The sequence below is a fragment of the Narcine bancroftii genome, chromosome 10, assembly GCF_036971445.1.
Source record: "Narcine bancroftii isolate sNarBan1 chromosome 10, sNarBan1.hap1, whole genome shotgun sequence".
NCBI classification, from domain to species: Eukaryota; Metazoa; Chordata; class Chondrichthyes; order Torpediniformes; family Narcinidae; genus Narcine; species Narcine bancroftii.
Genome location: NC_091478.1, coordinates 90,129,725 through 90,273,903, shown reverse-complemented (window position 1 = coordinate 90,273,903; position 144,179 = coordinate 90,129,725). Strand labels below are relative to the sequence as shown.

The following is a 144,179-nucleotide window of genomic DNA, read 5'->3' as shown; positions in this document are numbered from 1 at the left end:
AGGTTTTCAGCTATACTCAGTATAAGACTACCCCAAGTCTGACACTAGAGAGCTAACTGCCCCAATAGACCATTTACCAACCCTCCCATTGACCAGTGGAGCGATGCTGTAACAATATTTAAAGAGCAAGTTACCCAGTAAATGTTTAAATTTTATAAGCATATTTTAAAATAAATAATTGTCAACTCCTTTAATAGCCCATTTAAAGTCTGGACAGAGCTGATGGCAGTTTGACTGAGCAGATGGACACCACGGGAGAGCACTGAGATTTTCCCGTTCGTCCGCTGTTGCAAATGACGACTGTTAGCTTAGTTTGCTGTGTTATTTTAAGGTAAGCTAGAGAAGTTTGTAATACATTTTTATTGCTTTAATATAGCATTTCTATTAATCCATCTTCCCAAATGTGTTTCAGTAGAAAAAATATTTAGTGATATAAAAAAAAAGTACCCAGTGTCCATTGTGAAATCACAATGTAAACACCTTTCCTATCTGTAAGAACATGAACCATCATCACGTTTCTTGTCTCTTAGCCAATTGTGAATCCAACTTCCCAATTTCCCTTGGATCCACAAAGGTCCTGGCGAAACTCAGCAGGAGTTCTTCGGTGACCATTGGAGGAAAAGGTATATAAACAACGCTTTGGGCCTTAGTGGTAGCGTCGCCACAGGAGCACTCTAAACCACAGGATATTAAGGTTCAGATTTTTATACTTGGCGTATAACGACCTTTGGTTTTGGAGTGGCATTTTTAAGGTTCAAATACTGTCTCATACGTCAACATATCTGGTACTTCCTTCGATTGATGAAGTAGCAGAGAGAGAAGACTGGTGAAGCTACAGGACAGGCAAGTAAGAAAAGTTGGCACCAGAGATACTGGAATTAATGTGTTGCCAAGACTTGAAATGTTTCATTTTGAGTAAAGATTAGAGAGACTGGTGTTGTTTTCTTTGGAATCAGAGGGGAGGGGGTATTTCATTTGTTGGGGTGGTATAAAATTGAGGTCTACATAGAAAGAACATACCTATGATAATTAGGGGAAATAGATGAAGAGAAGAATTGAAATGTTTTCAACCAGAGGCTCATAGATGTCTGGAAATTATTGCCAAATAAGGTAGAAAAGGCAAAATCCTAGATTGTTGTCCTTCCAGGCTAAAGGACAAAAAAAAATGACAAAGAAGGATTGAGCTGGATAGCCCTTTTTTTAACATGGTGATTTAAGTGGCCTACTTCTGTATCATTATTATCTGTTATTCTATGAACTGCTAGCTCAGAGGTGAGAATCCTGACATTGACCCAGTATCAATGCTTGCTGAAAGGAAGCTTCTGACTACAGAAATATTCACCCTACGAATGTTGTGGGGTTTCACATTATCTCCAAGCCTTCCTTATTCATTTCACCTTTTTTATTTTGTACAGTGTGATAACTGGGAGTTTCTAATAGTGATCATGTGGAAAGTTTTGTTGATTATTTTTCTCTCTGACCCACTGCGACAGCCACTACCTAGTTAAATATCAGCAAAGATAGACGGACAAAGCTGAGATCAAAAGAGAGAATGTTGATCTAAGTTGTGTATTTGTTTTATTAGAATATTGTACATTTATATGTGTTACCCACATTTGTAATCTAATAAGGTTAGAATTGCAATGATACTACTTTGGTTTGAGAAGGAAATATAAGACTTACAAATTTAAGAACTGCAAATTCAATGCTAAAGAAAATTGTAATCTCAGCACTAGTTGTTGTCACCTTTCTACAAGAGGTCAATATTGCACTATGTGTTGGTTGAAAATTCCAATCTATATTGAACATATGATGTCAGAGTTAATTTTTATTTGAAGGTAAAGCTTCTGCCCTTTTGTTCTTATTCTCTGAATTCCTTGTTGTGTGACATTAAACCCTTGTCCTGTTGTCCACTGAGAGAAGATGGTGTCCCATCGATGTAATCTAAAGGGGTATTATCTATTACTGCACATGAGCATATCTGTTCAAATTTGTACAATAAGCATTTTACAAAGAGCAACAGTATACCCTTTATACTGTTCTATTTTTGAACTAAGAATTATGGCGTAAACATTAATATTCCATCAATTTCTGTCATGCATGTAGATATAAAATTTTAGGTTTATTTTGAAAATTAGCTTTTGGAAATGACAGAGGAGTGATGGAGGCACAGTGATGGAAAAGGCTAAGGTGCAGTTGTAGCTTGGGATGAGAGGGCAGGACAGTAGATCAAAATACGTTTTCACATTAGCAGCTCTATTTTGTAAAACTTGATAATTACATTTTACCAACCAGCTTGTGAATATCTTGCTTTAAAATAATATCCATGCAATATTTTTGTTGTCGAGTTCAAATATATGAAAACAGACATTCTGGTTTAACTTGTCCATACTGACCAAAATGTCGACCTGAGCTAATTCCACTGTCTCCATTCGATCCATATACCTCAAAACATTTCCTATCCATTGCACTTGTCTGTACATCTTTTAAATGTTTCAATTGTATTTGCTTCTACCATTTCCTCTGGCAGCTTGTTCCATATACCCATCATCATCTATGTGAAAATGGTGCTGTTATGTAGTCAGACAGAAGCCAGGACAGTGTTATATTTAAAATAAAATTTTAAATTATTAATTAATTAATTATTAATACAACTCCTTATCTAACTTATCTAAAATAATCTAAATTTAACCTGCAACTGTGCGTGCGTGTGTGGAAAATGTCCCAAACCATTACAGTTCAGGCCCAATTCTGGAACAACAGTTCAAAGTTCAGTCTCATAAACCCAGTGTTGACACGCAGACTCTTAAATTGATGCAAAGAAGTGTTTACAAATGAGGTGGGAGAGACCGGGGTTTCAGACTGTTGTAAACTCATAAAATCCTTGTGGAGTTGCTTCCCAAGAAATGTCCATTCAGATGAGTGGTAGTCAAAGCTCTTCTTTTCTAGGGGAAATGAAACAAGTGGCTTTCACAAAGCTTCCAGAACCATTTTGTAGGTGGCTGAAATAGTTACCTTCTATTTTGGTCATGGTGTGGCACACTAATCCCCCTTCAAAAGTGACCATTCCTTTGGCCACGGTGGGGTTTTTCATTCTCCTTACAGAGAGAAATCAGACAAATTGTCTATTACCACATGAGGGCACTTCACCACAGTATACCTTCAAAGAGATGCTTCTCCAAGAGCTGGTCGATGTACTATTTCTTTAACATGTTGGTCACATGGTCTCTGCACCTGTGTACCAGGGTCTTCCTCTCTCTTCAGAAGTAGCAAATTTGAGTTCATGCTGTTCCCAGCCTGTCAGCCCACGATAAATATTCAAACATTGCGGAGTTTGCAGCTTGATTTGTTTTCTTAAAGTGACAGTCCCACTCAAATTAAAATGAACTGGGAGGACACAACAGGTGCCCTTCAAGTCCCTTTTAAATCTTTCCCCCTCACTTAACTCTACTGTATTGTTTTCAATTCTGGGAAAGAGACTATAAGTATTGACTTTAGCTATGCTCCTCAAGATTTTGTATACCTCTACAAGGTCCCCCCTCAGTCTCCTCCACTCCAGGGAGAAAAGTCCAAGGCTATTCAACCTCCTCTAATTATTAAAGCTAACAGCCTTGTGGATCTTTTCTTCTTCAGCTGATATCTTTCTAGTAGCTGAGTGACCGGAAATATCACAAATATCTTCCACAGTTGTAACATGATGACTCTTTTCCTATACTCAATGTGCTGGCTGTTGAAAGCAAGCATGCCAAATACCTTCTTCATCATCCTGTCTGCTTATGTTACCATGTTCAGGGATCTGTACCTGTCCTCCTAAGGCTCTCTGTTTTATTACATTCACCAGGACCCTCCTATTCACTATACGTCTTATCCTGGTTGAAGTGAAACATCACAAAATTTTCTGATATAAATTCCATCTGCCATTCTTTCATCAATATCCAATTGTAATCTCAGATAATCACTGTACCAGCAATTTCAGTATCCACTAATTACGCTTACTTATTAATCATCTAAGTTGATACCATCACATCTGCTTCACAGCAGATCCAATATCACTGGCTCTTCATTCAACTCTGGATCACATGCATTAGGCTACTCTTCATTGACTACAGCTCAACTTTCAACACAACATCTTCAGAGCTGGTCAACAAGCTCCAAAACCTGGGCCTCTGCAATGCCTCTTCAACTGAATCCTTGACTTCTTCAACCAAAGTACAAATTGGAAACAACGTCTCCTCCTCTCTAACAATCAGCACAGGAAGCCACTCAAGGATGTGTGTTTAGCTCACTGCTTTACTCGCTCTACACCCATGACTCTGTGGCAAGCCACAATTCAAATGCCGTCTACAAATTTGTTGATGACACCACAGTCGTTAGCAGAATCACAGACGGTGATGTGGAAGTGTACAGGAAGGTCAGCTGGTTGAGTGGTGTAAAAACAACAATTTTGCAGTCAATGTTAGCAAAACCAAGGAGATGATTGTGGATTTCAGGAAACAAAAAATCAGAAGAACGTGAACCCGTCCTGATTGAGGTGTCAGAAGTGGAAAGGGTTAAGAACTTCAAGTAGCTGTGTGTTAACATCTCTGAGGATTTGTCTTGGGGCCTCCACATTAATGCCTCATGAAGAAGGCTCCCAGCAACTATACTTTCTGAGGACTTTTCAGAAGATTTGGTATGTAACCAAAGACTCTTTGCAAATTTCCACAGGAGTACTGTGGAGACCATTCTAATTGGTTGCATCACTGTTGGTATGGAAGTGCCAATGCATAGGACAAGAAAATACCACAGAGAATTCTGAACTTGGCTAGTGCCATCATGGATGTCAGTCTTCACTCCGTTGAGGACATCTACAATGGGAGCTCTCACAAGAGGCCACACCTCATCCCTCATCACCATTCTTGGCTCCAAACAGTCCTTCCAAATGAAGCAACATTTCACTTATGGATCTGCACCGGCTGCTCCCGTTGTGGGCTCCTCTACATTGGAGAGACTGGACGCAGACTGGGAGATCACTTTGTTGAGCACCTCGGCTCCGTCTGCTGCAATAGCGTGGATCTCCCAGTGGCCACCCATTTCAATTCTCCATCCCATTCCCTTGTTGTCATGTCTGCCCACGGTCTCATGCTCTGCCAGACTGAGATCACCGGTAAACTGGAGGAACAACACCTCATCTTCTGACTGGGCACCCTCCAACCAGATGGCATTAATATAATCTTCTCTGGAACCCCCACCCCTTCCCCCGTGGCCTTTCTTTGTCTCTCCATTCCATTTCCTTTTGCACAAACGTGACCAATTCTTACTCCTGTATCCAATTAATACCTTTTTGTTGGTCTGGATTCCACTCCCAGTCAGCATTATTTGAATTCTGGCAACTGTCTTTTGTGATACTTGAACAGCTGCCATCTTGCTGTCATGTTGATCCCAAATTGAGCTACAAGGCACAATGGCTGTAACCATTTTAGACTTTTCAAGGATGGTAGCTTGCTATCATATTAATGACTGTCATGTGATTAGTTATTGTAACATGTAATAGCAGGCCTTCTACTTGATTTGATGACTGACTGCTGCTCCGTGTTCCAACACATACGAGGTCCTATTCACCCACCACACCTTTGAAATGCATTGACTACTCGTCAAGCACCAATTGGATTTTAAAATGTTTGCCGTTGTTTTCAAATCTCTCCCAGGTTTTGTTCCTCGCCACCTCTGTAATCACTAACCACTGCCCCTTTTGTGAACAATTGACTAAATTGTATTCGGTTGTTGTGATATCGTGATATGTGGTTCAGAATCAAACTTTTGTTTGATAACGGTCGGTTGAAGCACATTTTCCATGTTAAAGACCTCATTTTAAATGCACACTAACATCAAGGTTCGCAAGCTATCTTTTTATTTATTTCAAATGATCCTTTCCCTTAGTAGTGGTCAGTTTCAGCCAAGAATCACTAATACTCAGTGAAACTTGGATGCTAATTGAATTGCATGTTTTTGTTCAATTCTTGTCGTAACAGCAAATATGAGAATAAATGCAGATACAATCTAGCTGAGCTTTCCCTGAAGGAGTGAGGTTGGTGTCTAACATAAGCTGTTGATACTGCTTCCCTTCGTCTCCAGGGATGTAAAATGTAACCCGGGGCCTCTCTGTGCTAATATCTTCTTTACATCTGCTATCATAATCCATCTAATGAGTCCATTAAATAGTCCCAGAGCTCTTCCATAAAGTTGAATTTTGGTGCTCTTGTGTTATCTATTTCAGCTTATAATTTACAGTACTTGGTGTGTTTTTTGGATTCAGCATCATCAAGGAGATGGAGTAATTCTAATTTTGCATCTGCTACCACACTCAAAACTGAAATCACTGCTCCTGATTTACTTGTTAGGTACTCTCTGTTGTAATCTTTTTATTAACACTCCAAAAATGTCACAATATTTCTGTTGCCTCACAGTATTTGCTGTTCTGTACATGAAAACAAAATTGACCTCATTATATAAAAATATGATTCTAGTATATGTTTTACCAAGTTTTAAAATGTATGTGTTTATACGTTTTTGCAGTGCTTTGAAGATTTGACACATATTTATCTAATATGGTAATAATATTTACCTAATCTTTTAACTGCTCCCGTCGGGAAAGGGATGTAGGAGTATGAGAGCCAGCACCACCAGGCTGAGGAACAGCTTCTACCCACAGGCAGTGAGAATGCTGAACGACCAAAGAAACTACTCTCATAAACCAACCGAGACTCTCATATTAAATTTAAACATACAGCACGGTAACAGCCCCTTCTGGCCCATGAGCCCGTGTTGCCCAATTACACCCAATTGACCTTGAACCCTTTTATGTTTTGAAAGGTGGGAAGAAATCCACACAGACACAGGGAGAACATACAAACTCTTTATAGACAGTGCCTAATTCAAATCCTGGTTGCAGGCACTGTAACAAGGTTGCATTAACTGCTATGCCAGCTGTGCCACCCTATTCATGAAGCAATATTTAATTGTATTTATGAATACTTGTCCTGCATGTGTAATATTTGTCTGTATGTGTGTTTTGTCTGGTTGTGTGTCTGCACTGAGGACTGGAGAATGCTGCTTTGTTGAGTTCTGCTTCTGCAATCAGATGACAATAAACTTGACTAATCTCAGCAGTATGCATTAGAGAGAGGGTGCACAGGATTTTGTTGTTAATGAGCTACTTTGTTCTGGGTCTGTTAGCATTTATTTGTCCTTGTTCATAAGTACTTCTGATCAAATCCATTATGTTACTGGGAATAATTTAGTGTGGGGGAAAAAAAATTGTTTTAAGGCGCCTCTTGGATTTTTTTTGCAGTTTTACAAAATGAATAATTCTAGAGTTTGTGGAAACCACAAAATTCACACAGGCTCATATTATACAAATACAATTTGAATATATTTCAATTGTTGCATTTGTAGGGCTTGAGCCTTGATTTACTGCTCAAAGGAATAAGCAATGTAAAATTAAACAACAAATTTAAATAAAAACTTTCTGACCCTTTCACAAACCTCAGCCTTTATTAGAAAATGTAACTGAAAGTGTAATTGATTCAAGAATAACAAAACTGTGTACTAATAATGTTGGGCCAAGTGTGTAACATCTGCAGTGGAACGCTAATGAAGCATAGTCATCCATAAATCCATCTGTGTCTGAGTAGCTCGGCACACCAGCTTATTTATTTCCATGTCTACAATATTTTCCAATTCAGTGAATTGAAATGGCTAGGCTCTTTTGTGGGAGGAACATGAGATAAATACAGGTTACAGTTTATAAATAGAGAGCATTCTTGAGCAGGGTTTTAAATGGACTCCCTTCTCTAACCTTAAGTGATGAACCATGAGCTGCAATCATTTAATGAATCTTAATGCTGAACTTGAAATTGATTGTTTGCTCTCTGAAGCCATAAAAATATTAGTTTCCACACTCCAGCCGACAAGTTCAGGATAATGGCTCTCACATCTTTCCGGTACCTCTGGCGACATTGTGACGTAAAACTGACCCGACAAACATTGAGGCAGAAGTGGGCCTCCTCTAGTTCAATTTTCAGGCTGATCGCTAGGTTATAGAGATCTCTGTCCACACGTTGAGTTCGCACATACATGGAACTTTCTAATTCAACAATTACATTCGTGAGTTTTCACTTTCATGTTTTGCTTCTGGCAAAAAAATCTGTCGAGACATAAAACTCAACCACCCTGGTGTTCAAAATTTCTGTAAGATTCAAGAAATCTGTACAAAAGTATAATTCTGGTTTTAATGCTATTCATTTAAAGGCAGGCTTGTTTCAGATCGCAAATTAGTAAATGATCTGAAAAATAATTTCCAAAAGATTTAATCAGATATTTTCTGACACTAGAACAAAATTGGTTGAAGCAATTACTGTATTCGTCCAGTCTTCTCAAAGAACAGAATTCTCAAATTGATGAATGTTTTTGTTTTATAGAAGATAGCTTTGATTTGATTCATTGGGAAATTAAAACTCAAAGAAATGGACAGCTAAGGACTGCAATACTACTGATAATGGATTAATTAAAATCCCTGTGCTTCACAGAGCTGAACCAATAGCCTGACTTATAAAGTGTGTTTTTATATTTCTTCTTCTTATGGCTATTCATCCTGTAGGATGATGATTGTTCCTTTCAGTCAGTTTGTGGGGTTTGATGTGTGCAACCTGGGGTGGCTGTACAGGCCATGTCCTGCTCCTCAGAAAGGAACAGCGTGTGTGAATGGATTTTGGGTGAGATGGGGTTGCACAGGTCCAGACCCACTCTCTCGACATCCCCTCCTGAATCCAGCAGCATGATGAGATCCAAGACAGCTGGGGAAAGTTCTGTTGCAGTGAATTGCCAGACCAAGCTTTGATGCAAAGGGTGCCCTTTCTATGCTTCATGCCACGTATTTGCTAGATGGCCGTTGACCCTATGAGAATGTTCATTCATCCTTTGACAGGTCTTGTTTTTCATCCTGCAGGGTGTCTAGCCATCCACCTCACCAGGCAAGCCTGGAGGGGGTGCTGGTTTAGTCGCCGACCATGTGACAGGTAGTACTGAATTACATGGTACCAGTAGCACTCAGACAAATGACCTGTTTAGAATGTACTTATCTGGACTCAAAATTGGCTGAATGGGAGAAGGCAGAGAGTGGTAGTGGATGGTTGCTTCTCAGATTGGAGGCCTGTGATTAGTGGTATGTCAATGTTGGGACCATTGTTGTTGTCTGTATCAATGATCTGGATGATAATGTGGGAAATTGGATCTGCTGATGACATTAATATTGGAGTTGTTGTGGACAGTGAGAAAGTCTTTCAAAACTTGCAGAGAGATTTGGACCAACTGGAAAAATGGCAGATGGAATTTAATGCTGATGGAATTTAATGCAGATAAGTGTGAGGTGTTGTATTTTGGAAGGACTAAGGTATGACATACATTGTAAACAGTAGGCCACTGAGAAGTGCAGAGGAACAAAGGGATCTGGGAAAATGTACATACTTCCATGAAAGTAGCATCACATATAAACAGGGTTGTAAAGAAGCTTTTGGCATCTTTGCCTTCATAAATCAAAATATTGAGTACAGGAGTTGGGATGTTATAGAAAGGTTGTTTAAGACATGGGTGAGGCCAAATTTGAAGTATTTTGTGTAGTTTTGGTTGCCAAACTATAGGAAAGATATTAGTAGGATTGAAAGACTGCAGAGAAGATTTACTAGGATGTTGCTGGTCTTCAGGTGCTGAGTTACATGGAAAGATTAAATAAGTTGGGACTTTATTCCTTGGAGCATAGTAGAATGACGGGAAATTTAATAGAGGTTTACAAAATTGAGGGGAATGCGAGTAGGCTCTTTCCACTTAGGTTAGGAGAGATAAATACGAGAGGACATGGCTTTAGAGTGAAAGTGGAAAGATTTGGGGGAAAATTAGGGGGAACATCTTCACTCAGAGATTGGTGGGAGTTTGGAATGAGCTGCCATCTGATGTGGTAAATGTAGATCACTCTTAAGTTTTAAGAATGGATGGGAGTGGTCTGGAGAGTATGGAATGGGATTAGAGGATTAATGTTTTGGCACAGAGAAGGGCTGAATGGCCTGTTTTCTGTTTTGTAGTTTTCTATGATTCATTGGAGCGACTTCACCCCTAACATCGAAGTACTCGAGATGGCAGAGGCCGACAGCATCGAATCCACGCTGCTGAAGATCCAACTGCACTGGGTAGGTCACGTCTCCAGAATGGAGGACCATTGCCTTCCCAAGATCGTGTTTTATGGCGAGCTCTCCACTGGCCACCGTGACAGAGGTGCACCAAAGAAGAGGTACAAGGACTGCCTAAAGAAATCTCTTGGTGCCTGCCACATTGACCACCGCCAGTGGGCTGATATCGCCTCAAACCGTGCATCTTGGAGCCTCACAGTTCGGCGGGCAGCAACCCCCTTTGAAGAAGACCACAGAGCCCACCTCACTGACAAAAGACAAAGGAGGAAAAACCCAACACCCAACCCCAACCAACCAATTTTCCCCTGCAACCGCTGCAACCGTGTCCCGCATCGGACTTGTCAGCCACAAACGAGCCTGCAGCTGACGTGGACATTTACCCCCCTCCATAAATCTTCGTCCGTGAAGCCAAGCCAAAGAAGAGACTTCTTATAACACCAAGATAAGTCATACATTGAACATGAGGCATAGATTGGAGCCTTACATTTGCTCAGTCAAGCCAATGAAATGTCACTTATGTCTTAGCATTTTCATAGAATTTTGATGATCAGGAATTTAGGAGACTTTTGGAAAAAAGGGTTCCAATAATCATTAAGAATGGCCAGCAGGAGTAACAATGAACAAGAGTGTTTGTTCAAATCAAATTCTCACCTGCGCTTTTCATTGGTTATATTTACTTTTGTTCTAACTACTACAACATAGTTAAAATGTAGTGTGCAATTTGAGTGTTCTATTTATTTTAAATATTGCTTATGTTGTGCAACATAATTTCACACTCGGGTTGGGCCCCAAGGGTTTCCAAGCAGATCACATTGCACTGAGAGACAAAGGATACTAATTGCAGTGGTTAAATATTTAGACTAAAACATCTTGGTTATTGTGGTGTGTGAATAATCATATCAAATATTTCTTTGAAAAGTTCACAGCAATAAAATTAATCTTTTCAATGAACAAGTTAACATATATAATGAAAATTGTTTTAATAAAATGAAGTATGATTATTGGTTACCTTCAGTAAGATCTTAGAACATACTGAAAATATCTATAGTGTTATCAATACTACTTTGGAAAGGTTATTTTCAGCCTAGATTTGTACACTCTAAACAGGTCATTTGTCTGAGTGCTACTGATGCCTGGTGTGGAGGGTGGCTAGACACTCCGCAGGATGAAAAACAAGACCTGTCAAAGGATGGATGAACCCTCTCATAGGGTCAATGGCCATCTAGTAAATATGTGCCATGAAGTGTGGAAAGGGCATCCTTTGCATTAATGCTTGGTCTGGTCATTCACTGCAACAGAACTTTCCCCAGCTGTCTTGGACCTCATCACGCTGCTGGATCTGGGAGGGGATGTCAAGAGGGTGGGACTGGACCTGTGCAACCCACTACTCACCTAAAATCCATTCACACATGCTATTCCTTTCTGAGGAGCGGGATATGGCCTGTACAGCCATTCCAGGACATGGCCTGTACAGCTACCCTCGGACACACTGTTGAGGAGAAAGAATTTCACTACTAACATCAGGGTAATGCTTCAGAAGAGTTTATTAGAGCGAGATATCTCGGAGAGCAGTCCCTGTAACAGCCAGGGCTCAGCTCTGAACTACATAGTGCCGTTACCAATGGGGCAGGGTGCTGTGTGAGCTGCTCCCCAGTGTCAAAGGGGAGAATAGAAAAAGGAATTTGTTAGGTCATCAACTCCTATGCCTGGGTTCCCTGGCTTAGCAGGCAAATGTGAGCACCCTTACCACCAACGTCTGCAAGCAGGCAGTGCAAGGTCATCCATCAGGTGCCAGAGCCTTCTCTTGGCTTGCACATCCTGTGCCTTGGCCTCGTGCTTGGGCACTCTTCAGGCACAGAGCCCAAATGCCTGTCACCGTGCTACCCCATGGTGAAGCAGGGGCAGGCCAGCAGGTATACATCCAGGGTGTACCTGGGGCGCCTGCTGTTCTGGGCTGACGTTTGACACCAGGATACCATTCCTGCTCACGTTGTCTTTCAACAGGTGCCCCAAGTGCCTATGTTGGATCCCTGTAATGATAGCCAGGAGGAGTTGGGACAGAAAGTTAGCTAATTTAATGTTTTTTTAAAAAAAGACTCCCACAGCCCCCACCCCATGAGGTGGTTTTTTTTTTGTTAATGGGAGTTTCTAGGGTGATGCCGTCATTGCAAAACAAAATATATACAACGTTTCCTACCATGGTCTGATCATTGACTGGTCAGCTCACAAACTCTAACTTCACATCCACACTGCGATTATGTATCTATAAATTTCAGTTTCTTTGAGTGTTCTTAGAGACATTATGTATTGTAAATACACAGCTAAACATGCAACTTTTAAAAAGTGAAAGGCTTGATAGATAGAATGTCCAGTGATAAGTTTCCTGAGCAACAGCTGTTCTCTTGCTGAGACTTTTTTGCATAATACATGACTAACTGTCTTGTTGGTCAATCGTCCGTTCGGTGTCACTGTACAGGTGCTCGCAAATTCATAAGTAACCCTGAGGAAAGTGTTGGCCGATGTCCCGGTGTCAAATGGATTGTGGGGAATGGCAGCACCAAGCAGATATTTTGTCCAGAAGACCAGCAGGACTCTGCACCCTTGGATCTTCTGATGGAGATTCCATTCAGCACCTGCCTTACTGGCTGAGATCTGTAATTTAAAAGGAACAGCTGCCTGGCAGGGGGCAAGGGAGCAGTGCTTGTTCATTGGTTGAATAATATTAGAGGTCACAGAATGCCTCTGGAAAATACTTTCAATGTTCATGTCTCAAGGTGATGATCTTGCAAAGGTTGCTGCAATTAGGGCAGCTATTTGCTTGAAACGTGAATTGCATCTACAAGGACACGAGTCTAAACACTACAACACATTAGGCCATGTAAAAGAGTGAATTCACGTATGAGAGATTGTCATACCAAAATATTAACTACTCCTCCACTGAGAGATTCTGTCCATCTTTCTGAATATTTCTTGCATTTTGTCTTAAAAAAAATCAGGTTTCCACTTTCTATAGTTTATTTTACCTCCAGTGAGAGGTAATAATTGTGAGTCAGTCATCAAACTCTATCATCCAACATACAGGGATTTGCACCAGTAAGAGCAGGTAATTTTCCACACAGGCCAATTTTAGCAACCAGCTAGGCTCCACTTAAAAAAAACAGGATTTTTCTCTTCCCTTTAATCTAATTACAGGCCAGCATTAGAAAAAAATATAGTAATTAAATGCAATTATCTGGTTATGAAGACATTAATAAATATTTCATTTTTAAATAGATCTTAGGAATGACTAGCCATCAATGGACTGAATGCCTGGGAAATTAGGTGCAAAAATAAAAATTAACAGAATTATTCAATTGTTAACTGTACAATAACTCAGTTGAAAAGTTGAGTGACAATGAAATTGCCATTGGAAATTACAAATAATTTTGAGAAAGTCAAAGCTGTTTATGAAATGTAAAATTACATGTACATTTCCTAGAATTTTAACAAATTATATGCCATATTCTATTAATAAGGCTTCAACATTTTCTCTTACATTTTTATACAGCAATTTTAAGTGGTAATGTCATATTTAGCAAATATAGCTATAATAATATATTCATAGTAAAAAAAAATGACCACAAATTATGAGTGTCATCTAAATTCTAGTCTTCTCTAATTTCATTGTTAACATTTAATTCTAACAACTTTTGGGTTATTAGTTTGAAGTAAATCTTAAGTTGTAGTGCCCTGCACTGGAACCAAAATAAGGAATGAAGCTTTCCAGAGGGATGGTTTCCATCAGGTTATAGAGTCTAAACTTTGTTAGAAATCTCTAATTTTTTTTAAGCCACAAATTTCTACATCAAAATTCAATAAATACTTTTTGTTAATGAAGTGTTCTGACATGAGAAAGAGGCTATATAAGTTACATTTATTTTGTACAAACTAAATTGAACATTTTACCAGGTAGTTTGATATTGTGACGGCTCTCCCATGTGGCAAGTGAACTGGCTCAAGCGGTTATGGGTGGGTCCACAGTGACTCTCAGTGAGGGGAAAAGCCTTGGCTCGGAAGTCGACGACACTTAAATCTTGCAGGGTGATAGGGTCTCTGGGAAGCGTGGGCCTCTTAATTGCGCAATTTTGAATTAGTTGAACTGAAACTATGCTCAACTCGGTGTCTTTCTTTTGCTCACAGTGGCTCATCAGCCACATTGTGCTCTCATGCTATTATTTGGATTGAACTAGTTACCAAAAAAGGCAATGCCTATAGTATTTCTATAAAGAATTAAATTTAACCAAATAAAATATGATTATATTGTAAATGAGGAAATAAAAATGGAACTCTTAATGTGATTAATCCCATTAAATGTTCTTTCTAATTACAGTACAACTCTAATTATCCGAAATCAGATTCTCTAAAATCCTCATTTATCAAATTTAAAAAAAAAAAAAAAAATTTTTTTTTGGAGCCAAACTGACCTCTCAGGTTTAAAAAAAAATCACTTTACATGAAATTAGAATGACGATTGTCCTAGTTCAGGTAACTCCCTCCCCTCTCTCTTTCCATTTCTTCTTTATTGACTTTTTGTCAATATCCCTATTGACTTTTCTCTCCAACTCTCCACCACTGTCTCCCAGCTGCAAGCGAATGGAAGAATCCCTCACCAAGTCTTCAAGGAGAGTGGCCTCCTGGGCAGTAGCAGGGACATCAGGTTCCCAGACAGGAGCATTCTCTGCTTCATCCATCAGACATTTATTAATTGCACATTAAAACTTCCTCCGTATGGCCACCCATAAGACCACCCATACAAATCACTGGAAAATGGGACAGCCCAATTCCAGGTCCCGGTCTCCTTGATCACAATATCAGTAGGCGATCCTGGCAGTACTATCGGATCACCGACCAGTCGCCGACACTTATTTACCTATTGACCTTGTCTTAGTGTCCTTTTATTCATTGGTGGTCCCTTGGGGAGTCCCTGCGGTCCTCGCTCCTTTGGTGGGTTGGGAACAGCTTTCCCTGCTCAACCGACACATACTTGATTTTCCAACTTGGCCTCCTGTTAAATCTTAACAACACTTATACAATATGTACACAATTGTCAGTTCCCTTACTTTACAGCGCATGCACCGGTGCCTCTTCTGTCCGCGTTGTCACCTTGGGTTTCACTTCTCCGTTTTCCTTCTCTTCCCCCCTCCCCCCCTCCATTTTGGATCTGGGTTCTTGGTATGCCTCACCCCTTTACATAGAGAGTCTCCCACTCTCTGTACGTCACCTCACCCTCTCAAGTGGGGATCTCGGTGTGTGAGCCTGCCTCACCCCCTTTCAGCTAGGTTCTTGGCCAAGGCTGTCGCCTGTTCAGTCCTGGGTTTGTGATCCTGTCAAATGGATCTTGCTCGCAGTGCCAGATTTGTTGAGGAGAAAGAATTTCACTACTAACACCAGGGTAAGGCTTCAGAAGAGTTTATTAGAGCGAGATATCTTGGAAAGCAGTCCCTGTAACAGCCAGGGCTCAGCTCTGAACTACACAGTGGCACAGCTTGAATTTATACAGTGAAGTAAACAACCTAGTTGTAAAGTCATCAGAATCGGTTCCAATGATAATAAGGAGTTGATCACATCCCGGGAAGTGAAGGTTGTTCAAAGAACATAGTGTGGTTAAAGTATTTATTAGAAAACAAAGAAAGTTATCTAGAGATATTCTTTAGCAGACTTAAATGTTATCTGGAGTTATTCTTTTGCAAGGACCTTGTGGTTTCCTCCTTGCTGACTCATTCCATTCTCACAAACAACTTTTATATCTTGCCACTAAACCCTTAAGAGTTACTCTGCCATCTACAGTATCCTTCCATTTTGCAAATTTCTTCCACACACACATATCAGACCCCACAAACTGACTGAAAGGAACCATTATCATCCTACGGGATCGATTGCCAGAAGAAGAAGAAATATTAAAAAAACACCTTCTGAACTAACCTCCCATGTGGGACCACGTCAAAGATCCACATATTGGAAAGGGTTGTGACTGTCATGTGACAGCTCTGTCCCCTACCTAGTCAGTGGACACACCAACTGCCAATCAAGGTTTGGTTCCACCCCACCTATTAGTGTACACCTTGCTTTTGATTCCATGTAAATTACTTGGACTGAACTCTCCAGCCTGTCTGTACTTGGCCTTGGGCAATTGGCTGTTGAAATTGGATTAACCTTTCTGGCACTGAGCCATTGTCCTGGGCTGGACCCTCCAGCATTATAAAGGTGCCATGTGTTCTCTCTTTTTGCCAGCTTGGGACCACCCTGTTTCACTCCAGTGTTAGAAATATGGAAGAGTGCTGGCAAGATGTGGACTATTAAAAGGGTTGGGAGCATTTAATTAGTGTCCCTTGTAGCATAGAGCTGGGCCAGCACTGAGTCAAGGGGTGATGAGGCATTGTAGTAATTTTTCCTTGATCATTGTATATGCCAGTTCATTGTGTGTGTGTGTTCCCACACTATTTTCCCCATGTTTCTTATTAATTCTCTGTTATTACTTTCCCTTGGCTCCTGTAAATTCTGTGTGTGTGTTTGTTGCATCTTTCACAATTTCCCATACTTGCCTTCTGTAAATAAAATCCTTCCCCATCAAAACTGTATCCAGAGTCATTGCCTTTGAGATCTACCAAACTTTTTCCCTCATTCACAACAAACATTCACAGCCTTTCCTTCTACTTTCTTGATAACCTACTCAAAAAGCTCGAAGATTCGTTAAACACAACCTACCACACACAAAACCATGCTGACTATCTTTAATCAGGCCTTGGCCGTCCAAATACTAGTATATCCTTTCTCTCAGAGCACCCGCCAATAATTTGCCCACTACTGATGTCAGGCTCACTGGCCTATAATTTCCTGCCTTACTTTTGGAGCCTTTTTTAAACAACATAACAACATGAACTAATCCTCGGGCACCCCTGGGGGATTTATCGACCTTTACTCGCTGTAAAGCAGCAAGCACCTCCTCCTCATTAATCTCTATATGTTCCATGCTACTACTGCTTATTTCCCTTCCTTCCTTACACACCATGCCAGTTTCATGAATAAATACTGATGCAAAAAAAAACTGTTTAAGATCTCTCCCATCTTGTGAGGCTCCACACATAGATGACCACTCTGATCTTCGAGGTGGGAAATTTTCCCCTTACTATCCTTACTCTTAGGACACTTGTAAAAACCCTTAGAGTTTACCCTCACATTATCTGCTAAAGCAACCTCATGTCTTTTTGCCTTCCTGATTTCTTTCTTAAGTATTATTTTACATTTTCTGTACTCTTCTAGTACCTCATTTGTTCCCTATATCTGCTGTACACCTCCTTCTTCCTCTTTACCGGATTGCTAATATTCCTTGGAAACCAAGGTTCCTTATGTCTGTTAACTTTGCCTTTAATCCTGGCAGTTTCATGAAAACTCTGCATTCTTAAAATTTTGCCTTTGCAGGCCTTCCACTTGCTGAACACATCCTTGCCAGTCAACAACTTATCCCAATGCACTCTTCCTAGATCCTTTCGCATTTCCACAAAATTGGCCTTTCTCCAATTTAGAATCTCATCTCGAGGACCATAATTAACTTGAAACTAATGACATTATGTTCATTAAAGACCCAAAACGTTAGCTTACACATACTTCTGTAACCTGACCTGTCTGGTTCCCTGATAGGAGATCAAGTATTACGTCTTCTCTTGTGATACCTCTGTATATTGAATCTGGTTCTTTCCGTCTATCAAAGAAGGCCAATCGAGTGGTTGGATAGAGATTATGCCCAGGAGATAGTGTTTGAACTAGTAATATTGGGAGTGTAAACTTGCCTGTCCCCTGGAATAAATCCAAGCATACTTAAATCTTGCAGTTTCTTGCTTGATGTAACTGATGCTGTTTTCAATTTCAATTCCAAATCTAGTATTGAAATTTTATTTACTTCATTAAATGGATCTATCAATCTTTGTCATTGCCTGCATGTTAACCATTTTCCTTCAAAGGTGAATTTAAACTTTGACACAGCGATAAATTGTGTGGTGGCAAGTTATTCACATTGTTAATGATGTCGGTAGAAAGGAAAATAAAAAGAATGTAGAACAAATGCTCAATTAGTTAATATCAATTTTGTACCCCTTTCATTCTGCTTCAATTTATAAGTTCAGTTCCATTAATCCTAAGATTGACAAGGCCACGCTCACGCATTGAAAGAGAAATAAGGTTTTTTGAATAATAGTTTACTTTCAGATTGTCCTTATTTTTAATTATCATAATACCGTATAAACACAGAAAGTTCATCATAATCGAACACTGGTATTACTGTAAGGGCCAATATGAGGCAACATTCATTTCATTAAATGTCATCTGTTATGAAGGATATAATAAATGACACCTTATTATGTCTCTTCCAAGAGATCATCCAAGATTGGCATAGACGTTTTGCAACTGTAAAATGTGGTGCTTGGGAAGACCAAGTCCATGAAAAGACATTCCAACTTGCCATGGTCCAGAAACGATCTTGTGTCTGAAAATGCAAGTTAATATATTTTGGGCCTGCACTTGTTTGAAATGGGACAGTGGAGGAGCAAAAGATGTGCAATGCAATGTGCATTGTTGAATCACAAAGTGGAGGATTTGTTTAATAGTGCATTAAACATAAGTAAATAGTAAATACTTGCATTAGCTCTGACCACAGTGCTAAAGACTTGCCTGACTTAAAATTCTTAAACCGATGTCTTGTAGGGTGCTTCAACTAGTCAATCCTTTTTGGATAAATTTCCCTCCATGCGTGGGTGTGAGGGTTTGCAGGTAATGGGCTGGCACACCATGCATTTCAAGTAATTACTGGAATATCAGGAGGTGAGCCCTGAGGCAGTCCTCCTTCCCTTAATTGAGCAAGCCATGAAGTTACCTTGATTTTTAAAAAGAGAATTCTCCATGAAGTCCTTGTCCAGAATAGGAGAATGGTGCCATTTTAAATCCGGTTTGGATAGGGATAATACTTCACTCCAATGGGCATTACTGTGCAAGTTCAACAGCCTCTGGGTGTGTTCAGAGGCTCTGCTTTACATCGTGCGCTGGGTGTCGTGAACAACTATACCTCCATTTCCTTGATAAAATTCCAAAGTCGACACGATGATATTTTGTAGAATTTCCAGGATTTTTTAAAAAACTTTTATTTCCATATGCAGTCATATCATGTGAGCACAGAAACAAAATATATAAATCATGAAACAAATGAATACATTTTATCATTCTAACTCAAGTTTGATTCATAGAAGCATCATAGATTTGGGCAACCAGTTAACCAATATGTAGTCACCTCTATACATGCTTCTCTTCATATATCCATTATGACACTTTTGAGCTTAAATAGGGGAGGGTCAGAGTAAATCTTATTGAATTTATCACTGTATAAAACCACAATCTCATCCAATTACATGTAGAATGCACCAGTCAAACTCTTCCCCACCGCTGAGATTACGGGGAGGTTATATCTTTAATAATTCTCAGTAACTGTAATATTATCGATGACCACTTGATGTTGAAATCATCTTTCCTTAGTTGGAGTTTATCTGCTAGGATTCCATCAAATATACACTTTTTAACCTTTCCCTCCATTGTTGGACAGTTGGTGGCTTTACATTTCTACATAATATTATATCATCTTCTTTGTGATCAACAACAACACCTCAAGTAACCAAGCTTGGTTTTTGGTATCTATATCTTCTAGCGTCATTCCCAATATAAAATATGCTGGCTCCAAAGATAGGTCTACCCCCTGATTTGCTTCATTTCCACCTGAAAATCTCTCCAATATTGATATAGTTTAGGACAGTCCCAAAAATATGGGTATGACCACCAATCTTCCCACATTCTCCCCAGCATAATTCTGAGATGCTGCTGTATCTTACCAATGCCCGAGGAGTCTTAAATACTCTCATTTTAATTTTCCATTCAAACTCCCTCCAAGTAAGGCTACTTGTTAACTTGTGACCATCAAGGCATGTCTTTTCCCACATTTCATCTGTAATACAAATATTCATTTCTAATCCCCATTTCTGTTTTATTTCCATAGTGTTTCCTGTTGTTATCTTGACACCATCTCAAAATGCGAGCTGTCAGGTTCTTCTTTATCACTCCCTCCATAGGGAGGGAGCATGAAAACTTTTTCTGGTGTTGATGGTTTTGTGCATATCTGCTCCCAATCTTCATGTCTGAAAGTAGATCTGCACTTGAAGAAATCTAAAAAAAAATCCATCCCTGATAAACCAAATTCTTTCTGAAGATGTTCAAATGATTTCAAGGTTTCTCCATAAAAAAGCTGATCCACAATAGTTAGCTCTTTATCCACCTATTTTCTAAAGCCGTTATCTACTTTTCTAGGTAGGAATTCTGGGATAGCTACTATTTTTAATGCTCTGGATATAGAGTTAAAATGGTTTAGTTTTCTAATAGCCAGTCAAGTTTTTTTTGTGAATTTATTCCATTCATTTTCAATTTTTAATTTCTTCCAATTTGGTCTACTTTGGAATGGCAGCCCTTCCAGAGAAGTGCTGAGGCATGAATTTGTTATATAACCCATTTCCATGTTATCAGGGTCCTCAGCTGTGCTGCCCAAGAGTAATAATTAATGTTGGGCAAATTAAGGCCCCTTTTTGTTTTTATAATAACAAAGTATTAAGTCTAACTCTTTTTTAAAATTTTGCCATACAAATCTTGATATCAATTTGTCAAGAGGTTTAAATGCTATCATAGGGAACTATTACAAGCAACAAAAAAAAGCAGTCTAGGCAAAACATTCATTTGGACAGTTTCAACCTACCAATTAATGATAAGGCGAGAATCTTCCATCTGAGCTCATTTAATTATTGTCTTTTTGCTTAATTCATTTAGGCGTTCTTCATTTTTATTGTTATTTTTATGTACTGACTCTTGTACCTTTATTCTACTTTCCAGGTCTGATTGCTTCTTCAACCTGTTCTTTCTTATTCAACTTGATATTTCAATCATTTACCCCTTATTATTGCTTTAGTGGCAGCCCCCAAGATGGATGGTGTAGCTTCACCATTATCATTGATATCAAAATACTTCTCCATACACTGTTTAATTTTGTGAATCAGTAATGGGTCAGTCAATAGAGAAATGTTTGCTCTCCAATATTTAAAGCACTTTTTTATTTCTAAATTCAGGGTGAGGATTGTAGGTGCATAGTCGCTGATTGTTATGGAGTCTATTTTACAATCTACTACTTCATCCATATATTATTTAGGAACACAAAACATATCTACACATGAATATCTCCATTGTACATTAGAGAAGAAACTAAAATCCCTCCCCTTTCAGTTTCTGTGTCTCCGTGGGTCTACTAACTCCAGCTCTCCTTACATATTATTCAATGTTTTAGATTTTTTTGATTGCTTATGTGGTATCGGTGATCTATCCAGCCTCCCTTCCATAACAGCATTAAAGTCTCCACCAACAATTATCATACCTTTAGCATTATTTGCAATTATATTCGCAATGTCACCAAAGAAGGAGGGATCATCTTCCATTGGAGCATAAATATTCAGTATCGATATATCTTTCCCACTTATTGTACCATTTCCATGACATATCTCCATAGTGTGCCTTGGATCACTTTTTCTGCAGTGAAGATAACACTCCTATTGAATAAGATGGCCACCCCTCTCCTTTTCCTGTAGGAGGAACTAAATACCTGGCCCACCCAATCTCTCTTGAGCTTTTTATGCTCAATGTCCACCAAATGGGTTTCCTATATCATTGCCACTCCATATATAAGGTTTTTAAGTTGGCTAAGATTTTTTCTCATCTTTATTGGGTGATTCAGTCCATGAACATTACAGCTTACTATCTTTAAATTAGTCATTTTCCAACATTTTGTATTCTAAAATTCACTCTGTGCCATTTGTGTTTTTTGTTTTGGTTGACCTGTATATGACTGATATCTCAGACAACATTTGTACGGGTGCAATGCTGCTCCATATATGAGAGAAAATTTTCATAACAAGCTAATGAAAGAAAAGTATTTAAAAAAGGAGAGAAAAATGTACTTCCTACCTAACCAACCCAATTGGACACCCAGAACAAATTGGTGTGCCAGCTCCTTGTGTAGAGGAGTAGAGATGTTACTGGATTTCGCCCTCTTTTTGCGTGGTTGAAACTACATTTTTTTTCCCTTGTCTGGTCAAAAAGGACGATAGCCTTTTGTTTTGTTTTTCCATTTGATCCTCATTTTTGCATTTGTTTCAAACTTGTCTTTAGTTCTTCACCTGTGGTGCCAATGAAAACACGAAGATCTTCCTCTGACAGAGTTGACGGTCCTCTCCATCTACCCCCAACCCCCCCAGTTCCTCTGCTGACAACTGACCAGTGATCCTGTAGTAGTTCTCTATTCAGCTTCTCTCTGGGATCCCTTCTGTTGAGGATCCCTATCTTCTCCAGTGTGGGAGCTGCCTTGGTCAGCGTCTTGAAAGCCTTAACTCCATATTCTAGAAAAATCCTGATCTGTGCTGAGAATAAAGACTTGGCTTTTTTGTCTTCAAGGGATGTATATGCTCTCTCTATGCAGATATTTCTCTATGCAGATATGCAGTTCTAGCATCTTTTTTTAGCCTTCTTTGAGTCACATACTGTCTCATGTCATTTTTTCTTTTCCCTCTGCAGCTCCGTAAATCTGCATGTTCCAGGTCTGAACGTTTCTCCACCGGCCTCTCTGTGTAATAGGTTCTTGATAACCCTCTCATGTCGCATTCCTCTGTATACTGTTGAAGTTACTCCATCCTCCATTTCTCTCCATTTCCCCTCCAATTTTCCAGTTTGATCACTTGAATCTTTTATTATCCTCTGCTCTCGCTGGCCACTGTTTAATATCTTCTGAGGCCACTTTGTGTTCTTTTCTCAGTTTGCGGATTTCGGAGAGAATTAATAATTCTTCTTTATCAGACTCACCGCTGTCATGTGTAGGATTGTGGGGTGCCTTCTCCATCTGTCCTCGTTCGTAACTCACTCCCTTTCCTCTGCGCTCATTAACCCTTCGTCAGCTCATCACACATTGCACTCAATTAATCATTAATACTTGAATTATAGCATATGCCTCGGTATTTATTTTATTTATGGCTGGTTTAAAGAGAGTTTCTCGATGAGCAAGTTGACTACACAACTGCTGCTTTCATGACATCACCAGAAGTCTCCAGGATTATCTTTTAAAACCGTATGTATAAGATTTCTGCAGTTGCTTATTGTTTTATTTTTTAAGAATGCAAATTTGGCCATTACCCTTCAGTCACTCCTAAACTGGTGGTACATTGTTCTCCTAAGAGAATCATTGTTCTGAGAGAACAATTAGAACCAATTAGAACCAAAATAAAAATGAATTGAGAAAATATTTATACTATACAAATCAAAACAAATGCTATTATACTTTTCCATTAGTTGAATTAATTTATTTTTGAATTAGTTAATAATATTAATGAGAAATTAATTTATTGCCACTAGTTTCCAAACAAATCAGATGAATTTCCATTTTAGATGTAATATTAGGGTATTGACCACCGCCAGTGGGCTGATCTCGCCTCCAACCGTGCATCTTGGCGCCTCACAGTTCGGCGGACTGCAACCTCCTTTGAAGAAGACCGCAGAGCCCACCTCACTTACAAAAAACAAAGGAGGAAAAACCCAACACCCAACCCCAACCCACCAATTTTCCCTTGCAACTGCTGCAACCGTGCCTGCCTGTTCCGCATCGGACTTGTCAGTCACCAACGAGCCTGCAGCAGATGTGGACTTACCCCTCCATAAATCTTCATCTGCGAAGCCAAGCCAAAGAAGAAAGAAGAAGCGTATTACAGCTTTCAACAAGAACTAAATGATTCTTTGCTTAGCTCTCTTCAAACTACATTTTTTCCCAATTCACTATTCAGCATATGGGCCTTACTGGCAAGGCCAGCATTTATTACCCACTCCAAATTGTCTTTGAGAAGGTGGAGAGATTGAAAGCATTCCCAGAGATTTTTTGAACATCCATTTCCAGCAGTGATTACTTTCAAATTGGGCTAGTGTGTAAATGGGAAGGGGCATGTGTATGATGGTGTTCCTTTATGTCTGCTGCATTCCTGGATGTCCACCTTGATTGTCAAGTTTGAATATTTGATATGCGCTGTCCAACTAACATTTGTTGATGGTGCACATGGCAGCGGTGCACATGGCAGCAGTCCATGTAGGAAAGGAAGGAATTAAAGCATAGGCCAGCAGATGGAATGCTAATCTAGTGAATTGTTTTTTCCTAGATGACACCTAGCTTCAGTGAAGCTGCATTTGTTCAGGTCAATGGAGAGGTTATACCATTGAAACCCTGACTAACTTTGTAGGTAGTAGGAAGAGTTTCGGCAAGTCACTCCCCTATTACATTATATGATGCGTTTTACAGTTCGTTGAGCTTCTGGACAATGGAGAGAGTTGGAAAATGATAAACGCTATTAAATATCAAAGTCTGTTGGTTGTCCCATTTGTGGTAAATTATTAATTGCCATTTATTAGTCCAGACTTGAATGTTGTCTCTGTCTTGCTGAATATAGGCTTGGACTATAACATTTGCTGAGTTGCAAGTAGAATTGGGCAATCATTCATAAAAATCCCCACCTTTTGACCTTGTGGTAGAAGGAAGAACTAAAGGCATCGCTGTGGGGAAATCTTGTAGCTCTATCCCATGGCTCGAGTGGGATCCAATAATTGACCATTTACTTTGGTAGAACTTACTCATAACCTTGTTTGGTGAAATGCAATTTATATATAAAAATTATTACAGAGCCATTAGAACCACTCACTCGGCTATTAGAAAGTTTCAGAATGGTTCTCTCCAGATGCATGGTACAAATGAGGTCTTAGTGTAAATTCCTGAATATGTTTATTATTCTGATTAATTATTATCAGGCTTAGTGGAAACCAGTGAAGATTTCTTTGTAAGCTCTAAATGCCAAGCAGAAATATGTTACATATTTAAAGAATTTTGCACCACAATTCTTCCACACCAGTGTTTCCTCATCAATAACACCAACACACCTTACCTTGTCCAAATGGAAGCTTTCAAATAAACACAGCTCATTTATTAAAGTAAAGCAGCAACTGCATGAATCATTGAAATTGCACATATTCATTTAGTGCAGTAATTAGATCACTGAGAAACAGACTTCTGTTCATTTTGTTGCATACTATCTCTGTCATGTCTAGTTTCTTTGAATGACCTTTTTATAAAGTGATGAATAGAATGAAGTAACTATTTCCCTTTTTAAACAGCCTCTTCAAGGCAGTAATACCACATCTTTATTGCGCCACTCCGTGCTGTGTAAAAGGTATGAACATGGAATTAGGGGTCATTGTAATGTCGCCTTTAAGCCGGCAGTAGAGGTAGTCACAGCGCCTGAATAATATTATACTGGCGTTGTTTGGTTCAGTGTAAAAAAAAAAGTAAAGCTGGCTTAAGGACAAGCCACTTTTCCAGCAGTATCGTGGGATCTCTGTGTAAAAAGGGCTAAATATTTGACATTCTTGTATAATCTGTCGAAAAATGTGGCTATGGTGTAAAGCTCAGAAGCAAAGTGAAATTATGCACCTTATCAAAAATTCTTGTCACGTTTCTGTTTTGTTTTGGATAATTTTCCACTGGTTAGATTTGGAAATAAGTTACATTAGATACCAGGAATGCAACCGAATTGGGTTCACATAGGTTCCTCACAGTCATATCGGGGAGAGGAGCCATTACTGAATATGCATTTATACAATTACTGAGTAGAGGAATTCGCCTTGCATCACTGATGATAAAGATGTGCAAGATATACTATGCATGCTGTATGTTCCACTCATTGGCTTCAATGGAATTAAATAACAGAAAATGAGAACAAGGCTGATACACCTTCTTGAACTTTGTTCCAGCAGCAAAGACCAAGTTTTACATGACTGTAAGTTGGTGCATTTCTCCAACTCTTACGGAAGATGTCCACAAGGCTCCATCTCTTCCTCTTGTGCTATGGCCTTTGAATTTGAATCTTTACATTTTATTTCAGAACTTATTATGGAAAGTTGTTTCTTTTAGGGTTTTCATGTCAATGTATCCTTTAAAATGCTTTACATCCAGAAGTACAGTAAAACCCCAGGTATCCAGCACTATGGGAATTGCTAGATGCCAGATAAAGGAAGTGTATATTGAATGATTGGTGAATTAATGGTGAGGCCTGCCAATTTTACACCTGTATTTTTTACATTTATTTTCTACAATTCTTTTTGCTGGTTTCTTGTGGTGGTTGCTTGAATTTCAGATGACAGGGGTTTTACTGTACATTAGAAGTGCATTCAATATTGCGACACAGGACCTACATCATTCAATTTACTCACCATAAGTCCCCACAAATAATAATTTTTTTTCTTTTGGTGGGGGGGGGGGGGGGTGGTTTCCAGGAATATAGGGTCAATATAGTAATGTGTGGCAGAAAGTCGGATTTTTTTTGAATGCCGAACTGATATGTTTATTTTATTTATATAGCACATTGAAAACAACTCGCATTGACAAAATTGCTGTACAGATCACAAATTACATCTTAAGCAGCTATTTAAAGTGCAGTATAAAATGGGTAGCTGTGGTTCAGAATTGTACATACAACATAGTTTGCTTCCAAACGCTTGCGAGTAAAAATACAACTTCAGCCTGGATTTGAGAGTTAAAGGAAGGGGCTGATCTGATGGAGGGAAGAATGTTGTTCCATACTTTGGGGGCTGTTATTGAGAAGGCATATCTACCGAGTTTGTGATTTGAGTGCAGAACAACCAAGTGGTCGATCTGAGGGGTCTTGAAGTGGGGAAGGGCATTAGGAGATCAGTGATGTAGGAGGGGGCTAGTCCATTGATGGCTTTGTAAACAAACTGGAGAACTTTAGAAATCTATCCTGAGCCATACTGGCAACCGGTGAAGGGAGGTGAGGATAAGGGTGATATGGTCCCTTTTTTTGGCTTCTCTTGCTACCCTATTCTGAACCAGTTGCTGGTGGAATAATGATGTCTGACCAATTCCCATGTAAAAAGTGTTAGAGTAGTCTAAATGTGAAAAAAATTAGGACATGGATAACTTTCTCAAGGTCTTTCAGTGACAGGAATGATTTGATTTTGGCAGTAGTACGGAGCATTGACTTGTTTGTCAAACTTAAAGGTGGAATCAAATATCACACCAAATGACTTGATGTATGGTTTAATGAGGGTGGCTAATTGGCCAAGGGTATTGGCAATAATTTTGGTGGAATTGGGGGGGCTAAATAGGATGATCTCAGATTTGCCTTCATTTGGCTGCAGGAAGTTTTGAATCATCCAGCACTTTGTGTCCTCCAGAATGTCGATGTGGCTGGTTATCTTTGCTTGATCATTGGGCTTCAGGGGAAGCTGGAGCTGGGAAGAAGATGCCATGTTTTTGAACGATATGGCTCAAGGAAGCATGTGTAAGGAGAAGAGAATGGGACCTAGAATAGACCCTTATGGGACCCCACAGGAAAGGGTAGCAGACGAGGATGAAAATAAGCCCAAGTTGACTGAGAAAGTCCTATCACTGAGATGAGATTTAATCCAATTCAGGGCTGTGTTGCTGACACTGACCCTCAGCCAGAGGCGATCTATTAAAATAGTGTGATTCACCGTATGAACCACTGCACTAAAGTCGAGGAGAATTAGAATGGTGGAGCTTCCTGAGTCAGTGGCGAGCAGCAGTTCATTGTATACTCTTGGTAAGGCTGACTCTCTCCTGTATTGGGCCTTATAAACTGACTGGAATATTTCATCAATGTTATTTTGATGTAGGTAGGGCAACAATTGGCTAAGAACAACTTTTTTGAGGACCTTTGATAGAAATGGAAGTTTAGAAACAGATCTGTAATTATGGGGCGTGGCGGGATCTCGTTTTTTTTCAGGAGGGGCTGGGCCAAGCATGCTTGAAACAAATTGCATCTGTCTTAGTGGCTAAGGAAATGTTAATAATAGAGGGGATCCTAGGGCCTGCTGCTTTTAAAACATCCCTCAGGAGGGGGAAGGTTGTCGGCTTCATGGCTAACACACAATCTTTTTAAGGGTGGGTAGTGTAATTGGGCTAAAACAGTCCGAGTTGGATGAATAGAGATGTGATACAGTTAGACTGCAGGTGGAGGTGGGGCGCATGTGGGACAAAATGGCCAACTCCTGCTCTTACTTTTGCCCATATTTCTTTTGTCCAAGGATGGCATCTAATCTGTCCATCTGCTTGCCTGACTCAAGAAAGTAATGGCTTAATGGAAGATTTACTGCTTTGATGAGGCAGAACCTGTGCTGTTACTTGATAAAAGAATTGAATATATAAATAAAAATGGATTATTGAAATAAATCAGTCAGAATTTATTGTAATGAAAGGTCACAAAATTTGTCGTTTTGTGGCAGCATTAGAGTGCAAATATTTTTACAAACCTCATTATAAAATGCATAAAATAGGGCAAAAAAAAGACAAAGTGAGGTGGTCAGAAATTTGATTAAGAAGAGAAGTAACTTTCCTTGTACCTGTTCAACTTCAGGCCCCTCTACCTTTTTCCTGATGGTAGCAGAGTGAAGATGGCATGGCCTGGGTGGTGGGGATTGGGGCTGCTTTCCTAAGACATCACCTCTTGAATAAGCCCTCAATGGAGTGAAGGTTGATGCCCGTGATGTTTCAGGCTGAGTTAACAACCTTCTGTAGGACTTTTCTCGACTCTTTGGTAATGTACCGAATCTCCTCAAACTCCTCACAAAGTATAGCTATATTTACAATATTCAAAAGGAATTTGGATAGAAGGGGTTTAAGAGGATATTGACCAAATGCAGGCACATTGGACAGGCCCAGAATACCATCTTGGTTGGCATGGATGAGTTGAGCCAAAGGGCTTATTCCGTGCTCCTTGACAAGTTTCAGTCATGATGGCCAGTTACGGCAATGCTACTGCTGTTGCGAACCTGGGATAAGCAGGGGAGCTGAATGTGGTCTTCTCTGTATGTTCCTACTGCCTGGCTGTTCATCATGACAGTCACATCTGAGTGTAGGGGACTGAAGGAGGTTTTTTCACAATGAGCATCCATACCCAAAATGGCATCATGCACTTTTCGCAGCCCAGACTTTGAGAGTTACGGACTGCAGGAAGTAATGAGAGAACACCCCCCTGTTGAGAATGATAAGCCTGGGAAGGTAGGAGACCACAGGAGCAGAACAAGCTCTAGTCCAGGGCAGCTGCCACTTCTGGGAATCAGGTTTTGGGTCCAGGATTCACGAGGGTGCTGATGGTGCGCAGGGCTCCTGATGGGCCTTGGATACTGACAGCTTCCAGAACACTTCAGAGACTTGCAACAAGGGGCTGAAAAGGTGGGATTTGGCTGCCTCCCTCGGGATCATTTCCGGACAAGATAGGAAGCCATGCAGCTACAGAGGTTAATTGCAGTGGCATTAGAGGAGGTGGCAGGATCACATGTATCGCTTATGCTTCCGTTTCTGATCTTGTTAGTAGTGCTGGGCAAGTTTCACTTCTTTGTGTGCCATTACAGGGAAAGCAAAGTAAAAAGATTTTTGTGCATTTTAAAACAATAAATGGAATCTTGAATCTCGACCATGGCTATATTCTGAAATAACAGCACAAATGGAAAGAAAATTCTACCCTTCAGGCAGTAAAACATAATTTTTCTGGCATGAATGTGTTGATTTGTTTCCTCCATTGTATTTAGTTATTGTTGGCCACTATATATGGAGCTGGCCTGCCCACTGATGGCTCCTCCCCTTGGGCCATAAAGGTCGAGCGACCTCTCCCTTCCCTCCATTCCTATACCTGGATCCGGGCCAGCAAGGTTCTTCTGTGTATTAAAGCCTATCGTTTCCTCAATCTTGCCTCTGTGGTTACTGGTAATGCTCTACAATGACAAAGGACCGTATGACCTATGTAAAGTATCTGGATTTTGAGACCAGTAAATGAAACCACATTAAATTAATAGACTGATTAATACACACATCTGAATGAAGACATGAAGCTAGATGTAGATGCTAGAAATTGTGAAATAAGCCAGGGTGCATAAACACGATCAAAGGGCGATGATGTTGAAGGAATTACAAAGAGGAGGATGAAAGAATTCAGCACAGATCACATGGACACAGTGAGAAGAAGATAGTGATTGCTGCATTTATCCATTGGGCCTGACTTAGACAAGCATGTAGACCTGGATTGTAGATTTACAGTATTTGAGGGCTGGTGAACAATGCATCCTATTGCGCACCACTCCAGCTGTTGAAGTGACCAATGAAATCATTCCAGTTGATAGTTTATTGTGAAAGGTCTGGACAAATTCTTACAGATTATTGTCAGCCATTCAAATAGCTTTGAAGCAAAAAATGTGGGATTAGAAGCTACAATAGAATGCGCAATAGAGAAAATAAAATCTATCATTATCGTATAAGTTAGGATCATTTCAATTTGAACAAATTGCGCTGTAGAATGGAATAAAGCGCCATCGAACTTCTCCTGGAAGTAAAATGTGAAAGTCTGCAGGTACTGTGATTGAAGTAGAAACACAATTCTGAAGAAACTCAACAGGTCAAAGAGTGTATTTTATAGAGCAACGATAACCAACATCATCAAAGCACCCTGATGAAGGGCTCAAGCCCGCACCTTTGGTTACATATCTTTATCTTTGCTCTGTAAAGTACTCTGTTTGACCTGCTGTGTTTCTCCAGCATTGGGTTTTTATTTTTAATTGAACTTCTTCTTGTATCTAACTCCTGATGGGGAACCAAGAACATCTGTTTGCATGGGAAACAGGCATTGAAGAAACAGGTCGCACAAGGTCAATTGAACATCAATATGAAACATTGACTTGCAGCATTGTAGTTAAACTGTAGAACAACACTCGATCAAGGAGCCCTGATAAAACTGAAGACCATAGTCATCAAGGAGAAAACATTTCAATAGGTGGAGTGCTACAATGCACAAAGAATAATGGTTGTAGGTGTTGGAGATCAATTACCCCATGTTCCAAACCATAATTGCAAGAGCCCAGGCATGTGAGAATGCAATCAACTGCAGGTGCTTGTCTCGATTACACATCATCCTAACTTGGAAATGTATCGCCATTGCATCAGCCCTGGGTGTAAATCCTGGAAGTACAAACTTTATTGAGTGGTGGTAGTGGTTTCACCAAGATTGCAGCAAACGTGCCGTTTCTGTGAACACCTGGGGCCCTAGCTCTGCTACCTCGGCAGCACCTCAACTCACTATTTTTTTCTGGCAATAAAGTGGGAACAAACTGGGAGAATGCAATGGAGTCCTTGCAGGAAGCATATTGGAGTCAAATTAAAGCTCATTGAAGAATCTTTTGGACCCAAATCAATATTAAAATAAATCTTGTTTGATTGTTGAGGCCCTTTCAAATGGGACATTATGCTGCTCTGTCCAATAGGTGATAAACATGATAATCTCTGGAAGAACAATCAGAGAGCTCCCTCCACTATTCTTAGATTATCTAGCTATTTGACCCCCCCCCCCCCAGAGAAAATAAATTGGCTGCTGGATTTTGTACATTCGTCATTCAAAAATATTTATTCGTCATGGTTGTCACGAGTTCAGGAGAAGCATTAAGTAATTCAGGATGGCACAATGGTGAGTGCCGGTAATACTATTACACAGTGGTCGCGACCTGAGTTTGTACCTTCCCTTTTGTGCGTGGATTTCCTCCAGGTGCTCTGGTTTCCTCCCACATTCCAGTCACCTACTGGGTTAGTAGGCCACATGAGAGTGTTTGGGCAGCACGGACTCCTGGCCCAGAAGGGCCTGTTACTGTGCGTATCTCTAAATTAAAATTAAATGAAAATCCTTTTCCTTCTATTTCTAAATGAGTGCAGTATATTAAATGCCATTTGTAAAACTTACTTTGAGCAACTTGCACGAGATGTCCCCATGACATTGTAGTTTGTATTCTACTTAGGGATGGGTGAAGTTGAAGGATATCAGTTAAGGGTCTTCTTCTGGATGATATGTGCCGATGCCATAAATATTTTGTCTAAGGATAGAGTGCCAGTTGGGTCTTTTTGAGAGGTTCAGTGTCTTTGTGATATAAAAGATAATGCAGCCTTTGCTTGTTTTCTGCGCAATTACAGATAATGAGAATGGGAATTTGTGATTGTGGAAAACGCTGACAATACTTCGATAATGCAATGAAATAATTATTCTGTGGCCCCATGTAGACTTAAGGAGAAAAGCTGGAATGGGATAATTGTCAGATTAAGTTTGGCAAGGTTTAAAGTAAAGTAACTGTGGTGAATTGGGTGGGCAGAGTACTGGAATACAAAAAGGTTTGGGTGGGGTTGAAATTGATAAAGTTGGAAAATCTGACTCCTACCAGCCATGGATGAATCCACTAACAGTTTAATCTACTTTGGAAATGGGTTTTAGAGCTTAATGAAGATGTGATGCACATTTAAAAAATTAATTTAAGTTTTACTGCTATAAGTTATATATCTTTCAAATTCAGCTAGAGCTTTAGATGCCTGCCATGATTTCTCAGTAGTTGGCGCACCCTCCCGCACTGTTCAAATATTTCATGTATTGGCATGAAAATATCAATGTGGTCCACCAGAGATGGCTTTTGAAAGCATTTTTTTTCTTATTTAATAATCTGAGATCAGAGTTCCTTAAGAGCCAGAACACATTTTCACAAAAGGATACCAATCAACTAGTTTCAAGTCATAAGGGAGAATTATAACACCCATTTGGTGATACGTTGATAGGCATAAAGAAGTTGAGAAAATGTCTAGTTTTTTGCAGAAAGAGTCTCAGAAATGTTTAACTCTTGCCTACAGCTCTCAAAAATAAAACACTCATTGGTCAGTGGGCAAGAGACGGGTCCTAGTCGAATGGTTCCCAACAATTAGTTTGAAGAAAGAGGAGAAAAGATCAGAGAGGCAACATCAAGCATACTGTATACCAAAACATGGCCTCCTATTTGCCGGAGAAACCTAACTCGGATTGCATGATTGCTTTGTGGAGCCCCTCACAAATCTGCAGGAGTGACCTTGAGTTTTCAGTTGCGTGCTGTTGTAAGCCTCTGCTTCACTTATTATTACAACAAGGCCCAATTAAAGCTTGAAGAACAATACCTTCTTTTATCTGGGCACATTGTCATGTTCACTCAAATTCTCTAACTTGGGTAACTCTATATATCTATATCAAGGGTGGCATGGTAAACATAGCTGTTAGTGCACTGTTATTACAATGCCAGCAGGGAGCAGGGTTCGAATCCCTTGTTGTCTGTAAGGAGTTTGTGCATTCTCCCTGTGTCTGCTTTGGTTTCCTCTGGGTAATCTGATTTCTTCCCACCATTCAAAACATACTGGGGGTTGTTGGTCAATTGGTGGCTGTAGAGCTCGTCGAAAGAACCAAAGACTTGTTGATCCAAACCAAGGCTTTTATTAGCAAAAGACCGGAGCTCTTCACAGGTGGCCGACCAGTCCGGAATGATCCGAAATGGCTAGGGACACAACCCTTTAAGGCCCAAACAATAGGTGTGGCTTAGCTCTCAGCTAATCGCTGTAGGCACAGTCTAGATACTGTAACTATATACACTATATACATTGGTGATAGATCTGTACTATCACAGTGGCACAGGCTTGTTAGCTGGAAAGACATGCTACCATGGTGTATGTCTTAAAAAATAACTGGTCATTGTTTTGACTCTTTTATTTACTTTCTTCTTATTGTCTGGTCTGTCGAACAAACATTAACAAATCATTACGTGGATAAAGGGGCTGAATCTGATCTTAACTACTGCTTAACTGCCACGTTAATGTATCTGGTCTCACACTATCAGAGTTATTCTCTTGCTTACCCATCTGCCCTTCCCACCTTCTCTGCTATATAGCACTAACATTTTTTTTATTTTTTGTAGTTCTGACGAAAGAAACCAGACCTGAAATGATATCTGTTACTCTTTCCACTCATGGACCTGAGGTTGTGGGGCATTTTCATGGTCCACTGATGATATCTTCCTCCTGTTTATTTCCAAGATTTTCTGTTCGTCTCTTTAAAATTAGATTAAAGTTGTGTTTTAGGTCTTTTATAGATCTTTTGCTGTACCTTGCAGCCAGGTTAGTCTGGTTGGGACATCACTTTGCTTTATCTAAGATAGTCCTTGGTAAAAATTATGGTCCGTCCTGCCTCTCACTTGCTTACTGTGCAAGATTAACATCAGCAAAATCAATGGGATCATTTTGGAAAAATTAAATTGGACATTTTAACCACATTCTCCCCTGGTTTCTGTGACTGTTCAATATGCCCAATAGAGTAATAGCTTAATCTCACAAGAATATGTGCATAAGTTAATCTGATATAATTTTGGTCATTTTCCTTAGCCTTAAATAATGTATTGATCAAAATTCAGAGAGGAAAATTCAACTACTCAAATTTCCTTCCATTTAACTGAGCAGTTGAACAAAAAAAACCTCTTTCCCTTGCATTTCAGGCACCCTCCACACCTGAAATTCCTTGCACTGCTCTATTTTTCCATGTTTTTCACCAAGGCAACAATGGAAATTTTTTGTTAAAAATTTGTATGCAATCTTTTTAAGCAAATCTTACATTGGTTTAAGATAATTACTTTTTGTGATGCCTCCAGGATTTGATGTGTCTTGTTTTAAATATAGTAAAACCCCTGGTATCTGGCACCTATGGGGCTTGGTAGATGCTGGATAAGAACATTTTCCATTTGCTTGAGATTGCATGTTGCATGATTGGTGAACTAATGGCAATTATCAATATCCACATTTTCTACCTGTTTATTTTGCTGGTTGCTTGGGGCTGCCAGTTGCTTGAATTCTGGAGGTGTTACTGTAAATAATTTGAACATTTGGTTTGTCTTACTTGCACCCTCATGTTAAGCTGAAACACTGTGCCAGAAATGCCAGATCATATTGAGCAAGAGCTTGTTATTGGTGCACTGGACATTAAGTCATGGTCCAGTGGTCCCTTTGGTATGTGCTCACCTAGTTTACATGGCAAAAGCAGGAAGGAAACAGAACTCCAGTTGGAGGTGCTGCTGGGATCTTCTTTCTGCTACTGAGCAATGGCAACCAGAAGCTATCCAAACAGCAAACTTAACCTCATCCTGTCAGTTATAGAAGCCACACCTTTAAGACCTGGCCTTTTTAAACACTCTGACCTGTGTTTCTATATGTGTTCACTTCTTGCAGCAGGATACCTGGGACATCAAATGTCCAAAGCACAGGAACAGATGAGCAACATGTGGGTGACTGGGTTATTCTTTCCCTTTGCCTGTACCAAGTTTGCTTCACCCATTCAGGACAGGCCAAGTAAACTTTAAGGGATTATGCCACAAATTAACGGGCTCTTTGTTCTTAATTGTTTTCCACAAGGAGCATTTATTTCTTGGATCAGAAATATTGCTCCTTCTATGATCATGTCTCACCTCAACACCACACATAAAGATAAACCGATTCCGTTAAATTTCAAATATTTTAAAATGCTTACATTTTTCTTTTTTTTATTGTTAACTAATATATGTGGCATGTATATACATGTTGATCTGTGTGTTCTATCTTTTGGGCAAGAATATTCAAGCACCTTTCATGAACAAGTTATAATGTTCACCCATGTAACCTGAATCTTTAGATGACATAGCTGTCAAGGTGTCACATAAACCTTGCCAGGAAATCAACATGTTTTCTTATTAGACATACTCTGCATAATGAACTATGTTAGGAATCAGAACAAGACTGTCAACAAAAGATCACATTTTGATGAAAGACCTGTCATTAGGAAGATATTATTGAAAGAGAAGAATTAATATATTTGACAGCAGGTATCAAGGTATGTGCTTGGACTGGAAGCTTTACTGGGAATATGGTCAGACTGAGTTCTTCTTTTCAACCATTGTTCAGGTTCATTTGATAACAATGGCACTGTTGTCTCTGCTTTTGCCTGAATCTTGCAATGAGAACTTTATATGAGCAAAACACTTTATCCAAGAAAGAAATACAAGTTCAAAGGATTAATTTCACACCACAGAGCAGCATTTCTTAATGGCCAGTCATTGAACACTACAGAAATATTTCCACTGTCTGTACCTGGCTAAAGGAAATAGCATTATGGCTGTGGAACATAATGCATAATACATAATGCATTCTAGGTTAAAATTTTCTCAACAGAAGCATGATACATGTTTAAATAAATGTTTCAGGAACTTGAACCACAACTGGAAGAGGAGCACCCAAGGAGTTAAACCCGTTCAATGATTTCTTCCAAAAAATATCTTAAAGGTACTGTGATTAAATGACTCAGATTTTCTTATGGAATCTGTTGTCTTTTGTACAATGTGATTGCAAGATACACCTCGTCAAAATTTTGGAAGGCTCTGTCAGTTTGAAAAGAACATGACCTTAAGATTGTATCAGCATGTTTGCTGAAGCATACAAGCAAAAAAAGAAGGGTCACACACTAAAGCAACACAATAATAGAAAAATGCTTTTCTAAACAGATGTACTGAAGTAAGGTGAATTTATTGGCTAGATAAGAGCATAACCCATTCCGTGGTAAAGAGCAAGAGGTAGTAAAATTGTTCGTCTTCTATAGGTTTTTAAGCACTCACCATCTAATCAGTCTCTGACAAATACATTGTAAATCAAGGCTCTGGTAAGTGGAGATGCCAGAAATGTTTGATCTCATTGAAACAACTTGCTTATGTTGTGTGCAGTTCGGCTTCCAACTAAAACAAAACACTGAGAGATGAATGTTCTGACAGGTCATGGTGTGTCAAACTGTCAGTCTTGAATGGCTACATCTTTCAGCTGCATTGAGGTGAGGGGTAAAGTCCAAGGGAACAGACTGACAGGATTCTTTTCTCAGCCAAGACTACTTCTGGCAGATCCTGAGTTAAACCAAACACTTGTCATGTTCAGAGAAAGTTTTATAAATTTTTAATGATATTCAGCACAACTGGTGCTTTGAAATTTGCTGTTCTTTAATTTTTTTTTCTTCGTTAGTGAAGGTTTACTTATTCACTGAAGTGCTAAGAGCATATCCTAGGGATGCCATGATAATTGTGTTGTTAATAATATTGCAGCGGTAGATATGTGCTCTCATGCTAATCAAGCTATAAGAATTTTTAATATATTCAGTTATTACATTGTACCTCATACAAATCATGTCAATTACAATTGCCAGTATGCACTAGGAGCATAATTGTATACATTTGCTGGAAATTTCCATTGGTTAGGTTTAAAAAAAAGCAAAAAAAATCACATTATTTGTTCCTGCTCCTGATTATACCATTTTGTTTTTTTTAATATATACAGTAATTTATAAAGAATAGAATTATCCACTACATCCTGTGCAGATTTGAATAAGAAGTGTTTTTATAGGTGCAAAGACAATGCCATACTCACTGATGAGATTACGGAACACAGACCCTGGCAGTGCAAAGACATAGCAAAAGTCTATGGTTAGCAATGCTATTGTTACTGATTATAACTAGATATGGATCCAGAGTTTTTTGAAGGATGTCATGCCATGTTTGGGATACAGAACATGCAGCCATACACGTGGAGTTCGCAATCTGGATTTTAACCAGCCAGGCTTCACTTCAATTTTAATTCCAAGACTCGTACTTGGTTCATTTGAGCTCACATTCACTTTTTAAATTCTACCTACTTAGACATTTACAGGCAGTCTGCAATGTCGATGCTCATGGATCATTGGTGAGGAAGTCTCAGAAGTGTAAAAGGGATCAAGGGAATCCCCAGTGAAATTTTCACACTTGGTTTGATACAACACTGGATTAAGTTCCACATGATGCGAGAGTAGGAATATCCTCCGCAGGCAGTTTCAATTCACCTTTTTCACAACAAATTTATCAGGTGTGAAAGAGCAGTTGCACCATTTGAAAGTTGGCATTCCTGGATATTATCCTCGCCTCCATCTGCCTCTATCAGGACCTCCATCCGCCAAAAAGTGCAGCTTTGAAGTCTTCTAATTTTTCTCATGGGCTATTATCATTAAAATTAAGCATTCATTTAGACATATTTTGTTGTTAGCTAGGAATATTGGGCATTGCTTAATATAGACTTTTTAATTTCATGATTGTCTACTCAATACTTGCACTAAAAAACAATCTCACCTCCAGAGTATCCATAAAACTCAGGGAATTAAACTCAACACATATTTTGCGTTGATTTATTTCCAACTGTGAATAATAATAATAATTCATTTATTTTCCTTTCCTCCTTGTATTTTATGATCATTTTCTCTTGTCTTTTATAAATACCTGTAAAACTGCAGCAAGTAAGACGTTCATTGCACCTGTATATTGTACTTTTTTTTAACATGGCAATGATTGTTCATTCAATCACTAAATATGACATAAATATTTGACTGTTGGATAATGACCAGGAGCAGATATCCTCAGTGAATTTTCTCTCAATCTGAGGCTGCCACTTGAAATTGCGTATAGTGTTCCATGTCTTCTTTGGCACAGGTTCAGCACTTTGTAAGGAGGCCTTGAGTGGTGATTTCCAAGCTATGGAGTTGAGGATTGGTGGGAAAAACGATCATTTGGCACCTTGTCTGTCTTTTGGGACAATGTCTATAACAGATGATCTAAAGATTGTTTCAATGCTTCCTGTCAGAGATTGGGGGGGAGGTGGTCATTGTTAATGGATAACTTTGTGCAGGTGAGAAGATTGTTCAATGCACATTCTCTTTAAACATAAAGAGACAAAACCTTGGAGGTTATCTGCCTGTAATTATTTGGAGTCCTTAATCCTTTCAGATATACAGTATTGTTATCATTCAGCAGAAATTGAACTTCATCTCCAGAGCAAAAGTAATGTGATTGACAATTAAATTAAGAAAACATTGTTACCATTTGTAATGTTCAGAAAGGCAAGGCCATGGTTCCTGATGTAGTTTTCAAAGAGACTTTGCTGTTCATCTTGAAAGTAGAAAAGTTACCATGTATTGACACATAAGACTGTGAGTTGGCCTTGATGGACTTTAAAGAATTAATATTTGAAAAGCTATTCTTAAAGACACTCATATTAACTAAAACTGCAGCAGAATATTCTTCATAATCTTGAAGTCCATCCCAAAATGTTGAAATATGTCATGAGGGTATGATTAATCCCTCCTCTGTATTATGAACAAGTTCCATTACCTGGTCTGTCTGTAAGCCGAATTTGTATGTATGGCAGAACAGGTACTCTGGTTCTTATTTAGCATTCGTGAGATCACGTTATGTGCATTTATGCGCATGCACGAATTGGGGAACAGCCCATTCATAAGTACGAGTTGTTCATTACCTGGATGTTTGTAACCTGGGTACTGCCTGTATCCTCCATTTCTACACAAAACACTTATAATGTCATTGATGGGAAAAGCTACTGTGAGGTATTGGTCAGCTTTTGTCATGTGGACTACTTAGTGCTTTTCTGTTGCAGGCATTTGCTTTGATTCCTCTCTGCAACACTTTCTGTTTCCTTACTTATCTCATTTCTGATGAAAGGTTATCACCCTAAGGCATTCATTTGGTTGCTCTTTTCACAGGGGTTGCCCTACCTGCCGACCGTTTCCAACACCCTTTATTTTTAATCACCGTGTAGTTTCCCTGAAATATAAACACAAGAACATCATGGGACTCTTATCTATTCAAACCTATTCCATTAGATATTGGATTATGCTGGATTTTTCACCTCAAACTCATTTATCTTCTTTCTGTATATAGCTGGCCACACTTGCCTATTATCTCACAAACTGAGTTTGCCCACATTCAATTGAAAAGTGGGATTAGTATAAGTGGATAGCTGATGGTCAGCATGAGCATCATGGGCTGAAGGTCCAGTTGCTGGACTGTATGATTTTCACAAAACAAATACCATTATCTTACACAGGTAGCTGTGAGGCTGTGGAAAATTTTACAAGAGTTAATGATTGAAGTAAACATCATGCCAACACTTAAGAACAATGGAGACGGGTGATTCAAGAATCACAGAATAGAGAGTTAAGAAAAAAGAACCAGCTGTAACACATTAAGATAAATGCTCACAAAAAAACCCACTGCCAAAGGATTGGGCCAAATTGTCTGTTTCCATGTCTTAATTCTTTCTATTGTTTATCCATGATTTTGGCTGCATGTTTTTATCCTTTGCTGGTTAATTTGACAATCATAGGATTGTTGAGCACAGAAATGTGCCCTTTGACCCTCTATGTCAATGCCAACCTCCTTGCCCAGCTCCATTAACCCCATATGCCCTCATTAGGACTATATTCTTCTATCCTTTACCTATTTAAGTGTCTGCTTTAAATGCCTCACAAACATAATAAATGTATCTGATTTCACCACCACCTCAGTCAATGCATTCCAGATTTCACCCACTTGATGTAAAAAAAATCTTACCCCGATCCCATTTAAAACATCTTTTTCTCACCTTAGAACTATGTCCTCTTGTTTTTGATCCCACTTTAATGTTTTATTGGTTCATTAACTGTAATAATTTTTGAATGCTTTTCTATTTTTTTGAATGTTAAAGGCATCCAAGTATTTAATAAGTTGGTTAAGGCAATATCATGTTTTTTTTAGCGGGGGGGGGGGGATTTTCCAAGGTTCCTTTTCAAAGATTCCTATTGTTGTTGTGTAAAAAGACAAAAAAATGTAATATACACCATGAAGTATAGCAATTGGCTAATATACCAATAGAAGCCCTTAAGATTTTTGCTCCCCTTGTCTCCCAAGTCATCCTTGTGTCTTTTCGACCTCCTGATTTATTTATTCCATTTCTCTTCCATTTTTTATACTCCTAAAGTACCTCATTTGCTCCTTGCCTGCCATAGAGGAAAACCAAGAGACACCATGAGAGCATCTTATTCTGGTCTGCACTCCTGGGGCTATTATTTTTATTTTAAATTTAAATTTAGGCATAGAGCCTGGTAACAGGCCATTTCAGCCCACTAGTGCCTGCCGCCCAATTTACACCCCATTAACCTGCACCCCCAGCACGTTTTAACAGTGAAAGGAAATGGGAGCCCCTGGAGAAAACCCACACGACACAGGGAGAATGTACAAACTCCTTACAGACAATGCAGGATTTGGACCCCTGTCCGGTCCTGATAGCTGGCGCTGTAAAGGCATTGTTCTAATGGCTACGGTTATGCCTGTGCAGTGTATCAGAATGTAGAGATAGAACATTTACCAGCAAGTTGACTGTGAAGAAGCTGCCAAAGGGAAGAGTAGGCATTACCATACAGACCACCACAAACTGGCAGAAAGCTCTGATCTATTTTATTTTTAGACTATTTTTAATATTCTAAAATACAGCTGATCAAGATAATGGAATGGATGAAATATTACTGTGTTTGAATTCTTTTACAACACAATTCAGGCCTCCAACATGATACACCTTTTGTAGATTGTAGATTCCAATCAATTTCCTTGACAGCTTCAGTTACATTGAAAGAGATAGAACCTTGACATTCTTGTTTCAAGAATAATTTGTATAGAACAAACTGTATTTATACCTGTAATTCATTTTTAATTTGTGTTATACCTGTCCTTCAAATGCTCCATAAATTCTGAGAAGACCATAACTAACAAATTACTACAACAAGTGTTTTGTTAAAAGTACTATATAAATGCTCCTTTATGGCTTTGTCATCTGGAAATCCCGTTTATATATAATTTAAAAAAAGATAGTATTGTCACTGTGTCATAGATGATGCAGCAAACTTTGAGCAGAATCTTACGGTGTCATAGCCAAAAAAAGTTGAGAATGGCTAGTGTAGACAACATCCATGTGCTTTTTTTTAATCAATGTTTTTGGTAAACCTCCTCAAAAAAACTCTATTAGATTGGTTAAACATGACTTACCCCACAAAAAAAATGTTGACTATCCATAATCAGTCCTTGTCTATCCAAATACTTGTTTCTCAAATTTCTTAGAATATCTTCCAGTAACTCATCCACTACTGCCATCAGGCTCACCATCCTATAATTACCCCAATTATTTTTAGAGACTTTTGTAAACAATGGAACAACATGAGCGATCCTTCAATCCTCTGGCACCTTACCCGTGGCTAAGGACATGTTAAATATATCTGCAAGGCCCCTGCAATTTCGACTCTAGCTTCCCTCAAGATCCAAGGGAATACCTTATCAGGCCTTGGGGATTTATCCACCTGTATTCACCTTAAGACAGAAAGCACCTCCTCTTCTTTAAGCTGTATAGGTTCAATGACCTCACTGCTTGTTTGCCTCATTTCTACACACTATTCGTTTCCTGAGTAAATACAGATGCAAACAAACCATTTAGGATCTCGCCCAACTCTTTTGATCCCATATAGGGCCAACCACTCTGACCTTCAAAAAGACTAATTTTGTCCCTGGCTAATATACCAATAGAAGCCCTTAAGATTTTTGCTCCCCTTGTCTCCCAAGTCATCCTTGTGTCTTTTCGACCTCCTGATTTATTTATTCCATTTCTCTTCCATTTTTTATACTCCTAAAGTACCTCATTTGCTCCTTGTTTCCTGTTCCTGCTATACACCTTCTTAACCACTATCCTTCAAAAACCAAGGTTCTCTATATCTGTTAGCATTGTTCCTGTCAGGATTAAAGTCAAAGTTAACACCGTTCTCTCAAATTTTCACCTTTGAAGGGCTCCAACTTTTCAAGCATATCCTTGTAATTTCTTCAACAAAGGGCACTTCTCCAGTTGAGAATCTCAACCCAAGGAACTCATCTATCTTGATCCATATTTATCTTGAAACTAATGGCATAATGATCACTGGACACAAGTGGTGTCTTATACACTCTTCCATTACCTGTCCTGTCTCATTCCCCTGACTAGCAATGCCACCCCTCCTCCTTGTATGCTCCTCCATCATGTCTGAAACAATGGAACTCCAGATTATTGAACTGCAAGTCCTGCTCCTCCTGCAACTAAGTTTCACTGATGGCCACAATGTCGTTATTCCATGTGCCAATCCATGCTCTAAGCTCGTCTGCTTTTCTTACAGTGCTCCTTGCATTTCAATATTAGTCCCCCTCAAGTTCAGATCCAAACTATTCTGTTGGAACAGATCCCATCGTCCCTGGAAGAGAGCCCAGTGATCCAGCAATCTGAAGATCTCCGTCCTGCATTGTTTCTTTAGCCACGTATAAAGCTGCATTATCCTCCTATTTCTAACCTCACTAGCAGATGTCACATCTCTTCACCTAACTCCCTGAACTCTCTTTGCAGGGCCTCATCAGTGTTTCTACTCGCGTTATTGGTCCCTAGATGGACCATAACTTCTGGCTTCTTGAACTCCGTCTTGGGAATGTTGAGTACTTGATATGAGACATCCTGGCACGTGGGAGGGAACATACCATTTAGGATTCTCAATCTCTTCCGAAGAACTTCTTATCTGTTCCCCTCACTAATGAATCCCCTATTACTAGGCCTCGCTTCTTCTCCTCTCTTCCCTTCTTAGCCACAAGGCCAGACTCTGTTGTGATGTCCCTGGTAGGTCATCCCCTTCAACAGTATCCAAAACAGAATACCTGTTGTTGAGAGGAGTGATCACATGAAAAGCGAGAGAACAGTTATTAAGTGGGTCAAGGAAAACTAGTAAAATGCATAGGTTTACATGCAAAGGATGAATGGAGAAATTCAGGCAAGTATGTCATGTTAGACTATCCTATTTGTTGGACAAACATATTTTGCAAAAACTAGGTTGGTGATTAAGCCCTCATATTTTTTGTTGGAATATTAATTAAAATGTTATTTAATTCTTGGGTGTGGTAATCTTTTTTTCCAATCAATGATAACATTATTAAGCATGATTATTATTACTTAATTAAGGTATGATTTATCACAGGACATTCCATTTCAAGAACAGCCATTACTTAAACCAAGCTAATCATAGTTAATATTTACATAACCGCTGAATTAGAGCGGCAAGTTTCCCATAAGCTTTCTCACCTGTCAGAAGATTCTGGGAATCCCACCTTCACAATGGGTTTCTATAGTAACATCTCTTGGTGAGTACTAAATGTAACCTGCTGGTCAGATTGATTTCTTTTAACTTCCCCTTCTGTATTACAGTACTTTAAATCTTATTATAACATTGATTTCCCTACAGAACAACATAGGCCGGATTGCGCTGGCAAATGCGGACAGTTCTGTAAAGAACTGCCGACATTTAGACTTTTAAGTAGCAGCCAGTCCAGGCCTCTGGTGCATATGTCATCAGATGCAGAGGTCCCAAATCTACTGATGGCGCCACATCAGTCAACAAGCTTCATCATTAGACTCTACAATTCCAGATGGAGTCCAGCAGTCGAGTTCCATCCTACTAAGGTTCCCCAGGCTTCTCACTAGGAAATCATTAGATCAGGTGCAGGATTTGCAATATTTTTAATGGGCATTATTGGGTTCTGCGTCCCAAGGAAAAAGACAGGTTCTTTTTTTCCATGAACTTACTTTGTATTATATTTTTTAATTATTTAGACATTGAATGTGCGGAACCTAACTTAATTTCATATTTGAGAAATTTTTTTTGGAATGATTTACCTCATCTTTAATAGTTGTTAAATATCTGAATATGAGAAACAAAACAGCATTGTCAGCTGTTAAAGCTTCCAGGGAAGTTTTGAGGACAGGGCTTCTGCCTGTGAAGACCGTCTTCATTCCAAATTGCTAAATACAATTTGGGGGGCATTGATTCTGGGCAGTTGTCTTGAGTTAGTAAGATATGGTCCATGGGCATTAAGTTTAATTCATTATTAGTCCTGACCAAATTTATCTGAGGCATAAATATTGATTGAAATTATCTTTAGGATGTGCCCAATTTACATGGCAATTGTTTATATGTTCACCAACTGTCAGAATCCGAATCAAAATTAATTGTCATGAAATTTGGTGTTCAGATTCGGAAACTGTATGCTTGCATATACTCACAGTCATTGAATGAAACTACTGGGGAGAGTGTAACTGTAATTAAGAACTGACAATTCAATTTTAATTACTTAATTCTTTTAGTGGATAATGATGGGGTTTGACTAATGATTGTCCAAAATGATTTCCTGTTATTCTTTGTCCATTCAGAATTTCTGATCAGACACTTCATTCTCCAAACAATGTCTGAATGTAAATGAAATGGTCCTATTTATTTCTGTTTCTGGCAAGTGTTCAACCTTTTTGGGCAGCACTTAATATTTTGTCCCAGCTATGGAATCAACCGACTCCTCTTTCCACTTGCCTTTCATGGTTTCAAAAGTAAACAAATACAAGGTTTAAAAAAACTAAAATCAGACAAGGTCCTTGAGGTACATGAAGACAGCAGGAAAGAGCTCAACAGGCACTTGGAAGGCCAAAGGGGATGTAATGTTTTTTTAAAGAAGGTAGTCTGCGGACACCGTGATTGTAGTTTAATATACAAAAGGGCTGGAGAAAATCAGCAGGTAATGCAGCATTCATAAGAAGCAAGGGTAAATACCCAACGTTTCAGGCCGAGCCCTTTGTCAAGGTATGAGCAAAAGGTAGACAGGTGAAATGTAACGTCCTTGGTGAGTAGGATTAAAGATAATCCCAAGGAATTTTATACTTGCTTGATAAACAAGAGGATAACTCCTGATTAAGGATGGGCAATATGGCTTGGTGTGGGGTAGTCATGTCTTACAAATGATTGAGTTTTTTGATGATAAAGTTGGTTGATGAGGATGAGGTAGTGGATTTTGTCTATATGACTTCACAATAGTGGTCTCATGCTGTCCTTGCTATATTCTAATTGATCTGTTACACTGTAGTTATGCTCTTGCTCTCCTACTTTATAAGGTTGTATGCATGTTAAAGTTGACTTGCAGAAGAACCCTTCTCACTGTACCAATTATAATATGGCAGTTCAGGTAGGCATTTGACTAGATCCCACATTGTCGGCTGATCCAGAAGGTAAATGGAATCTACATTGAATTGATGGTTCAGATTCAAAACTGGTTTGCTCATAACAGCAGAGAGTAGAGGCGCAAGGGTACTGTGCTGGCTGGAGATCCAAGACTAATGGTATTTCACAGGGAACGGAGGTGGGACCCTGTTGTTTGTGATTTATGTGCAGTAAATTAATTTGAAAATGTAGATAGGTGGGTTAGTAAGTTTGCAGATGACACAAAGGATGTGGAGTTGTGGATTAATGCTGAGGGCTAATGAAGGATGCAGCAGGATATAATGTGGTTACAGATGTGGGCAGAGATTTGGCAGATGGTCTTTAATCCTGGCATGTGTGAAGTGTGGCACTGTGAGAGGTCAAATGTAAAGGTTAAGACTACAATTAATGGCAGAACTCTTAATGACACTGGGGATTTGGGAATTTAAATCTATAGCTCCCTGAAGATAGCCATGCAAGTAGTCAGGGTAAGTAAGGTGTATGGTATGCTTTCAAAATACAAATGTGCTGGAGAAACACAGCAGGTCAGGCCTGGGAATATACAACCCTGTGATATGCTTGCTTTCATTGATCAGGGCACTGAGTATAAGAATAAGCAAATCACGGTGCAGTTATATAACATTTTTGTGAGGGTGAATTTGGATAATTCTGTGCAGTTTTGGACACCCTATTGCAGAAAAGATGAGGAGACTCCAGAAAGAGTTCAGTGATTTACCAAGAAGCTTCCTATAGAAGGTATGAGATGCAAGGGGGAGGTTTCTTTAGCTCAGTGGTTCTCAGCCTTTTACTTCCCACTACTTACATACCACTTTAAATATTCCCTCTGCCATAGGTGTTCTGTGATTTAGTAAGGAATTACTTAAAACGGTTTGTGAATGGAAAGAAAAAGGTTGAAAACCACTGTTTTAATTGTACCTCATTGACTCGTTATGTGCACAGTTTCAGGACTCCAAAGGAAATGGGCCAATGACAATTTTTCTCAAGCAAAATATTTTGGTGACAATTGCGACTAGAGCAGTTGTCCTCAACCTTTTTACCACCTTAAGTAATCCCTTACTAATCACAGAACACCTATGGCATAGAGATTACTTAAAGTGGTATGTAAGTGGAAATAAAAAGGCAACTTTTTTTTTTACACAGGAAGTGGTACGTGCATGGAACTAGGGGTGATAGTAGAAGCAGCTGTGCTAACAGCATTTAAGAGGAAGGGAATAGAGGGATATGGATCATGTGCAGGCAGAAGAGATTTAATTTAATTTGGCACGGTGTTTGGTACAGACATCATGGGTTGAAAGGATGGTTCCTAGGCCCCGAGTATTGCTTGAAGATCTAATAGTAGTAATAATATGTTTTAAGAACTCAGGCAGTAAATTTGGCTGAGCACAAGTTTTAAAACATATAGACTGGACCATATTCGCTGGTGGCAACCTCCTGGGTCTAATCTTCTTGATCCTCTATGATTGTGGATGTTTGAGCTGACAATTCACCAGGCTCATCTATTACAGCTGAAGGCTTTTGCAGTGGATTCTAACTGACTGCATGCCAAAATAAAAATCTGAAAGATGTTGCTCCTTCCAGAAAGTAACGGTGAGCTTTAACCACCATCTTCCTTCTTTGTATCTCTGTATTTCATTTCATTTAATTCTTCTTCGGAATTAATTTGTAAGCCAACATACTGTAGTGAGTTGGTTTTATTGTTTTGGATTTCTCGTGTGTTTCTGCTGCCTGACTGAAATGTTTTTATCATTAATACTTTTCAATTTTTTCCAATATTTATTAAAAAAATATGCTATTCTCTAAATGCACTTTTAAAAGCTTCATGCAACACATCAGCATTATAAACTCGTTCTCTGTTCTTCCTAAATTCAAATTTAGTTTTCATGAAGAATTTAAAGAATCAGCCCATTTATTTGAAACATTTGAGTTCATAATGACCACAAAACCATTGAAAAAGTCAAGACAGAAAGTTGCCATATTCTGTTGATGATATCCAAGAAGGAGCTCTTCAGTCTAATTCGACCTCTCAGCTCTCAGGCAGCAGCCTTGTAAATTACAGTAGATAAGTACTCCACCAGATAATTTTAAAATGTGATGATAGTTTCTCCCTCCACCATTTCACCTTTCAGCCAATGACTTCCAGATCCCAGTGTAAAATGAGATTAGTGTAGGAAACTGGCACGGAAGTGAAAGATCAGCCATGATCTTATTGAAAGATTGAACGGCCTACTCTAGCTTCTGTTTCTTATATTCTTATGGCTTTAATCCTAGCATTGACTTTAATTTTTTTCCTGTAATTATTGAGCTTACTGACCCATGCACCTGATACAGGCTATCCATTATTTTATGTACCTTGAATAAATCTCTCCATAGCCTTCTCTGCCCCAAAGCAAATCCTCCAGTTAATCTTTCCTCATAGTGAAAGGTCTCTTATGTTCTCAATACCCTTCTACCCCTCCTGGCACCACCGCACACTTCTTGTAATTTGATAACCAGAACTGGGCATCATGGCTTAAGTGGTGTTTTATACAATTTTAGCATGACCTCTCTGTTCTTATATTTCCCACCTGTAAAATAAAGGGAATTTTCATTTTACTTTATCTCCTCGCCTGGTTTTCTTGTTACCTTCAGAGATTTTTGGGTCATGCATGCCAAGTCCTCATTTATTTTTCTCCATGCGTCTCAATATCACACTATTTAATTTCTTGGCCTACATCTCTGGATGGAATTCCATTTGCCAAGCTCACCAGGCCATTGATAACTTCATGCAGACAACAGTTTGCATCCTCACCAGCTGCAACGTATCACCTATAAAACAATAATATCTAATATATTTCTCCAAATCCTTGATCCATAAGGACAAGAAGCAGAGGATCTATCCTCCTTGCTACTAAAATAGCTTTCATCTATTACCCTCTGCTTCTTACCACTGAATCAATTTTGGATTCACTGCCAATTCTCTGAATTCCATTGGTTTTTGCTTTTCTTATTAAACCTGTCTGTCACGCGATAAATTAATTTGGAAAAGACTGCATGGAAACGTGAATAAAACGTAATTTAAGTTCACAAATAATATTTTTAATATTTAATTGGGCACAAAACAAAAGGACAGTTCACCTTTAAATTTAATCTTTAAGAACCACAAATTTCAGTGGAACGGCAGCTTTAAAGAGTTATTGTAGACTAAAAGAGTACTGTTACCGTGCCAGAGAGAAAAAAAAAATCACTCCCTGCATTAACCAGGCTCCCTGTGAATCAAGGTCTAAAATATTAATCTATCTTTTTCAGAATCTAAGACACATGCTGCTTATTCCAGTTATTTCTGCTTGTATTTTCCTCTGTAGTAATTTTTAAGTGCAAAATTAACTGATGTTATAATGCAGTTTTCTTTTTTATAGAGACTAAATTATAATGTGATATGATAATATGATATGTTACAGCTATCTGAAGTACAAAAATAGGTTTGCAGCTGATTTAAGAATGAGAATTAATCTAGACTACCATCCTTTACTTATTAATTTTTCTCAGGTTCACAATCCCACCAACATCTAGTCTGCACACTGCGTGTAGAAATGTACAATGTTTCTTCTGACCTTCACAAGGCGAGAACACTCATCCTAGAATGTCTTTGAACTAAGTACCATGCTGAGCCATTTCAAAGTGTACTTGAATTAACCACAGATAGCAATGGGGAATAATTTAGTGATGATTTCTTGATTTCAACAATCCCGCAATCATTTAGCTGCAAGAAATACCTAAAACATTCATTAGCAAATCTATTAGTTCTGATTGTAGAGCTCAGTAACACCAGATCAGGTAGCATCCTTGAAGAGGGCATCAGTGTTGATGTTCCTACTTATTGACTTGAAATTTTGTTTCTCTCCCCAAAGGTTTGACCCAATCAACAAAATATTTTTTGCATTTTGTTTTATTTTAGATTTCCAGCATCCACAAGATTTTGCCATGAGACAAAGTTGTTTTCTGGATGTATTTTAACTCGAGTAATACACAAGAGTCTTCAGACACTGTGGTGGAAGTAAAAACACAATGCTGGAGAAACCCAGCAGGTCAAACAGTGTACATTATACAGCAAAGATAAAGATACAGAACAGGCGTTTTGGGCCTGAGTCTTGATGGGCCCATATGGAGTTTGAGCTTGAGTCATATGGAACAAGATGACAAAACAAGTTTACTCTGCACTGTGGATGAAGATGGTATGGCATGGAAGATTCCATGGCGATTCTAAAATACCCTAATACAAGTACTTTTGCACATTTACTTCATACAAGTATAGGTTTGAGGTGGCAAGGTTAGTGTAGCTGTTAGTACAATGCTGCCACAGTGCCAATGACTGGGGTTCAAATCCAGCGTTGTCTGTATGTTCTCCCTGTATCTGCATGGGCTTCCTCCGGGTGCTTTGGTTTCCTCCCACCTTTCAAAACATCCTGGTGGTTGTAAGTCATTGGGGTAAAATTGAGCGGCATGGTCTCATGGGCCGAAGGGGCCTTTTTTACCATGCTGTATGTCATATAACGGGACTTAGAGGTGAATATATTGTCATGGTATATAATGAAAGCTCCATTAGGGAATGTAGAATAATATAACAACTATAAAGTACAGCTTTTCCTGATTCAGGTTATATTTAGAGATGAGAACAATAATTCAGCTTTCCTATGTGAAACGAGAAACTTAAAATATCAATGAGAGAAAAACATAATCCCATAGGACTCAACAAGGATAAGCTGAATGAGCAGTTGGTGGTAAAGGATACTGGGAGATTGACAAACTTCTTAGTAATGTGATACTTTATCATCTGTGAGGCATTGTAATTTCTTCCAGTGAGTTTCTCTGTGAAGTAATTAGCACTTTCTCCTTCATAGAAAATAGACCAATTAAAAAAAACACCGGAAAGGTGATGAAGCTAAATGCAAATTTTTATGAATAACATGATTGCCTTAATGGATATTTCCTTGAAATTTATGACTTTACCCCAGTTGCAAACAATGAAATATCATTCCAGTTTTAACCCAAATCTTGTTCACTTTCATGCAAAATTGCTGAAAAAAATTCAAAGGTGATTTTTTTTTGTCCCAAGTTTTATGCTTATTTATGTTTAATGAATTATATTGGATCAATATCTTCCCGGATTCCTCAGTCTTCTGCCAAAAATTTAATTTCCCATTAAATATTTAAGGAATGTGTCACCATTTGAGATGTACACACTGTCAGTGATCCCTCTACCCATTTTATTCCTTGCTAGGGACTTGCCTGTTCTGGCACTGCCTTTTGTTTGTGTAGTCTCGATAAAGGGTCTTGACGTGAATCATTGACTCACTGTTTCTACCCAGAGAGCGTGCTTTCTGACCTGCTGAGTCCCTCCGGAGGGACTCCAGAGGTAAAAGTCCCTCCAGAGGGACCTCCAGAGGTCCCTCCAGAGGTAAAAGTAGGAAGAATATTTTATGGCTCTGGGCTTGATAAGAAGGGAGGATCTCAGTGAAACCTACCAAATATCAAAAGGGATAGATAGATTGATGTGGAGAAGATGTTTCCAGTAGTAGGAGAGTCTAGAATCAAAGGCACAACCTCCGAATAAAAGGATGTCCCTTTGGAACAGAGATGAGGTGACTCTGTGGAATTCATTGCCTCGGGTAGTCATGGAGACCAAGTCATTGGATGTTTATATGCACAGTAATTCTATACAAGTCCCTCCTAAGATTATTGCCATCAGAGTGACGTCATGAATGTAATCAAAGAAGACTATGAGAGGTGTAGATAAAGTAGACAGTCAGCACATATTTCCCAGGGCAAGAGGCCATCTGTACAAAGTGAATGGAGGAAAGTTTAGGGGAGACATCAGCGGTAATTTTTTTTTTTACACAGAGAGTTGTCAGTTCCTGAAATGCATTGCCAGCGGTGGTGGTGGAGGCTGGAAAAATGGAGGCATTTAAGAGACTCGAAGACAGGCACATGGATAAAATAAAAATAGAGGGTTATGAGGTCGGTAGGGATTATTTTCTTTTGGTAGGTATATATGGTTCAGCACAACATCATGGGCTGAAGGCCCTGTACTGTGCTGTAATGTTCTATGAAAAAAAAAGCTCTCCTTGAAGTCATTGCATGTTAATAATAAACCATAGGGAAGGCTTTGCCTCAGAATTAGAATGAGTGTCTTGGGGTTTTGTGGAGGGATGTGAAGTCTCAGCTACTATGTAGCTCTCTCTCTTTTATATGACTCTTTTAAAACTCAAATGTCTGTTCTGCAAATCTATTCTGAGATGCCATGTGGGAAAATGAGGAGACTCTGACAATAAGAGGTCGTGGGCATATTGGGCTTGATCAATTCCTGGGTTTCGGACTCGTGCCATAATCACACTTTGGGTTAACAATCATTTTGGGGAATATAAGTTAAAATTAAGAAAACACATATAGATGCCAGAAAACTTGAATAAAAGCAGATTATTCGGGAAACACTTTGCAGGTAAAGCAGCATTTGTGGTTTAATAAAAACATGTAATCATCTCCTGCCAGCATCAGAATAATCTTTTTTTCCACAGATGTAGCCTGATCAACCAAGTGTTTTCCAGCATCATCTATTTTTATTTTTGGGGATTCCATTTAGCAGCACTTGCTCTGTAATCTTCTATGCCTCGACAATTCAATCATTCATTACGAGTCTTGTTAAATGTTGTGAGTCTTTACCTTTCCCATGCACTCAGGCAATGATTCCAGATTCCAACCACTTCTTCCTCAGATCCTATCTTACCTCTTTCCCTCATCCCTTGCCCCTAATTTGGTGTGGAGAAAGGTTTCCTATTTGCCCAGCCTTTTCAGTCTCTCTCCTCATAATTGAAACGGTCCATCCTTGGCAACATCACGCCACCCTCTCAAGCACAATTATCCCCACTGTAAACATCAATACTTTGAAAAAATTCAATCCAGTTAGCCTGATAGGATCTCTCCCTTAAATCGTCTGCAAGAAATCATGAGAGCCTCAAACTATTTTGATCACAGGATTTCATTATCACATTAGTGTTAAGTTTACCTCAAATTCTCTGACTTTAATATGGCTGCTCACCAGTGGTAGGGAGGTTTGATGTGGAGTAGTGAAAGGACCATGATTTATTGGACTGCCTGTAATCAACTGTAAAGAATAATTGGTGATACACATTGTACAACGTACATATGCCCAAAATTCACATTTGTTGCAGCTGAATAGGTAGTTGCAAAGAAAAACTGCAGACCAATTGACCTGCAATAATACAGACAGTCAATATCAAAGAGAGGTTTAAGATCTGATAACTGTTGGAATAAAACTTCTTGAACTTAGAGGTGCTGGCTTTCAGGAATATGTACCTACTGAGGAAGATGTGACCAGGGTGATGGGGGTCATTTATGATGGCTTCTTGTGGTCATGCCTCAAGGGATGGGCCTGGCTATGTTCACGACATTTTGCAGACTTTGAGTGTTCCAAGGCCCTTGTATTGCAAAACCACGTTGTGATGCACTCAGTCAGTGTATTTCCACAGTACACCTGTGGAGGTTTCATAGAGTATCTGATGACATGTCAAAACTCCTAAGAATGTAGAGGCAGTGGTACACCTTCTTAATGGTTGCTTTGATGTGCTGGCTCCAGGCTCTCCACACCCTTCTCATCAATTCAGACAAGCTTGTGGATCCTTGGCTTTTCCTTGCTAAAATCAAAAACAAATTCCTTGGTCTTGGTGACATTTGAGAGGAGGCTGGTTGTTCTGGCACCACCCAACTAGATTTTCAATTTCCTTCTTGTAACTTGACCCAGCACTTCCAGTTATTCGGCCAACAACAATAGTGTCATCAGTGGATTTGTGGATTGTGTTGGAGTTGAACTTGGATGTGCAGTTCTGGGTGTACAGGGAATAGAGGAAGGGACTAAAATTACAGCCATGGGGTGTTCCTGTGTTGATCATCATCATGGTTCAGGTCATTTTGGCGATCTATATATTGTCCAAGATGCCCAAAGTCTGGGCATGAGTATGATAGTGTTGAATGCCAAGTTGTACTCATTGAACAGCAAATTGGCGTGGGCGTTCCTGTGATCTAGCTGATCTAATCCAGAGTGGAGGGCAAGCATGATGGCACCTGCCATTGATGTAAGATGTTGTTAGGTGAACAGAATTAGGTCTAGGTCCTTCATGAGATTTGCTCCATAACCAACCTCTCAAGCACTTTGTCGTGTTTAACATCAATTCCACCAGACAACAGTTATTAAGGCACATTTCTTCTTGAGGACTAGAATAGTGGCCATTGGTAATTTTGCAAACAAGGAGTCCCTAGTTCCACTCTCTTGTTGGTGCCCTATTTATTGCCTCTCAGTTTTTGCCTTTCATTATCATGGTTCAGCAATGCTTCTGTGGTTTTCCTGGTACAGCAGAGGGCCATTACGTGATGCAACAATAGCTATTTCATCCTTGAGCCTGCAGTGACAAACTCCAGTAATCTCTTCTTGCATCCTGTTCCAACCTTCCTTGCAGCTAATTGAGAGGGAGTAGAAGATTGTTGCTGGATAAAGATTGGGATTTTGTCTGGAGAGGTGCTGGAATAGTGGGAGAGATTCTATGAAGTTGTATGCTTGTTGGAGGAGAGTAGGACAGTGTGGGTGGGTCATGGTTGTCATTGGGGAGAGTGGAGACCCACTGATTCATAATAAGTTACAAAAAAAATAACCGGGCTCCATGTTGGGTTGATTTGTAGCTCGGTGGTTAAACAAGTGCTGTTGCAATTTAGGTACCACTCTGTAAAAAATGTTCCTATGTAGCAATCAATTGAAATGAATTAGCCTAATTTCCCAGACAATGCAAGCAAATCACATAATTTGTCCATTAATGGCCAAGAAATTATATCATCAAGCAAGTCTCATTTGCAAAAGGGAGGACCTTGTATCAAACCAGAGATTGCGTAATCAGGTTCCACTCAGAAGCTAAATGATCTCCAGATATACAACATTATAAAAGACATGACATATTGAATTTCTCAGCCCAGCATCTGCGCCTGCTTTCCATTCCTTTTGATATAGTCTCCTTCCCTTCCCTCAATATTTACATTGAAATGGCCCTCATGCAAGCAAATTGGGCTAGTATAGATGGGTCATAATATGGGCATGGACATGGTGGGCCAAAGGACCCATTGCTGAGCTATGTGACTGTTTGATTCTACAAACTTACATCTTGAACTAGTTTTGATTAAAAGGGCCTGCTAATTCTATTTCTCTGACCTACTGAGTATTCTACCATTTTCTGTTTTATTGAAAATTTATAAAATCAGTCACATTTTTCTTTAATTTTCTGGATTAGTTTTTGCAGCAATTTCCATTTTTCAATATTGCATCATCCTGATTCTCTGCTGGACCTGCCTTTTCTCTATAAGAGATCAGGAGTAAGCCTGCTGACTACATACTTGCAGCTGAACTATCCACAGCTGTAGTTGTCCTCAAGGATAAATGCAACATTAACAACATATTGTCAGATCAACACAAAAGGAAAGTTCTGCACTTTTCTTATCTTTACTCCCACATACCAGCCTCCAGTAGCTTTCATGCTGGTAACACCTCTCCATGATTTGTTTGGATTCACAGATTTCCATGCCTCACAGACTTCTCAAAGCTATTTGTGCACAGACTCCACTACAGCACAGAGGCACAGCTGGTAAAATGGTTCTCTTGAAGCTCTTAAGACCTGAGTTCAGCCCCAACCTTGGGGGCTATTTGCATGAAGTTTGCAAGTTCTCCTTGTAAACAAGTAGGTTTCATCTGAGTTTCCTTTCATATCCTAAAGATGTGCCGGTTGGCAAGCTAATTGACTTCTGTAAATTGCCACTAGTGTGTAAGTGTCGGGTAGAGTCTGAGGGAACTTAATGAGAATGAGGGGAGAGTAAAAATGGGATGAATATAGAATTAGTGTAACTGGCTGGTTAATGCTCTACATGGATTCAGTGGTCCAAAGGCAGAACGCAAAAGTGCTGGGGAAACTCAGCAGGTCACACAGCATCCATAGAAAGTAAAAGGCAGTTGATGTTTAGGGCCTGAGCCCTTTCTGAGGAAAGATGATCATTCATTCTTGATGAAGGGTTCAGGCCAGAAACATTGAATGCCTTCAACATCCTTTAGTTGCCATGTGACCTCCTGAGTTTCTCCAACACTTTGAGAACTGCATTCATTATTTTATGTACCTTGAATAAATCTCCACAGATGAGTTATTGACAGAAGTATCTGCACAGGGTAAAGTTCCTGACATTAGACGGAAGGAACAGTAATTCGTGAAAGTATAGTGGCCAAATCAGGAATGTTGGCAAGGTGAGGAACACATGCAGGCTGTGGGCTGCTGGAGACTGGCTGAAGGGGTATCAGGTATTGGAACCAGGATGCAAAAGATGGGAGGGGCTACTGAGGGGCCTCGGGCACTGAAGGTTTCCTGATCGTGTCCGACATTTGGATCTGGAGATTGGTTTTGCCTGATCTGTGTGGCTGCGGGAGCGCTGGAGGTGAATCCATGGACACTCAGTGACTCTGAAGGGACTCCCTTTTCCTTCTCTTTTTCTGACTCAAAGGGGCACCGGGTAATTTCTGCTGATGGCTAATCTTTGTCTGCCTTACGGCAGACTAAATGCAATTTTGTGTAATACAGTATTACATCTGTTTTATTTTGTAACAATAATCTTGAATCTTAAATCTTAAAGAGAGAGAGGCTAAAGATATTTAGCAGATTCTGGATAGTTGGTTGGCTTATTATGGGAATGACAATCCACTTCCATGGTAATGGGAGAGTTCTGCTATATTGTCTACCATATTGTATGTGATCTCTTCTGTAATGCTACAATGCATGATTCCCATTGTCATCGTGGATTAATGGCTATGCCCTCCATCTGGGAGAATCTGGGGAGCACCATTATTGGACAAGGGATTGAATCGATTGATCATAGACATCTTGCAGAATGCTCCAATAGAGGCCAATGAGAAAACAGATGCTGAATAACCCCAGAAAAGTAGAAGTGGCTCTGTGAATGCAGCAGGTAATGTCTTGGCTTAAGAGGTCAGCATCTCTAACTCTTGTCTAACTCTGTTGCAATGCAGTCTCTGATGCACAGTCAAGAAGAATAAGTTGGAACCATTCCAGGAGATTGCCTCATCACAAGTAACATAAGGACCCTCACTTCCACAATGGCCTTGTTGAATGCAGCAGCACTTGGAAAGCTTGTATAATCATTGTGGAATGTAGACATTGCTGACAAAGCCCATATCTTGGTGTCCTTATGAATTCTGGGTATTTATAGCCTAGTTAGCATGTTAAGACCCATGATTCGGAGCCGAACAGGAGTGTGGGTATGACAACGGCTCTGTATACGCTAATCTTTGTGAAGTTTTTCAGTTGGTTGTTTTTCCAGACTCTTTTGTGTAGTCTTCCAAAGGCGCTATTTGCCTTGGCGAGTCTGTTGTCTATCTCGTTGTCGATCCTTGCATCCGATGAAATGGTGCAGCCGAGATAGGTAAACTGGTTGACCGTTTTGAGTTTTGTGTGCCCGATGGAGATGTGGGGGTGGGGGGGGGGCTGGTAGTCATGGTGGGGAGCTGGCTGATGGAGGACCTCAGTTTTCTTCAGGTTGACTTCCAGGCCAAACATTTTGGCAGTTTCCGCAAAACAGGACGTCAAGCGCTGAAGAGCTGGCTCTGAATGGGCAACTAAAGCGGCATCGTCTGCAAAGAGTAGTTCACGGACAAGTTGCTCTTGTGTCTTGGTGTGAGCTTGCAGGCGCCTCAGATTGAAGAGACTGCCATCCGTGCGGTACCGGATGTAAACAACGTCTTCATTGTTGAGGTCTTTCACGGCTTGTTTCAGCATCATGCTGAAGAAGATTGAAAAGAGGGTTGGTGCGAGAACGCAGACTTGCTTCATGCCATTGTTAATGGAGAAGGGTTCAGAGAGCTCATTGCTGAATCTGACCCAACCTTGTTGGTTTTCGTGTAGTTGGATAACCATGATGAGGAACTTTGGGGGGCATCTGAGGCGCTCTAGTATTTGCCAAAGCCCTTTCCTACTCACGGTGTCGAAGGCTTTGGTGAGGTCAACAAAGGTGATGTAGAGTCCTTTGTTTTGTTCTCTGCACTTTTCTTGGAGCTGTCTGAGGGCAAAGACCATGTTAGTAGTTCCTCTGTTTGCGCGAAAGCTGCACTGTGATTCTGGGAGAAAACTTTCGGCGACACTAGATATTATTCTATTTAGGGGAATCCTAGCGAAGATTTTGCCTGCAATGGAGAGCAGCGTGATTTCCCCTGTGTCTGCCTGTCCCACATCGGACTTGTCAGGCACAAATGAGCCTGCAGCTGACGTGGACATTACCCCTCCATCAATCTTCGTCCGCAAAGCCAAGCCAAAGAAAAGAAAAAGCATGTTAGACATTGTTAGCTCTACTGAACCTCCAGCCTGATACAATGTTGAAAATGTACAGTACAGAAACGGGACTTTCTGACCACCACATCCATGCTGTGACTTTCTTCCCCACCATTACTTTTCCCTTTTCCCCCACACAAGGATACTATTCTTCGATGCCTTGCCCATTGAACTGTCTGTCTAAATGGCTCTTAAATGTAGTACATATCTGATTCCACCACCTTTTCTGACAGGGCATTCCAGATATCTATCATACGGTGTATTTTTTTTTACCCCCCCTTTAAAATTCTTTCCTATCACCTCCATCCTTTTGTATTTGATATGCAGGAAAGACAGAGCCTGAAACTTTTCTGAGGAGATGTGAGCACACAATTCCATTTTTAATTTGTGATCCAGTTTAGCAGCAACTAAAGTAGCTCAGTATGAGAAAATCGTACAGTGATACTGACTTGGTCCGCAATGGCCCAACTCATCCATGTCAACCAAGATGACATTCTGGGCCTGCATTTGGTCCCTATCCAACAAAGACCTTCAGATCCTTCTGCCTAAACATCTTTGGGACATTACATTTGTACCTTGTTCTATAGCTTACATATGGAGATGGAAATCCCTAGGCTCCTTCTGACTGATTGTTGTTTTTGGGACAACTGAAATGTCCTGTTGGACTCTTAATTGAGATCAACTAGAATGTATGAGAGGAATACACTTCTCAGCATTTCTGCTTATAAAATCAGCTGGATCAACGTGTCCATTGACTTCAACTAGAAGAAAAATGGACAAAAGAATAACAACAAGGTCATTTTCGGGGAATTTATTAAGTTGACAAAAGCATTTAATAGTTTTTTTACATTGTTTGTTGTTTTTAAATATGTTGTTTAATAATTGCAGTATTAATATATGGATATTTTTGTAAATTTGTGAAAACCAGAGATCTACTTTCTCCATTATAGTTGTCAGCTGAGTGTGGATAAAGAGGACCCAGTAGATCTTGGCATGGATTGCGAGTGGTTGACAAACAGAATTTGGATATTTTTTTTCAAAACTGGCAATCAATAACTTGTGGATTGCTGCAGGGCTATTTCTTGGCCTTCTACGTTTACAATCTATATTAATGAGTTGGATAAAGGGACAAATTATACTGTAGCCAGATTACCTGAGGATATTAAAAAAAAATAGGTGTATCAACATGCTGCAAGGGATTTAGGTAGTCTGATGAGTGGCAGACAAAGCTTAATGTGGAAAGTATGAGGTTATCTTCTTCAAAAGGAAGAATGATAAAGAAAATTATTTCTTTAAGGGAGTGGTTCTACCAAATGTTGTTGTACAAAACTATCTGGATGTTTCAGCAGATGAACGAGAAGGTAGCACACTACATAGCTAATAATCAGGAAGATTAATGGAATGTTGCCCTTGATTGAAAGAGGCCTAGAGTGTCAAGTTGGAAAGTTTTCATATAACCTGGTGAGGCTATTCCTTGTGTATCAGTTTTGGTTTCCATATTTAAGAACAGGTGTATTGGGGTCAATTCAGGGAAGGGACACTAAGTTAATTCTAGGGTTGAAGGGTCTGATGTATGAAGAAAAGTTGAACAAGGAAGGCTGAAGGCTTTGGAATACCAAAGAATGGAGGGTGATCTGATTGAAATATTAAAAGATTTGATGAGCCTAAACCGGGTAGAAGCTGAGAGGATGTTTCAGTTATAAGGAATATGCTGAACAAGGAGTTACCTAACTACAAGAAAGACATCAATAAGATTGAAAGAGTGCCAAGAAGATTTACGAGGCCATTACATGGACTTCAGGAACTGAGTAACAGGGAAAGGCTAAACAGGTTAGGACTTTATTTCCTGGAGCGTAGAAGAATGAGGGGAGATTTGATGGAGGTATACAAAATTATGAGGGGTATAGATTGAATAAATATAGATAGGCATTTTCCACTGAGGGTAGTAAAATACAAAGCAGAGGACATAGGTTAAGGGTGAAAGGGGAAAAGTTTAGGGAGAACATCTTCACAGAGAGAGTGGTGGGAATGTGGAATGAGCTGTCAGCTGAAATGGTGAATGCTGGCTCAATTTTAACATTTAAGAAGAATTTGGACAGGTACATGGATGGGAAGGGTATGGAGGACTATGGACTGGGTGCAGGTCAGTGGAACTAGGTGGAAAAATAGTTCAGCACAGACTAGGAGGCCAAAGGGGCCTATTTCTGTGCTGTAAGGTACTATGATTCCTGAAGGGACATTGCTCCCAAGGACACACTCCAAGAGCGGGACTGACCAATTGTTCTCAGCATGCCCATTGTTAAGGCATTGTTCACAATAAATATCTTTGGAGACTCTCCAGATTTGCTGCAAGGTGCTATATAAATGGAAGTTGTTAATGTTGTTGCAGCTGAAGTCTGAGGCCTGAATGATTTTGGGGTCAGCTCACTACAAATATCCCTAGCTTTGCTTTGCTACTGCACCACCACCATCGCCTAAACGCCCCATTAACACCAGACAAAAGCAATGGAAATAGACTCCAAGGAATCAGGCGTTGATTTAAAACCTCTCATTTGATACTGCTTAGCAATACAGCTTTTAATGAGAAAAGACTCAGAGAGAATCATTAACTTCACAGGGCAGGGCAGCAAACCAATGAGAGCCAGTGGGACAGAAAGTTCAGAGATCCATTTTAAAATGCATTTTCAAGTAAAAATGCTCAAGGGGCATGAACTTGAAAGAAAAGTAAAGCTAACGGAGCCATTAACCTAGCAAGTGAACAAAGGACTGTGGGATAACACTGTAAAACTCTGGGAGTCATTTATGAAAGTACTTTTAATTAAGATGTTCATAGAAACACTTATTTACTGTGAGAGTAAAACAGTGTAAGCCTCTTTTATAAAAGTAAGATAGCAGAGATAGCATTAAAGTATTTACATTTTAGGAATTAGAAGGTACATAATGGAGGCAGCCACTAAGACACAGAGAAACAGTGATCTTTGGTTGCATCTGTTCCATAGAACTTTTGTCTGAGTAAGTCCCCAGACTGTTGGAATGAGAAGCAGCAGTTCATGAAAAGATGAAAAATCATCTCTTGCTATGAAACACAGATTGACCCTGGTGATCCTTCAGTAATCTAATATATAACTGACGGCACACTGCAGAGTGATTGATCTGACATATGTTCCCCAAGCCAGATTGAAAAGTGCTAGTGCTATAAAAGGGTGACAGTTGCTCTGGACATAACTATCTTTCCCAGTGGGAGTGGGATGTGAAGTGAAATCAACTGGGAGAACACACCCTGCTGCTCTAGATAATTTTGATATTGACTGTTGTATTCCCTTTATCAGTAGGCAGAATATGCTAAGTCTTCTCTGCTTCTTTCATTAAAGTTATAGATTGTGATTCTCACTGGTAAGAGCAGCCTTTAGAAGATGATGAATTGCCTTCTTGAACTGCTGCAGTAAAAGTAATCCTTAGGTGATGTTGCAAAGGAGTTCCAGTATTTTGACATGATGATGAGAAGAATAGGCAATATATCTCTGTAAAAATAAGGAGTGACTTGGAGAACCTGGCATCCTCATGTGTTTGCTATCTAGATGGCTTAGGTCATGGGTTTGGAAGATGTTGAAGAAAGAACTCTGGTGTACTTTACAATCTTGTTTACCAGCACTGAAAAGAATGATTCTTTAGGGAGGTGTATGGGGTGCAGATTAAGCAAGGCGTTTTATCATGGAGAGTGTTGAATTTCTGAAGTGTTGTCGGAGGTTCACACTTTCAAGCAAGTAGCAGACATTCTATCATCTCTTAACTTTTACACTATAGATGAGAGAATAGCTAAGGGGATTCAGGAGGTGAACCAGATATCTGTCGTCTTATAATGCAGTTATTGTAATTGCACTATTTATGTGTCTCTTTCTGTTAAATTTCTGTTTGATGGGGACACTACACCTTCCTCCAAAGATGTGGTAATGTCACTGAATGTCAAGATGAGATGGTGTAAGTCCCTCCTGATGGAAATGGCATTGTCTGCAAGTAACATAATGTGAATGTAACCTCATATCATCCCATGACTGTGTTTGCCATGTGTTGCTACACAGATGCACAGACTGTTTTTTCATGTAAAGCTACTAATGGAACTGAGTCTTTGCATTCCACAGTGAAAGTTATGGCTTCCAATCTAATGATGGAAGGAAAAATAAAGATGAAGCTGAACATGGTGGATATAAAGGCACAATCTTGAGAAGCTTTAATAGCAATTTAACATCTGTGCTGACCATGTTTCCCATCAACAGAGCTTTCCTACTTGTCCATTGACCTCAGCTTCTTATCAAAGTTCCTCGATGCTATACTCATTTGCTATCTTGGTGTCTCACTTATCTCTGTAGTTCAGCTAATTTATCTCTATTTTTGATCAATTACTTAATATGGCTCAAAACTAAATGACAAGGTACAGCAATTGGTAAGCACTGCTTGACGATTAAGCTTTCCAACTGATAATTGAGAGTGGACAGATAGGTGATAAATAGCTGATTGGCTTTATTCAACTTTTTGCAGACATGATGTACCATATCGCTGGGTAGATTCAAGTTCAGGTTTCTTTTTATATGACTGTACATATACAACTGGGCGAAACAGTGTTTCTCTGGACCACAATGTATGCACATACATACATAATATATTTTGCAGAAAGCACATAATAATCATATATATATATATATATAAGATAAATATGTATAAATATTTTGGAATAATTTACTCCATTTCATTTAAGAGATCAAGATTACAGGGTATATACATCAGATTGATGAGAGAAACAGCTAGTTGTGGAAGAACTCAGCTGGTCTCACAGCGTCCATAGGAGGTAAAGATATATTAATGGCATTTAGGGGCTGAATCCTTCCATCTGTGGAGTACAAATCTCAAGTGTTAAACCCAAGAAGTTATCAAGCCTCTTCATCTTATCTGAATTCTATACTCAGCTGATTATTGAAATCATGTGTCCTGAATCAAAATGCTTTAAGGCTGGTCCGCTCTGATGATTGCGACATTGGAATGAAGCCAAGATCGTCCACTCAGCAGATTGCAAATACTTCAGCCTCAACACTCCCCTGCTGGAATACTTCATATTTTTGGAAGAGAATATTCAGGACATATCTTCTTCTCATTCATGTATTAATTGTCCACAGAATTTACAATTGGATTGGCAAGAGTGAGAGCGTTGCTCTGATCTGCTGGTTAATGGATGCTGTGTCCATTGTACATCTGGACCTGTATTAGCGCATGACCCAAGTGGTTATCTTTTTGAGTCTTGGTGTGACTCTTGGCATCCTCTTCTTGAATAAATTAATGAAAAATAAATGAATTAAAGTTTATTGTCAAATGCAGATGCACCAGAATTCTTTTTTGCTGCAGCAACTCAAATTGTGATTGTATGGGATCCTTTCACCACTGTATATATTTGCATATAGTGATAGTGATTGGCTGAGAGCCATAGCCACACCTACTGGCCAGGCCATAAAGGGCTGGACCTAACCAGATCCGGGTCAGTCTGGACTGGTCAACCTCGATGAACTATGCTCCATTCTTTTGTTAATAAAAGCCTTGGTTTGAGTCAACAAGTCTTTTGAGTCATTCGACCTACTATACACACCAATAGTATAAATTAAATTACCATAATATGCCATGAGATAGAAAAAGAGATGATAAATATATAGAAGAATAAATAAACAAATATTTACATTGCAGTTTGTGCAAGAATAAACAATGTTTCAAAAGTGCTTCATATCATTTGGTTGTCCTGGAATAGTTATGTTTAGGATTAGGGTAGTGTGGGGAGGTTCAAGGCCTGATTTTAAAAATAAACTGTTCTTGAACTGAGGAGGTGCTGAACTTCAGTGTTCTGTACCTTCTGCCTGAAGATAGCAGTGAGAAACGATTGTGACCAGGGTGATGTGATAAGGCAGAGCTTCACATGGATGTTTTCAATGGATAGAAGGTTGACCTTCTCGATTCCTGGTCATTTGTGTTTCCAAACCTGGATTAGTTACCACAATCAACATTAATGATGGCGTGCATGGTATGCCAAGCCATGAGTTGCCCTTGTGTTGCCTCATGAATGCCACTCTGAAGCAAGAACAGGGTTGGTTCATCACTATCAGACTCCATCAACATGGTCTTTCATTATTTCCACCCATTCTAAGTCTAATTCCTACTCACCTGGGCCAAGACTGCTTCTCTAGATGACCTCAGTGGAGTGAAGTCTGGTGCCTGTGATGCTGCAGCTCGAGTTAACAACCCTCTGGAGTTTTTTCTTGTACTGAAATTTGGCGCCTCCATACCAGGCAGTGATGCAACCAGCCGGAATGCTCTTTACTGTAACTTGTAGATGTTTACAAGAGTCTTCGGTGACATACCAAACCTCCTCAGGCACCTCACAAAGTGTAGCCAGTGTCAAGCTTTCTTTGTGATTGCATCAATGTGGAGGCTTCAGGACAGATCCTCGGTGATGTTGACATCCAGGAATTTGAAGTTCTTGACCCTCTCCACTTCTGAGCCCTCGATGAGGACTGGGTCATGTTCCCCTGACTTACTCCTGAAGTTCACAATCATTTCCTTGGTTTTGCTGACATTGAGTGCAAGGTTGTTGTTGTTACACCATTCAACAAGCTGATTTATCTCCCTCCTGGATGCTTCCTCATTGCCGTTGTGATTCTGTCAACAACTGTGGTGTCATCAGCAAACTTGTAGATGTCATTGGAATTGTGCCTGGTCATAGAGTCATGGGTACAAAATGATGAGTAGAGCAGTGGGCTAAGCACACATCCTTGGGGTGCACCTGAGATGATAATTAGTGAAGAGGAGATGTTGTTTCCAATTCGTACTGACTCTGGTCTTCCAAAGAATAGTCAAGGATCAAGTTGCAGAGGGGGTTACAAAGGCTTAGAGTTTGCAGCTTCTTGACCAGCTCTGAGGGAATAATGGTATTGAAGGCCAAGCTATAGTCGATGAAGAGCAGCCATATGTATAAATTGCTGTTTTTGAGGTGATCTAGAGCTGAGTGGAGAGCAGCGATATTGCATCTGCTGTGGAACGATTGTGATGATAGGTGAATTGCAGTGAGTCCAGATCTTTGCTTAGGTATGTGTTAATTCTGGCCATGACCAGCCTCACGAAACATTTAATCACTGTAGAAGTTAGTGCTACTGGGCTGTAGTCATTGAGGCAGCTCACAATACTCTTCTTGGGCTCCAAGGATGATTGATGCCCTTTTGAAGCAGGTGGAAACCTCTGACTGCCACGTTGAGAGTTTGAAAATATCCGTGAACACTCTGGCTAGTGGCTGGAGCAGGTATTCGGTACCCTGCCAGGTATGCCGTCAAGGCCTGACGCTTTGTGAGGGTTCACCCTCTTGAAAGATGCTCTGATGTCACCTTCAGAGACAGACATCACAGGATGTTCAACCTTTTCAGGGATTTTAATAGGCACTGTTGGTTTCTTCTTCTCAAAGCAGGCATAGAAGATGTTCAGCTCATATGGTAGTGAAGCATTGCAGCCATCTATAGTGTTCACCCTCCGTTTGTAGGCTGTTATGACCTGCAGTCCCTGTCATAGCTGGCATGTCTCTGTCTCTAGCTTCCTGTGGAATTGCCACTTTGCTTCAGAGATGGCCTTCCACAGGTCATTTCTGGACTTCTTGTAAAGATTTCTATCTCTGGCCTTAATTGCCCTTGTTTTAGCCCTCAGCAGGTTGAAAATTCTCTGATTCATCCAGGGCTTCTGGTTGGGGAACACCCGGTAGGTGCGCATGGGCACACATTCATCCATGCAGGGCTTGATGAAGTTGGTTACACGTGTTGCACATTCATTCAAGTCGATGGATGAGTTCTTGAATATGTTCCATTTCATCAATTCAAAGCAGTCCTGCAGATGCTCCTCTGCCTCCCTCAACCACACCTTTGCCATCTTCAGCATTGGTGCTGTCGTCCTCAGTCTCTGCTTGTACGCCAGGAGTAGAAGTACAGCCAGGTGATCAGACTTTCTGAAGTGCGGTCATTGTATAGCTCAGTATGTGTTCTTCATGGTGGTGTAGCAGAAGTAGAGTGTGTTGGATCCCCTGGTCTAACGCCAGAGCAGTTCCAGTTGCATAGTGGATTATGGGTAAGGAAGATGGCTATTGTTCCCACATTGAGCCAGCTGCTGTCTGCTTCTCTCCCACCGGGTGCTCAGGCCTACAGTCACCTTTCCACTGAAGATCAGAAAGGACTAGGACGGCGGGAACAGGGTGGGGGTGTGGGGAGGGAAATGGAGAATTTATTACAGGAAATTAACGTTATTTATGTGTAATGTCAGTGTTAGTGGTAGTTTGTCAGAGACTTCTTCAGGTTGGCCTGATTGCAGTCTCCCACTGTGATCGGGAAGGCATCAGGATGTGCTGTCTCATGGCTGTTGATCACAGTGGTCAGTCCCTCCAGTGCCAGCCTGATGTTAGCCTGGGACAAATTGTACACTGTGAGCAGGATGATGGCAGTGAACTCCCACGGCGGGTAGAATGGGTGACACTGATCACCAGATGTTCCAGGTGGGGGGAGCAGGACTTGGATATGACCAACATGTCTGTGCACCATGATGACACAAACACCACCTTCCCTGGTTTTTTGGTCAGTGTGATGGAAGGTTTAGCCCTTGGGCTTCAGCACTGTGTCTGTAATCTCTGCATTTAGCCGTGTTTTTTGTAAAGCACATCATGCAGCCCTCCCTGATGTCTTTCTGATGTTGAAGTCTAGCTTGGAGTTCATTGAGTTTGTTCTCCAAGGACAAACTTGACTTCATAATGAACACAGATAATGTTGTAAAGATAATTTAGCTTCAGCTGAGTAGTGGGAAAAACATAAAGGCAAAGTGTAGAATGGTCAAGTGTAGAATGGCAAAGAGTAGAATGACAGTAAGAAGTTATCGTTGATGGCAAGAAATTTACATTTTTTAATTAGCTTTACTGGCATCCCAGATTTTATTCTACCACATATTACCTGATGCAGACTTGTCTCCATAAATCTGGATTTCTCTTTTAAACATTTTCCTCTCCACAGGCATTTTCGCTTTAAATTTATTCTTAAAATATAGCTATTGACCATTTTTTAAAATTTTGGCTTATTATCAAGCTTTATTTAGTAATAATTCCTAGTTACTAGTGATAGAGGAAAGTCTGTGTAAAAGTAAACCCAGAAATACTGAATATAGTAATTATAATTTGACTACACCTGAACCTTATAAATGCAGCTAGCTGAGAAGACTATATAAATGTATTGAGATTGACTGGTCTCCATGTTTTGCAGTGTGAAAAATGCCTCTCATCTAATTTTAATTGTGTCCATTGTAAAAAAGGGTAAGAGAATTCAATTTTTGTACAAAGTACAATAATTTTCCCCCTTATTTGAGAGGGCAAATTATTTCTTATACAGTTAATATAAAGAAGACAAATAAGGAAAGAATGGAATTAATTAATTGGATTAAACAAATTGATTTACAATACTCTCAAGATAAAAATTCAGATTTGTATTAAGGGAGAGTTGAACTTAAAACGAAATTTGATATTTTTTCTTCTTAACCCATTGAACAGCAATTACTGAGAAGCAAAGATCAACTTTACATTAATGGTGAAATATCTGGCAAACTTTTAGCCAGCCGAATGAAAGGAATAGCTGCTAAAAAACAAATTAATATTATTCAGATGGGGGATGATATGGTGAATACTGACCATTTTAAAATAAATGATACCTTTAGAGAATTCTATTCCAAACTCGATACCTCTGAATTCAATAAAGATTACAATTCAATGATGGATTTCCTGGATATCCTACATCTGCCTAAGCGTTCAGGTCTGGAGGCTCCTATTTCTCATGAGGAAATACTACTAACAATTTCTTTCAATCTCCTGGACCAGATGGCTATCCTGTTGAATTTTATAAATCTTTTTCCAAATGGCTAGTACCTCATTTAAGTTCTGTGTTTGATGATTCATTTAAACATGGGAATCTTCCATTATCTTTTAATGAGGCTTGTATCTCGCTTACTTTGAAAAAAGGGAAGAACCCTGTTGAATGTGCATCTTATAGACCTATTTCATTACTTAATGTGGATATGAAGATTTTGTACAAAATTTTGGCCTATATATTAGAGTAAATTTTACCATTAATTATTTCTGAGGACCAAACTGGTTTTATTAAGAATAATTATTCTAATTTTAATGTACATCGATTATTGAATATTTTATACTCACATTCTACTCCTGCCCCTGAATACGTACTTTCTTTAGATGCCAAGAAGGCTTTAGATCAGGTGGCATGGGACTATTTATTTGCCATTTTGGAAAAATTTAATTTTGGACCAAGTTTTAGCAAATGGATTAAATGATTATAACCATGTTTTACAGCCTTAATTCATACTAATCTACAGCATTCAAAATATTTTAGGCTTCAGCGGGATACCCATCAAGTTGTCCTTTAAGTCCTTTGCGTTTTGACTTGGTAATAGAACCTCTAGCAATCGCTCTTCAGGAGAATAGAAAACCTTTTGCTCTTTATATTCAATCCTGATGTTTCTATACCAAACATATGAACTTTATTTGCTCATATTTGTCAGATTTCTGGCTTTAAATTAAATCTGCATAAAAGTGATCTATTACCCTTAAAGGTTTCTTTATTAAGCTATTCTTATTTCCCTTTTAAGATTGTGAAAGATCAATTTATCTATCTTGTAATTACAATTACTAGGAGTTATAAACAGCTATTTAAGGAAAACATTTCTGTATTATTTAATCAGGTCAAATCATTGTTATTTGAATGGTCACCTTCATCTATTGGACATATTATTTCTATTAAAATGAAAATTTTATCTAAATTTGTATATCTTTTTCAAGCTTTACCAATTTTTATTCCCAAATCCTTTTTTGATTTTACTGGATTCGCTTAAATCTTCTTACATATGGCAAGGAAAACACTCTCATTTAAATAAAGCTAATCTTCAAAAGACTGAAAGGAACAGTAGATTGGCATTTCCTAATTTTAGATTGTGTTATTGGGCCGTCAATATATGTAATCTGCTTCTTTTGCTACATTTTGATAAAGTTAGTGAACACCCTCCTTGGGTAGATATGCAATTGAATTTTACTAAAAATACATCTATGTGGTCAATTTTAGGGCCTTTTTTTTTACCCTTTTCTTTTTATAAACTGACTTACAGCCTGATTATGAGACCCAGTTTGAGAATATGGGCACAATTTAGAAAGTTTTTTTTATTTCAGAGCTTTTCTCTTGCCAGCCCTATTAGATCTAATCATCTTTTTCAACCTTCTTCATTGGATACTATTTTGAAGGACTGGCATAGATTAGGTATTAAATGTTTTTAAAGATTTTCTTTATTCAAAACAAATTTTCTTCCTTTGAGCAATTGGTGGTAAAATTTACCTTTTATTTTGATACTTACAAGTTAGATATTTTGTTCAATCAAAGATCCCAGATTTTACGTGAATTCCTAAGACAAATATTCTCAATTTACTCTTCGACTTTCTGCATTCTTATCGAGGCTCTATATCAATGACTCAATTTACAATGATTTGTTGGACTTAAGAATAGTCTCACTAGTTATAATTAAGAGTGATTGGGAACACGATTTGAATTTATCACTCGGATGAGGTGTGGGATTCTATCTGTGGTCTGATTAATACTACCTCCTTTTGCACTCGACATTGTTTGTTACAATTCAAGGTGGTCCATATGTTCAAAGTTTAACCATTTTGTTTTTATTCTAACGTTAATCCTTTATGTGAAAAATGCAAAAGTTATGAGGCTTCTCATTGATTCATATGTTTTGGGCTTGCCTTAGTTTAGAAAAATTCTGGAAAAATATCTTTCAAACTTCATCAATGTTTTTTTCAGGTTAAAGTAGAACCTTGCCCTTTAATTGCTTTATTTGGATTTTCTCAAGAAGATGATGTCTTACTGACTTCAACTCAAAGACAAATTTTATCTTTTGCTTCTCTGATAGCTAGATGGGCAATTTTGATTAAATGGAAGGACAATACTCTCTCCACACATTTACAATGGTTAGGTAATATCACATCCTACTTAAGTTGGGAAAAAAAAATCAGAAAATGTAAAAAAAATAACAACTTCTATAAGACATGGGACCCATTTCAGGATTTTATTATAACTTAAAAAATTAAGATGTTTAGATGCTTGTCTGTTTCCTGGTTGATTTCCTTCAATTTCCATGTATCTTTTTTGGATAACCTTGTTTAGAGGTACGGGTTTAGATTTATAAGGTTTTTTTCTTTCTTGACATACAATTAATAATTATTTTGTTCAATTGAGAATTGTAAATATTGATTATAATATAGAAGGTGAAAATAAGGATAATGAATGTAAATTCCTCCCTTTTCTTAATAAGGAAAATTTTATAACTAGTGTGAAAAGTTATAATTTCTTCCTCTTTTTTTCCCCTTGACTGTTTTTTTTTGCTGTTATGTGTTGATAGGCTATTAAGAATGCACTTTTGAGTTTTGAATATACTTTACATTTTAAGAATATTTATTATATATAATCAGAACATTGTATAATTGAGATGTTTAATTGTTAATGCTTTAAGATTTAAAAATATTTTTAAAAGAATTATGGATGTGAGTTACAATTTATATATGTTTATGTTATACGGAATGTTTTATTATTCTGAGTAACTGCTTATATCAATTTATTGAATTGGACCTTTTTTCCTGTTGGTATAAGTTTATTAAAATCAATAAAAGTATTTTTTTAAAAGTTCAAGTTTGTTACATTTTTTTTACGAGCAGCCTAGTTAATCAACTCCAACATGGTACAAGTAAAATACACTGCAGAAGGCAGAATAACAGATTGAGATCAGTTAGTACAGAGCAGAGGTAGAATAATTTTATGAAGGTGAGGTTCATTTTGGAGTTGGATAACAGTGGGAAAGAAACTGTTCTTGAATTTGGTGGTGTGAAACACAAAATTCTGCAGACACTCCGATTGTAGTAAAAACCCAGAAAAGCTGGAGGATATCTGATGGTGTGTGATATCACATGTGTGAATATTCTTTCCGATGGGAGGAGGAAGAAGAGAGTGTGGTCAGGGTGAGATATGCTGGCTGCTTTTCCAAAACAGTAGGAGTCCTATACAGAGTCAGTGAAGGAGATAGGGGAGGGTTATTGAGGTGTTCGAAGCTATGTTCATAATTCTCTGCAGTGTCTTGTGGTCTTCAGTACAGCAGGGCCTGTGCCACTCAATGATGCACCCTGACCAGATAATTTCAATATTTTTCTTACTTTTTTATTATTGGTTAATTGCTTTTCACTGATTGAGAATGCTATGAACTTATCAGTAGTGGATTTTGTGGTTAAATTTAGGCCATTTACACAGAATGGGTCTCAAATAAAGAAAGAGCAGATTTCTTCATCCAGTACCAAGTTCAATTAAAGTCAGGTAATTGGGCCTAACTGCTTTCACATGGACGGCTGCAGTCAAGAAATGTTGGAGTCTTGTGTTAAAGAATTGTAACCTTCCACATTGTTGTTGTCTTTTCTAGTACATCTCTTTCTTTGCATTTAAGTGTTAACACATTTTTTTTAGATGGAGGAATAGTTCTGGTATAAAGATGCAGGGGATTCAACAAATCTCTCAGCAATGTAGGTTGATGTCATTATATATTACAAATGAAGTGTAATGAAAAGAGGGAGAAAGAGAAAAGTGTATTGCTGTCGTGAGGTCATGTCACAGAAACAAGCCCTTGCATAATCCTGCGTATGCATTGGTCTGTAGTCTATTATTACCTGAGAGAGCATGGAACCAGTCCTTCAACCCAGCTTATCCATGCCCAACAAGATAACAATTTGAGCTAGTTCAATTTGCCTTCATTTGGCCCACATCCCTTCAAACGATTCCTATCCCTATACTTGTACATGTCCTCTCTGCCCACATCCTCAGAAAGCCCAGTCCATTTATACTCTACCATTTGTCCAAAAAAGTAACCTCTATAAATTTTTCTCCTCTCATCTGAAACCTATTTCTATAGCTTCCTACCCTAGGAGAAAGTCTGTGACCATTCACCTTATCTATGGCCCTTATGATCACAAACTTTTTTGAGGTCACCCCTCAACCGCTTTTGCTTCAGAATTAATAATCCCAGGTTCCTCCATATAACTCAAGCGATCCAGTCCCAGCATCATCTTTGTGCTTTCTCAAGGTTTATCAGATGCTTCCTTCAGCCAGGCAACCAGAAATGCACACAGCTCTCTAAGTGCATTCTCACCAATGTCTTGTACAGATACAACATGTTGTTCCAACTCTTGGACTGATTGCCTTGACTCATGAAGACATGCATGTCATGCACCTTTTTCACCACCCTGTCTACCTGTTTTGCCACTTTTAGGGAATCCTATACTTTTATCCCTGGGTTGTACACTCTCCCTGGAGCCCTGCCAATCATTGAATCTGACCTTATCCTGATTTAATATCATAAAATCATTTTGCTGAATTAAATTCCATCTACATTGGTTTGCTCAATCTCTCAGTTGATCTGCATCCTGTTGTAACCTTCTTCATTGTCTACTATGCCATCAATTATTGTGTCATTGCCAAACCTACTAATTATATGGACTGCATTCTCATCCAAATCATCAATGCATATGGCAAAGAGGAGGGGAGCCAGCATTGATCCCTGCATCACACCAATGGTCACAGACCTCCAATCTGATAAACAACCCTCCATTACCACCCTCTGGTTCGTAGGACCAAACAACCAAACTTGCATTGAATCCCATTTGGTCTATTCTTAAGGACCAGTCTACCATGTGGGATCTTGTCAAAGGCCTTGCCAAAGTTCATACAGACAAAATCTACTAGTCTGTTCTTGTCATTCCTTTTGGACATTCAAATTCATGAGATGATTTCCCATGCACAAAACCATGTTGCTTAACCTTCCACCTGTATCCTCCTCTTGCCTATTAGCTTGTGCTCCTTCTCCTTCCTCTCCTTCTGCCTCCCGCCACATTTTTATTCAGGTATAAACCTATATTTTTCTTGCACCTGATGAACTTGAACTTCGCTGCATCTATCTGCCAAATGCCTCCTTTTTCTTGACCAGAATCTCAATATCTTTCACCAGCCTTGGCTCCTCAATTTTGTCAGCATTGCCTTTCACTCTAATGGGAATAGACTGTCCCTGTCTCACTTATAAAAGTGCTAGATGTTCCATTATCTGTTCCAATGAATTTTTGGAAGTTCTTATCAAATACCATCAAAATGTTGTGAGTCTAAAATTTTGTACACAGCCTTTTGGTGAAAGACATCTTCCTCAGATCCCTCTTCCCCCTTACTCCTCTCTTTAAACCTATGCTTCCAGCCTACATTTGCCTGATCCTCTCTGATGGTAATGAAATTGGCCTTTCCCCTGTTCAGACACTTAAATTTCAGTCTATTATATCCTTTTCTATAATTATTTTGAAACTTATTGAGTTATGCCAACTATTTCAAGTGCTTGCCTTTCATTCACCTTCATGTACCTTCAATTAGATACAGCATTACCCCCATCTCAAGTGTTAGCACAAAAGGCCATTTAAAAATTCCATCATGTTTCATCATTTCTATACTAAGCTGATCCCATTCAAAATTGGGAAGTTTAAATCCCCTACCATTAAATGCAGATGCAAAATCTAATGCAGATTTCTCCTGTACTTCTCTGTGATATCTGCTCCTCTAACTCCAGCTTACTGTGGGAGCCGGCAAAGTGACTGCTTTTTATTTTTTATTCCTAAAAAGGCTCCATTTGAAGAGTCATTTGAAACACTACTGGAGTAATGATGTGTTTGAACAATACTGTAATGACTCTCCTCTTTTACATTTCTCCTACCCCCTGTCATGCCTGAAATTTCAATACTCTGTTGTTGGTCCTGCCTTCATTCAACCATCTCTCAATGATTGCAAGAACATCATATTCCCAAGTTCATTTGCCTTACCAATCAGGTTCCTTGTATTTGCATTAAATTGTACTCATCTTCGCCTTCCAAACCCCTGCTCTCCATACGCATCATTGTTCAACTATCTGGTCTGCCTATGGAACGAACTTCACTCTAGTTGTACATCCCATACCCCCTGCCAATGTCCCATAGCCCCTGCCAATGTCCCATGCCCCCTCCAAATTAGTTTAAATCTTTCCCTAAAGCACAAAAAAACCAGCCAGGTTGAGTGGACCCATCTGGTTCAGGTGCAACCCATCCTGTTACTGCTCCTTAATTTAGACACCCAACTCTATTAATCCCATCTTTCAGTGCTTGGCCTCTATTCCAAGGTGATTAGGGTGGCACGGTTGGGGTAGCGGTTAGTGCATCGCTTTTACCGCACCAGCAGTTGGGATCGGGGTTCGAATCCCACGCTGTCTGTCAAGGGTTTGTATGTTCTCCCCATGTCTGCATGGGTTTTCCCCAGCGGCTCTGGTTTCCTCTCACCATTTGGAATGTACCGGGGCTAATTGGGTGTAAAATGGGCAGCTAAGCTCATGGGCCGAAATGATCTGTTACTGTGCTGTGTGTGTAAATTTATTTTAATTTATTTATAATAACTAATTTCAAACCCTTCTTAAATGCTGGTGGTGGTACTGCTCATGCAGAGTATTCCAGGTACTCATTACTCCCTATGTGAAGGTCGTCCCTCTCAGCTGACCTTGCCCCTTAGCCTGCAACCTTCATCTTCCTCTGAGAAGAAAAGTTTCCTACAGTCAACCTTAACTAAACCCCTTATAATTTTACATAACCTTAACCATGTCCCCTCTTAACCTCATCCGCCAATCTCTCCTGATTAATTGCTTCATCCCAGGTGACACCTTGGAACCTTGGGTGACCCTCCTCGTACCTCAGACAAAGCAACTGCACTCCAAGAATGTGAAAGAGTTCAAGGCACTAATCGGCTGCCTCCACTGCTGCATGCATTTGGTTCAATGAATGAAATATTAACGATTGTGGCTCATTAACCCCCCTCATTAAGGCCCCATTGCTCAGCAAAGCATCAGGTCACCCTCAGTAGTCACATGATTGACATTGTGTGTGTGCGTTATATTTATTTAAAATATATATATTATATACACAGTATATTTTTTGAGTCAAGACCACCGCTCTGAACCATGGCAAACAAATGAAACAATTCACTTATCTTAATGAGGTGATAATATTATCCAGTGACATCTTTATTGTACAGAATTTATCAATTTATAGTAACAATAAATACCTATACGTACTTAAAACTTGCTTTGTGTTAAAAAAAACTCTATTGCTCACATATCCAACCCTATCGACTGCAGAGAGTGATTTTTTAAAATCCAGCAGGTAGCGGTTAACCAGACTAAACAGTAAAGCAGTCAGAGACCCTTTTTTTTAAAAAAAAAAGCCTGTAAGGTGGGAAGCTTTATGGAAAAAATGCTTTGTGTTCAGAGATCTTCAATTGTTTTCCATTGTGACACTAAATGATTCTATTAAAAGTATCTTATCACATAAATGATGCAACCATATCAGCTTTTAATAGCACAATCAAACCTCCACAGTTTTATTTGTAGCAATCTGCCAGTGAAGGCTGTATTTCTGTGTTATGATGCCTGTCTCATCCATGGAGAGAAAATTCTAACTTCAACCTGACCCTCATTCTGACTAATCTACCCTGCAGCAAAGGAATTTTTTTATAGAAATAATCTTTTCCATGGCATTAAAATGGATAGATATAACAGATGCCCCGAGATGATGTGTTATGAAAGGATCTTTTTAAGATTACGTGAATTTGTACGGAAGCCATGATTTTGTTTAGTTTACGACATGGGCGCCTGATTTAATTATCAAACAAAAATATAATTTACTTGAAAGGCAATGTATGCAGGGATAAGTGGCCATGGGTTTAGAGGATGTGGAACAAATTGTTTTCATGCAACAAGCTCGTTGTAAATGTGCTCTCCACGAATCATGTCTGGAAATACAGAAATTATTCCTCAACTTTGCCTGGAGGTAAAAGTAGAAGAGAACAGATTTTTTATTCCTGGCCCTATGAGTCCTGACCATAGAGAATGAATGGCTTTAGTACTATACCCAGACAGAAAAATCAATGCTTCATATCAGGAGGCTTTAGGGGTTAGGCTCCCATGTTCATGTCAACAAGGCTATTGGTTTTCTTAATACTCCAAAGTTGTCGTTTCCCTGCTGTGGGAAGCACCGCAATGACTTGTGTGGTCAAGGCTTCACAAAGTACGTGGTCTTGACCAACCGTGGGGAAATGAAAGAAAACTTAAGTATGATGTAGGCTTTCCCACCAGGTGAGACCATTTATGATAGCACGCACTGGGGAAAAATACATCAGAAAGCTTGAGAAGAATAAAAATGGTCCAATTTTTAAAAAAAATTGTTAACCACACAATTCCATGGACCATTTTACAGGAATTAACAAATTTTCAATTTGTGCTTGATAATAAAAGTGTACTAAGCAGATTTCTTTGTGATTGTGAGCCACTGAAGGTTTAACATTTGAACCAAAAGAGCCTGAAATAAAAAGTACATATAAATTTCTAACTGGCTGTTGCTTTGTTAAGTAACAAGGCTGAAAATATATGCCACTTATTCCAGACTTCTCCAACCTGGTCCATTTCTTGGAACTTTTTAACTGGCCTTTTCATTGTCGTATTTAGTGGCACAGCTTTAATGTTCAAAGTGCTGGAGGGATACAGTGAGCATTGCTCGCCCAGAACAATCGGATGAAAAGGCAGTGCAGATGTAATTTGTTTTCAATGGCTGTTTCAAAAGAATAATTGTGGTGACATTGCTGGATCAATATTATGGATTTTTGTTTTCGAGTACACTGTATGTGTGGTGCTAAGGGGAGGCAGGAAATATAACACTGCAGCTTGAATACAATAAAATGGATTGAGGTCTGCGGGTACTTGTCGGCTGGTAGCCATCATGGCCTGGTGCATCATTGGTGGGATTACAAAGGGGGTCCTCTGGGCTTGTGTTTTTATCTAATACTTACAAGTGTAGATCTTTCTTCCCTCTCTCATCTTCCTTTTCAGCCCCCATTTGGGAAATTTGGCTACTCAGACCAAACTCCCATATAATACATGTTGAAATCTCATAAAGATTCCTTTCCCCCCCCCCACCACCTCCTTCCTTTCACCTCTGTTTTGCCCGAAAGGGCCTTGGGTCGGCCACAGAAACATACAGAAGTTTTGAATCATTAACATGGGGAGTAGGAAATAAAAATGGAAGTGACTAAATCCATGCCCAGCGTCAGCTGTCAGGGTTTTGCCTCGTCTCCTTGTTTTGTTTTACAGTTGCTTGGCTGGGAAACCTCCCGTGGAATGAGACAGGAATCCTCATTCCTGCTCTGAAATCAAGAAACTCAGCTGTCATTAGCCAAGAACCATGGTCTCTGCCTTTAAAAAATCTTTATCCAGCTTTAAAAATAATATATGAAGCAGAGTCTAGTGGTAGATGTGTTGCAATAGGTTTTATGAAGAATTTCTCCCTGACACTGTCTGACACATTAATATCAGCAAGGCATTTGGTTTTATCTGCCAGGAGGGAAAGGGAAATGTATTGATCATTTTCATAACAATAAAGACAGATATCGTTAATGGCTTCACATATTCACATACACATTTGGTAGAAAATAATGCAGTAGAAAACAAAGGTAATAGGAGTACATAATATTGAAATATAAAAAGTCATGTAAAAAGAAATGTGAATTTGTATGATTAAATTTAATAGGACTGTATGGGCTTGAATGAGGCATTTTCCCAAGGGTAGCTAGCAGTGTTGGTGGCACTAGATGGGGGTCATTTTTCAGGTCTGCTATTTCCTATGGGTCGGTGTCCTGAGGCTTTCCTATAAATGGCCTCTTTACGCAGTAAGATAATGGGCAGTTTGTGCATTGCTAAATCAGCCTATTTTGTTGGAAGCACTGCAGTCGGGCCACTAATAATTTGTCAGTACAAAATACAGTGCATCTCAACAGGAGTCTGTTTAAGGGGACATCATTTCTCGATAAGCTCTTGCTTAGGTCAACATGCAGCAGTGCTCTTACACTATTCCCCTGTTGCTTCTGCCACACGGGAACACTCTGATTTATTGGGAAAGAACCAGTCGTGTCCTCTGCCTGACTGAATTCGCAATGTGAAAATATTCTTAAGAAGGAAATGGAACAGGTCACATTAAAGATCCTTGCAAAATGTCTTTCCTTCGCTAGGCTTAAAAAAATATTTATATTTAATCAACGGCCATATTTGAAGATGTTTGAAATGGAGGAGAGAAGATACTTGTGTTTTCCCTTAAGCTGCTCAATTGGACACCTGTGTTTACCAGGTCATTTGTTATTGAAGGGAGTAAATTACTCTTTTTTTCATCTTTTACTGACAGGTGAAAAGCGGTCCTTATATGACCAGCCCAAAAAATCCTCAGGTGGCCATTGCTATTCATCTGGCAGCGCAAAGATAAAAATGAATACTGATATGATGGCATGGAGAGAAAAAAAAAATAAGATGTCTTATGTGGTTATAAATTTAACTCTTGTCTGATCAGTCTGGGCCAATTAGGGCACCCCTGAGGTGCAGCCTGTAGTGCCTGTTGGAGCTGAAAGCCTGATTAATCCAAGTCTCTTGATACTTGTTTTCACTTGTAAATGCTGGCACATATTGTATTGATTTTCATTTAGATATCTTAATGTTCAGAGACATTTCAAACAAATGTGGGCTGGACAGAGCTCCGTGTGTGAGCCATACTGTTGTCTCGGAACATTTCTTTGTGCAGCTTTGTTTAATTTTTCTATATTTAAACCGATTTTAAATTTGCAGGGTGTAAGTGAAATGTGCAGAGTTTGCCAATCACTCATGGGATGTATAAACACTGCAGCTGCCCTTTGCTAACATCCTATTACCACTGGGTAGTTGGGGAGTCAAACAGGAATAAAAATTACACTGCAAACATCATAAGTTAGGTGTGATTTGTGGAGCAAGATGTCTGACAGTTTGTAGAGAGTTATATACCTGGGCATTGCTGGAAATCAGCCTTGTTATGGCTTTTGTAGGTCTATAAAGATGGCTCATTTCATATAAAACAGCTACCTGCACCGAGCTTCTGAAAGGAAGACTGATGCTGGTTATAAATATAGGAGAAAATCTATTTGTCTGCCCTACCCGCTGTTTGCTAGTTAGACAATACAAAGCAAATGGTGTTCTGAGGGAGCAGAGGTGTTTTGATGGGTACTTTCCCTTTCATTCTCTGTCTGGGATTGAAACATGTCATCTCTCTTTGTCGTAGTAGATAAACCAATGAAGTGTAACCCAGTGCTGCAGTATTGCTCTCCAGTGACCGGCCTCACAGTAATGGCAATGAAAAACTGGACGGCTCCCCAGTAAAACTAAGCATGAGTGGTAAAGAGAACTGTCTCCAGCCAGACTAGAAGCAGATGCCACTAAAGATAAAACAGAAATAATAACTTAGAAACTAAATGTAATAAATAGCTGTATACACAAAAGGTGGAGGAAAATGGCTTCGGGAAAGAAAACCACAACAAGTATTGAGTGATTGGAAAATTGATGAGTACAGCAGGCTTGAGTGAAGTTTTGTGGTTTAATATCATTAGTGGTTTATTTTTCATAAAGCTATAATTCTGCAAGGTTGGTGTAGCAGTTAGTGCAACACCTTTACAGTGCCAGTGACTGGGACTGAACCAGGATTCAAATCCCTCGCGGACCATATGGAGTTTGTATGTTCTCCCCATGTCTGCGTGGATTTTCTCCAGAGGCTCTGGTTTCCTCCCACCCTGCAAAACATAATGGGGTGTAGGTTAATGGGGTGTAAATTGGGCGGCACGGACTCGTGGGCCGAAATAGCTTGTTACAGTGCTGTATGTCTAAATTTAAAAAAAAAACTTGAGGTCAGTAACATTTGGATTTAAAGACTAAAAAGGCCTGAAGTGTGGTGCGGACCTGTTTATTGAATTTGCGGCATGTCAACCTGGTGAGGTGGGCTAATGTGGCTGCAGTGCTTGGCAGCTCCATCAGAAAGTCAATATTCCTGTGATGCTGCAAAGTTAAGGATGTAAACAATAGATTAAGTGCACACAGACTGTAAAAGCAGAGTTTGCAGTTATGATTGTATTGTTCATCGGCAAATCGTGACTCCTCAAGTAAATTCTTTGATATATGGCACCAAATATTGTTTTGTTTCCCTAAGCATTATTAGGTGAAAAGAAAATAAACCCTTGATCAGGTCCCCCACCTGGAGTGTTGTATTTAATTCCAGACAGCACATATTTGGAAGAGAGGAGAGAGAGGAATTGACTTGAGATTTACCAAAAAGATTCTGGGGATTAAAGGGTTCTTTGGCTTGGCTTCACGGACGAATATTTATGGAGGGGTATGTCCACGTCTGCTGCAGGCTCGTTGGTAACTGACAAGTCCGATGCGGGACAGGCAGGCAAAAGGTTATATATATCACAAGATCATAATATATAGGAGCAGAAGTAGGTTCATTGGCCCAAGTCTGCTCCACCATTCTAATCATGAACTGATCCATCTACCCACTGAGCCCCATTCCTCGGCTTTATCACTGTAACCTTTGATGCCCTGACTAATCAAATATCCATCAATCTCTGCCTTAAATACACCAAACAACCTCACTTCCACATAGCCGCCTGTGGCTACAGGTTCCACAGACACGTGACCCTCTGTCTAAAGAAACTTTTCCACATCTCTGTTTTAACTTAAAACCCTTTTATTGTGGTTGTGCCTTCTTGCCCTAGAATCCCCTACCATGGGAAATATCCTTGCCACATCCACTGTCCAGGCATTTCAGCATTGAAAATGCTTCTGTGAGGTCCACCATTTTCCTTCTGAACTCCGAGTACAGTCTAAGAGTCAATAATTGTTCCTCATATACTAACCCTTTCATTTCTGGTATCATTCCAGGTAACATTCTAGTAAATGTTTTCTTAACCATTTCTGATGCCAGCGCATTTTTTCTCAAATACAGCATCCACCAGTACTTTAAAGAGTCTCAACATTACATCCCTGCTCTTGTATGCTATCCCTCTAGAAATGAATGCCAATATTGTATTTGTCTTTTTCACCACTGATTCAACCTTTAGGGTGTCCTGAACAAGGACCTCCAAGTCTCTTTGCTTTCATGGAATTTTGAATTTTCTCCCATCTAAATAATAACCCATCTATTTCTTCTACCAAAGTGCATGACCGTATACTTTCCAATGTTGTATTTCATAGTACATAGTATATATCTAAATCTATTGAAAAGAAATTTATTGTCAAGAAAGAGAAAATCTGAAATTATTTCCTCCAAAGGCAGTAGATTTTGCACCAGTTAACACTGAGTTAGATTTTTATAAGGCAAATGTTTAAAACCAAATGGATTTAGTCATGGAAACAAGATTCAGGCTTAGATCAACTGATCTAAATGGTGTTCTGAAAGGATCTTGGATCTGAAATGTTAACTACAGTAAAAGTCCTAAAATTTGAACTGGTCGGGGATTTTCGGATTTTCCAGATGCTCGGGCAGTACTTTTAAAATGCAAATTTAAGGAAAATAAAGAATAGATAAACAGGTAAATTTTGATAGTTTATTCATGAAACATTTTTTCATAAAATACAAAGCACAAAAATTAAAGAAATATTTATTCTTTCATTTTTTGCGATTTCGCGTACGCACACGCACACACACACACACACACACACACACACACACACCCACACACATCCACACACACACACACACACACACACACACACGCACACACAAGTTTTTGAGAAGTCAGAATTCTCGAATGATCTGGATTTCTGTTATGTAGATTTTTGCGGTTTTACTGTATGTTTCTCCTTCCATGAATACTGCATTTGTCTTTAAATTTAAAAAAAAAAATATTTAGTTAAATGACAGTCTCAAGAGCCCAAATAGCTTCTTCCTGCCCTGTATATTTTATCCAATTATGAAACACAAGTTTCTTGAGATACTGGGTCATAAAAATGATGAAAAGTTTGCAGGGGTGTATCATTCCCAGTTTATTTTTGAAGAACTGTATTTTGGCTGTGAGAATGGCCTGGATGTATAGATTGGACAGATTGCCAATCAAAAGTACCAGTTGGATGACTGTTTCTTACTGTTAGTGGTGCTTGATGGGGCAGGCTGGTGTTGAGAGTGGTTATTCTTTTCGATTTATCTCATATTGGTCAATAGGAGACCAACAATGAGCAATACAGATGAGGAATACTCAATTTAATTGTACTGTTATCAGTAAGAAATCTTAGAATGTATAATTGGCATTGTTAGCACAATGCCTTTACAGCACCAGCGATCAGGACCAGGGTCCAAATCCCACGCTGTTGGTAAGGAGTTCTCTCCATGTCTGCACGAGTTTTCCCCTGGGGGGGCTCTGGTTTCCTCCCACTGTTCAAGACATACTGGGGAAATAGGTTAATTGGGTCTAAATTTGACGGCATGGACTCGTGGGCCAAAATGGCCTGTAACCATGCTGTATGTTTAAAAAAAAGTTTACTTCAAAGTTAAAACCAATGAAATCAGCTGGAGAGAAAATAAAATATAGGATTTTTTCTGTGCTTTTTGGTCTAATCAGTACTTTCCTATGCTATAATGTTGTGTCAAAGTAAACAAGTGTTTTGATGCACCAAACGTCACTGATCTTAGGCAGACTACTAACGACTCACAACAGAAAAGTGCGTTATTAGATAAAGTGGCTGGTCAGATCGCTGATGCTATATATTTTTTTAATCTCTGGTTCTGAATTTCTGACATGTTTGATACATCCTCATTAAACAAATGTAATGTCACATTTAGCTTCAACAAAATTATCTTTTCGTTTTACATCTGCTTTTCTCTCTCCAATGAAAGAAATTTTACCTTTCTGATAATTTCTTATATATATTAAAAAAATCACGTTTTACCCTTGTGCTCATAGATAAGGATCATTCTTCATTAATATCCTACCTGGGGATCACATTTTAAACCATGGCAAGTGCAATGTCTGATATAAATTAATTCCGTGCAGTATTTATAAGGCTATTTTGCCTCATGTGGTCCATGCTTATTTTCTTCAAGTTGGACTAGAACTGACTATTCAAAGCTTATGTGACATATCTTGCAAAGTGAAATGAAATATTCTAAATATTAACAAATTGATGGAATGTATATTAGAAATTAATCAGTGTCCTTCACTGACAGGGCTTTTCCTTTCCATGTAAGCAGATTATTATCATTGTTACTGGAGGTATACTTTGAGCCAAAATATTGAATTACTATATGTGCTTAAAATATTTACAGGTTACCTCAAATATGCATTGCCGAAATGTCACACTTTACCATGTGCCCATGACTTGGAAGGAGCACGTGATCCAATTATAATATGAATGCTCAGTATTTTATTTTTTAACGCATGAAAGTGAAAGTCATCCGTGATAATTATTTAAAAGGATAGTGCAATGCAATAATTGATAAATAACATTGTGAGAGCAGTTTGAGTTAGCGGAGCTTCTTTAATCAGAATAATTGGTTATGCATCATAACCTCTGCATGCAGAAAATATATTGTACTGTGGATAAATTGTTTTCCAACAGAGGTTATATAGAAAGCAATAGAAAGATGTGACAATACAATATAATGCTCTGGCCTTTGTCCACTGATTTTTGTAATTGAATATTCAACTGAAATGATTAATCAAATATTTGGAGATCTTAAACCATCATAACATTCAAACCACTTCTTGGTTAAGTGTAAATCGACCATCTTTCCCACTAAAATGCTTGTGCTTTATCAAACATGGATGAGAAAAATTTGAACCCTATTTTGGGTTTTTATATGCTGTTTTTGTCACTGAAGTATATAGCTATCCTTTTCCAACACAACCAGAACTGGGTCTAAAGTGAATCCAATACTTCATCTTAACTGAACAGCCTGATTCTTTTTAATTTTCTGTCATTCAAAACTTTAATTGTCGAAGGGTTTGTAAGATGAAAATGACTATTAAGATTTTATTAACATTAATATTGCACGAAGTGGTGTTTACACTTTAGGCAATATGCTTATAATGAAAGCTTTTTTTAGAAAAACAATGTCTCTAATCACTATATCAACCTCTCGCCATCTTTTCCCCAGACTACGGTGTTAAAGTGTCTGTGCAGCAGTACCATTCTCATCTGAAAGCTTGCCTGTTGTGTAGTAGAGAATGTTTTTTTAATAAACATCCTAATTAAGAAAGCGGAGAAGGAATGTGCAATTTTGTGAAACTTAATGCACTGGAATTTTGAGCAGTACAAGATTATTAATTTATATGTTGAATTATTATCTCTCTTGCCTTTTCTGCAATTTTTTTGTTTTAGATGATGAGCATTCATGTTGAATATTAACATTAAAAGAAGCATAATAGCTCACATAAAGCAATGTTGGATGAATATTTCTATATTGGATGAATGGCTTCTATATAATTACTGGGCTTTAGTTTCATTTTAAAATCAAATGTAAATTTTAAAGTATTCAGTTTGGTTTAATTGAGCAGCATTACTGAGGGAGAAGTCATTGTTGTTCTGCAATCTCCAGCAAGGTCAGAAAGATGATCAAAGAAATTTAACATCTCAATAATTTTTTAAGAATATTAGCAAAATACTGGACAATCAAAATTTTCTTTTAACCTTTCCCTGTAACAAAGCCTCTATATGATCCCCAAACAAAACAATTCCTCTCATACAGCTATGTTATGACAATTCTGTTGCCATTGAAAGGGATTGCAAGATATTTAAGTTAGAAATGTGCAGTCTTTATTCATTTGGTATTGATGAAATTGGGTCTTTTACAAGAACTCAACTCAGTGTGTAAAGCGCCTGCCAGCGAGGTAGTGTCTCCAACGATGTATAGCCTCTACGATGGCCTGGGCCTCCTTCTCGATAGAGGAGTGTTGGTGAATTAGGCAGCTTTAATTTCTAAAAGATTGATGAATGAATTTTTGCATGGATTTTTGGATTTTCCTTCTGATTGTTGTAATTTTTTTCACCTGTCCAGCCTCACTCATTGAAGGGTGCATTTGGTTTCTAAAATCTGAAATGTGCCTCATCTGTATTTGGATAATGTGAGGCTGAACGTGGCTTTTATTTATTTTTGATTGTTAGCTTATTTTTTGTGAACTTTGAGGAATAAGAGCTTTGCTGAATCATGGGAAAAATCAGCAGAAGAATGTTTCAACCATATAAGCAGGAAAACAAAGAGGTGATGGAGGAGATAAATTGAACTTTTACTCCGCATCCACATGGTAATGAGTTATTGTCATACACATTATGCAATGACCATTTCCTTTCCTTGCATAAATTCTTACCACATGAGCTAGACATCCTGTCGAACCATCAGCCATCATGTTGAGGCATTTGAAAAATATTGGGAATTTAGCATTTTATTTAGATTCATTCGTTGGATCAAAGCAACAGTGAACATGAAACTTTTCTGGTATATAATGTTAACATTGCATGTGGATTGGGATTCAAAATGTAAAGGTCTCAAATATCATTGATTATGCAATGATTCATTGCACACAATCATCCCTTAAAATATCACTTTCGTTGTGGCTGCTGGGGCCTCTCCCTCTAATTTTTTGATCCTCCTTCCTGGATTGACTTTGGCCATTCCAATTCTTGCAGAATTCAAAGCAGTAATTTGCTATCTGAAGAAATGCTGCCTCAAAATTCAAAAGCACAACTGTTTCTTTTTCACATTTGTATGTGTAGCGTGTCGAATGACCCAAAGACTTGTTGACTTAAACCAAGGCTTTTATTAGCAAAAGACTGGAGCGTAGTACATCGAGGTTGACCAGTCCAGACTGACCTGGGTCTGGTTAGGAGCATCCCTTTATGACCTGCCAGTCAGTAGGCGTGGCTACGGCTCTCAGCCAATCATGACTTCTATATGTAAATATATACATTGGTGATAGGATCCATACTATCACATTCACCCCTTCTTTAAGAACTGATCCCAGGGTGAGTAAAAAAAAAGGGGGGTGGAAGAGCATGCAGTGTTCACAAGCTGTAGCGTTTGGGAGGCCTGATTGTCCGATATGATCGTCATGATACCTGGATCGGGGTAGCTGGCAGGGTATCATCGCTGGGGTCCACACGCACAGTTTCACCTAGTCCACAGTCATCGTTGGCTGTAGACGGGTCTGATCTGCTGCCGTTGTCATCTGTGAGGTGCTGCTGGTCTTGCTGTCTGCTGTCCCGGAACATAACCTAGAGGAGGATTGGATGGAGGTTGGGGTTGGAACGTAACAATGTTAGACCTGGCTTGGGCCAGGTCCCTTACTGAGACCCACCTGTCCAGGTACTCGATATAGCGTAGTGCAGGTTCGCGTGTAACAGTGTTACCTGGTCGACTAGGGGGTCGTTTTCCGAGTACCAGACATGATGTTTCATCAGGACAGGTCCAGGGACCATCATCCAAGCCAGTGTGGTCATTCCTGACTCCGTCTTCCGTGGGAACGAGAACATATGTTCGTGCGGGGAAGTGTTGGTGGCAGAGCATAACAGGGACCTGAAGGAGTTCAGGGTGTCTGGGAGGTCGTCTTGCCAGAGAGTGGACTGAAGGGAAAGTGTGATCGCTTTCCAGATGGTGGCAGTCTCCCTTTCAACCTGCCTGTTGGGTTGTAGCTAGTGGTCCTGCTTGAAGCAATACTGCACTCCAGAAGGTACTGCCTCAGCCCCACACTCATAAATGAGGACCCCCAGGTCACTGTGCATGTAACTGGGGTACCTGAAAATGGTGAAAATGCTGTGCAGAGCATTTATGACTGTGGAGGCGTTCATGTCCGAGCAGGGAATAGGAAACAGGAGTGCTCGTTGATCACCATGAGAATGTAGGTGTTATGGTTCGTCAATGGTAGGGGCCCCTCGAAGTCCACACTGAGATGTTCGAAGACCCATGTGGCTTTAATGATGTAGGTCCTCTCAGGCCAGAAGAAGTTGGGCTTGCACTCAGCGCATACTGGGTAGGCTCGGGTCATGGAGTGGATCTCCTTGACCATATAGGGCAGGTTGCAGGGCCTTTCCAAAGTGTACAAACCTGGTTACCCCTGGGTGACTGAGCTCCTCATGGAGTCTCTGCAGCCTGTCCATTTGTACACTGACACATGTCCCACGGGAAAGGGCATCGGGCAGGTCATTGAGTTTACCAGGCCGGTACAGAATATCATAATTGAAGGTGGAGTGTTCGATTCTCCACCTGGCAACCTTGTCATTTTTGTTCTTACCCCGCTAGTTGCTGTTGAACATCAATGAGACCGCTAATTGATCGGCCAGCGGTGTAAAGCGCCTGCCAGCGAGGTAGTGTCTCCAACGACGTACAGCCTCTAGAATGGCCTGGGCCTCCTTCTCGACAGAGGAGTGTTGGCTTTCTGGGCCTGAGGGTCCTAAAAAAGAAGGCGACAGGCCTACCAGCCTGGTTTAAGATGATTGCCAGCACAAAGTCAGACACATCGCTCTCTACCTATGGTGTGCAGAGTGGCTGCGGCGATGTCTGACTTGATGCGGTCGAAGGCCGCTCTGGCTTCCGCTGACAAGGGTAAGGAGGTGGACTTAATCAGTGGCCATGCCTTGTCAGTGTACTGTGGGACCCATTTTGAGCATAGTAGGAAAAAACCCCAGGCAGCGTTTGAGTGCCTTCTGGGTTTGGGGCGGTGGAAGGTCCAAGAGAGGGTGCATGTGGTCGGGGTCTGGCATTACCACCTTGTTTTGCACCACGCAAACTAGAATTGCGAGGCAAGTGGTCCGGAAGACACACTTCTTGAAATTGTAGGTCAGATTCAGCTGTTTCGCTGTTTGGAAGGATTTCTCAAGGTTGGCGTCGTGGTTCTGCGGATCGTGGCCACAGCTGGTGACGTTGTCCAGATATGGGAATGTAGCTGTTAGGCCATTCTGGTCTACCATCCAGTCCATCTCTCACTGAAAGACTGTGACACCATTTGTGACACCAAAGGGGACCCTGAGGAATTGAAAGCCAGTTCACTTCGAAGGTCGTGAAAGGGCGGTTTTCCATGTGGATCGGGAGCTGGTAGTAGGCTGATCGGAGGTCGATGGTGGAAAACACACAGTATTGGGTGATCTGATTCACCACATCCGTGATTTGCAGAAGAGGGCACGCGTCCAAGAGCATGAAGCGGTTGACCATTTGGCTGTAGTCAACCACCATCCGCAGCTTCTCCCCGTTCTTCACCACTACCACCTGTGCCCTCCAGGGACTTGCGCTGGGCTCGAAGATGCCCTCGCCAGCAGTCTGCGCACCTCGCTTTTAATAAATTTCCTGTCCCCGAAGCTGTACTGCCTGCTTTTAGTGGCAATTGTTTCTAGCCAGGGGATGAGTTTGGTGAAAAGTGCTGGAGGAGTGACCTGGAGGGTGGAGAGGCTGCAAGTGGAGTGTCGGGACATGGGGACTGGCGTGGGCTGTCGCTGGCAGGAGGCCTCCGGGGTGGAGTGGTGGCAGACAGAGAGTGGAGAGTGGGGACGCCCATAATGCAGTGACACTGATTTAAAATGACATTGGAAATCCAACCCCCACAACATAGGCGCACATAATTGAGATAGGACCAGCAACTTAAACCTGTAAATTTGATGCCCTGACCTTTCAAGGTCACCACAAAACTGCCCATTGAATGGGCTCTTGTGGCCAGCGAAATCTTCTGGTCCGTTGGGTGAACTGCTAGCACACATCGTTGGACCAGGTCTGAGTGAATGAAGCTCTCAGTTGAACCTGAATCAAACAGACAGTTAGTATATTGGCTGTTCACTTTAATCGTTTCCATAGCCTTAGCTAGGGGGTGTGGCTGGTTTTGGTTTAATGTCTCTGATGCAGCAACTGATACAGGGAGTGGGACTGCTGCCGGTGTTGGTGACTGTGGAGGCTGGCATGATGATGTCACTCGTTGCATCACTGGAGCAGGGGTGGAGCATTGTTGGGCCTCAGCCTGGTGCATGCTATGCTTGCATGGTGACATCACTGGAGTGAAAGGGTGGTCTTCCGTGTGGATCGGCAGCAAGTCATGGAGGCGGCATCCTCCAGTAGGAGTCAGTGGCGAGCTGCAGAGGCGGCGACTCTTGTGGTGCAGGTGGGCCGATGGGGTCTTCCGGTGCAGGGACCCAGTCAGAGTCAACGGGGGTGGTGAGCTGCAGAGGCGGCGGCAGTTGTTGTGCAGGCAGTCCATCGGGGCTTGCTGAAGCGAAAGTCCCACTGTGCAGGGGGCCGAGCCTCGAATCAGCGTCACTGCGGAGAGGGCGGAGCGTTGTGAGAGTGGTGCCTCCATCATGATGTCAAGTGTTGCTGCACAATCAATTCCTTGCTCTCATTGGATGAGAGTTCCAAGGACAAGTAATTCGAATTTGGGGAAGGCCATTTTGGACTGGCAGACTGTGGCGAAGTGGCTGTTCTTTCGAGACTCCTGGCAGTGGGCCTTCCTCATGGGGCACAAGGATCAGCTGTGTTTCTCCCTCCCACAAAAGTAGCACTTCGGGGCCGCATTGAGTAGCGTGGCAGTGGCAGAGAGGCCATCAATGGGGCGTGGAGAAACTGGGTTAAATGCAGGCGTTCTACTCACATTGTAATGAGGGGGCCTGTGTACAGGCGTCCATGCTTAGGGCTGCAGCCTCCATCTTTTCAGCAATTTGAATGGTCTCCACCAGGCGGTCTCCCCCGTGTTCCAGCAATTGTTGCCTCACCTTGTTAGATCGGACCCCAGCCACATAGGCACCCCGGATGAGGTTGTCAGTGATCCCAGCTGCAGTTTTGTCGGTGCATGCACAAGCTCTACCCAGTAACCTCAGTACTTGGAGGTAGGCTTTGCAAGATTTACCGGGCTGCTGCTTCTTGGTCGCCAGCATGTGCCTGGTATAGACCTCATTCACAGGCCGCTCATAGAGTCCCCTCAGCACGTTCTGGCAGCCATGTAGGTCACGTCCTGGTTATTTTCGTAGACTCTCATGGACACCGGGGACATCAGCACTCGCAGTTTATCGGGGTTCTCCTCCACGATGGGGTCTGAGTGTTGCAGATATGCCTCTAAGCTCCTCAACCAGTGTCTGAAATCACTCTGGGCAGTAGCTGACTGTGGGTTGATGCAGAGGTGTTCTGGTCGCAGCATTCGCTCCATCCGTTGAAACATTTTGTTAATAAAATTGTAGCGTGTCGAATGACCCAAAGACTTGATAACTCAAACCAAGGCTTTTATTAGCAAAAGACTGGAGCGTATTACATTGAGGTCGACCAGTCCAGACTGACCTGGGTCTGGTTAGGAGCATCCCTAAATGACCTGCCAGTGGGCGTGGCTATGGCTCTCAGCCAATCATAACTACTATATGTAAATATATACAAATATATACATTGGTGATACTATACCATACTATCACAATATGACATTTCATAGAGTGAAATCGAGTAACACCCTGGAAACTCCTTCATGTGATTCACCCTTCCCATCATTCCTGTGCAATGCATTGCAGGAGAAATTAGAACAAATTATTATCTAGGTGTGACGATCTTCAGCTACTCAGTTTGACAACAACGTTGATTGGGACTTTAATTGCTTTCCATCCTTTGACCATCTAGCTTACTGTGCACAAATTGATTGCTGCATTTTCTACAACAGGGCCTATATTTCAAACAATAAACCAAAGTGCTGGAGGAACTCAGCAGGTCATACAGCATCCATGACAAGCACTAGGCAGTGTGTATTTTGGGCCTGAGCACTTTCCTTCCAGATTACATTTGAAAAGTTGAACAGGAAAGTCTGTAGATGTTGTGATTGTAGTGCAATACACAATCATACCAGTATTCAAGAGGAGCAGAGGGAGCTGCCTCAATGACTTTCCTTGAGGTGAGCCTGTGTTGCTAGTCAATGAGGAGGAGACATGGTTTCTGATTTATGTAGACAGTGGTCTTCTGATGAGGAACTCAAGGATCCATTTGCAGAGGGAGGAACAGAGGCCCATCTACTATGATAAAATGCTTTGAGAGTTAGGTCATGGTCTAAGTAAAGATCTGGACCTGCTGCAATTCGCCTACTGCCACAAATGCTCCACAGCAGTTCCAATCTCACTGGCTCACCACTCAGTCCCGGACCACTTAAACAGCAGCAACATGTACATCAGGTGGCTTCTTTATTGACCACAGCACAGTTTTCAACACCACCATACCCTCAGTACTGGTCGTCAAGCTTCAAAATCTGGGCCTCTGCACTTTTCTCTGCAACAGGATCTTGAACATCCTCATCAGAAGGCCACAGTCAGTATGAACAGGGTGTAATTAATAGGAGTGCTAATTTTTTAGGAGCCAGAGTTGACAAAATACCTTCCATTTCCAATATCCGTTCTTGCCCCTGTGATGTTGCTGCGAAACAATGAACTTTGTGACACACGTTCATGACAATAATGCTGATTCTTGATTCATATTGCACAATATGTTAAAAGTATTTAATTGGCTGTCAATCTTAGGAAACACCTTAACGTTCATGATAATTAGTTTCCTCTCCAGTTCTGTGAGTTCTGGAGTGGCCTATGAAATTAATATAGGATTTGCAGTCTACTTTTGTGAAAATTTCATTTTTTTCCTACATATATCCATATCAATATATATATATATATATATATATAAAACAAAACAATCCCTCACACCCCCCCCCCCCCCCTCACCCCCTTTCACAGTATAAATCCATATACTGTCAGGGCTTACAGTTGGTTTAAAATAAAAGAAAGACTTCATTAAGGAGGTCACATATTTTTATAATAGTAGCACCTTTTTTTTATTTGGGCCCCTATATAATCCAAATATAATTGCCATATTTTTATAAATATATCATATGTTTCTTAGATTATATGTGATTTTTTTTTTCTCTCTCTCATGTTCATCTTTGTCTTCCATCTGTAGAGGGGAGTCAGATTTCCAAGTGATCACAATATATTTCTTAGCCACAGCTAAAGCTCTTTTAACAAATGAAATTTGGAATTAATTTAGTTTGTTACTTATTTCAATAAAATGCCCAAAAGGCTAAGCTCTAGGTTGTCTCCGAAGGCCACCCCTGTTATCCTTGTTAGGATTTCAGTAATACCATTCTAAAAAGGTCTTACCTTCACACACGACCACATAGCATGTACAAATGTTCCTATTTCTATTCCATATCTAAAGCACACCTCTGATATTTCCAATTTTGATTTATGTAATTTCTGTGGTGTGAGGTGTAATTGGTGTAGTAAATTATATTACACTAGCCTGTATCTTGCATTTATAATTGACATTATGCTATCCAAACACCAATCAAACCAGCATCTTTCCATTATTGCAACTCCTAAATCTGACTCCCAACTCTCTCTCGATTTCTGTAAACCTACTTCTGCACTTTCATTTTAGAGAGCTGAGTATATTTTAGGTATAAATTTAGGTGTGTTTGTTCCCCAGCCAAATTGTTCATTCCATCTCACTAACTTCAGGTGGGGCCATGTTTGGTCACCATCTTTCTCTTAAGAATGATCTTATCTGGAGAAAGCAAAAGAATGTCCCTTTAGTTACTCCATGCTTACTTCTTAAATGTTCAAAAGACCGAAGAGATCTTTCCATATAGCAATCATCAATGTATCTCATTCCTTCATCGTACCATGAATTCAATATTTTGTTACCCAGATTCATAGGCAGTAGCACATTTTTACATAATGGTGTCCTCAGTGATACACTTGCTTTTTTATAACCGATACATTAATTTATTTCTTGCCATATTCTAATTATATGCCTTATATGCATGTTATTGACTTAACATTCCACTTATAAATAGTCCTCATTGTCTCCTCTTTTATTGAATTCAGTCCCATTTGAGCCCATGAAGGGGGTCTCTTCTTCAAAGAAAGATGATATAAATCTTGCTTGTGCTGATTGATAATATTTCTTAAACTCCAGGAGTCTAAATCCTCCCAATTTATAGTCCCATGGTAACTTTTCCAGTGCAATTCCAGGTACTTTGTTATTCCATAGGAATTGTCTTATACAATTATGTAATAATTTAAATAATTTATTAGTTAGAGCAATGGGCAATGATTGAAAGAGATACTGTAGTCTTGGCATTACCTTCATTCTTATACAATTTACTCTTCCTATTAATGTAAATGGCAGATCTTTCCATTTCTGGAAATCTTTTTTTCTATTTTTTCTAACAAAGAGGTATAATTAAGCTTCTTTAAATTCTGTAAATTATTATCTGTCATTATTCCTAAGTACTTAATTCCATCTTCCTTCCATTTAAATCTACTACCCTTTTGGTAGTTCTGCAATGGCATTATCTCACTTTTTTTTGGTGAGAAGTAGATGGATCTGTCTATTTATCTGTCTGTCTGTCTGTCTGTCTATTTATTTATTTTGAAAAGTTTATTTAAATTTTTTTTAAAATACAGATTTAAAATACAAAAAAAAAACCCATCTAACTGAAACCCCATATACCCTCCACCCCACATTATCCCTCCCCCTCAGAGCTTAACATACACAAAGATAAGTATTTATAAACAAACAAAGTGGGTTAGGTTGCAATATGTCAATTCACCAATTCAAACAAGAATAAAAAATTACTTAACATCCAGATCATACATTCTAAATACGGAGTCCACATTTTCTCAAAAAAAGAATAATTATTTTGCAAATTATATATAATTTTTTCATTATGCCATTTTTGCATATTTAACGCCACATCATTTTTCCAGGTTACTGCTATACATTTTCTAGCCACTGCCAAACTCAATTGAATAAATGCAATCTGAAATTTATCCAAAAGCACTCACTGACAAAAGGCAAAGGAGGAAAAACCAAACACCCAACCCCAACCCACCAATTTTCCCCTGCAACCGCTGCAACCGTGTCTGCCTGTCCCGCATCGGACTTGTCAGCCACAAACGAGCCTGCAGCTGACGTGGACTTTTTACCCCCTCCATAAATCTTCGTCCGCGAAGCCAAGCCAAAGAAGATAACCTAATAAACACAACCATGGATCCACATATAAATCTATTTGGAGTAAATCTTGCAAAAACTTTATAACCTTTTCCCAAAAAGGCTCAACCTTTACACAATTCCACACTGAAAACACAAATATGAATCACTAAAACCATACCTCTTTAACTTTTCAGGAGTTAAATATAACTGGTGCAGAAAATTATAATTAACTAAACTATAACGCACATTAACTAATTTTGTAACATTATGTAAACACAGATCTGATCATTCTTCCTCAGAAATAGAAGTAGCTAACTCTTGTTCCCATTTATCTTTTATTCTCAATACCCCTACTTTCTTCATTTTTATCTCCAACAACGAATACATTTCTGAAGTAAATCCTTTCTTTCCTTTATCCATAAGTAACATTTCAAACTTCAATTGCATTGCCAATATCATTTCCCGACCAAAACAATTCATTAAAAAAATCACATACCTGATAGTAGGCAAACAATGTGTTCTGTAATATGCCAAATTTCTCTCTAAGCCTATCAAATGAAAGAAATGAACCTGCCTCAAAACAATCCTCAATTAATACCAAAGCTTTTGAGTTCCAATCTTTCAAATAAGGATTATACATAGAAAAGGGAATTAACTGATTCTGATATAACAGAGTTTTAATTGAACATACATCCTTCAAACCTATAGATTGATTCCACTTATTCCATATTTTAAACAAATGACTCAATATTGGTAACTTATATGCTTGTAAAAGCAAAAAATTCCATTTATATATAAAGTGATGTATTGATCTTTCCCGTATCTGATCCATTTCCACATAAGCCCACATCGGTGGTTGTTCAGTATCAAGCAGTCTACTAATAAATTTCAGCTGCGCTGCCTGATAATAATTTTGAAAATGTGGTAACTGAAGCCCTCCCAAATCACAAGTCCGTGTCAAATTTTCCATCGATACTCAAGAAAATTTACTTTTCCACGAAAAAGAATGTATTACTTTATTTAATTCTTTTTATAAATTCCCCAGTATAGAACATGGAATTGATTGAAACAAATACTGAATACGAGGATATATATTCATTTTGATGCAATTAACCCGACCAACCAATGTTATTGGTAAATCTTTCCATCTATTTAAGTCTGACTTAAATAGATGGCATTATCTCACTTTTGTCTAAATTTATTTTATTTACTGATAATCTTGCAGATTTTTCTAATATTGTTTGTAAACTTATCAATGATTCAGCTGGATTATTAGTTATAAGTTTAGCTTGTGGCTTATGATAGAGTTTTTATCCAATTTATAAATTTTCTACCTACACAAAATTTTTCCAACATTTTGTATAAAAAGACCATTCTAGTGGGTTGAATACTTTTTCTGCATATAAAGAAATAGTTATGTTTGGATTCAACCTTGATTTTGCCATATGTATGATATTGAATGATCTAAAGTCTTCCTTTACCCAAATCTGACCTGATCTGGATATATTAATTTTGGTAAATCCTCCAGTCTGTTGGCTAGTGCCTTTTCTTGAATTTTATAATCTGCATTCAGGAGTGATGTTGGTCTTTATGTTGAGGTTTTTAAATGCGTCTCTAACTTTTTTCGGAAGCACTGTAATTATAGCATTTGAAAAGGTTTCCGGGAGGGTTTGAGTCTCCACTGCCTGACCTAACACATCCATCAACAGAGGCATCAACAAATCTTTCAATTGTCTATAGAACTCAGGTGGGAACCCATCTTCCCCTGGGGATTATTAGCTTGTAAAGTACCTAGAACTTTCTTTATTTCTTCCCTTGTAAAAATCATTTGTTTTTCTCTCTCTGAGTTTAACATTTGTTAAAAATTCTTCCATCTCGTTTTCATCTTCTGCTAATTCTGATTTATATTGTTTCATATAGTATTGTCAAAATGTATTATTTATTTATTTTTGATTATATGTTATAATATCTGTTTCTGTTTCTATTGTATTTAACATCCTGGATGATTCCTCTGCTTTAACCTGCCATGATAACACTTTATTCATCCATTGTCCTAGTTCATAATATTTTTGTTTAGTTTTTAATATCATTTTTTCTGTTGTACATGTTTGTAGTGCATTATATTGTAATTTTTTTGTTTTCTAATATTCTACATGATATTATGTTCCTGATATCTGATATTCTTTTTCCAACTTTGTTAGATATTTCTCTAGATATTTTAAGTCTCTCGTGTATTCTCTCCTAAGATTTTTACTATAAGAAATAACTTGTCCCCTCATATAAGCTTTAAGCGTAACCCATATTAGAAAACTATTGTCAGTGGAAAGAAGACTGTTTTCACAAAATATTTCTGTCTGTCCCTGAATAAATTCATAAAAGTCCTTCCTCTTTAATAATGTAGCATTAAGGCACCATCTCTACATAGTTTCTTGCTTTTCCATGATCTTGATAGTTAGCATTAATGGTGAGTGGTCTGATAAAAGTCTTGCCAAATATTCTGTAGCTGCTCAGACATTACATATAAGCCAACCTTTGTATGTGAATCATATGCCTTTGAATATAATGAGTAGTCTCTTTCTAAGGGGTTGAGCTGCCTCCAAATATTATTTAAATTTAAATCTTTCATAAATGACAATGTTTTTGCAACTTTCACCCTTGTAACTATTCTTGCTGATTTGTCTAATATTGGATCTAAACAAAAATTGAAATCTCCTCCAAACAATATATTTTGTCTTCCCCTCTTTTAAAAAAAAAATCCTTCATAAAGACTTTATCATCATAATTTGAGGCATAATTGTTTATACACATCCATGATTCTGCATCAGTTTTACAGTGTGCCATTACAAATCTTCCAGCTTGATCAGTTAATGTCTCTTCTATTATTATTGGTATATTTTTATGAATTAAAATCTCTACACCTCTTGCTTTTGATCCAAATGAAGACAATATTACTTGCCCACCCATCCTCTTTTTAATTTTGCATGTTCCAATTTGGTTTCTTGTAAAAGTCCATATCTGTCTTTAATTTTTTTAGGTATGCCAAGATCCATTTTCCCTTCACTATTCCATTAGCATTAACTAATAAATTTTAATGTTCTATCCCAATTCTTCTTTAAAACTATTTTTAACAGTAAAATCTCTGACTCTTTGAATAATAAAGCGATCCTTTCCCTTTAAAAAAAACTCAGTTTCTGTCCCGATGGTGACATATACGTAGAGCCCTGAAACCCCATGAGAAAAGCCCATAGAATCTCTCAAGGAAGAAGAACCCCTCCCTTTAGTGCCATCTTTTTTTTTTAACTACTCCATTCAAGTCACTATTTTCCCCATTAGACCAGAGTTTATTCCCTGCTATCACTTTCCCTAGATTTATTTTCCTTTTACTGAGCTCTCTGTGAGCATTTCTATACACTTTGAAATAATAAATGCAAAACGGTGTTGTAAACATTAAAAAAAATACAACTTTTACTTAGTTCCATTATAAGTATTTTCACAATCTTCTCCCTTGGCAACCTTGATCTTTTTAAATAAACTTTGCAGAAAGTCTTCCAGCTTGTTCTTGAAAAATTGTCAGTTCTCTTCCACTTCTTCGATATATATGGGATATATCATTAATATTTCAAGTTTTTAGCACGTAGTTGTCTTTTCACATCTTCAATTTTTTTTTGTTTAATCAAGGTCGGGCTAAAATCTTGAAAAATGTGTACCTTTTCATGATCTACCTTGCACGGGCCATTATTCTGCTTAGAATAATCACATGCTGCTCCCAGAATGATCTCCCATTCTTGGTAGCTTAAAAGTCTCACCAGAACTGGTCTTGGTTTCTAGTTGCCGGCTCTTCTGGGTCCGAGTGTTCGGTGAGCTCTCTCAAAATTCTCCAAATTTGTCTTCTCCCAACACTTGTGTGATCCATTTTTGAAAAATGCTTACCAGGTCGCTTCCCTCGATTCCTTCCTTTCGTCCAATAATTCAGACATTATTCCAACGACTAAAGTTCTCCTTATGGTCAATTTTGTCAAGCAGTCCTTGTTTATCCATCTCCCATTCTTTGGCATTTTTTTTCATGCGTTAACATCAATTTGAACTCTGCTCCACCCATTCTCTCCATAATCTCTTTATTTTGGTCATTTATCCTGCATGCATTTGTGATAAAGCAGATCAAAGTTCTTATTGACTTCCCAAATGTTCTTTCTTCATCAATGAAACAGTGAAGATGCTGATTGGGACCAAGGATGGAATCCCATGCTGTCTATAAGGAATTGATATGTTCTCCCCATGCCTGCATGGATTTTCCCCAGGGGCTCCAGTTTCCTCTGACCGTTCGAAATGTATGGGGATATAGGTTAATTTGGTATAAATTGGGTGAAATGGCCTGTTACCATGCTGTATGCATGTCTAAATGTCTAAAGATGCTGATATTTTTTGTTTACTCTGTAAATGAATGTAGAGGATTTTATGGAAACAGTGAGAGGTCTCTCTCTGGCACTTGAGGTACCTGCCATAGTTTGTCCATGTCCCAAAAGCACACAGGAAAATGGAAATCACTGTTGGTTTGCAGACCATGAGCTCTATGTTTAGATTCAAATTTTGTTCTTCAAATAATTATTTCCTCAGATGAAAAAAAATCAGTGTTGGTGCACTGAATTTGATGAAGAAGATCACCACTGACATTGACCACCGAGAGATCATTTCCAACCTGAAGGAAATTGTCTTCATTTTCCAGAGTTTCATCAAGGAGTTTTATTTTTGTCAGGTTGGCATCAGATTTTTGTTTTATGAATATTTCTAATAATAACCAGACACTTCAATACTCTGGAACTGGAGTGTGCACCTACCCAATCATCATTTACATACTGCAGCTCAAGGACTAATCTTGGAGAGGAGGTAATGAAGGTGGAACACTTTCCATTTGTCCTAAGGTGAAGAGCCTGAAATTCTTTAGGATTCTCAGTCTCAATGAAAGGGTTTGTAGAAATAAAGATTTTATTTGTTTTCTTTTAGGTGCTTGTTACTGTTCCAAGAGCCAATTTGTCTTAGACTGCAGTAAATACTTAAATTATGCTTATGCCAATCAAGTACTTCCCTCCCTCCAGACATGGATGAGGTTCAATTATATGCCTTATCATGATCAGACATTACCTCAAAATCTTCATTAACTATGACATTTTTTTTTCTTTTTAGCATGTGGAACAGTATAAAAACTGCAATTTGCTTTTGCATCCTGACTGTTCAACACATGCAATATTTCAATGCAATCTGGAATCATAATGCCTCAGTTAATATTTGGTGTTAATTGTACCCTGTAATACCTTTAAACTAAAAACCACTATGCAATATTTCCAATAGGTTGCTTGATGTAATTACATGAGATTCCTTGTTTTCTTACTAAAGTAATTATCCATTCATAAAGAAGAAAAATATGCATTGATATAGCATGTTCATATTTTACATGGTACCCTATTTTAAAGGGCAATTAATGTTGTAACAGTGGAAAAATTGGTTGCAGATCTTTATAATGCAAGTCTCTGCTAACAAGCATAAGACCTCATCGAGGTCTCAGTAGTGGAGAGGGTCAAGAACTTGAGTTTCAACATCTCCAAGGATCTGTCCTGGAACCTTCATGTTTCTGCAATCACAAGGAAGGGTCGCCAGTAGCTATACTTTATGAAGTGTTTGAGGAGATTCGGCGTGTCACTGAAGACTCGCAAAAATGTCTCCAGGTGTACTGTGGAGAGCATTCTGGCTGGTTGCGTCACTGTCAGGTATGGGGGTGCCAAATCTCAGGACAAGAAAAATCTCCAATAGGCCTGTGACAGCACTCGCACCAGACTTCACTCCATTGAGGACATCTACATGAGGTGGTGTCTTAAAAAAGCAGCCTCTATCCTCAACGACCCCCCCCACCACCCAGGCCATGCCCTCTTCAGTCTGCTACCATCGGGAAAAAGGTACAGGAGCCTATAAATAAGCACTCAATGGCACAAGGACAGCTTCTTCCTCATTGCCATCAGATATCGAAATAATCAATGAACCAAAGACACTGCCTTACTTTTTGTACATTACTATTGTTGTTAGATGGTTTATCATATGAATGTTTGTAACTATATGGATGCTGCGCAAAACGACGAATTTTGTGGCTTATTCGTGATAATAAATTCTGATTCTGATCAGGGCATGTGTGGGCCTTCCTGGTAAACACTAACCTCAGTAATAATGCCTGTTTGCATGTGATATATTTATTTTCAGCTTTTCTCTGAAAGGAGTCAAATTTGCATTCCTGTACATGCTCCTGCAATGTGATAATGACCATATAATCTGTTTTAGGTTGAAGAATAAATATTACTTTGGGAACAAGAAACTCCCAAGCACTTTGAAGCCATTCTGCAGAATCCTCTACATCCTCCTGAGGGAACAGATAGAACCTTGGGTTTAACATCTTCTACCTTACAGGCTATATTCAGCTTTTTAAATATGTCATGAATTAAAATATAGAATAAATAGAATTCAAAAGAAAAAAATGGCAAAAGTGAGTTTAGGGTTTAGCTCCTAGCATTAAGGAGGTAGAAACTCTCAACTTGCACCAATAAAAAAAAGTGTTATGATGGGTCAGCTGCCTGGGATAGCAACCACCTTATTTCTCTAATAGATTTGGAGGCCAGATTGACGTGTAGCATCCCTTTTACTTACCGGTTCCTTTACCAATTTATAGGATTACTCCTGTTTGATTACATTTTAAAAATGATGGATTATGGTTATTATTCTCTGAAATAACTGATAGGTTTGGCCATGAGGGGCAGTGCAGCTGTGTGAATCAATTTTGGAAAAAATGTACAAGAAACTGTCAAGAACTTTCCACGAAACTTGAGACTTTCTTTTCGTCAAGCGTGATATTAGCAATAAAAGTACAGTAATGCATTGATGGGCAATTCTTGTTTTTGGCAATAAGCTGTTATTTTTAAGTGGATAAATAGGTTAAAATGTTATAAAACAACATTCCATACTATTAACACTTAGTGTAATATTATAACCTTGGGATATATAACGTGGGCATAGTTTTAATTTAAAAAAAAGCCTTAATCTATTTGGTATGGGAATTGGAAGGGGGTGGTGGCAGAGAGAAGACTTTTGTTCGTCATTCCCATTGATGACAATGAATTTTAATAAAATTCATGTTTTCAGTGCGAACTCAAGAAAAAGATTGCCAAGCACTTTTCATGAAGGTGATATTCCTTTAAAACATTTTCCTCCTGGATCATTCTTCTTCTTCCCAATTAACGCATGCAATTTTTTTTCATGTTAATCACCCCTTAATTGGGAGTAAAAGCTAAAAATATGAGAGTTTGTATTGTAGCTGATAGAAAAGAGCTATCTTGGTTGGGAGAGAGGCTGAGTGGGCTTAGGTGTTCGCTGGTCAGTATTGATGCTATATGGCCATAAATCTTACCCTTTTTCTGCCTTGTTATTGTGTATTTCTTTGGGTGAAAGATTGATTGTAGCAGCAGAAGATGAATTTGCCTACAGACCCTTTCTTTCTTCACACTACTGATCCCGCACCAAGGTGATAATGCGTTTTTTTGCGCAATCATTTGTTTCAGATTAAATAGTGTGCAGAACATAGTGAGATCATTTTGCAAGCGGGCAAACACGAGGGCATGAAGATGTACAACTGTCGCAGGTGTGAATACAGCTCATAACCCCACTGGGCCTCCAGGATTTCCTGAAGGAGAATCACCTGTCTGAATAAAGCCCATTATTCATTCAATATCGACGCAGTTCAGTCTTTCTTGCCTGCTAAAGGTACTTTTCATTTATTTGCACACTTATTGTAATAATTAAATATTACAGATATTATTCTGTGAAACTTTGAAAGTCAAGCATATACTTTTACCTTGACCTTTCTGCAACACTGCCCCATATTCATTGCTTGTCAGCACATACTAGTCTTGAGTCATCAGTCACTGCCATCCATCACTCCTGTGCCAGTCCCATCAGTCCCATTATCTGGGATCAGGAGAAAGCTGAGCATGTAGCCTGAAGGATCATTAAGCCTCCATTCCCAGGTACCGCAGGTAGTCCAGGTGGCCTGTTGTTATTTATAATAAAGGAACAACACAGCAGAAATGGTTGACAGTGGCCCATGAGGCTTAGCAAAGGACAGGCTGAGGGATGTCACTACTGAAGGACAGTTAAAAGTGGACTCCATTCCCTGTAAGTGTGCTGGCTTATTGAACATTTGTTTAGATACGTTGTTTCCAAGATTGATTAATTTAATTGTTTATACTTTGCTTTGGAGAAATTTGAATGCATGACGTCTGCTCTGAAGGCTGCTGTACCAGTTTCTTTGCCTTCTCAAACAGACTTATCCTTGCAGCTAGATGTCATGGATGCAGATATTACAAGAAGACACTTGATTTTAACACGGAAAAGCAACTGCAGGGACTGGTGTCAGATTCACTTACATATTCTCAACAATGTTACACAAATCATATGTTCCAGAAAAAAAAAGAATGGAACAGAAAGTTTGACTGTAATAATGCAATGATAGACGATGACATTTTTTGGAATAATCCTGCAGTACAGTATTCTTTATTTTAAAGTGACAGTTTTACCTCTTTTAGGGACCTCATGCTTATTCCATTGAGTCAGCAATTCTTCATGAGAAAATATCTCTGAAAAGAATGCTAGATTACTGATTCACATCCAAAATCTGGCTTTTGTTTGTCATTAATGAGATGAGCACCCTTTGCTATTCTACAATAATCAAATTCTGGCAACAGAGGTTAATGATAGAAAGTGTTGGAAATAATAATCCATGCCTTAAAAAAGGTAAGAAATATTAGCACTTGTGAAAGATGCTTGTCTGCCCCTGAGACTGACCACACAATATATCCTTCTCCACCAGTCAGTGCACCAAGGCCAGAGCCAGGTGCCTATGGTTCTTGTATCCTTCCACATCAGTCATACTGTAGGGAGCAGACAATTAATTCTGGAGCAAAATTGAAAGTCAGAGGCAGAGTGTGAAAGAACAGAGTGACAATAATAAAGTGCCCCGGCCTCACATTAATCTCCTTCACTTCAGGGCTGTCAGAGGCGGCCTGGCGGTGACTAATGCCAAGCTTTGCATACAGTGGTCACAGACATGAGCAGCATGCTCCCTTTACAGCACCCGCGATTCGCTTTGTTGAGTTTTTGACTCCTGCAGAATCATCGAAAAGCTGTAGCCGCTGGTCAGAAGTAGAACACTGAAGCCTTCATCATATCGGCTGATCGATGCAGATGATACCCAATTCAGCTTTAGAATTGGAGCAGCCGCAATGTAATACAGTTAAAGGAAGGTTGATAAAGGATTAATTCAGCAGGAGTGGGTTAAAAATACACAGCTGTCAATAATGTAAATAACTTTTACGAAGTAACACTTGGAGAGAGAAATGAGCAGGTACACTTCTGCAGCATGCTAATTCCTTATCCCGTGAAACATTTGATCCACATTTGGGAATTGTATTTATTGATTATATTGTCACATCTTGCACAAACCATAAGTTTGATAACATTTGAGGTACAATATATGTATTCTGGAAAAGCAAGACATCAAAAAATGTATTTTAAATATATGGGTTCCAACAGAGAAAATAAATTTTTGTTTAGAGTGGTCAAGAAGTTCACGAATTATTGGTCAATAGAAATTAGTTCAAGACAAAGTCAACAATGATGAGATTCTCTTCAACAAAGGAAATTGAACTGGCACACTTGGTGCAGAAAACTTCAGTACATTTTCAGAAAAAAAAACACCAAAGTCTGCCATGGCTTTCTGTTTGCCTTTCTGGGCTGTGTTTTAAATGACGATTGACAACAGAGTCTGAGACAGATTGTGGAGAGCTCCAACTTTTGATTCATACAAAATGAAGACAAAACCACATGTTCCTTGGAACATGCTCAAAGCTAATTTTTGATCTCATAAGAGAAATGAGGTTGTTCATAGACATGACAGCTGACCCATCATACCACTTTAATCTCTGTCGTAGTCAGAAGCTGAAGGATTCCCTGGACAAATTTATTCAATAAATGTTGCGAAGGGTAGAATTCAAATGCAGAAAAGCTAGGGAAAATTTGTATGTAGCTTTGGTTAGTCCACAATTGGAGTAGTGTGCATAGTTTTCTCTGTATTGCAGAAAACAAAATAATGTGGAGGACTGAAAGATTTGCCAGAATGATAGCAGAACTGAAAGGTGTAAGAGATGAAAAGGAATTATAAGAAAGGGTCAGGGATCTTCTCTTTAGACTGAGATTAAGCTTTTGGAGGGTTGAAAAGCCCATCTGATTCATGGATCTCCTTCAGAGAATGAAGTTTGTCTTGCCCATGTATAGTCGTTCTTTCAAAACAGCTGAGCAAGCTACTCAGTTAAAGGGATAGGCAATAAAATGCTGGCATAGTTTGAGAATATGGGCACAATTTAGAAGTTTTTTTAATTTCAGAATTTTTATTTTGCCAGCCCTATAACTGATATAACTAATCATCTTTTTCAACCTTCTTTGCAAGATACTCTCTTTAATGTCTGGCACAGATTGGGTATTAAATGTTTTAAATACCATTTAATTCAAAATGATTTTGCTTCCTTTGAGCAATTGGTGGTAAAATTTAACTTAGCAAACCCTCATTTATTTTTAGATATTTACAAGTTAAGTCAATTTTATTTGTCGTTCATACCATGCTTGCACGGTAGGACAAGATAACATTCTCCAGGACCATGGAGCATATTTACATAGATATAAGTTAGGAAAGCACTTCACACCTTAAAATATTAAGGTATTAATATGTATAAACTGAAAGTCCATGAATCACTATGCACATCTGTACAGAGTTCAGGAGCCTGATGGCTTGGGGGAAAAGGCTGTTTCCTACTCTGGATGCAAGGGCCTGAATGCTTTGGTACCTCCTGACAGATGGCAGAAGGGTGAACAGTTTTACATGCGGGATGTGTGAAGTCTTTCAGAATTTTTATTGCTTTCTGCCTGCATCGAGTGTAGTAGGTGTCCTCCTTGATAGGAAGAGGTTCCTCAATGTTTTTTTCTACTTACTTCACTATCCTCTGCAGGATCTTACGGTCTGAGGTGGTACACCTTCCAAACCAGGCAGTTATACTGTTGCACAGGATGCTCTCAATGCATCCTATGTAGAAGGTAGTGAGGGTGGTGGGGGGAGGGGGTGTCAGAGAGATAGACTTTACTCAGCCTTCGCAGGAAGTAGAGATGCTGCTGCATTTTCTTGGCTATGGAGCTGGTCAAATCCTGATTTTCCAAGAATTCCCAAGGCAAACATTCTTAATATACTTTTTGATTTACAACTTTCTCATAAAGGTTTAATATCTCTCATTTATAATAATTTGCTTGATTTAAGGACAGCATCATTAGTTAAAATCAAGAACAACTGGAAACAGGATTTAAATCTTTCATTCTCAGATAAAGTGTGGAATTCCATTTGTAATCTGATTCATATCAGTTCCTTTTGTGCACAACACTGTTTGTTGCAATTTAAAGTGGTCCATAGAGAACACATGTCTAAAGTTAAATGGTCTCATTTTTATTCAGTTATAAATCCTCTATGTGCAAATTTAAAATTGGTGATGCTTCTCTGGTTCACATGTTCTGGACTTGTCCTAGTTTAGAAAAATGTTGGGAAGATAACTTTTGACATCATTGGTGATTCTTAAATTTGTATTAGAACCTTGCCCTTTAATGGCTCTATTTGGATCATTTCAAGGTGATGATGTCTTACTGACTCCAACTCAATACCAAATTTTATCTATTGATAGCCAGATGCGCAATTTTGATTAAATGGACAGACAATACTCCACCTAGCCATACACAATGGTTAAGTTTAAGTTTAGAAAAAAATAGATACACCATTAAAGAGTCAAATATTAACTTTCCAATTATGGACTATTACCATAACCTAAAGAATTAGGGTTGTTCTGAAGCTTTGGTGCTGCACTGTCCATCTCCAGGTTGTTGTCACTTGGTTCCTACGTGTTAGCTTTTAACCTTGCTTAGTGGTATGTGTTTTGAATTATAAGGGTCTTTTGCATTGTCTTCTTTCTTTGGCTTGGCTTCGCGGACGAAGATTTATGGAGGGGGTAAAAAGTCCACGTCAGCTGCAGGCTCGTTTGTGGCTGACCAGTCCGATGCGGGACAGGCAGACACGATTGCAGCGGTTGCAAGGGAAAATTGGTTGGTTGGGGTTGGGTGTTGGGTTTTTCCTCCTTTGCCTTTTGTCAGTGAGGTGTATATTACATTGTAATATATGACTGTACTGTTCAATTTTGCATAATATAAACATCAATAAAAGTATTTTAAAAAGAAAAGATAAATACTGGCTTTGGAGGTGATGGCCTCATTGGGTGATTAAATAAGAGCAAGGATGTGTTTCTATTCACGGGTATTTCATATTAAGTGTCATGAGCATTAAAAAAAACCTTGCATAAATCCAATGAATGCAGGATAAGTTGTAGAAATGAGCAGATTTATTTTTATTGGCTAGATAAGGGAGAAAGGTGTAGATAGAAAAAAGATGAAGGAAAATGGAATATAAATATTATGGGGCCACTCAAACTTGTGTGTTATGAAATTTGATTCCTGGAAGCACACTATTCTGTTTTCAAAAGTTACAAAGTGTGCCTTGGTAGGAATACAATCCTTGTGGGAGGAGGAAGGCAGATTTTTGATGACCTTGATCAGAACTATTGACTTTTGGCACTTTTTTTTAATCTCTAGGCTTTTCAGATTCTGAGATTGCTTTCTGCAAGGAGGACTGTCTCTTCAAGAGTCTAATAGGTGTACCCATATCGTGGAAGAGTAGGGGTGGTAAAATATTGATCTTTGAAAGTCTTAATGTGAGCTGAGGAAGGAGGTAAATGAAAATGATTTATTTTTCGGTTAGCTAAAAGATTTGATCTGATTTGGCAAAACATTGCATATTTGGAAGGATTTAGCTTTATACTTGAATCCAGGCCTTGAATCCATTAACTTCACAGGAAATTAGATGCTTTTTTTATATTCCTGCTATGGAGGAAAGCATATTGCAACATCTGCCAATTTAACTTCATTTTTATAACCCAGTTAACTTTTAGGCAAACCTTTACCACAAGTAGATAAATCTTTAAGCTAAGGTTAAGTGATAGGTGACTCAATTGCTCATGAATTGAAGTATTGCAAAATTAACGTCTGTTTATTATGTAGTAAAAATGAAACTTGGATATTATAGTGTGTGTGTGTGTGAAGTGTATTTTTTAGTATTAACTCTGGTCTTAAAGCAATAACAGCAGTGAAATTCTTGTTTGCGAATTGAACCAAATTTAATTGAGAAGAAATTCAGCAATTGTTGCGTTTTACCACCACTACTTGTGTGATTTCATCAGCAGGGAATCATTTCATTGGCTGCGATGAAGCAGTGTCCTCAGTGAAGGGCCTCAGTAGTCCTCAGTGCTGAAGGTCCTCAGTGGTCCTCAGTGCTGAAGGTCCTCAGTGGTCCTCAGTGCTGAAGGTCCTCAGTGAAGGTCTTCAGTGGTCCTCAGTGCTGAAGGTCCTCAGTGCTGAAGGTCCTCAGTGATCCTCAGTGCAGAAGGTCCTCAGTGGTCCTCAGTGCTGAAGGTCCTCAGTGAAGGTCCTCAGTGGTCCTCAGTGAAGGGCCTCAGTGGTCCTCAGTGCTGAAGGTCCTCAGTGGTCCTCAGTGCTGAAGGTCCTCAGTGGTCCTCAGTGAAGGTTCTCAGTGGTCCTCAGTGAAGGTCTTCAGTGGTCCTCAGTGCTGAAGGTCCTCAGTGGTGGAAACTGAAGGGTTTGACTCTGTACCTTCATCCACATAAGCTGTTTGACTTGCTGAGTATTTCCAGCATTTTCTGCATTGCTTCGGAAGTACATTGGTTGTACTTCATTGACATCTCTGTATTTTGATGGCTGCACTACACCAGTTGTCGAGCACTTTGGGAAAACATACTTTATGAATGTAATTGATTTTCTTGTAGTCCCTCTTTGTGTTGCACCTAGAAAATCTCTGATTCCTCAACTGCTTTAAATCCTTCCCAATCATTTCTGTGTTTTAGATGGTTTATTTTGCCTTTGGTAAAGTCCTTGAGTAGGTGAGATGGCAGTGGACAGGACTCGTCCCTTTTTGGACCGTGTACCACTTGTGTTTGGACATGGGAGAGGATGTTGCTTGCCCCAAAGACTGTTGGCATCATGCTGGATTAAACTGTGTACCCATCTTGGTCACTCAGTGACTGTTAGACTGGTAGAAATGCCCTTAATTTGCTAAGCTGGGTCAAAATAGCCAGCCTGGCTTTGTTAGAAAAGTTCCAATCCAGCTAATTTGATTGAATTGATCAAACATCCATATATCAACGAGGGTAATGTGGTTGATGTAGTCTATAAAGACTTTCCTAAGGCCTTTGATAAAGTCCCATGTGGGACAAGCCTGAACTGGCTTAATAATAGGGAAGAGGTTGGCAGCATTGGGCTATTGTTATTGTGATTGGTGAGGTTGGTGCAGGGATGCTTTTTGTAGTACAGGCACTCCACGACATGCAACCTATGTTACTTAGTCCATCCTCACATATGACCGATTAAAAAAAAAAATATATATATAAGAAAAATATAAAATTTACGCTCTTTATGTTGTATTTGACAAACTATAAAAGGGATACAGGGCATGTAACAGCCAAAATGTGGGTACTTACCTTGTTAGTCTGTGTCCTGTGGCCCATAGGCTGGGCGTGCCATCTTGATTCCTGTGCACACGCATGAATCTTCAGTTGGTGCATGCAGATTGGGTTCACGTTTAAGTTCAGTTGGCGCATGTGGAAGAGTTAAGGGTGCAAATTCAATATTGTCAGGGTGCTTAACTCCTGCGCATGCACCAAATGAACTCCAATACGTGAACTCACTGCGCATGTGCCAACCGAAGACTGGCACACGCACACAGGAATCAAGATGGTTGCGCCCAGTCTACGGACTCCAGGATGCTGACTAACAAGGTAAGCATGGACCAAGATGTGAAAAGATTCATCAAGGTTGATCGACAAATTCAGTTGCTATTGTCAAATCTACAATGATAAAAAGATTTGATTAAAAAGTTTGCTTTAAGACTTAAAAAGTCGGTACTCCATGCACGCTGGCAAAATTCCATCTTGTGTCTATTTTGAGATATGTCCAATCCTTCGGTCCCAATTACGGTTTTAAGTCGGGGAGTACTTGTATACATGAAGGGCATGGATGTGATTATAAGGTATATGATGGGTAATAAGTTGCAAATAATATGGGATTGTTGGTTTTACTAGTGAGGAGGAGAATTAAAGATATCAAGATGATATTGATCATATGGTAAGATGAGTTGAGCCATGGCAGATTGAATTTAGTCCAAACTAATCTGTCATGAGGGTTGCTGTGAGGATTAGTGATGGCAAAACATACGCAATGAAAGGGAAGACTGAGGGAGAATTGAGAAGAGAGGGACTGAGGTATACTTTAGCCTAACAATCCCTGAACCTGACAGCATAGGAAGATAAGGTCATGTATAAGGCAGATGGGATGCCTCCTTCTAAATTATGGTATAGATTGTAGAAACAGGGAAATTATGGTAAGACTTTGAAAACATTTGGTAGATCACAGCTGTAATGCAATATGCTGTGTGGTGAATGTTGCTCAGGAATTGTAAATGCGGCTGAGGAATTGTGAACACAGGTCAAGAATTGAAGTCACTAGAAGGGTGCAGTCACCATCAGAGGGGGTGACATCAAAATGACTCTCTATCAAATTTTTGTTCAAAGTTTCAGCAGAAATTTATTATTTTTATAAAAATATCCCTGTAGCTAGTTATAATTACAAAAACATTTTTGTAAGCCCCGCTTGCAGTATACCGACAAGGCTAAAACTCTAGGCTAATTTACTTTTTGAACCTTCTAATGTGCTCCGGTCACAGCTGACATTATTATGGTTTCATCTGTTTGTAGCAGGCGCTGTTGTTTTTGTTGTTGCCGGTGTTTTTATCGTCGCTGCTTTGTCAAATTTTCTTGTGTCTTAACTACAATATTGTGGTAATTAGTATTTGTAAATACAATTTATGCTGTACATATGATATTGTAATTTAAAGGAGTAATTTTAATTTTGCGAGTTTGTTGATCTCAGTACTATTGCCATCTCATTCAGTGATATACGGGAATTACTGGTTACAAGTAATATTAGTACAGAAACATTACAGAATTATCATCAGAATTTATTGTCATGAACAAGTCATGAAATTCGATGTTTTGCAGCAGTATCACAGTGCAAACGTTCTTATAACTACCTTACAACGGTATTACATTAAAATAATAGTGCACGAAAAATAAGGCCGTGTCTTTTGGTTCATTGATTATTCAGGAATCTGATGGCAGCGGGGAAGAAGCTGTTCTTGTGCCATTGAGTGCTCACCTTTAGGCTCCTGTACCTTTTTCCAATGGTAGAAGAGTGAAGAGGGCAAGGATTTCAAGAATTACTAAGAATTCTGTATGGTCTGGAATGGGAGGAGGGGCTGGGGTGGGGTGGTTGGGTGACACCATGTGAGTTACTGCATTGGGTGACACCAACCCTAGTGATGTCTCTGACAGAGCTCAGTCTATCACACATGCCTTCCTTCCCTCCACTGACTCCATTGAAGCCTCCTAATGCCTTTGAACTGCAGCCAACATGCTGAAGGATACATCCCATTCCAGACACACCCTCTTCTTCCTACTCCTGTATGGAAGAAGATTCATGTCTGAAATCACACACCATCAGATTCAATGACAAAATATTTGTGCTTGTATCAGAATACTGAATGAATAATGCTGCTCTTTCTCTGTTGAAGCTGATTTCTCACTATAACTCTACTCTCTGAACTGTGTTTTATTCTGTTGCATGTACACTTGATGGTTAGCATGCAAAACAATCCTTCACTCTGTATCTTGGTACACATGACCATAAATATAAACTAAATATTTCTGGTTACCACACTATAAAAACTGCATGATGGCATTAGAGAGGGTACGGGGAGGGAGGGGGGAGTCCTAGTTCATTTTAATGTTATGAGCCCAGAGGACCCCAAAACCCAGCAGCAATAGAAACTCACTAGGCAAATTGTTACTTAAACAAAAGTTGCTTTTAATTTTCTTTAAACATGAAAACAGGATCAAACTTTAACTTACTATTAACTTAACTAACTTAACCTCCTTCTAATTCTAAACATATGTGTATGTAATGTGTATTTGTTCAGGTAAATTATTTACTTTAATACTCCAGTCATTCATTTCTCACTTCTCCAAGTTCACCGGTATCAGGCAATTCTTATACTGGGCACAGAATTTAAAATTTATGAATTTTCACCAGGCTCTGGTGCTTAAAGGTAAATAGTTACCACTCAGGAAGGTTCTTGTTGGTTTTAGAGAGCTATATGTTGCTTGTTGGACACGCACACAAACTGATTTCCTCTGATCAGCCACTTCAGTATCTTGCCGAAGAAACTTGCCCCATCATGGGTTTTCCAAATGATAACCTCTTCTTCCAGGTCACCACAGAGTTCTTCTTGTTTCCCTTATTTCAGGAGAAACTCTCTAGACAGCCATTTTCTGAACCCAGAACTCACAACCCATCTTCAAAATGGGATTTTCAACAAGCCTGCCAACTTGTCATGTTGCAGCCTCAAAAGCCACTGTAGAACTGACTTCTCTATTCCTCTAAGAGAAATCCTGTTTTTTTCTTTCCTCTCTCTCTCTGCTTGTAAAAACCAACCTCCCAAGGCTCTAAAGCCAATCCTTGAAAGATCTTTATCAGATCTTGAGCCTGGACCTCCATTTGAACCTACTTTTGAAATTCATTCCAAAGCAGTTCCATTGTCTCTTGCAAAGCCACTGGTGCCTGAATATCTGGCTTTAGCCAAAGCTCTTACATTTTAAATGAGATGTGAAGTGTAAGTATCTGTTTGTGAAGTGCCCTACACTAAACTCCCACAATCTATCTCTTTTAAAAACATTTATATATAATTAATATAACCTGTAAGGCTAGGATCGAGGTGTTCAAATACGAAGAGAGGGTTTGTTTTTAGAGGGTAGAACTGGTAGCACTATACTAAATTATAATGAACACAGACATAACAGATGGTGGGAAATCTTTCTCAATATCGAAAATCTAGTATTCATGCAGACTTAAAGTTTGTAGGTAAGAGATTTAGAGGGGATCTGAAGAAGATTCTTTACCACCAGAGGATAGACAGTATCTGCAACACACATTTTGTAAAGGTGGTAGGGACAGGTAATTTCACATTAAAAAAATATCCAGATGGTCTTTCACATCACCAAGTCATACAACGCTATGGACCAAGTGCTGGAAAATGGGATTGGTATAGATAATACATAACGGTGGCAGTCAATGTGTCAGGCAGTATTAAAGAGAGGGATCATTAGGGGAGGAAGTATTGAAGAGAGAGAGAGAGAGAGGGGTGAAGTGAATGAACATTGAATTCTCCAATTTCAACAATTCACTTCCCCAATCCATTCCTCTCTCCCCCTCATCCATACTCTTGCAAACCCCCATTACCCAATTAATTTCCTCTTCCAGAGCTTCTCTACCTACCCAACACCTATACACCCTTCCCATCATATTTCCATCTCCACTGTTCTTATCAGGCCACTATCATCTCTCCCTGGGTTCCACCAATTTCCTTCCTGCAACCACTGTCTCCAATTTTGCCTTCCCTTTGCCCCTTCTGGCTCCATCTCCCAGACCTTTTTTTTTTCATCTTTGCCTGGTTCTACCTATTGTTGTCTCCCAAGTCACTTGATTCCATCTGTATCTCCTCCTTCACTCTCTTGGTCAAACGATCTCTTACTGAACCTATCCCCTTTCTTCCTTCTCTTTTCGTAGTCCTGAAGCAGAGTTTTGCCTCAAAACATTGTTCATTTTCCTCACAAACTAAGTTCATCCGGTTGAAGAGTGCCCAGACTGAATATTAGGTGTTTCTCCTTCAATTGTATCCTCTTGAAGTCAATTATCCTCCTTGCAGTTTACTGTGGGTTATTTTTCATATGCAGCTTTGAAAATTGTGCCTTACCCACTGAAGTCCAAGTCAGTAACATTGGAAAAATGGATTTTGGCATTGACCCATATAACCATAACCCATGGTGAAACATCCACCACACACTTTCTTCCAGTCCCAGAACTGAACGAGCACGATAATCATTCTCTGTTGCCTGACAGTCCATTTCCCATCCATGTTATGTAGCTCTGTTTATTCCATAAACTCCAGTGTTGATGATAAACTTATTATGCAGTGCTTTATTAACATATCTGGTTTGGATAATATCTAGTTTTCATTTCCATATTACCCTGGGGTATCAAATTGAAAATCTACTTAGAGAACTGCAATAGTGAGCCATTTAGAAGACAGAACCTGGTAGATTTCTAAGTAAAGTGAGTGCGCTCACAAGTTGTGCTGTGGCATGCTTCCTGCCTTTATAAAGTATCACAGATAGATGGCTGAGAATAGCCCGGACATCACGATCAAAGCAAATCGATTTGATGCAGTGGCTTGAGTAGCAGGCTGGCACTCCAAATAAATCTTCAGAATCTATCTTTCTAGGCTACAAAGCTGGCATTGGAGAGGATGATCTGATGTTGAAACAAAAGTTTCTTCATCAAAGTGCCACTGAACATATCACGATGCTATGTCCCATCGAAAGCGGTCACCTGGTGTTATAAATCTATTGATTCAGGTCTCCTATAAGGGACTTCAGGTAAAATTTCAAGTGGGAAATATTTTACTGAAGTGAATTAAACTTAGCAATTCTTTGCTCACTCTTACCTCATGAAACGCACTGACCTATCTATGTTAGCTCAGCTTAGGTTGGGAAAACCAAGTATTCACCAGGCAACTTTTTACTTTTCTCTTTAACAGAACCCCATAACAAGTATGTTTTTAAAGGCAACCCTTTCATTTGCATCACTTCATTTACAATTATTAGTTCAATTGTTTGGCATGTCACTTATTTACAGATTCTATGATCTAATTCTATAACCTGACTTGCAGAGCAGGGTGAGGCTCTTTTAATTCGGTCCCATCAAGTTTGATTTTTCTTTCAACTCGATTCATCTGGAGTGAAAAATGGGGTGCCAATATAAAGATAACTATCTTGATATCTGAGGGGGTCAAACTAAACAGGCGGTCTCTGTTTATTCTTGAGTTCATATATTCACCTCAACTTCTCAACTTATAAGTCATTTTGGTGTAAAAATAAATACTTCTTTACATGGAATGTGTATTTAAAAACACAGTAAAACCTCTGGTATCTGGAAGCTATGGAGATTGATAGATGCCAGATAAGTGTATTTTCTGGTTGCTTGAGACTTACTCTACCTGCATAAGAATAAATAGTTTAAAAGACAAAAAGTACTATATTGTACTTACACTGAACAAACTTCACTTGCATGAATATATAAACCTTAAAGCATTTTACTTTATTTTAAATTTTACAATTTTCAATTTAAATGTTACATTTAGACATACAACACAGGAACAGGTACTTTCGCCCCATGAGCCCGTGCTCCCAATGACATCCTACAAACCCCATACATTTTGAACAGTGGGAGGAAACCTGAGGACCTGGAGAAAACCCACGCAGACGCGGGGAGATCATACAAACCTCTTAGAGGTAGCGGCAATTTTCAGTCATGTTCTTTGAAAACATTTAACTGTCACTACATCTGCAGGTTCCTAACCCTCAATGGAGCTGCCCTGAAGATGAACAATAACATTATAAATTATTAACCCCCTCCCCTCCCCCAGGTTTACAGATAAAGGGTCTGACAAGGGTGACTTACTAAGCAGGGATAAGGAGACACTTAAAGAGTGTCACCCCAACAGTGAGTGGCATCAACCAGCTCTTCCTCCTGCGCCATGCCAGTTTATTCAAACACAACTTTATTCAAACAGCTGCTACAAGCAAAACTCTCCACTGGCTGAATATTTACTCCCATTTTCACCAAAGGTTTATGTGTTACTTCAGAGAACATTTATTTTTACTATTTTAAATTTACATATTTTTTACTTATTATTTTCTACTTATTTATTTCAAATGTTTAATTAATTTTTCTTTTTTTTGTCAGTTGTTTGAGGCTGCCGGTTGCTTGAAATTAAGATACCAGGGATTTTACTATATCTAAAGAGACTTTCACTATTTATTTTCCAGTTCATATATTGACCACTAGGTCTCAACTTGCATCATTTTGGTCTAAGAATAAATACTTTTTTACATGGGACATGCATTTGAAAATACATGTTATACTCTGCTTTTTACAGTTCATGATATGACACTTAGACTAGGTTTTCAATATGTTGATCATTTTTTAAAAAACTGGGGTCTCTGTTATGGAAACTGGAAATTAAAGGTATTTTCCATAAAGGCAACTTAACCACACAATCAATTTTTTCTCATTTACCCACCCTCATTAGCTTCCTATTATTGTGTATGTCAGGAATTTGTCAGGGAAAATCTGAAGATCCAAACCCTTACACCTTCATCACACCACTTGAGTTGACATAAGTCACATGGGGATGCCCAGAAAAACCTCCCATCCTGTTAGAAGTGAGCTAATGAAATCAGTTAAAGCTTATATCTGTATATCCTGTATATCTCATGGAATGGCATTTACTTTGCCAATAAAAGTTGTTATCTTATGAGACAGCTAGGATTGATTAGATTGGACTAATTCTACTTGCGGGTGGGGGGGGGGGGGGGAAGCAAAATTTGTTTCAACAAATTCCTCTTTTTTTTCTATTACTTCCCCACCACAGGCAATGACGGTGTTGTCAAAGTGGCTGGATGAGAAAAGGGCATCTACATTGGAATTTGAGAAAGAGTGCTGGCTGCAGACATGGGGCAGAGAATCTTGACCCTTCATTGGATTGAATTGTAGAGGAAATAGTTCAAACAAACAATTAAAAGGAATGAGATAAATTGTCACTATATTTCGCCAACTGTTTTTTTTTAATTATAATTTTTTATTTTTCACACTATAAACCATACTGACCAAAATACATACAGACATTTTTCTCTTGAATATATACAGTGTCATTTTCTCCCCTTTTCCCCCCTCCCTTCCCTCCCTCCCTCTCCCCCCCTTTCGCCAACTGTTGAAGTGTTTCCAGTGGCCCAGTATTGCTTTCTACTCTGTTGCAACACTCTCAACAGTGCTACTACAGCCTCTTAAACATAATAAAAACATTGAAAATGCATTGATCTGGAGGCTAGATACATTTTACTGAGGGAAAAAAATGGTGATATATAATGATTTTCACTGTAACTAGGCAGAACTAATAGTTATTGAAATTTAGCAGCTTGCTGTGCCAATAACTCAATATCATTAGCTTGGTTCATCCTGAGCCCATATGGACAATATAGACAAGAAAGATCCTCACGTTCAACGTCTTTAAGGAGTTAGTTCACCACTGCACTTCGAAGGTGAAAGAAAGTTACCTGTTCTTGATTTTTACCCATTGATTATGGATGGTAAATACTTTTCTGCCTGATATTATAGCCACATTCACAGAACCTGGGAGGAAATCCTGCAGGCTACAGAACAACCTCTTGCCTTTTGAGAAGAGAGCCCAATAAAGGAAAAATACTGAAAATTATACAAAATATCAAAATGAAACAGGAACATAGAATATAGGAGCTGGGAGGTGATGTTGAGACTGTTCAAGGCATTGGTGAGGACAGGTTTGGAATATTGTGTGCATTTTTGGTCTCCAAATTATAGGAAGGTAGAGAGGGCACAGAGAAGATTTACTAAAATGTTGCCTGGATTGCAGTATCTAGAATGCAGAGAAAGATTGAGTAGACTGAGTCTTAATTCATTTGGAGCATAGAAGGTTGAGGGGGGATTTGATAGAGGCATATAAAATTATGAGGGGGATAGATAGAGTAGACGTGAATAGGCTCTTCCCCTTGAGGGTAGGGGAGAATGGAATGAGGGGTCATAAGTTAAGGGTTAGGGGGCAAAACGAGAAGTAACATGAGAGGAAGCTTCTTCACTCAGAGTGTGGTGGCTGAGTGGAATGACCTACCAGAGAGATGGTTGCAGCAGGGTCAATTTTGTCATTTAAGAGGAGGTTGGATGAGTACATGGATGTGAGGGGGTTGGAGGGTTATGGGCAGGGAGCAGGTTGGAGGTACTAGTGGAGTTCACTTAAATTGGTGCGGACTAGAAGGGGCGATATGGCCTGTTTTCCATTCTGTAACTGTTGTATGGTGATATGCTGGATTCTGGACCAAGTAAGCAAACTGTCGGAGGAACTCAGCAGGTTAAGTAGCATGTGCATGTGTATGTACATGAGCGTGTGCATTGAAGGGAAGGGTTGGGTTGGAGAAAAGCAATATTATTTGTTATTTCACCAACATCAGCACCAAGAGATGTATTTTAAAATCAGGTGTAGGTCTTGTTTGCAGTTGTTTAGATCATAATCACCCATGATCCAACACTTTCTTACCTCAAATGCAAAGTAATTCTGTTGGCATGTCAGGGTGAGTTTTCACCATTAAATAATATACTGCACTTCCACTGACATTAGGATAAAGCCAAGTTTCCAAATCTATTTAGTATTTCTGATCTTATGGCCTTTGACATCTTTTATACTACAATATTCAATTGCACAAAGTTCCTGGATTTGAAATTGATTTAAGATTTTGTATTTTTGATAAATATTGGCTATTGTGGCAATACCTTGCATGCCATATGCAAAATATATAGAAGGAACTTGGGAATATTAAGAACATTTCAAGTTATATTGGGGTTCCTTTTTGCCAAGTTTCATCTCTGAGATGTCTTTAAATTTGTTCCAAAGTCTTCAATAATTGAAGACATGTTTCGGGATGTGAAATTCAGGGTATTTGATTTGTTTTTCATTATGCTGCTGCTCTGAATGGAGAAGAAAATTAGGGTTAGACATAGATCAGGTTCTGGAGGACAAAGTCTATTCACGGACAACATCCTTGCCCTGGGTTCAAACTTTAGCGAGTTTGATGAATGTATAGTCTCAAGTTCGCACTCCACTGTCTCAGTCAATGTAAATATTACTGTTATTTTACACCTTTATCTCCTTAGACAAGGAAATTACTGAAAAAAGGGATTTTTTTCTTTTAGATTTTCAATTGCTTCAGGTTCAATTAATTCCTTGATTTTTTTCATCAGGACTGTAAAATATAATAGGCAAGCATTTTTGAAGTAAGTGGAGGGCAAGGGAAAGGAGTAATGGAGCAAAAGACACAGGGTTCAGGGCTAAATTGACATCATGATTACAGGAATTCGGGTACAAGGTAAGCTGGGTGAAGTTCAGACCTACCTTACAAATGTTCTGGTATTTTTAAGAATCGTCAGTCTGTTGTAAATAATTCTACTGGAATCGTGGAGTCTAAACACAAGAGAAAAGAGAATTTTAATTCATTTGTTAGGCAATAATGACATCATTTTAAAAATGTTCAAATATTGCAAATAATGTATCCAGTGCTTTCTCATAGGAGAAATCAATTTCTTCTTAATAGGAGTAATCTTGGCAATTTAACAAAATAATTATTTTTTAAAATATCTATCTTTACCACAGTTTACCCTTTTAAATTCTAGTATTTTTCAATATCATAGAAGACTCAATCTGATAACACTGTGTCAGTTTCATCACACCCATCTCTGTAATTTGAGAGATGACATTGCTAATGTGAAATTGTGTGGTAGAAATCTCTCAACAATACAAGATACAGTCCAAGAACCTTCCTCAAACTCAGCAAATGAGAAACAAAAGTCTATAAGCGGCGGACGTTTAGAAAAGAGGTGACAATCTCTTTCCAATGAATCAATCAATGGTATAAGTGATCAGATAATTGATTACATTTTCATACTTTGCAGACAGCAACAACACATTACACAGAGGATGAAATAATTTTTCTGATTGGCCTGCCAACCCTGTCAGGCCAAATTCTGTTTGGAACGGCAGAAAGCCCTTTGGGCTACACAAATCGCTTGCTTGATTGCTTGTGGGATTGATATGTGCTGCCAACACCGGCAGCCCAACTTTACGTGAGGCCAACAAGCCCCTGAAATCAATCGACAATGTCAGGCTGCAGGTCACAGTTTCATTCCTTGTTACATAATAGCTATAGTTACAAAATAGAGCTATATGTTACAGATTAGCACAGACTTTTGTACATTACCAACAACATTTTTATTTATAAAAGGTTAACAAAAAGCTCTTCTGAATATAACCATCATCGAAGGAACCAGACAAAATGTAGAATGTGTTTTACAAGAATCCATGTAAGCTGCTACAGTGGATCTTTACCAAATCAGTTGTTAATAAACACTATCTCGTTATATTCCTGTTACTTAAAGCAAAAAGCTATTACAATATGGTCAGAATGTGCGATCTTATTTCAGCTTGATAGTGTTGCAGTTAGGCCTTGGCGTATTTGCTGGGTTGAAAATAAAATATGGCATAATTGGTTAAACTTTCCACTCAACTCTGGATCACCTCGAAAACTGCAATTCATACATATGGCTGCTCTTTATTGACTACAGCTCAGCCTTCAATACCATTATTCCCTTAGTGTTGGTCAACAAGCTCCAAACCCTGGCTTTGCCACTGGATCCTTGACTTCTTCATTAGAAGACCACAGTCAGTGCGAATTGGAAATGATGTCTTCCCCCTCACTGACGATCAACACAAGTGGACCTCAAGGATGCGTGCTTAACCTACTGCTCTACTCACTGTACACACATACAATTCCGATGTTATCTACAAATTTGCTGATGACACCGCAGTTGTCGGCAGATTCACAAATGGCAATGAGGAAGGGTACAGGAGGGAGATAGATCAGCTCATTGAGTGGTGTCACACCAACAACATTGCACTCAACATTAGTAAAACCAAGGAGATGATTATGGACTTCAGGAGTAAGTCAGGAGAATACAAAACTGTCTTCATTGATGGTTCAGTTGTGGAGAGGGTCAAGATTCCTGGGTGTCAACATCTCCAATGATCTGTCCTGGAGCCTCCAGGTCAACCATAAAGAAGGCTCACCAGTGGCTTTCTTTCTGAGATGTTTGAGGTGATTTGGTATGTCACTGAAGACTCTCAAAAATTTCTACAGGTGTACCGTGGAGAGCATTCTGGCTGGTTGAATCACTGTCTGGTACGGAGGTGCCCATGCTCAGGACAAGAAAGAAAAAATTCCAAAGGGTTGTTAACTCGGCCTGCAACATCTCGGGCACCACTTTATCAAGGACATCTATAAGATGCGGTGTCTTAAGAAACCTGCCTCCTCTATCTTCAAGGGCCCCCACCACCCAGACAATGCCCTCTTCACTCTGCTATCATCAGGTAAAAAGTGCAGCAAGCTGAAAATGAGCACTCAGCGGCACAAGGACAGCTTCTTCCCCACTGTTATCAGATTCCCGAATGATCAATAAATCAAAGACACTGTCTTTCTTTGCCTTTTGATGAACTATTTTTATTTATTTTTGCTACATGGTTTATATAAATAATTGCACCATGAAGCTGTTGCAAAACAGCACATTTTGTGACTTGTTCATGACATTAAATTCTGAATCCAAAATAGACGTCATTGAGTTCATATAGAATCAAAGGTTAATTTTATGACCTAAAATGAATTTATTCCTCGTGAGTTAACTTGGAGACAGAGAGTATGAAATTTTGTCAGAACTCACCACATAACACATAATCAAATTAGTATTACATTCTTAATATTGTAATGCATAACCGTAAGTGGTCAATGTTCTTGATATGTGGATCATTATTTAATGATTATCATTACAGTTTGTGGGAGTTTGGTTGTCAAATTCTAAGATTCTGAAATGCACTTTGAAATTTAAGTTATTTTTGATTGATCTCTGTTTTTGCTTCTGAAGTGGAGATGTGAACCTCTCTGCTTGATAATGAGGAAAGCAATGGCACCTTCCTTTCTGCCCCCATTCTCCACCAATTCTGGCAGGTGGCATAAAAGCTCATGCAAATGATTCTGGAAAAGAATCAGCTTGATAAGGGCACCACTTGCGAGGACACCATTGGAAATGATGGCCCTGAAAGGGGGTTGTGTGCCAAAGTTTGCTACAATCTAATGGGCTGAAATTCTCAATTATTTTCTTCTCCTGACAGCTAAATAAGAAGTAGGAGCAGACCATTCAGTCCTTCAGTCCTGCACTTCTATTCAGTAAGATCATGGCTTACCTTCCCCCTCCCCTCCATCATCATATTCCTGAACTTGTTCCATTTTCCTTGATCCCCTGAATATCCAAAAATCTACTTATCTATATCAATGGCTGATGTTACAGACTTATTGGGCAGAACATTCTAATGGGTATCCAAGAACCGGAACAAAATGATCTAACCAAAGGCTTGGCACTTAAGAAATTCAAACTAGCAACATTAAAAAATAAAAATTAATCTAACTGCTCTTTAGTTCCTTGTCTTTTGCCTACATCCTTTTTTGAATAGGATCTTCCAATCTACTGGGACCTGTCCAGAGAATTTTGGCAAATTGTCACCAAACTGATTCCATCTGCATTGAATTCGTCCATCATTTTTGAATGAAGATCTACCGGGACCAATGCCTGAAGAGGGCGCACAAAATCAGTAAATCGGTGCGGACTCGAAAGGCCAACATGGCCTGTTTCCGCTCTGTAAATGGTTATACGGTTATAACACTCAAATGAGCATACAGCCGTACAAATTGGGAGTAGGCGTAGGCCACCTAGCCTCGTATGCCTGTTCCTCATCTCTGTGCTCTCATCTTCCCTGGTAATCCTTCACCTCCTTGCTTATCAAGGATCACTGTACCTCTGCTTCCACATTCGCTTGAGAACGAGAATTTCAAAAACTTGTAAATCTCTGAGAACATTTTAAAATCTCATGAAACGTCTGAATGCCTTATATGGATTATGCCTTATTTTAAACCATGAACTCCTTTTACCAAGACATCTCTATCAAGATCTTTCAAGATTGCAGATATTTCAATGTCCTCTTTCTTCTATAACTCTAAGCCAAACCTGCTGAACCTTTGGAGATCATCAGCCCACTTCTGCTATTAGTCAAGTAAACCTTTTCTGAACTCCTCTTATGCAATATATCAAGAGATGAAAATTGTACACAGTGCTCCAGATGTGGTCTCACCCATCCTCTATGTAATTAAAGCATAAACCCCTGACTTTTGTATTCATTTCCCCTGGTAGCATGTAATAGAAATTTGTGAACTTTCCTAATGACTTGTTAACCCTAGGTGAATTTGAAAGTAGAACAAAGAGATTGCTTCTGTCCAAAATCTTTCTGAAGTAGTTCTATGGACAGGATGACAAGTGCAGGCTGGAGTGTTCATGCAAGTGTCGTACAAAAAGAGCTGGTGTTCAAAGGCCTGATCTGATATGGTGGGATGGGAAAGTCTGCCCGGTCAGGTAGTAGCATTGTGTTATTGTGGACACGAGGAAATCAGAGAAATAATGAATGTGGCATCACAGGCTGCTGGGGAGAGCAGCAGCCTCTCTTGGAGATTGAAAATCATTGCTGTGTTCAGATGGATCATGAAAGATGGCACCAACTGTTATGAGCAATTTTTCACTGCTGACAATTTTATATTTTAGTTTACATAGTACAACATAGTATTCATCCAGTAAAGTCTCTTAACTAACTCGCTGCAAGAGGAGGAGATTTATGGAGGCATCTAATCCAAATTCTTTTGCTTCCGTTAACTGTGCCATATAAATTTATAAGAGTCTCTGCACTAAAAACAATTCTGCTGGAGATCGTAATCTTGATTATTGTATGGTAATTGTTTCCCATTTTTCCCTCATCAACAAGAAAATTACAATTCACACCAGATTAGAAATGTGAAAATGAATTTATCTACTGATCTCATCTCCCTTTCTAAACGTGCTCAGTTGATGTCTTCAGTCTTCTGAATGCCATGAAGAAGAAAGACCTAGGTACAGTTTTTTCACAACCTGGGAAATAATATTTGGCCTCGAGGTGGTGAAACAAGTGAAGGAATGTTTTTGCCACCGAGCAGTCAAGAGTGGTATGTGACCAAAAGTTAAATTTCAGACATTAAATATAATAAGTTGCGAAGTATCCAACACATGTGACTGAGCTGAAATGGAGAGTCTGGTTCCAGTAGTTCCTTTTTCATAAAAAAACGCCATTGTGCCAATCTGGAGAGCGTGATAGCACTTTGGCAATAGCACTCAAGGAACCACAAGATAAATTGGGCCCAGAATTCACCCTAGCCTAGACCAAGACACCAGCTACTACATCAATGCTTTGGAATTCCCAAAACAATATACACAAACTGATCATGTTCAATTTACTTGTTGGGTTTTTGTGGCTAAACGTTCTCTTTCGCTGATTTATTACATTGCGTGGGAAACTGACATTACAACTCAGGCAATTGATTGTTAGTGGTTATGAATCACATTAAATAAAAAAAGAATAATTATAGCCTTCATTTATAGTCAGAGGAATAGACAAACAATCTCTTTCTGGGTAATGAGTCAAATATTAGAAATATCCATATCTTTCAAATAATTTCTCTTTCTTTCTATGCCTGCCTGAAAAGAACCATAAATACGTGAGTAGATGAAAAACTTAACTTGATATATGGCATGCGGATGTGGTGCTGAAATATGCAACATAAGTTTTTAAGAAATTACTTGTTAACAAGAAGAAAATAGCAATGGAAACTACCATTTCCCAACAGACCACAATTCTCAACATGCTCAGTTCATGAGCTTGGTTACATATCCAAAGGCAGCATTAAGAAATGTTTGAATATTCTTCTTCTTTGGCTTGGCTTCGCGGACGAAGATTTATGGAGGGGGTAAAAAGTCCACGTCAGCTGCAGGCTCGTTTGTGGCTGACAAGTCCGATGCGGGACAGGCAGACACGGTTGCAGCGGTTGCAGGGGAAAATTGGTGGGTTGGGGTTGGGTGTTGGGTTTTTCCTCCTTTGCCTTTTGTCAGTGAGGTGGGCTCTGCGGTCTTCTTCAAAGGAGGTTGCTGCCCGCCAAACTGTGAGGCGCCAAGATGCACGGTTTGAGACGTTATCAGCCCACTGGCGGTGGTCAATGTGGCAGGCACCAAGAGATTTCTTTAGGCAGTCCTTGTACCTTTTCTTTGGTGCACCTCTGTCACGGTGGCCAGTGGAGAGCTCGCCATATAACACGATCTTGGGAAGGCGATGGTCCTCCATTCTGGAGACGTGACCCATCCAGCGCAGCTGGATCTTCAGCAGCGTGGACTCGATGCTGTCGACCTCTGCCATCTCGAGTACTTCGACGTTAGGGATGAAAGCGCTCCAATGGATGTTGAGGATGGAGCGGAGACAACGCTGGTGGAAGCGTTCTAGGAGCCGTAGGTGGTGCCGGTAGAGGACCCATGATTTGGAGCCGAACAGGAGTGTGGGTATGACAACGGCTCTGTATACGCTTATCTTTGTGAGGTTTTTCAGTTGGTTGTTTTTCCAGACTCTTTTGTGTAGTCTTCCAAAGGCGCTATTTGCCTTGGCGAGTCTGTTGTCTATCTCATTGTCGATCCTTGCATCTGATGAAATGGTGCAGCCGAGATAGGTAAACTGGTTAACCGTTTTGAGTTTTGTGTGCCCGATGGAGATGTGGGGGGGCTGGTAGACATGGTGGGGAGCTGGCTGATGGAGGATTATTATCCAAACATTAAATACCTAGCTGCTATCTGGTGTTCTCAGAAGATTTTCCCAGATCTCCTGTTTCTCCTTTTATCTAAGAAAAGTTAACATGTGGAATTTGGAAGGAACGAAGTTAATGGTTTGGGGTTGTTTAGAAAACTGTTGCTTTCTGGCTGCATATTTTGAATATGTTCAAATTTTCAATGAGAGCGTAACTTCCAGGAATATGAGTTAATGCTTTAGGTTGAAAACCTCGCAAGTGAAACATTTTGATGAGAGGTGGTTCAACCTCTGTCTTTTATTTTGCAGACACTGCATGAACTCTTGGATGTTTCCCGCGTTTATTTTCATTTGAAATTTAATTTTTTAGTGTTTTTTTTTCTTGGTGCATGAAGTCTCAGTATTTGAAACATTTACTCCATCTTTTCCTTGTTATCCCAATGCTTACAAAACCAGAAGTTTTACTACAAGACAGCAGGGACCACACTTAACCCAAGTGTTTCGGAATTCCTTCCCATCGCAGACCCTGAAATAGAACAGATGGCAATATGAAGGCACAAGCAGGCATCTTCAATATCTGTATGCGAAAATAAATAATTGCAAAACAATTACAGGATGCTGTCTCTAAAACAAGATACAAAACAGAATAACAGTGGAAGCTTGTAGAGCAAAAGATCCCTGCTGATTTGACTTTAATTTTGTCTAACCTAAAAAAAAATTAATACACCCTTTTACACCATACTTCATTTGAGAGACAAATTGATATTAACATGTATCATGTAAAGTAGGGATAACTATTTATGTGGTTGAGTTCAATAAATTACCAGCCAATATTGATATACCTGTATCTTATTGATATTTAGCATATTGATCTGCTGTTTCTAATTACTGTAAATTGATTGGAACAACCCAGTGACTTAGGAATAAGGCTGATTAATGGCTTTTGTTCTGTGCATTTGTACTTGATACAATCTGCAATACAATTCTAAATAACCAAAGACGCTGTGCACTTGGAATTTGGATTCAAAACTGTTTCCATTTTAGCCTGCAGTTTCTGTACACTACATTTTACGCAGAATGATTAGATGTAATTAAAAATAGCAATAAAATATTGGCGCTCAGAGAAATATAGCATCATTCAGCAATGCTGAATTGAGTAAAAGCATGTAGTCGTGAAATTCTCACTTATTGATGATTTAAGCACAAATGGACTTTCATTATTCAAAAACATTCTCTCACCCCACTATGCTAACCTTAAGTACTTTGTTCCTTAAGGGCATTTTATTTCAAGGGACAAGATATATTTGTCTCTCTTTGCCATGGCAAGCCTAATCTCATATGGGGCTTGTCCTGATGCCTTTTATATTATCTGTGAAGCACAGAAAAAGGCATAAAGGTGTTAAGCATCATAAAGGGTTTCAGTAGGTTAATAGAGAGAAGCTGTTTCCAAGGACTAAGGGATGCAGATTAAAAGTAATGGACAAACATTATAGGAGCAAGTGAGGAACTGATTTTTTAAACAGACGTGGTTAGTCTGGAACTCACTGCCAGCAAAATCAGCTGAAACAGAGTTGATCAGGAGTTTCAAAGACCCCATTGAAGGAAGCATGTCATTTGTGCAAGTGTAGATCTCACTTGGAGGACCCTGGGCTGATTGGTACTTTGATGGTTGAATTTCTGGAGTGGCACAAAATAACAAATGGCTGTTACTGTATTCTAGGTAAATTCAATTTTCAATCATGCAGCATTGAATAAAGCAGACATATGGAATTGGATTGGTTGACCGTGGTATCTTGTGGTAAAATTGAGGAAGTAGACATCAGAAATGCATCATTATACTTTCACTGCGCCAAGTTTGCCCCAAAAGTCCTTCGTAATTAAATTTTGAATTATCTTAATTCTAGTATGTGCCAACTTTAAATATCAATTACTTATAAAACATTATAAAGAAATAGTGCAAAAAAAATGAACATAATTCAGATTTTATTCATATATTTCTATGAATATAAATATTTGTTTTGGTTCTTTGAAACTACAGTATACTTCTAATTAACTTCTTGAAAACAAAAAAAAACCTGGAAAATTAGGCTTCGGGTAGCCCAATATTTAAATGAATTATTTCTTCTTTATTCTCTTCTGCAGCCATGGAAACATCAATGTAAAACTTTGCTTTCCCAGGTTTCATAACATCTATTCAGTTATAATTTGTAACCAGTTACTAGAAAGCAGCTGAAAAGCGAAAATCTTCAGACACCGTGATTGTGGTAGAAACACAGAAATGCCGGAGGAACTCAGCAGATCTCCGTAGGACATAAAATTATCTAATCAGTGTTTCGGGCCTGAGCCCTTCCTTAAGGTATGGACTTCTTGAAGAAGGGCTCAGGCCTGAGACGTTGGTGACCTGCCGAGTTCCTTCAGCATTAGCAAGTGGCTAATCAAGATGTGTTATTAACTATTGACAGGTTCTGATCAGAAGACAATGTGAGTAATAAAACCCTTCTTTCTAAATATTTCAGCCAATGTTACAAGCGAATACACTGAAACTTCATTAGAACTTTAATCTGCGGAATCGCTTATAGCGCGGGTGTCTGTGGAACCCAAACTTTGCAAACGTTGATTAAAATTCAGATACCAATATTAAAAGAATGCGCTTGCTTTCTTTCATTGAAATTGTTAGTTACAGATAGCAGATCCTTCGAAAACTGGTAATATTCGGGTTTGATTATCTGTGGACCCTCTGACATATACGCATCTGTTCTGCGACTCAGCTGGAATGTGGTATGAAATCTTGGACCCCAACTACCACGTTCTAACAAGGTTTTACTTGCAAGTAAATGGCGGATATTTAGTCTCCATTTTATAATACAGTACAAGCTGTAAAAGGATCTTCATACGGTTCTCTGAAATTTAATTTAAGTGAAACCATTCTTAGTGCCAAATTAATTTAGAGAACATTTTTCAGTATGTGAGCAATTTCTTTATTTTAAGTATTCAATTTCCTGCTGTTAAATGTTTAAATTGAACCAAATTGTATTTGATCTGACACACTCCTCTTGCTCATTCTGCTCTGTCTCATCTATACCTCTCCTTGCTCTATTCCTGTGATCACTTCTTACAGTTCCATGGGATTCAACTTTTCTCATCAGTTGATGTGGACTCTTCAGCAACAACAATGAGTTGCAGTCCAGAGAAGAGCTGGAAAATCTCATGATATGGTGCGAGAATATAGACACTATGAAGGAAATGATCGTGGACTTCAGGAGGACCAGAGATGACTGCCCTCAACAACTCTGCAGTGGAGAGAGTAGAGAGCACCAAGTTCTTGGGAGTCTGCTTAATAAGTGACCTATCATGGACACAAAACATCTACTCAGTTACCAGGAAGGAGCAACAGTGACTGCACTTCCTGACAAGGCTACTTGCCAACATATAGCAGCTCTTTTGAGAGTGTCCTGGCTGGCTGTATCACAGTGCAGTGTAGAGGTCAATCCACAGGACCATAAGAGAGGCAGAGGGGATCACTGGAGTCTCCCTCCGCCCGATTTGATCTCCTGGGATCATTGTCTGAAGAGGGCATGCAAATGAAGAAGACTCCTACCACCCTGCACGTAGCTTCTTTCAGCTACTCGCCTGGGGAAAGAGATACAGGAGGATCAGAACCAGCACCACCAGGGTGAGGAACAGCTTCTTCCCATGAGCAGTGAGATTGCTGAATGACAAAAAGAACTGCTCACGCTAACCATCGAAAACTCTACATTAACTAAAGAATATTTATTTATTTGTTTATATTTATGTATATTTGTCTTGTACATGAATTGTTTGTCTGTATGTGTGTTATGTCTGGTTGTGTGTCTGCACGTTTTGCACCAAGGACCGGAGAATACTGTTTCATCGGGTTGTGCAATCAGATGATAATGAACTTGAACTTGAAGTTGTGTGGGCATGGAGGGAACAGTTACCAACCAAGAGGTGTGGACAATGGAGGTATGAGTTATAACCCAAGATGTGTGGGCTTTGGAGGGGTGAGTTACCAATCAGGAAGTGTGGCCAATAGTAGGGGCTCTTGACCATAATTAGGATATATCGTCAGTGGTAGGGAGGGAATGAGTAACTTCAACCAGGGTGTGCAGCCAGTGTGAAGATTGTGTAACAATCTAACAAGGGTGTGTAATATAAGTGATCCTAAGCAACAGTCAAGCTGCAAGAAAATGAACTATGAATTGACAATGGAATGTAATCCATAATGTGACTTTGTTTAATCCTGCCAGTGTGGTCAAATAAGCTCTAAAGTCTGGAAGTATGTTTTGCAGCAATGTTTTACTGTAAGCGTTATTTCCTGTGCTTTCTGATTAAGCAGAAACACACAGAAAATAACTGAACCTTTTGTTTTTAATTCAATTATTTTTTTTTATGAGGGCAGCTCCCAGGATGACAATTTTTTAATGTTTTCATTTTCCTGATGCTCTTCGTGGCCAGAAAAGATGAGTGACGAGTGGGAATCCTGTCTACTTAGGTTTATGAAATTTTCTGTCTGAAAGGAAATCGAGGGAAAGCAGTATCTACAGAGCTTTTAATAGCATGATGGGTTTTAAAATGTATTGTCATATGAATCATTGATCAAATGAAATGGCACTGATGGAAGCAGGGCAGCTAAATGTAGACAGAGGTAAGTATTAAACTAGCTGAACATGAAAGGTTGGCAGACATTCATTTGTCAAAGTTTTATCTGATTTCAGATCTACTAGATTGATCAGTTACAATTTAGAAATAAAGTGATCTGGGTTTCATTCAATTTTCAGGTTTTATTTGTACAAGTTCTTGGCAAAGGCTTTGCTCCAATGGGAGATCAGTGCACAGGTAAAACTACATTTAAGCATTAATTATTCAATAAGGAAATAATATTCCAGGTAATATCTTTGGTGATATGTACATTAAGAACTCAAATCATTTAAAACACTAATTGTAAAAGAGATTATTGATGAAAAAGCAAACTGATTCTCTGGTGAATGGGCATTAATCAGTTAAATGTCCACTTTCTTAGAACACACACTGAATTTCAAATATAGTACCAGAAAGATTCTACCTTTCAATGATTGTAATGAATAGTCTTCCATGCTATGGTGAAATCAGAGTCCAAAGCAAATTAGTGAACAGGTGACAGTGTTCCATTTCATATTCATGCCTCAAATTGGTTCTTCATTTTCATTTTACTGACACTGCCTCGGGGCAAGTTTCTTTTTTCTTTGGTTGAAAACACAATACTCCTGAAATTCAGCAGGTTGCACAGTGTACTTTATGTAGCAAAGACGAAGGTACCTAACCAACATTTCGGGACTGAGCCCCCTCATCAAGGGATGAAAAAATGTCCGCAGGCACCCAAACAGAATGGTGGGAGGAGGACCACAGTCCCATAGGCAGGCAGGAGGTAGTAGACAGATAATGGAGGGAGGGCCCACCAGCAAGCAGGGGGAGGACGGATGGCTCTGTGAATGGAAAGGGCTGGGGATGGAGAGCTGGAGGAAAGAAGAGAAAAAGAAGGCTGGCAGAAACTGGAGAAGTTGATGTTCGTGCCATCCATTTTGAGAGAATGAAGGTGCTCAGCGAAGTGATCTCCCAGGGTGCGTCCGATCTCTTCGAGAAGCCCACCATGGGAGCATCAAATGCTGTAGATCACTACTGAAGATACACATGTTAAGTGTTGCTTCACTTGAAAGGATTGTTTGGGGTCTGGAATGGCAGTGAGATAGGAGGTATGGGCACAAGAGTGGCATTTCTTGTGGTCACAGGAGAAGGTGCCAATGGGGTGATTGGTCAGAAGGGATGAGGGAGTCATGGAAGGTGGTGAGGGGAAGATCTGTCTAGTGGTGGGATCATGTTATAGGTTGCAGAAATTACAAAGGATAATGTGATGGATGTGAAGACTAGTAGGTTGGTAGGTAAGGACGAGGTTACATCTGGGGGCAGAGGGGGACTGGGTAAATGAGCGGTAAATGGAAGAGATGCGTGTAAGGCTGATTTGATGGTGGTGGAAGGGAAGCCACATTTGCGGAAGAAGGAGAAAATTTCAGATGATATGGAATAGAAATGGCAGAGATGAAGAAATTAGGAGAAAGGAATAGAATCCTTACAGGGGACTGGGTGTAAAGAAGTTGGGGAGTTAGTAGGATTGTAAAATATGTTAGTGGAAAGCTTGTCTCCTGAGATGGATACTGGAGATGAAGAAAAGTGAGAGTGTTGCCAGAGATGGACCTAGTGAATATGAGTTTGGGGTGGAAGTTGGCAGCAAAATGAATGAAATTGATGAGCATGAGACAGCACCAACGTAGTCATCAATGAAGTGGAGGAAGACTTGAGGGCCTTTTACCATTTCTGTGATACCTGCCCTCAACAACGGTGCGCTGTCTGCCCTGACTACCTATGGTATCTGCCTTTACTACCTGGTGGTTTCACCCTCACCACCTGTGTGGTATCTGCCTTTATCACCTGTGTGTTATCTGATTTCACCACTTGAATGATAATTTTGTAGTTCCATCTGATTATTTGCCGTGGTTCACTGCCAATTCAGTCGAAACTAATGGACTGATATTTGGGTCCTGGCCTATCTGAAGGCCACTCAATCAACAGATAACAGCACAATGAAGGCAGATGGAAATCTATGTAATCTCAATGTATCCACATTGATATAAGAGGGTAAAAAATTATTTTTTTTACCTTAAGTTGAATTTAAAAAAGGAAATTAAATGAAGTTTTGACAGACTTTGATTTTAAAATGATAATTGAATAGAAAATAAAATATTTATTGCACAGTTCAATCATAGAAAATAAAGATGGTGAATATTTTGTAAACACCAAATAAATAATGGTCTAAAATGATCTTCATCAGTCTTTTAAATGTACATTAAAACATTTCCCTTATGCATCTATGCTGATAATTTATCTGATTTATGCAAAATTTGGCTTTTGTGTGTTGTCTTTCATTAAATCAGATTTAGAATTTGCTCTCTTAGACTGCTTTATTATAATTGGAGCATCAATTCGAACATCTCAACAAATAGCTTTATAAGATTCAAAATGCATTTTCAAGGTAATGAAAAAAGTAATAAAAATACGAATAAAGCAGTTACAGTTTCACTCTGCTGCTTCAGGTGCTGTCAGTAATGCCAAGACCATAAGACAGAAACTTTAGAATGTTCGTAGGTGTTAACCATGATTTCCACTACAAATAACCATTAATAATATTAATCTGAATCCATTTAAAAACCTTTCTTGCTGAAGGTTATTTTCAAAATGTAAACAATCAAGTGATACTCCAGATATTAATAGAAAATAATTTTGTGAGCATGCCTATAAGCATAATTCTGTTAAAGGGCATTATTGAAAGAAATAAAACGATTTGAGAAATCAACAACATTTATGCTATCACGTGCATTTATTTTTACTGATAAAGCACAAACCGAAGTTTAAATAGAAAAGTGAAACCTGCAGAGGAGGTCAATCATTTTTCAAACCGTTATATTTAGTAACATCATTATTTAAGTTTGGCTGATTCAAAATACTCCTATATATGTTCCAGTGGCTTCAAATTGGCAAATGTGTGTCTTATTTGCTTCATCACCTTTGAAGTGTCTTCTCAATGTTCGTTTTGGTGCTTGATGACTTAGTACTGATAAATGAAAAACCTCATTTATTTTGTGAATGATTGAGCACTAATGCTATTTAGTTTTCTTAATATAGTTGTAGTATCATGAATAAGTAATAAGTATGCCAGGCTTTCGGAATATTTTATTATACTTTTTTGAATGAATTTGTCTCTTATTTTCCTGCGATATCATGTTAGGTTTGCTGGTGTCACAACTCCATAGCCTTGTCATGGATCTTTATCATTTTATCTTAAGTAAATAACCTATGATGGTCAAACTTCCAAAGCATATGTTCCGAGAGAATTGCTTAAACTCAAGTATGTTCTGTTTTCAGAGTTTAATATTGAAGGACCATTTTCATTGAATCTAATTTGACCTGTATGGTTCTGAAGGAAATGTTTGTTGTATTTGAACTGATCATAAAATGAGAAGAAACCTATATTTCTAACAATGTCCTATATTGAGCATCTTTGAAAATCCAGGGAAAATGTTAGGAATAAACATACTGTGATTATTGGGATTATTATATGTGCAGAGGCCGCATCAATGATTAGAGTACTGTAATTTTTCAGTAAATATTTCCTATATAAATGTAAAAGAAAAGAACACATATTGCATTTTTTTCTGCTATGGTCCTTAAAAAAATAACATCATTTATTAAATAAACTAAAAGTCAAATACTATCCTTTTACAAACCACATAATCAGTCATGAGCTTGCACCAGAGCTAAAATTAAATTCTGATGGAATGGATTCTAATGCATAATTATTAGTTGATACCACTTTGCGATGCATTGGTTAGATCATTTGCAAAATATAAGTCGTTGGTCTCCATATGCTTCAATGCGTTTGACCGGGGATAGTTCTACATCTTATTCTACCTGAATAAAGTTAATTCTTCTAATCATTACAGCAAATTTCGTTAAAAATCACAAAAGAATGTTATAACTATATTATAATTAACTATTGCAATTAAGGTTTGAAACTTGTTTTCTGTAAGAGGAACGTTTTCCAAGAGTACAGAAAATTGTTCGGTGTTACATTAACTATGAGCGGTTGAGTATATAATTCATTAAGGTTGCAATCCAGTATGAATAAATAGAAAAGAGATTTGAAGCAGGTTAGTTGAAGATCTAGTTATAATGTCACTTCACATCACTCTCTAGAACTTTTACAATTATGAGAATTAAATTCTTTATACTGTTTTCTTGCTTCAGCTAGAGTATGATTGAAGTGGTACCAAGCCATCCTTTTAAAGTAGAATTAATACAGAATCCATCAAATTGTCTCTGTATGTTCCAAGGAAGTTCAACACAATTATCAATTTAACTCAGCAAAAAAAAATACTAGCAGGTCACTGTTAGCCAATTGCAGGAATGTTCAAAAATTCAACCAATGCCCCATACACATCAGAATCAGATTTATGGTCATAATCAAATTATGAAATGTATTGTTTTGAAGCAGAATCAAAGTGCAAACATTTATATATAAACCACCTTGCAAAATAAATAAAAAATAGTGCAAGAAGTCAAACTAAGGCAGTGTCTGACATTCATTATTCATTCGGGAATCTGATGGCAGAGGGGAAGAAGCTGTCCTTGAGCTGTTGAGTGCTTGTCTTTAGGATCTTGTACCTTTTTTCCTGATGGTAGCAGAGTGAAGAGGGCCTGGGTGGTGGGGGACTTTGAGGACTGAGGCTGCTTTCTCTTGTCGATACCCTTGATGGAGCGAAGGCTGGTGCCTATGATGTCGCAGGCCGAGTTAACAATTCTCTAAACTGCTTTGAGCATTAGCACCTCCATACCAGACAGTGTTGTAACCAGCCAGAATGCTCTCCACAGTACACCTGGAGTCTTCTCAAACTCCTCACAAAGTCTAGCCGCTGGTGAGCCCTCTTCGCAATTCCATCGACATGGAGGCAGCAGGACAGATTCTCTGAGATATTGACACCCAGAAATTTGATGTTCTTGACCCTCTCCACTGCTGTCCCCTCCATGAGGATTGGTCTGTGTTCTCCTGATTTTTATTCCACAATCATCCCCTACGTTTTGGTAACACTGAGTGCAAGGTTGTTGATGTCACAACCCTCAACTAGTGGACCTATCTACCTCCTGTAAGCTTCCTCAGCGTACATGAACTATGAGCTAAATATTAACTTGACTCTCACCCATTTTATTAAATTGCCTGATGCAAGGAAAAATCAAAACAATGAAAAGAGAGGTGTAATAAGGATTTTAGAGCGTGTAATTGCCACAGAAAAGGTAGGAGACAATTTTTCATTTTAATACAGTTTCACAAAGATTATGCAATTTAAAAGAATTATAGTTTTGTCTAAATTTTGCACACTTTAAGTATTAAATAAATAATAATAAAATTTATATACAATGGGAATGTGTATATTAGTTAATTTTGTTCGCATTCATAAAAAATGTAAACAAAAGTAATAACATTCTCATCAATTGAAAAGCAGCTCAAAATATTATTACTTTACCTCCAATTTCTCCACAAAAAAAATTCTGATTGTTGTATCAGATTTAGAGGAAATGTACAATTTATAGATCATATTGTTGGTGTCTTAATGGCTTTCTTGCAAATCATCTTTATATCAGTGGGCTATGTTATCCCAAATGACTTCTTATTAATGCACACAAAATAAATGAACAGGTCTTGTAATATTTGAGTAAGCAGGAGTTTAAAGGGACAGATGGTTCTAAATCAGACAACTGATGTCAATATTAGATTTTCTGCTAATAAATCCAAATTATCCCTATTTTAAAAGTGTTTTGCATAAAAAGCAATTCTAATTTCTGTTCTTTATTAATCGAGAATGCCAAACTCATCAGAATGACTAATTACAGATATTTGTTGTTAAGAAATATTAGTGACAGATGAAAAGGCATTCATTGGCAACTTTGATATGGCTTGAAATCTTAAAATTTATTAAATTATATCTAAAGATTTTAGGACAAACACTTTTAATTTAACACAATACAATTAAAAAAAAAATTCTCTAAAATATTTTGACACTTATGGTTTACATTCTACCTGGCACCAGTCACACTACTTTAATTTTCTTGTGGCCAGAAGACCTAGGCTGTGTATGACGTGAACTCTGTTTTGGTACTTTAATATTGATCCAATATCAATCGATGGGAAAGCTGTTCAGTTAGGATGAATTGGTTTCTCCCAGTTATTCCTTACACTGAAGACAGAAGACCTCATTATCACACAGTGTGGTAGATTATTGTCTTAATAGCGTGGAAGATGGGTGCAAGAAATTGCTAGATTATGTTGCCATTTAAATATTCTTTCTAAGATGTTCTGGTGAGTTCTATAATGATGTGGATCCTATCTGCCAGATATTTCTTTCTGAACTCTATTTCGATAATGTTAAATTCCCAGATGTAAAGATAAAAGGCCACCCAACTGGCTAATAACCTAGCTAATAACCACTGGAAATAACTTATTTGTGATCAAAATGTGTATTACAGATAGCTTGTGTTATGATTAGCTATTTCAATTAAAGTTTGAAATCTATTTTCTATAAGAGGATCAGCCAAACAAATCATTCTAAATGTTGAATTAAATTAATATAAAATGTATTGAACAGGTGATCAGGGCGCATTCCATTATTTGTCATACGTTATTTCAAGAAAATGTAGAAAATAAGTCCAGGAGAATTACCATAACACTGGGATGATTCTAGTTAATCTCCAAAAGCAAAGGTTAACAGTGCTGCAGGCCTTCTACGTAATGGGAAAAAAGAGTGCACATACAGGTAGTAGAGAAATAGGCCTGCGTGTGATGAAATCCTTGAGAAAGCCTGCCATTTGGTTACAGTGTTTCACCACAGTATTCAATAACTGCTGCAGACTCTCATGTTCAGAAACCAATCATATTTACAGAAGTAATTCCCAAAATCAAACCCTCTGATGTTGTAGCCACTGTTTTCAAAGTCAATCAAGCATCAATTTGTGATCAGAGTTATCTAAGAAGAACAAGCAGAAGATTCTCTTCCTGACAGTCATTATGACAGAAAACAATCGGCGAAGGAGTTGCTTAAAGCAAAGACCTGAGCTTTTCAATTTCCTGAGGCAGTTTTGTAACTAAGAAGCTTCTGGAATGCTTCAACGTGAGACTCTCTTGTGTAGTTAATTCACATCACTTGCTGCAAATATTTCTCCATAGTACAAAACAACCACGGGCTCTTTGTTAAACGGCATTGTCATTCTATGAAACTTGGCCATCTTTTTTGCTTTTTCCATTGACATTCTTGCAGTGAATTGTTCCACTGAGGAAAGAAAGGGTGGCTTGGATGGTGGAACAGTTAGCTCTTACAGTTCCAGCAACTTGGGTTCGAATACAGTGCTGTCTGTAAGGAGTTTATGTTCTCCCTGTGTCTGCCGGGGTTTCCTCCAGGTGCTTTGGTTTTCTCCCACCCTTCAAATCATACAGGAGTTGTAGGTTGATTAGGTGTAATTGGACGGCACAGGCTGGTGGGTCAAAGGCATGTTATTGTGCTGTATGTCTAAAAATATATTTTAGAAGTCTATAGCATGTTTATGGAATATGGTTATTGTGCTTGTAGTGTGATCAATAACCACCAGCAGACACAAAGCAAGTGATTAAAGGCTTTAATATCCTGAATTATCCAGCACATAGCTACATGCTTCTGGCCTGGATCTAAGATTGGTACTGAGGGATCAAACTAGAGCTATCACCCTTTATTGAGAAATTACGGGGGGAGTTACCAGGTCGGAAGTGGGCCAGCCTGAGCAGTCCAGTGAGGTCACCATTTGCATTACCATGTTCAACCACAGTGCTGCCATGAAACCAACTTTATCAGAAATTTCATTTTAGCTAATGATGCATTGGGATCTGATCTTTACTTTCTGCCATGACATCGCTTTGAAAAAACAGTGAGTAAATAAATAAACTGAACAAATTATGAAGCTCAAGGCCAACATCAATTGGAAAAGAGCAGTTTTGGAGGAGATATTGCAAAAGGGGTGGAATGAAGGACAAACCTAAGAAGGTCACACCTTTCCTCAATGGGAAACTGTTAAGGTGTGAAGATGTAGGTCCTGACATGTAATCCTGAGACATAGCTGTGAGATGCACAGTAACCGCAAATGCCGGACTCAGGAGAAAGCAACATTTTGGCTTTAGGACCCTTCATTGACATTGAAGTGTAAAGAAGGTGATGTTATGTATTTGCAGGTGGAGAGAAGCTAGGAAGGATTCAAGAGGTGACAGGATATTGGACAGAAGGTGTGAGAGGTGAAGAGACGAGATGGAGGGAGAGGCTACTGGGGAGGGGAAGGGAAATTTAAGAGAAAAATCTAATTGGGCAGAATCAAAGACAAGGCATTAATTTCAATATAATATGGAGGGATGGTAGATTCTGAGTGTTATTTTGGTCTGAAATGTTGCTTTACTCGTGACGCTAAAATATCAGTGGATAACTTTGTAAATAGTTCAAATTTGAGAAGAGGTAAAGATCTTGGAAATAAAATCAGTAAGCATGTTGCAAACAAGTTGACAATCACTATTTACGCACAGAAACATCTATCTACCCTCCACCCTTGAGCTTGTTACCAACAGCACTTGGAATCAAATGATTAAAAGGTAACTTTTTACTAATTATGATGATTTCAGTCCATGGATCCTGGGCCATCTAGAAACATTAAGTGTATGCTGGGAAGAGCATTGCCTGTTTCAAAAAGATTTAAAAAAAAATGAAGTAATTTGAGGCCGACTCTCATCGGTCTTGGCAATGTCAAGAAACATCATTTTGAACAGCATTTTCAAAGCAACTGGATGGCAGCTAAACAATGGAAGGGAGCAGGTTATGAACAATTGTATTCTTGCTAACATTAAAAGTGTGTCCTGGAAAAAAAAAATCCATAAACAATGCCAAAAAAGAGAAATAGCTTATTTTCAAGTGCTGGATGTAATGGGAGACATTAAATGGGCAATACTGCACTAGAAGAGGCCAATTGTAACCTGCCAAACCAGGGTTAATGGGCAGGTTAGTGTTGCTGCTGGACTTTTATACCTGATGAATAGCTGTCTGCCTGTCAGCAGATGGGTTTCTGACGTGCTTGCCTCTTTCCGATTCCCACTGAGGATCATCTGACCAGCTCCACTGATGTTAGTCAGAGGGAGCTGAAAGAGAGTATGATCACCCATATTTCATGCATCCATACCACGAGTTTGCGGTGAGAGAATCATCTCCACGGGCATCCTGAGCCCAACCACAGTTCCTGCAGCAGCCACTGATGTCCTGTTCAGCTGATGTTTCTGTGGCCCCAAAAATGTTCAGTGCCTCCATAAGTTGTAGGCTGCAGGATAATGATTTTGGTATTCTTGCTCTAAAAGGGCCAAGAGAAAGCAAAGAACAAGACAATCTTGAAAAGTCAGCAACTGTACTCTTACTGGTACATCCATCAATCTCTCGAATCTCCCCGAACTACATTAACCAAAATCTACTCTCAATCACCAAAAGATCTGTCTACATTCTTGAACATAAATGTTTTGCACTAAATACACAGTGAATATTTATTTATCTATCTATCCTGTAATATTTATTATCTCTTTTTCTGTCATTATGGTCATTTATTTTATATGATTGGTGGTCTATCTTGTGTACCTGATGTGGCTGCAGCAAGAAAGCATTTTGGTACATTTGTACATTGGACTTACACATATAACAAGAGTCTTGTATCGTATAATATCATATCATGCATTCAATCAAGACAAAAGTTAAACTGACAATTAGTTTTACACTAGAAAGATCTCAACAATGATGCAAACACCTTTATCATGGCTATAAGGAGACTCTCACTAGGTCTGCTCTGTGTTTTTTACTGTTCAGGCATTGAAAGAACTCTCTTAACATCTGTAACAAATATGATGTGATCTGGTGTCAAGTGAAAAGAAAAATTATAGGGTAGGGGAAATCACAGGGAGAGAATGATAATGGAACAGAAAGAAAAATATCCTTCATGTTTGTACCAAGTCTCCATTGCACCTTGCTACACAGAATCCTAACAATCCTCTGGAATATATTGTCAAGTTTAGCTCGTTCAGTATTATAGGATACAATACAGAAAAATGAACACTATTTCATTGTAATTGTTGGCATACAAACATAACATTAACAATCCTCAAAAATTCAAAAGAGATAAACAAGAAAGTTTGCAGATGCTGTGATTGTAGTTTCATATACAAAACTGCTAGAGAAGCTTAGCAGATCATGTAGCCGACATAGGAACCAACATTTTGGGCCTTTTCCGTACCTTGACAAAGGGTTTGAGCCTGAAATGTTAGTTATATATCTTTGTTTCCTATGAATGCTGTGTGACCTGCTAAGCACATTTGTGTATTAACCAAATGTAAAAAATTCAAAGACCTCTTTATCCCTCTAGAATGCTGAATCATCAACAAAGTTGGATAAATACTGGATTAGAAATGATAACAAAGTTATTCTGATAAAAAAGTTGGAGATGATCAAAAATTCTATGGTACATGATAGTTGCCAGGATATAAAGACTATAACTATGTCATCTTTTGAAAGACAATGGACATGAGTGAACAATAGAGCTGTATTATTATTGTCTTACTTTGTCAATAGGAGCGGGAAAGGAACACTGTGGAAGTACCAATGGTTCACTTGGCAAGACAAGAATAAGTTCCACCAAAAATTCCTGCAGAGATTAAATAGCATGTACAATTTGTGATAAGATTAGTGGTCTTTTGGTATTCCATGTCTTCCCATATTCTCAAATAATTAAAATATAAAACAATTCAAGATAAAGAGCATCTAGGCTGCTTTCAGTTCACACATTTTAATGTAAATCTAATTACAAAAGTGCTTCATTTTTTATCAATTAGTCAGATATTATCTAATATGTCATCAATTGAAATGCTTTTTGAGATTGTAGACCATTTAGATTTTTCTTAAAGATTTTATTTTGATTCATGAATACTGATTGTAGATAGATCTGCAGTGTATTTACTGATTCATGTCTGAAAGCCTATTTATTTTAATTTGATATTCAATTTGTATCTTTATTTTATGATTAATTTACATAAAGCCTGGATGAAAGAGCTAAATACATCACTGCTCTCAAACAACGGATACTAGTCCTATCTATTAGATGTGCAACATACAGTCTGCAGAATTTAATTCCCAGATTTATTTTCTTAAGTTCAAAGGAATATTTATTGCTATAAATTATTTTTCACTTTGCCTCCTGTATTTTGTTCATACTAGGAAAGAAACTGAGATTTAAGTGCAACAAAATCTTGAATACTCAGGTGGACATTTCATTTAGCTTTCCAATAGGAAGGAGAAGAGATTCTAGATGCTGATTATCAAGAAATTAGGATACTAGGGATACGCTGAAGAATTCAAGCTGGATTTGAAGCAGGGAACATGTAAAGGCACTAGTATTTGTATAAAATTATACACGTCAGTTGATAATGGTGGAACTTTGGAATAACTTGCTTCTTGAAAAAGAAGTCATGTGGAAACCCAAGTGATTGCAGGTGGTGGGATCTGGGATGAAAAATGATCCAACGGGTCAGGCCTCATCGATGATGGTAACGGGATAGTCAATGTTTTGGGTTAAGTCCCTGCATCAGATCTGAAAGTGTAGAGGGAAGATAGCCAGTGTAAAAAGTTGCAAAAGAGGTGAGCCAGAGGATGGTAGGTGCGAGGTGAGTTGGAGCTATTGAGCAGATGGTACCAGGGGAGGAGAGGGGAAGAATAAAGACTGAGGCTGGAAGGTGATGTGGGAGATGAGCAGATGGAAACAGATGGGGAGAGGATAGGAAAAGTTGGCTAAGGGAGAGAAAACCCAGGTGGATAGGTGTGTGGGTGATGGGCAGATGAAACCTATTGGGGGAGGGTGATGAATTGAGATAACAGGGAGGGAATGGAAAAAATGAACAAAGGTAAAGCTAAGTGGACCAGGAGGAGAATGAACGGAACTCCATGGGAGTAGTTTTCTTGAAAATGGAAAATTCAATGATTTTACCATTTGATTGTAGACACTCAAAGACACATTGGTCTGAAAGCCATGTGTCAGAATATTAAAGTGAGTATAAAAAACTAGGAGCATAGTTTGCCTTTTAGTCTTTGAGCTGCTTCACCTTTCAATCCAATCATAGTTGACCCTCTATCTAAATATCATGGTCCTGCTCTCTCCCCCCTCCCCCCTACTCCTTCATGCCTTTTGCATCAGAAATTTATCAACTTTCCTTTATACATTCAGTGACTTGGCCTTCACAGCATTCATCTCAAAGTGAGTTCTACATGTTCATCAATTTTTGAGTGAAGAGATCTCCTTTCATGCAAGTTTTAAAAGTTCTACCCCATATCGTGTCTACCCACACTTCTCCCAGCATCCTTTTTCCTTACTCCTCCCCCACCCATCCCTCCCAGCTAAGGTAAACATCTGTGAACTGGGTGCAGCTGTGGCTCTCTTACTTGAAAATGGATATGCTGTCTTTTGCAAGATTGCAGAGGAGCTTCACCAAGTTAATTCTGGAAATGAGGTGGTCTTATGAGGAGAGATTGAGTAGCCTGGGACTGCATTTATTGGAGTTTATAAGGATGAGGAGGAATCTTACAGAGACATATTAAATTATGGAAGGGGTAGATAATATTGAAGCAGGGAGATAGTTTCTACTGGAAGATGAGACTAGACCAGGGGATATAACCTCAAGATTCAGGGGAGTATAATATAGGATGAAAATCTTCCTCCAGAGAGTGGAGAATCTGTGGAATTCTCTGCCCAAGGAAGTACTGTTTTGAGCCCAGAGGACCCCAAAACCCAGCAGCAACAGACATTCACCAAGACAAATGGTTATTTAAACAAAAGTTGCTTTTAATTATCTTTAAACATGAAAACAGAATCACACTTTAACTTATCTCTATTGACTTAACTAACCCATCTTAACCCCCTTTTAATTCTAAGGGCACGTGTATGTAATGTGTGGGTAAGTTCAGAAAAGTTATTTAATTCACAGTCTAATCTCACTTCTTATTCCTCCAAGTTCACTGGTTGCAGGCAATTCTTAGACTGTGCACAGAATTTAACATTTATAAAGTTCACTAGGCTTTGGTGCTTGAAAGGTAAATGGTAACTGCTCAGGATGGACACCCCAGCCACTTCAGTGTCTTGCTGAAGAAACTTGCCCCCTCAGGGTTCTCCACTTTCTTTCAGGTCACCACAGAGTTCCTTGTTGTTTCTCTTATTTCAAGTGAAACATTAGACAGCCAGACCTTTTCTCTTGCATGAACCACAGGGGCTTTTTATCAGGTTGAACTAAGCACTCACAACCTGTCTTCCAGATGGGGTTGTCCACAAGCTTGCCAGCTTGTCCTGTTCCAGTCCCAGCTGCTGTTACTTTCTGTAACTCTGCAGAACTGATCTCCCTCTCTCGCCCTCTCTCTCTCTCTCTCTCTCTCTCTCTCTCTCTCTCTCTCTCTCAGAGAGAAAGCCTGTTTAACTCTCTCTGCTTGCAAAACTTGCTGACCCTCTTAGAAGAGCTCCAGATAATCTGTGACTCTGACAAGTTCTTTCATCTGTTGCCTTTTTGTAAACAACAATCCATTAGTGAAGTCTCTTGGGCACTCTCCAAAGCTTTTGCAAAGACTATTGGCCCTGATATGTCTGGCATGAGCAGAGCTCCAGTAGTTTAAATAAGATCTGTTTTAAAGTGTTTGTATGTGACCTACACTAACGATTCTTGCCCCAATTTATCTCCCAAAAACATATCTGTATTCTGCCACAGTAGGAACTGTCTCATTTAAATGTATTGAAAACACAGATAGATTTTTGAGGAATCCTAGTCTCTCATATTCATAAAACAGTATCTACTTTTATAGATGAAATGCTTGTCCTGCATATGTATTGTTCGTCTGTATGTGTGTTATGTCTGGATGTGTATCTGCATGGTTTGCCCCAAGGATTGGAGAACGCTGTTTTATAAGGTTATACTTGTACAATTAGATGACAATAGACCTGACTTGACTTGAAGAAAAGGGGAATTCATTATTATAGGGAAAAGATGGGTAAATGGAGCTGAGTCCATGGCCAATTAAG

The 144,179-nt window shown here is 39.0% G+C and overlaps 1 long non-coding RNA gene across 3 annotated transcripts; it reads left to right on the top strand.

Annotated features, from left to right (window-relative positions):
* Positions 1 to 46,099: 46,099 nt before the first annotated feature.
* On the top strand, positions 46,100 to 116,691 carry LOC138744009 (uncharacterized). 3 transcript variants are annotated; one of them, XR_011345189.1, is made up of 4 exons: positions 46,100 to 46,193; positions 47,734 to 47,815; positions 99,287 to 99,425; positions 116,523 to 116,691. It is a non-coding gene; the product is annotated as an uncharacterized lncRNA (long non-coding RNA). The 3 variants fall into 3 exon arrangements; XR_011345190.1 differs by having other exon boundaries at positions 47,631 to 47,815; XR_011345191.1 differs by having other exon boundaries at positions 46,100 to 46,236.
* Positions 116,692 to 144,179: the final 27,488 nt, after the last annotated feature.